Raw genomic sequence first — 137,703 nt, forward strand, 5'->3', positions numbered from 1 at the left:
GAGTTCCACTAATCACTGAGCTCCAGGTAGAATACTTTCTGTCCACTGCTAGTCCCTGCTTTCTATAAGCAAGCCAATTCTGATTTCACACAGTCAAGGTTCCATTGATCCCATGCCTTATGTCCTTCTTTTTTAAAATATTTTATTTAAAAATTTAAAACTACTCTACATTTTGTGACAGAGTATATAGATATGATTTTGGGAGATAAATTTGGAAAGGTTTGTTAGAGGAGGTCACAGACAAACACTTTAAAACAGATCTTATTTGAAATACTGGAGCTCTGCTAATGCTAGACATATCAGCCCCACAGCCTTTTTCAAGAGCTTTGGAGAGTGCTCAAGAAACTTCACTAATGGATTGTTGTTTATAAAAAGGCAACAGATGAAAGGTCTTGTCAAAGCTGCAGATTACCTGGACCTGTTCTAAAAGGGTCATATAGTTTGGCAATCAGAAAGAGTCAAACAGGGTTTTTCTCTCAGAGATAGAGAGAGAGAGAGAGAGAGAGAGAGAGAGAGAGAGAGAGAGAGAGAGAGAGAGATTGAGAGAGAGAGAGAGAGAGAGACAGACAGACAGACAGACAGACAGAGACACACACACAGATCACTTCTACAGTTTCACAGCCGGGAAGAGCAATTGGGACTGGAACAGGACAAGCTGGCAAGCTTTTGGAAAATCCTGTAATGGAGGATTAAAACCATGTACCCAGATGCTTTTTGCTTATGTGGAACTGATGACACTGGGTCCACACGCAGGTCACCTTACTTTCAGAACTAGCAGATGTAATTAAACTCAGCCATGGGGACTTATCTGAAGATACACTTTGAAATGGAATTCCACTGTGAGGCCCAGGGAAAGCAGTTGTCAAATGCAACACTCTGAAATTGACGAATTGGTCACAACCTGTCTTGCTCGAGAAGTTTTAATAAGTCTTTGTATCTACGAGATAAACCAGGAAATCATAACATCCTGGTTCCATAATAATTAATCTTCTAAATTGTAGAATGTAATGTTCAGTTTTGATTTTGACTGACAAATATTAGAAGGAGGAGGCGCATGATTAATTGTTTTTGGGGTATATAAGCCTGTGGTCCTGCTGCTGAAGTTTAGACTCTCCGAGAGGTGGGAACACCCCTTGTCAAGAAGGAAGAACAGCCAGAGTCCGAGCAACGTCCCGGTCGGGGGAGGTGGAGAAGCTGCTACCGGCGCCCTGACAACCTACTACAAATGTGCAGTCGTTGCCTCGCTTCGGCAGTTGGGACCAGTCCAAGCGTTGATAAGTATAGTTGGGAAGGGCTTGCATATTGTAATGTGAAATCAGCTTTTGAATTAGTAATAAACATTTGTATAAACTGAACTGCTCTCGGTGTGTGTGTCTATTTTCTTTCGGTAGCTCAAACACTGTGACCAATCTAAAATGAACAAAATGAGAGGTATAAGTTTACCCAAGACAAACCCCATTTGGAAGACGGGCTGTGAGTTCTTAATTCATGCAAGAGGAGAGGACTGGCTGACTAATATTTCATGTGGAATAAGTGAAACAAAAATGAACTCTGTGGTGACCTGAAAGAAAGAGGTTATCACCTGGAGAACCCTGATGGGGCAAGTTTCTTTGGCAAGACACTGAAGTGGCTGATTACAAGGTATCCATCGTACAACAAATCTCTCTCTGAAAACTGACAAGAATCTTCTTGAGGCTAACCATTTACATTTTGAACACCAAAGCCTGGTGAACTTTATAAATGTTAAATTCTGTGCACAGTATTAGAATTGCCTGCAATTGGTGAACTTTGAGGAATGAGAAGTGAGATTGGACTGTGAACCAAAGAACTTTTCTGAACTTACACACACATTATATACACTTGCATCTCAAATTAGAAGGGGGTTAAGATAGGTTAGTTAAATCAATAGTGATAATTTAAACTGTGATTCTGTTTTCATGTTTAAAGATAATTAAAAGCAAATTTTGTTTACATAACTATTTGTCTTGGTGAATATCTATTGTTGCTGGGTTTATGGGTCCTCTGGGCTCATAACAATTCAATTAATTATGAATTTTATATATATAAAAGAAAATATATGTGGTATATATACCTAATTCTTCTTCCCTACCCATATCCCACCTCCCTCCCAAATACTTCTAAGAAAGAAAGAAGAAAGGAGATTATCAAGTGGATATATAAATTCAAACCAACCACCATGAAACTGAATCCCACCATCAAGACGTGCTTTTGAGAGCTTAAATTTTCCAACCAATGTTGTAAATATGGGCTCCATATTTTCAGAAAGAAATGATATTTATAAAGTAAATTATTAGTTTTTCAAGAGGAATATAAGATCTCATTTCAGTATGCCATCTCTGCATCCCTAAATCCATATCCAACTTCCAAGTAATAGCTACACATTTTCTTGAAACAGCTAAAGCCAATCGTAAAAGTTCAATTTGATACATAGTTAACTTTAGATTTAAATGAAACATTTTAATATTTGCTAAGAAAAATAACATTGCATTCAATGAAAGTTTAACCTTTGCCATTTTCTCTAAAAATACCTAAATTTGTGTCCAAAATGAATTAACCTTAATACACCGCTAAGTCGAGTGGAAAAAAACAGAACCTATCTAAAAAATGATCATGAAAAAAATAAATTAAATCTTTTTCTTAATTTTTGAAGAGTTAAATATAAATGATGCAGAAATTTATATTGTACTTATCTGCATTTTACATTAATAATTTTTGTCATATTAAAACATTCTCCAATCATCTTGATCTATTGTTCTACTCAATTCAGTTTCCCACATTGATATGCCATAGACATGGACCAAACAAGTGTATACTAACACTGGGCTTTTTATTAACAGCATCTCCATCTGTTAAAGCAGTAGAGTGGAGTATCTCTACAGCCATAGTCAATAACAAGCAGTCAGTATAATACGCCCCCCAATTACATCATCACACACTTTAATCTTGATTTATGAATTTCCAATTCAGACATTTTCATTTCTTTAGTAAAAAAAATTCTACCTCAGACTGTCTTAAAAAAGCTTTAACTTGATAATAATAAAAAGGTATTATTTGTAACATTGTATTTGCTTTCATTCCTTGGAAAGAAATAAAATAACCAGCTTCAGAGGAGTCTTCTATTGTTTTAATCCCCATTTGATTCCATATCTTTAAAAATTGATTAGTGACAGTAAAAGGAAAAAGTTTATTTTGATATGAAGGTGTTTTATGTGAAATCTTACCTTTCCCACCTAGTTCATAATCTATTTTATTCCATAATTCAATTAATTGTTTCAATATAGGTGGGTTCTTTTTGCCAATCAATAGTTTGGTATTCCACTTATAAATAAATTCTAATATAGATTTTTCATCTATTTTAGTTAATTCTATATTAGCCCATGTTAAAGATTTATCTAAATCAAACATTCCATACTAAATTCAACTGAGCAGCTTTGTAATAATTTTGAAAATGTGGAAGCTGTAAACCTCCTAATTCAAATTTCCATGTTAATTTTACAAAGGAGACTCTTACGATTTCATGTTTCCACACAAAGTTCCCAATTATTGAATTTAGATTCTTTAAAAATCTTGAGGTACAATACAAGGAAAGGATTGAAAAAAAGGATAACGAATCTTTGAGAAAATATTCATCTTAATACCATTCACTCTACATAGTAAAGTTGTAGGTAAATATAAACGACACTTTCCAGGTTCTAGTATTTCCCAATTTCAAAACATGTCATCTTCAAGGAAACATGAGGATGATATTCTGAATTATTATCTTATTAATCCAATAAACTAAATGCAGCTTTAAGTAGATTTAAGTCATTGATAAAATGGATAAACTTTTTGAATAAATTTGCATTAAGACTTTCATAATAATGAACAAACAAAGCATTTACTGTATAATGATATAATGATATTCAACTTTAAACAGAAATAAGAAGAATTAGGACAAGACCAAAAAAGACAAATGCAAAGAAAATGATTTCACACATGTCTCCTTCATAGTTTGTCGAAGAATGAGCTGCAAGCTCTTGGTCTGTGCATATATTACAACATATTACATCATAGTCACTTTGTTAACACTACAAACAATACTCCTTCTTAAAGAGATAGACTTCAAATTAACTACAAATCAAAAACACAAGGTTTAACCCTTTACAGTAAAGACTTCCATCTATTCAAATCCCCTTTAATTTTATTAAATAATGGTAAAGAATTCAACTTTAAAAATATCCAAATTTTTATCACTTTTAATACCCAAATACTTAATCCCATTATATGACCATTTAAATTGAACAATTGTTTTACATTGCGTGTAGTTTCCATCAACATAATTTCACTTTTATCTCAATTAATTTTCGTGCCTCATGTTTTTCTCAACGAGCCTCCCATGGGGAACCTTGACAAATGTCTTACTAAAATCCATATTCTCCGCACCTGCTGCTCTTCTTTCATCAAATTCTTTTTCTCATTCAGATGCCTTATTATTCGGAGAGGGCAATCACATTTCTTTATCTGGATCCATCTCTGATCCTCTGAACTATAGTGGTTTCCTTCCCCTGTTCTCCTTCAGTGAAGGCTCCATCTTTGAGATGAGACCGTAGTTTGATGTTGAATTCATGATTATACAAGGGAAAAATACTGAAGTGGTTTCCCGTTGCCCTCTTCGGTTGCAGTGTCCAAACTGGACGCGTAAACCCGGCCGTTGGTCAGCAAATTCATCTCCCAGCATTTTTAGTTTTACATCCATAAATTCCAATTTTAGAGTCTGCTTGTCAAAGCCATCCACCATTTGCAATTCCTGGCTTCACGTGACCCTGAGTGGGAAGTAAAACAGGTCCTACACCATGCCCAAAAGTGAGCTGTAGGCTATTAGACAGAACGAGTGCTTAACACCTCTTTGTGCTGACCACTGCACCATATAACCATATAACCATATAACCACTTAGAGCACAGAACAGGCCAGTTTGGCCCTACTAGTCCATGCCGTAATAAATCCCCACCCTCCTAGTCCCACTGACCAGCACTCGGTCCATACCCCTCCAGTCCTCTCCTATCCATGTAACTATCCAGTCTTTCCTTAAATGTAACCAATGATCCCGCCTCGACCACGTCTGCCGGAAGCTCATTCCACATCCCCACCACCCTTTGCATCAAGAAATTTCCCCTCATGCTCCCCTTATAATTTTCCCCCTTCAATCTTAAACCATGCCCTCTAGTTTGAATCTCCCCCACTCTTAATTGAAAAAGCCTATCCTCGTTTACTCTCTGTCCCTTTTAAAATCTTATACACCTCTATCAAGTCCCCCGTCAATCTTCTACGCTCCAGAGAAAAAAGCCCTAGTCTGCACAACCTTTCCCTGTAACTCAAACCTTGAAATCCTGTCAACATTCTCGTGAACCTTCTCTGCACTCTCTCTATTTTGTTTATATCTTTCCTATAATTTGGTGACCAAAACTGTACACAGTACTCCAAATCTGGCCTCACCAATGCCTTGTACAATTTCATCATAACCTCCCTACTCTTGAATTCAATACTCCGATTTATGAAGGCCAACATTCCAAATGCCTTCTTCATCACACCATCTACCTGAGTATCAGCCTTGAGGGTACTATTTACCATCACTCCTAAATCCCTTTGTTGCTCTGCACATCTCAATAGCCTACCATTTAATGTATATGACCTATTTAGATTTGCCTTTCCAAAATGTAACACCTCACACTTATCTGTATTAAATTCCATCAGCCATTTCTCAGCCCTCACCTCCAGCCTTCCTAAATCACCTTTTAATCTACAGTAATCTTCCTCACTGTCCACAACACCACCAATCTTTGTATTATCCGCAAACTTGCTTATCCAATTCTCCACCCCTACTTCCAGATCGTTAATATATATAACAAACAATACTGGACCAAGGACTGATCCCTGAGGAACTCCACTAGTCACTGGCCTCCAATTGGACAAACAATTTTCTACCACTACTCTATGACACCTCCCATCCAACCATTCCTGAATCCATTTCACTACCTCCTTATTTATACCTAATGCCTTCACGTTTTTTCCTAACCTCCTGTGGGGAACTTTGTCAAAAGCTTTACTAAAGTCTAAATAGACAACATCCACAGCTTTCCCTTCATCAACCTTTTTTGTAACCCCTCGAAAAACTCAATCAGGTTTGTCAAGCATGATCTACCCCTGACAAAACCATGCTGATTACTCCCTATCAATCCCTGTACCTCCATATATTTTTAAATACCATCCCTCAGAACAATTTCCATCAACTTGCCCACCACAGACGTCAGATTCACGGGCCTATAATTCCCAGGTTTACATTTGGACCCTTTCTTAAACAGCGGAACCACATGCGCCACCCTCCAATCCTTTGGCACTACCCCCGTGGCCAGTGACATCCTAAATATCTCTGTTAATGCCCCCACTATCTGTCCACAAGCCTCCCTGAGTGTCCTTGGGAATATTTTGTCCGGTCCTGGAGATTTATCCACCTTTATCTTTTTCAACACAGCTATCACTACCTCCTCGGTTATCCTTATATGCTTCATTACCTCCCCACTATTTTTCTTTACCTCAACTGGTTCAATATTTTTTTCCATAGTGAATACCAAGGCAAAGAAATCATTCAAAATTTCCCCCATTTCCTCTGACTTCTCACTCAGTCTACCCTCATTATCTACAAGGGGTCCAATTGTATCGCTCACTAATCTTTTACTTTTAATGGACTTATAGAAACCCTTCGGATTTATTTTTACTCTGTCTGCCAAAGCCTCTTTGTGCCTTTTTTTGGCCTTTCTAATTTCTTTCTTAAGATTCCTTCTACACTCCTTGTAGTCCTCCTTCAATTGTCAGCTCCCTGTTCTTTATACCTCTTGTACACCTCCCTTTTTCTCCTAACCAAATTTCCAATATTCCTCGAAAACCAAGCCTCCCTATGACTTCCAGCCTTTCCTTTGATCCAGACTGGGACATAACTACTCTGTACCCTCAAAATTTCTTTTTTGAATATCCTCCATTTTTCATTTACACCCTCACCTGAAAATATCCTGTCCCACTCAATACTCCCCAAATCCCTTCTTATTCCTTCGAAATTTGCTCTTCTCCAATCCAGAACCTCAACTTTAGGGCCCTCCTTGCTCTTCCCTAAAACTACCTTAAAACTAACAGAGTTGTGATCACTAGACCCAATTGGATGTCCAACATTAATCTCTGATACCTGACCTAGCTTGTTCCCTAACAGGAGATCCAGTATTACACTGTCTCGAGTCGGTACTTCTACTAATTGATTCAGAAAACAATCTTGAACACATTAACTGTTACCAACACCAACACCAACACGGTTACTTTCTTAAAAAGCAGTTATGCTTGTGAGGCACAGCCAAGTCATGCTGACTAACCCTGAGAGGATTGTACTTCTCAAACACTCATAAGCTCTCTCATTAACAAACCTGACCAATAGTTTGCCCACCATTGATACAAGGCTCACTGGTCTCTTATTCCCTGGATCCTCCCTACTATAATTTTTAAACAAGGGAACCCCATTTGCCACTCTCCAATCCCATGATATCTCCTCTGTGGCCAAGTAGTACGCAAAAATTATTGACAATGCCCCAGAAATCTCTTTCTTCCCTTTCCATAGCACCCTGGGGTATAACACATTCAGCCCCCAGGGACATAAATCCTAATGTTTTTAAGAAGATCCAGCTCTTCCTCTTTCTTTATCTCAACAGGGCCCAGCACACAAGCTTGATCTATTCTGACCTCACCTTCACCCAGGTTCTTTTCTCTGGTGAATTTTGAAGAAAATCGTCCATTTAGGACCTCCCCAACCTCCTGCACATCAAGGTGCATGTTACCTCCTTTATCCTTTAAGTAGCCTTACCTTTACTCTCATCACCCTTCTGCTTTCCACATAGGCATAGAACACCTTGTGGTTCTCATTAATCTAACTTTTCAAGGCCTTGTTATGCCACCTTCTAGCTCTCCTAACGCTTTTCTGAAGTTCCTTGCTGGTTACCATAGAATTCTCATGAGCCCTTTCTGTTTTCTTGCTTCCTAAATCTAGTGTATACTTCCTCCTTCCTCTAGACCAACTGCCTCACCTGTTTTGTCTACTACAGTTCCCTTTCCCCTCCCCCCATTTTTCCCTGTCCCAGAACCCCATGCAGGTTGCCCCTAAACATCCTCCACATTACTTCTGTTCTTCCTCCTGAGAACATCTGCCCCCAATTTATTCTCACTGCCTCATCCCATCAACATGAAGCCATTCCCAAATAAATACCTTTCTGTTTTGTCTACTTCTATCCTTCCACTAAAGTTCAGCGAGAAAAACAGCGCGGTAATAGGCCATTTCGACCCACCAACTCATGCCACCCAATTTAAACCCAATTAACCTATGTTTTGAAGGGTGGGAGGAAACCGGGGAAAACACATGCAGATACAGGGAAAATTTACAAACCCCTTATAGAGAGCGCCAAATTTGAATCCAGGTCCTAATTCCTGGTGTCAATTCAAAGATAAAGTGTTGCGTTTTGGAAGGACTAACTAAGGTAGGACGTACACAGTAAATGGTAGGGCACTGGGGAATGCAGAAGAACAAAGGGATCTGGGAATTCAGATACATAATTCCCCGAAAGTAGCATCACAGGTAGACAGGTAGAAAGCTTTTGGCATCTTGTAAATCAAAGTATTGAGACAGGAGTTGGGATCCTATGGTGAGGTTGTATAAGTCATTGCTGAGGCCAAATTTGGAGTATTGTGAGCAGTTCTGGTTGCCAAACTACAGGAAGGATATTAGTAAGATATAGAGAGTGCAGAGAAGATTTTCAGGGATGTTACCGTGTCTTTAGGAGTTGATTAAACATGTTGGGACTTTATTTCTTGAAGTGCAGAAGAATGAGGGGAGATTTGATAAAGGTTTACCAAATTATGAGGGGTGCAGGCAAGATAAATGCAAGATTTTCCACTTAGATTAGGAGAGATAAATACGAGAGGACATAGCTATAGGGTGAAGGGAAAAAGTTCAGTGGAAAAATTGGGGGGGGGGGGTGGAATTCACTCAGAGAGTGGTGGGAGTATGGAACCAACTGCCATCTCACATGGTAAATGAGGGCTCACTCTGAGTTTTAAGAATAAATTGGATGCTACGTGGATGGGAGAGGTCTGGAGGGTAATGGACTGGGTGCAGGTCAATGGGATGAGTGGAGCAATGTTTTGGCAGAAACTAGAAGGGCCAAATGGCTTCTTGTCTGTGCTGCCATGTTCTATAGTTCTATTACCACGCATTTTATTGCACAGGAGTATATAGGAACACTGCACAGAAACAGGACATTCATCCCAAACAGTCTGTACTAGCACACATGCTTGACCCAATACTCTTCTCTGCCTTCCCCAATGATCAGTATTCCTTTTCCCTACATTGACTACCTTTCCTCTGGCTGAGAGGGGCTAGTCAGGAGGTTCACCATAAGTGGAAATGACTTCATTTTATAACAGAGGTTTTGAACCTTTTTATTTTCCACTCACATACCATGTTAAGTAATAGGATGCCACAGGTGATCTATGGCTAGTAAGAGGTTACTAAAGTTGATATTTGAGGGGAAAATAAAGGTGGAGAATCTCTGCCTTACACCAAGGCAGAATCAAAATGGATGGGTAGTGCAGGAGAAGAAACTTGGGTTGGCAGAGAGGTCCACTAACCCACAGATTAGTTATAGTGACTCAGTGTGAGAGGACAGTTGGTAGAGAGGTCCACTTGTCCAAAGTTTAGGAAGAGTAACCCGTGTGAGGGGAATGGTTGGTAGAGAGGTCCATCAGACCTCGGCTTAGTGAAAGTGAATCCATGTGAGGGGATAGGTTGGTAGAGAGATCTACCAGCCCACAGCTTAGTGTGAACGTCCAAGTGTGAGAGGACAGGTTGATATGGAGGTACACCAGCCCACAACTTAGTGAGAGTGACTCTATGAGAGGGGATGGGTTGGTAGAGAGGTCCACTGGCTCTCAGCTTAGTGAGAACAGCTCAGTGTGAGAAGATGAGTGGTAGAGAGGTCCACTAGCCCACAGCTTAGTGAGAGTGGCTCAGAGTGAGGGAATGAGTTGATAGAGAGTGCCACTACCCAAAGCGTAGTGAAAGTGGCTCTGTTTGAGAGGATGGGTTGGTATAAAGGTCCACTAGCACACAGACTAGTGAGAATGGCTCAGTGTGAGAGGTTGGGTTTGTCAAGATACCTGCTAGGCCCAAACTTAGTGTGAGTGACTCCCCATGAGTGTGAGGTCCAGGTTCTCACCACTTAGTCTTCATGGTCACACCAGTGGGCTCCAACACATCACCAAGAACTTCACAAATGCTGCACAAGGCTGCCAATGCCAAGCCCCCATTCCAAAAAAGAGGGAAGAATGCAACAGGTAAAGTAAGGTAGAATGGATCAATATCAATTATTGGGGAATATGGAGCACCCCCTCCCCACTCAACCACAAACATCAATGAAACAAATTAACAGATTTCTTATCCTTTCTCATCTCAGCTAATCAATGAAGGGCACAAGCCTGAAGCATCAGTTATGCATTTTGACCTTTGCTGTATAAAGTACACTGAGCAGCTGAGTTTCTCCAATATTGTGCTTTTGTTACCACAGCAACAAAAAACCTGCTCATTTACAGAAGGCTCTGTGGATAATTGGCAGGGACAAATAAAAAGAAGGGAGGCTGAGGAGGAACGGCCAGTATGTGAGTTGCACAGTTTAGGAGTGGAGATTTGAAGCTTTAGCTCAAGAGGCTTCAGAGAGTGGAGGCTGAGGAAGAGTTTGATTCCAAGAAGGTAAGAGTGATGCTTCTTTTATTACAATAAAGAAATGTGTGATCTTTTTAAACAACTAGACTTATTAACTTAAGCAAACAGCACTGATGGTGTTTCCTCTGTTTCAGTACAGGCTGAATCATCTGCATCTGTCTCTTCCTGCAGTGTCGCTGGCCTTTTCAGCAGGCTCCTTCGATTCCTCCTCAGTATTTGACCCCTCTCTGTTCTGACAGTGTAGGATCTTGGATTTATTCTTCCAGAACAGTAGCCTTTATGTCCCAAGTGTTGGAATCTCTGAGTCTCACTGTATAGTTTGCCTTTAATCTCCATTGCAGATGCTATTGTTTCCATTTAGCATCTTATTTTTTGTTTGGGATTGCAGGGTATGTCAGGGTGGCGCATAGTCTACGTCCCATCAGAAGCTCAGCAGGTAACATGCCATGTTCAAGTGGCAAACCTCTGTAACTGGATAGAGCTAGATATGGATCTGAGCCACTGTCTAGTACTTGATTGAGCAATGGTTTAACTATGTGAACATTTTTCTCTGCTTTACCATTTGATTGTGGATGCAGAGGACTTGAAGTCACGTCGGAAATCTGCGAAGTTCTGGAATCCTCTACAATTATAGCGTGGTCCATTGCCAACGTAGACAATTTGAGGAATTCCAAGTCTTGCAAAGATCGATTTCATATATTTGATCACACAGGCAGCAGACAAGCTAGGAAGCAGTGCCATCTCCAGATAGTCCAATAGATAATCAATAACAAGCAAGTAAATCATTCCATCCATGTGGAGCAGATCATTCTCACCGTTCTGCCAGAGTTCTGCTGGTGCATCAGTTATGATCATGGGTTCCTTTGTCTGCTTTGCGTGATGTTTTAAACAGGGCTCACAGCGGGAAACATCCTGTCAATGTCAGCATTTATTTCTAGCCAATAAACAGCAGTTCTGGCCCTCCTCTTGCAGTTTTCCATTCCAAGGTGCCCCTCGTGCACTCTTTCACCATCTCTTGTCTCAATGATTGATGAATGACAATTCTGCTCTGTCTGAGTAGAAACCCATTGGCAACACAGAGCTCAGCTCTGATGTTGTAGTATGGCTGACATTCACCTCTGGGCCATCCTTCATTCAGATTCTTGTTGACCTTCTGTAGAACTGGGTCCTTTTCTGTTTCAGGTGCGATCTGCATGGATTTCATGACAGATACGGGAAGAGATTCAGTGAGAAGGTTCACATGGAGAATCACATCGGTCTCTATGGAACTCTCATTGTGTGCTTCACTCTGCGTCATTGCCCTGGATCACGCATCAGCTAACACATTAAGTTTCCCTGGTGTGTTCACCAATTCAAAGTCATAACATTGTAGCCTCATCATCAGTCTTTGGATCCTCAGAGATATTTCACTGAGATTTTTTCATTATTGCTATTAATGGCTTGTGGTCTGTCTTTGCCATGAATGTTGGTCTTCCTCGTGGTTGTCTGTCCACTGAATTCACATTTGTCCTGTAACAACTCCTCAGGTACATTGCTTTGGAAGACAGGTTTGGTATGAATTTACCAATGAAATTGATCAGTCCCATCACTCTCCAAACACCTTTTTTGTCAGTGGATCTGGGCATCTCTAAAATGGCTTTCACCTGGCTCTTTTCTGGCTCAAAACCCGCCACTGACATTTTATCTCCCCGAAAGGTGATTTCCTTCACACCAAACTTCTCTGTTTAGCTTTAATCCATACTTCTGGATGTGTTGTAGCACTTTGATGAGCCTCTCGTTATGTTGTTCTTGTGTGGATCCCCATATGATCACGTCATCCGTGTACACACGTACCCCATTTATGCCTTCGATGATGTGCTCCCTTGTCCTGTGGAACACATTCGGAGGTGAGGAAATTCTAAAAGGCATCCTCAGACAGGCCGAATGGTGTATTAAATGTACAGTATCTTGTGCTATCATCATGTAGTTTTATGTACCAGAAGCCCTGGGATGATTCCAATTTAGTGAAAAACTTTGCAATGGCTGCCTCCCTTGTAATTTCACCCCTGGTTGGAATCTGATAATCTTCCCTCTTTATATTGGCATTCATGTCTTTTGGGTCAATGCACACACATAGGTCACCGTTTTCCTTTTTGACACACACCATTGAATTTGCCCATTCTGTGGGCTGTCCCACTTTTATTATGACCCCCCTAGTGCCATCACTTGGTCGAGTTCCTGCTTGAACCTTTCTTTTAGTGGCACTGGAACCCACTTCAGGGCCATGCACTACTGGCTGTGTGTCCTCCTTTAAATGTATCTTGTAGGTAAATAGTAGAACTCCAAAACCCTTGAAGATGTTGGGGAAATTGATCCAGTATTTCATCTATGCTGTTCTGTACATGGTGATTGTTAATGTAGGCTTAAGATTTCATATAGCAATGAATAATGTCCATCTAGGATGACTGAGGTGGTGCTCTTTATCTTTAACTTTCACCTTGAGTTTACATGTAACTTTTTGTGTCAATTCTCTGTCCATTATATACTTTGAGCAGTACAAGATTTGCATGGATGTATGGCTTTATCTTCATTGCCCTGATGTCATGCTCACAGATCAAATTGACCTTTGCCCCTGTATCTAACTAGAAAGGAATATTTGTTCAGTTTGTATGCAATGACTTAGTCCATTTATCCTGCTAGACACTGTTCACTTGCTGCGCCACCATGCCCATGAAAAGTGTATCTCTGAGAGAAGTTTCTTCTAGAGTGTGTACACTTCTACTTCTTTCTTGTTTCCCTTTGGTTAAACATTGCATATGGATTCAACCTTTGCATTTATTATAGGCTTTCCCATAAGCTGGGCATTGCTTTGGCGCATGTTGAGTACTGCGTTGTTTACATTTGAACATCTCTCCATCTTTTTGTGGGTTCCTGTATCTCATTTATTTTGTTTGTATGTGTGTGTGTCCAGGTACTATGGCTACAACTATACCTTCATTTTCATTGGCTTTTGGCCTATCACTGAACTTCTTCACGTGCTACAGAGCTATTTCACTGGCGTGGCATATCTTTACAGTTCCCATCAAGGTAAGCTCTGTCTCTGTAACCAATGTTACGGGCCTGGCCATATGCCTGATGTAGGATGGATGCTGTGTGACCTGCTAAGTTTCTCCTACATGAATTCCATTTATCATGGGGTTGGGCGAAGGTCAATTTGATCTGTGAGCATGACATCAGTGCAATGAAGATAAACCCATACATCCCTGCAAATCCTGTACTGCACAAAATATACAATGGACAGAGCATCGACACGAAATGTTAGAGGTAAACTCAAGGTGATAAGCCTATTTCTCCTGCTATATCTTATGGAGTAGTAGCAGGCCCTTCAATTCAACCTTCTAGCCCACATGCTTTCATTCCTGCATTAGGTCTACAAATAACCCACACATTCTCATCAACTTTCCCACTCATAATCAATCAAATAACGTACCACCCCGCATTTCTTTGGGATGTGAGAGGAGACAAGAGTACCTGGGAGGGGATACCCATGTAATCAAGGAGTCTCAGAAGTTGTAACAACAACCCATTTATCACCCTCTGGTCAAACCTTTGTCAATTCCCAGATTTCGTCAACGGGATTCGGGCAGGGAAGCAACTTCACCGAGACTGTGGAGTGGACGGGGTGGGTGCAGGAGCAAGATATCACAAATCGGGTCCAAAATATTCTGAGAGGAGAGGGAGAGCAGCCTGATGTCTTGGTACATGTGGGTACAAACGACATTGACAAGAAAAGAGAGGAGGTAATGAAAAGGGATTACAGTGAGCTGGGACGAAAGCTGAAAGACAGGAACGCTAGGGTGGTGATCTCGGGATTACTACCTGTTCCAAATTCAAGTGATGAAAAGAATGTAAGGATAAGGAAAATGAACGTGTGGCTGAGGGGCTGGTGTACAAGGCAAGGATTTGGCTTCTTGGATCATTGGGATCTCTTTTGGGGAAGGCATGATCTTTACAAGAGGGACGGGTTGCACCTAAATCCAAAAGGTGTCAACATTTTGGCAAGTATGTTTGGTACAGCAGTGGGGCAAGGTTTAAACTAATTTGGCAGGGTTATGGGAACCAGAGTGATAGGGAAAAGGGTAGGGAAGATAAAGTAATGGCCAGGAAAAGTAAAATAGGAAAAGTAATGTTGGGAGGAGAAAGTAAAAAATCAGATGGTGCAGTGAGTTTTCGGGTCAATGACAGTGTTAAGAAAATTACAAAGAAAAATAGTGGGCAGAAAAATCAAAAGAAAAGGTTACAGAAGTCGCTAGATATTAAAAGGACAAAGAGCATAAGGGCACTTTATCTGAATGCCCACAGTATTAGAAATAAGGTTAGTGAACTGGAGGTGCAAATCGGTACCCATGCCTATGATTTGGTCGCCATCACGGAAACATGGCTACAAGGTGTCCCTAAATGGGAATTAAACTTTCAAGGGTATCAGGTGGTGGAAAGAGATAGACAGGATGGTAAGGGAGGTGGAGTTGCACTCTTAATCAAAGATGAGCTCCAGGCAGTAGTGAGGAAGGATATAAGATCTAAAGAGCATAATGTTGAGTCCATTTGGGTAGAGATAAAGAATAACAAAGGGAAAAATTATTGGTGGGTGTTATCCATCACCCACCAAATAACAATAGTTTAGTGGCACAGGAAATAAATAGAGAGATAAGTGAGGCATGGAATAATGATACGGCAGTCGTCATGGGGGACTTTAACTTCCACATAGATTGGGAAAATCAAGTTGGTCGTGGGAGTCTGGAAGAGGACTTCATAGAATGCATCCGCGATAGCTTTCTTGAGCAGCATGTTAAGGAACCCACAAGAGAAAATGCTCTCCTGGGTCTAGTGTTGTGCAATGAGACAGGTCGAGTAAATGATGTAATAGTCAGAGACCATCTGGGAAATAGCGATCATAGGATGATTGAATTTCTCATTCAGATGGAAGGGGAAGAGTTAGATCTAAAACTAATATATTATGCTTCAACAGGGGTGACTACCATAGGATGAGGGAGGAATTGGGCAGAGTGGGCTGGGAGCACAGGCTCATTGATGAAACAGTTGAGGAACAGTGGAAGATTTTCAAATAAATATTTTGTAATGCTCAACAAAAATATATTCCAGTCAGGAAAAAGGGCAGCAAGGGAGGGAAAAATCAACCGTGGTTAACAAAGGAAATGAAGGACAGTATAAAATTGAAGGCGCAGGTGTACAAAGCTGCAAAGAGCAGTGGGAAACTGGAAGATTGGGAAAACTTTAAGAGACAACAACGGGTTACAAAGCAGGTAATAAGAAATGGGAAAAAGGATTATGAAAGTAAATTGGCACAAAATATAAAAACAGAAAGCAAAAAAATGTATAAATATATAAAACGAAAGAGGGTGGCCAGAGTTAACATAGGACCCTTGGAGGATGAGAAAGGAAAACGGGTAGCAAAAAATGAGGAAATGGCCGAGGCATTGAACAAATATTTTGTGTCAGTCTTCACGGTGGAAGACACGTCCAGCATGTTCAAGTGCAGAGTTAAGGATGCAAATGTTGGGGAGGGCCTTGATAAAATAGTTGTTACAAAGGAAGTAGTGATGGAGAAACTAATGGGACTAAAGCCAGACAAATCACCTGGTCCTGATGATATGCATCCAAGGGTTCTGAAGGAAATGGCAGAAGTTATAGTTGATGCATTGATGGTCATAGACCAAAATTCCTTGGATTCTGGGCAGGTCCCGGCAGACTGGAAGAAAGCAAATGTCACGCCACTTTTTAAGAAGGGATGTAGGCAGAAGACTGGAAATTATCGGCCAATTAGCTTGACGTCTGTAGTTGGAAAAATGCTTGAAGCCGTCCTTAAAGATAAAATAGTGAAACTTTTGGAATGTAAGACTTCAATCAGGCAGACACAGCATGGTTTTAGAAAGGGAAGATCTTGTTTGACAAACTTTTTAGGATTCTTTGAGGATATAATGGGTGCGTTGGATAGAGGGGAACAGGTTGATGTTGTATATTTGGATTTCCAGAAAGCATTTGATAAGGTGCCGCACAAGAGACTTATCAGTAAGTTACAGCAAAGTGGAGTCTGGGGAAGTCTATTGGCCTGGATTGAAAATTGGTTGTCTGACAGGAGGCAGAGAGTCGGGATAAATGGGAGTTTTTCAGGTTGGCAGAGGGTGGTAAGTGGGGTGCCGCAGGGGTCAGTGTTAGGCCCACAACTGTTCATTATTTACATTGATGACTTGGAGGAGGGGACAAAATGTGGTGTAGCCAAGTTTGCGGATGACGCCAAATTGAGTGGAAGAGCAAATTGTAATGAGGATGTGGAGAGTCTGCAGAGGGATATAGTTAAGCTGGATGAGTGGGCAAAGGTCTGGCAGATGGAGTACAATGTTAGTAAGTGTGAGGTTATCCACATTGGTAAGAAAAATAAAAGAGCTGAATATTATTTAAAGGGTGAAAAACTACAGCATGCTGTTGTGCAGAGGGACTTGGGAGGGCTTGTGCATGAATCGCAAAAAGTTAGGTTGCAGGTGCAGCAGGTTATTAAGAAGGCAAATGGAATGTTGGCCTTCATCGCTAGAGGAATTGAATTCAGGAGTAGGGAGGTAATGTTGCAACTGTATAAGGTACTGGTGAGACCGCACCTGGAGTACTGTGTCCAGTTCTGGTCTCCATATTTGAGGAAGGATACACTGGCTTTGGAGACGGTCCAGAGGAGGTTTACTCGGTTGATCCCTGGGATGAAGGGGTTGACTTATGATGAAAGATTAAATCATCTAGGATTGTATTCACTCGAGTTCAGAAGAATGAGAGGAGATCTTAGAGAAACATATAGGATTATGAAGGGTATGGATAGGATAGATGTCGGAAGGTTTTTTGAGCTGGCCGGGGAAACTAAAACGAGAGGACACAGTCTCAAGATTCGGGGGAGTAGATTTAGGACAGAGATGAGGAAAATTAATTTTTCCCAGAGAGTAGTGAATGTTTGGAATTCTCTAACCAGGGAAGTGGTTGAGGCTGCCTGATTAAACATATTTAAAATTCGGTTAGATAAATTTTTACATGATAGAGGAATTTGGGGATATGGGGAGAAGGCAGGTAGGTGGAGTTAGGTCATAAATTAGATCAGCCATGATCGTATTGAATGGCGGAGCAGGCCCATTTTTGGCCTACTCCTGTTCCTACTTCCTATGTTCCTAAGGTTTCAGAAGGACATTTCAAAGGGAATGGATGGATTTAATTGGCATGTCTATCAGAAAATCTCCACGAATAGGTCAGAGATCAAGACCAGTTCCCTGTTGCAAAGAACCCAGAACAAAAAACAAGTTAGTGAAACAAGAAAGTTTGCAGGACTGAAGAAATTCAGCATCCCCAGAAAGTAAAGGGTAACCAATGTTTCGAGCCTGGCCCCTTCATCAGCAATGGCCTGAAATGATGGTCATTCTTTACTTCTTATGGATACTGTGTGACCTGCTGATTTTCTGCAGCATGTTTGCATATATAGCAGTTCGTCTTCAAGATTCCATCGTCTCAGCCTGCAAGGCCAGCTGATATTACATTCTCAAACAATGCAGCACAATGCGATTGAAAGCAAAAGCTCGTCTCACGCCAACGGAACTGTTAGTCATTTAAAAGGAATCAGTGGCATTGTATGTCAGCACTCTGATCAGGTTAAGCCCTGGTTTGACCGAGAGGGAACGGTGTACTTTCCAACCCAGTTCACCTGCATCAAAAACTTTAAATTTAGACATGCAGCACGGTAACAGGCCATTTTGTCCGAGTTCCCCAATTAACACCCCATTAACCTACGCCCCCAGTACATTTTGAACGGTGGTAGGAAAACGGAGTCCCTGAGAAAACCAACTCAGACACAGGGAGAATGTACAAACTCCTTACGCGCAGTGCGGGATTCAAACCCCCATCCACACAAAAGGAGTTGCACTAACTGTAATGCCAAATTGGGCATAAAAAATTAAAATCTCCCGCAACTTCAGTCCACGAACCTTCGAGGTTGCTGCGCAAGTTGATCGGGTGGTTCAGGTGTACGGTGTGCTGGCCTTCATTCATCAGAGGATTGCATTCAAGGGGGTGTGAAGTGACGTTGCAGCTCTTTTAAACTCTGGTTAGACCAAACTTGGAGGATCGTGCTCATTTCTGGTTGTCTCATTATAGGATCCTTCAGAGAGGTTCAGAGGGGATTTACAAGGATGCTTCCCAGTTTGGAGAACACGTCATGTGTAGGAAGGTTGAATGATCCGAGAAGCAACTTAATTCAGGTATATAAGATTATGAGGGACTTAGATAGGGTGAGCAGACAGTACCTTGATCCTGGAGCAAGTAGAACAAATACCAGAGGACGTGCCTTCACGGGTGAGTGGAGTTTTCAATATAGTTTTCTTCATCAATTGTGTTATACTCCACATAAGTTAAATGGACTTAATCCTAATTTTTCCAAGAAGTGCTTTCGATGTGCAAAAGAAATAAGGACTTTTTTGCATTCAGTGTGGTCTTGCGAAAAAGTGGAAAGGTTTTGGAATGAACTGAGTTTATTATTAGGGCAAATTATAAAGATAAAGATACCAAAGGATCCAAGAATATTTTTCTTGGAGATATCTATGAAAAGGATATAAAATTGAAATTGGACAAAAACCAAGAAAAACTTTGAAGTATTGCAATAGTAACTGTAAAGAAAATGTCTAGTGATCTCATTGAAAGATGATCTAGAAGTGTTATTAAGTAGATGGAATAATGAGATGCAAATTTGTATACTTTTAGACAAAAAACCTATCGTTTAAGGAATCGAGTTGAAATTTTTTATAGTATTTGGAAAGCATATATGGATTTGATGGATAATTTTCTGTCCACCTCTTCTATTTTATCCACTCCTCTTAATTAGTAATTTTTAATAACAATTAATGATTGTATTGGCTAATATTATTGTTTATTAAATGGTAGGTGCTTCCTTTCTTACTTTTGGATGGGTGGGGGGGATGGGGAGAAAATATATTAAAGTACTTTTTTTGTATCATGGGCTATGGATATTTGATTAAGGCTTTATTCATTTTTTTTCCTGTAATGATGCAAACAATTAAATAAAATTTAAAAAAAAGGGTGAGTGGAGGAAAATTTAGGAGAAAGTTGGTAAAATAGGGGACATTCAAAAGACTTTTAGACAGGTACATGGACGTGAGAGAAATAGGTTATGGGTGTGAGATAGGGAAGGATTAAAATGTTGTGGAGTCGATTTACAAGATCGTGGGCTGTAGGGCGTGTTCTGTGCTGTAATGTTCTATGTACTGCTATGCATTATATAATTATGGTTATGGATAAATATGTCTTTAAAAGAGATAGATTGTGGGGAGTTTAGTGTGTAGGTCACTTCACAAACAGAGTAACATTTCACAGAAGACATCTCATTTAAAATGGAAGAGCTTTGCCAAAGCTAGACGTTGAGGCTCTAAGTGATTTTACAGAGACAATGGAACTGCTTTGGAAAGAACTTCAAAAGGAGGTGCAAAGTGGAACAGAGTCCAGGATCCAAGTACTGATATGATCTTTCAAAGATTGGGTTTAGAGCCTTAGGAGTGGTATTCAGCGGAGAGAGGAAAAAAATCAAGACTCTTCTCTCAGAGAGACAGGTAAATATATATATATATAGAGAGGGAGAGCGAGAGGGAGAGCGAGAGGGAGAGCGAGAGGGAGAGCGAGAGGGAGGGCGAGAGGGAGGGCGAGAGGGAGGGCGAGAGGGAGGGCGAGAGGGAGGGCGAGAGGGAGGGCGAGAGGGAGGGCGAGAGGGAGGGCGAGAGGGAGGGCGAGAGGGAGGGCGAGAGGGAGGGCGAGAGGGAGGGCGAGAGGGAGAGCGAGAGGGAGGGCGAGAGGGAGAGCGAGAGAAGCAGAGATCATTTGGATAGTGTCAGCCAGCAGAAGTTGCTGGGACTGAAACAGGACAAGCTGGAAACCTTTTGGAAGACAGCCTGGTCGAAGATCTTGTAGTTCATGCAAGAGGAGCAGACTGGCTGTCTAATGTTTCATTTGAAATAAGAAAAACAGAGAGGAACTTGGGGGTGACCTGAAAGAAAGAAGTTATCATCTGGAGAATCCTGAAGGGGCCAGTTTCTTCAGCAAGACACTGAGGTGACTGATGGAAGTACATCAATTGTGGAAATCCTGAAATAATACATCTCTCTCTCTCTCTCTGAAAACCAACAAGAACCTTCCTGAGCGGTAACCATTTATCTTTTGAGCACCTAAGCCTGGTGAACTTGATACATGTTAAATTCTGTGCACAGTATAAGAATTGCCTGCAACCTGTGAACTTGGAGGAATGAGAAATGAGATTGGACTGTGAACCAAAGAACTTTTCTGAACTTACACACACATTACATGCACATGAGCTTAGAATTAGAAGGAGGTTAAGTTAGGTAAAGTAGGTTAATAGAGATAAGTTAAAGTGTGATTCTGTTTTCATGTTTAAAGATAATTAAAAGCAACTTTTGTTTAAGTAACCATTTGTCTTGGCGAATATCTATTGGAGCTAGATTTATGGGTCCTCTGGGCTCGTAACATCCTGTTGGAACCAACATTTTGGTGAGAGGGCAGTTGGCATGTCAGGGCCTGATGTACCCTTCTTGATAGGTATCTGTTTACATTCATTTCTAAATGTTTAGAAAGTCAGTTGAATTCTAACCTTTGATCTGAATGAGCACTGGAAACAACAACAGGAAATCGGGTCTGGAAATAAGAAATAGACACCCTTCTCAAGATTGCTGATAAGCAAGCAAGATTTTGTGTTATCCACAGAGTAAAATCGAGCTGAATGCAATAAGACAAATGAGCGGAATAAGGCCATTCAGCCTATTGAGTCCACCCCACTATTAAATCATGGCTGATTTACTATCCTTTTCAACCCAATTTTCCTGTCTTCTCCCCATAAATTGATTCCCTTTCTAATCAAGAAACTATCTGCCTCCACCTTACATATCTCCAATCACTTGGCCTCCACAGCTGGCAACTTATTCCCATAGATTCACCACCCTCTGGGTCAAGAAGTTCCTCCTCATCTCCATTCCTAAAGCTATGCCTTTGGATCCCAGACTCCTCCACCTTAGGAAACATCTTCTCCATCCTGTTCAGCATTTGACAGGTTTCAATGAGATTCCCCACCCCACATTTATCTATCTAAACTCCAGTGACTACAGTCCCAGAACCACAGGGCACTTCACATATAAAAACTCTTTCATTCTAGGGATAATTTCTTGTGAACATCCTAATTTTTAATGGCAACACATCATTTTTAATGTTGACACACCCTTCCTCAGATAAAAAGCCCAAAACTGTTCACCTTACTCCCGTCCCATAAGGCGATCTGACCAATGCCTTATAAATTTTCAACATTACATCCCTGCTTTTATGTTCCTTCCCTTTTGAAATTAATTCTAACATTGCTTTGGCAGATGAAACACAACTGAAGAACTGCTGAGACAGGAATCTGCACTTGCACAATGCAACCCCCACCAAACCCCACCCCCCACCACCTCCCCCCCCCCCCCCCCACCCACTCCACCGACCTGCTCACCTTGACTGTTAGCTCAATGCCGAAATAATCTGGAATTTAGATTCAAGTTTACTTATTTATCATCTGTACAAGTACAACCCGATGAAACAGTCCATGATGCAGAACAGTGCAAAATACACACACAGACATAATGCACAGACAGACAATATCTCTGCCTGTGGGAAGAAGCTAATTCACAGCCTGATGGCTCCGGTTCTAATACTTCTCCACCTTTTCCCGACGGGAGTAGATGGAAGATGATAAGTGTGGGGTTCAGACCTCTTTCCTGACAGGAATAGCTTGAAGGTGCGAAGTGTGGGGTTCAGACCTTTTTTCCCGACTGGAATAGCTAGAAGATGCTATGTGTGGGGATCAGACCTTTATCCCGACAGGAATAGCTTGAAGATGCTATGTGTGGGGATCAGACCTTTTTCCTGACGGGAGTTGCTGGAAGATGAAATAAGTGGGGTTCAGACCTTTTTCCCATCAGTTGTAGCTGGAAGATGTTATGTGTGGGGATCAGACCTTTTTCCTGACAGGAATAGCTTGAAGATACTATGTGTGTGGTTCAGACCTTTTTCCCGACGGGAGTTGCTGGAACTTGATATTTGTGGGATACAGACCTTTTTCCCGACGGGAGTTGCTAGAAGATGAAATGTGTGGGGTTCAGACCTTTCTCCCGTCAGTTGTAGCTGGAAGATGCTATGTGTGGGGTTCGGACCTTTCTCCCGACAGGAGTAGCTGGAAGATGCTATGTGTGGGGATCAGACCTTTTTCCTGACGGGAGTTGCTGGAAGATGAAATAAGTGGGGTTCAGACCTTTTTCCCATCAGTTGTAGCTGGAAGATGTTATGTGTGGGGATCAGACCTTTATCCCGACAGGAATAGCTTGAAGATACTATGTGTGTGGTTCAGACCTTTTCCCCGACGGGAGTTGCTGGAACTTGATATTTGTGGGATTCAGACCTTTTTCCCGACGGGAGTTGCTAGAAGATGAAATGTGTGGGGTTCAGACCTTTTTCCCGTCAGTTGTAGCTGGAAGATGCTATGTGTGGGGTTCGGACCTTTCTCCCGACAGGAGTAGCTGGAAGATGCAATGTGTGGGGTTCAGACCTTTTTCCCGACGGGAGTTGCTGGAAAATGCTATGTGTGTGGTTCAGACCTTTTTCCCGTCAGTTGTAGCTGGAAGATGCTATGTGTGGGGTTCAGACCTTTTTCCCGTTAGTTGTAGCTGGAAGATGCTATGTGTGGGGATCAGACCTTTATCCCGACAGGAATAGCTTGAAGATACTATGTGTGTGGTTCAGACCTTTTCACCGACGGGAGTTGCTGGAACTTGAAATGTGTGGGATTCAGACCTTTTTTCCGACGGGAGTTGCTAGAAGATGAAATGTGTGGGGTTCAGACCTTTTTCCTGTCAGTTGTAGCTGGAAGATGCTATGTGTGGGGATCAGACCTTTTTCCCAACAGGAGTAGCTGGAAGATTCTATGTGTGGGGTCAGATTTTAGATTTATTGTCAGAGAACATACAACCCTGAGATTCTTTCAACTGTGGGCGCGACAGAATTACCACTTATTGGTAGTGCAAAAAAAACTGTACGCAGCGTATACATGTAAACAAATAAAGAACTATAAATCGATAATCAATAACCGATAATCACTGTGCAATAGAGAGAGAATAAAACAATTAATAAAGTGCACACTGAGAGTCCTTAAATATGTCCCTGATTGAGTTTGTTGTTGATGAATCTGATGGTGGAGGGGGAGCAGCTGTTCCTGAACCTGGTGGTGTGAGTCTTGTGGGGCAAGTTTCTTTGGCAAGACACTGAAGTGGCTGATTAAAAGGGATCAGTTTGTGTCCAGGAACAACAAATCTCTCTCTGAAAACTGACAAGAACCTTCCTGAGCGGTAACCATATACTTTTCAAGCACCAAAGCCTGGTGAACTTTATAAATGTTAAATTTTGTGAACAGTATAAGAATGGCCTGTAACCAGTGAACTTGGAGGAGTGAGAAGTGAGATTGGACTGTGAACCAAAGAACTTTTCTGAACTTACACACACATTACATACACGTGAGCTTAGAATTAGAAAGGGGTTAAGTTAGGTTAGTTAAGTCAATAGTGATAAGTTAAAATGTGATTATGATTTCACGTTTAAGGATAAATAAAAGCTACTTTTGTGTAATTAACCATTTGTCTTGGTGAATATCTATTGCTGCTGGATTTTGGGGTCCTCTTGGCTCGTACAGAACAAACTCACAATAATAAAGGGGCCCACACAACATAACATCCTGACGCTTGCATGCAGGTTCCCAAGTCACAGAACATTGAATTCTATAGGAGAGTCGGCCCATAGTGTTGTATTGACCTAATAAGCAATTCTAAATACTGCCTAGAAGAGTGGTTCTCAATCTTTCCCCTCACATCCCACTTTAAGTATTCCCTATGCCATCGGTGCTCTGTGATTAGTAAGGATTTGCTTAAGTTGTTATGTGGGTGGAAAGAAAAAGTTTGAAACCCGCTGTTTTAATCATCCCTAATTGACTTGTTATGTGCACGGTTTCAGAACTCCAAAGGAAATGGGCCAATGACCATTTATCTCCAACAAAACATTTCAATAACAATTCGGACGAGAGCAATGATTCTCACCTTGGTCACACCCTCTTCTCAGCGCTATCTTCATCGAAGATAGAAGCCCGAAAACCAGCACCTCTAGGTTAAAGGATGGTTTCTTCCTAACAACCTGAACCTCTCCTTGATTCTATAATCATAAGGCCATTTCATGCCAGGCCGGAGGCCGACTACAAGCGTGGAGGGAAAACATAAAACTCGCCTTTCGTGGAGCTGCCCTAGAAGGCTGCTCCTGCGCCACAAAGAAGGCTCACCAGTGGCCATACTTTGTTAGGAGTTTGAGAAGATTTGGCACATCACCACTGAAGGCTCTTGAAACCTTTTTATGGGTGAGTGCATTCTGGCTGGTTGTGTCATTGTCTGATATTGAGGTGCCGATGCACATGGCTGGAGAAGGCTGGGGGCTGTGAACTCGGCCAGCGACATCTTGGAGTCTTCATTCCATCTATAAGAGGAGGTGTCTCAAGAAAGCAGCCTCTATTATCAAGGTCCTTCACCACCATGCACGTTTTGGTCTTCTGTACAATCAGGAAGGAGGTACAGGAGCTGGGAGAATGTACTTTTATGGTTTTTATTATATTATATGTACATATGTTTTTAAAAGAGATAGATTGTGGGGGGTTTAGTGTAGGTTTTTTCACAAACAGATACTTACACTTCACATCTCATTTAAAATGCCAGAGCTTTGCTGAAGCCAGACATTCAAGCCCCACTGGCTTTGCAAAAGGCAAAGGAACTGCTTTGGAAAAAACTTCAGAAGTATGTGCAAATGGAACTATGTACAAGTAGAGGCTGCAATTGAGACTGCTACATGGCAAGCTGGCAGCTTGTTGAAAACCCCATTTTGAAGATGGGTTGTGAGTTCTGAGTTCAGCCTGTTCAAAACTCTTGTGATCCTTGCAAAAGGAAATGGCTGGCTGGAGTGTTTCTCCCAAAATAGGGGAAACAAGAGGAACTTAGTGGTGACCTGGAATAAGAGGTTATCAGTTGGAAAACCCATCATGGGCCAAGTTTCTTCAGCAAGATTCTGAAGTGACTGATTGGAGAAAATCAATTTGTGTGTGTGTGTCCAACGAGCAACAAATCTCTCTTTGAAACCAGTGAGAAACTTCCTGAGCAGTGACTATTTACTTTTAAGCACCAGAGCCTGGTGAAGATTCATAAATGTTAAATTTCATGCACGATATAAGAATTGTCTGAAACCAGTGAACTTGGAGAAGAGAGAAGTGAATGACTGGACTGTGAAACAGAGAACTTTCTTGAACAGATTATGTACACATGCATTTAGAATTAGAAGGGGGTTAAGTTAGGTTAAATCAATAGTAATAAAGTTTGATCCTGATTTTATGTTTAAAGAAAATTGAAAGCAACTTTTGTTAATGTAACCATTTGTTTTGGTGAATTTCTATTGCTGCTGGGTTTTGGGGTCCTCCAGGCTCGTAACAATACAAAACAAAACAGCATCTTCCCCTCCACCATCAGATTTCTGAACAGACAACGAATCTATAGACGCTACCTCATCTTTTTTCTTCTTTTGCACAAATTATTTATTTTAAAATATTGTATTTAAGGAACTGTAATTTAGAGCAACTTTGTACCTGTAATGCTCAATTCTGCTGCAAAACAACATAGACCTGATTCTATTTCGGAAACTGATTCTGAGATTTTATGGAACTCCGTCTACATCTCTCTGAAGGGTAGAAGGGTGGCACGGTTGGCGCAATGCTGTTAGCGCTGGTGATTGGGACTTGGGTTTGAAACCCGCGTTGTTCTGTAAGGAGTTTGTATGTTCTTCCCGTGTCTGTGTGGGATTTCTCCAGGGGCTCTGGTTTCCTCCCACCATTGGAAATGTACCAGAGGTGTAGGTTAATTGGATGTAAATTGGTCAGCACGGACTCGTGGACCAAATGGCCTGTTCCTGTGCTGTATGTCTCAATTTTTTTAGAAAATTAAATTTAAAAATGTTAATGTAATTTTTTTAAAAAATGTTTACATTTAAAAATTTTAAAAACAATTACATTTTAAAAATTAAATGATTCGTACTCTCTGAAGCCAAACAGATGCGTTATATACACCAGTTACAATGGTATTAATGACATTACCACATGGCCAGCGCAGCAGTGAGTGCAATCCTATTACAACCCCAGCGACCCGGGTTCAAATCCAACGCTGTCCATAAGGAGTTTGCACATTCTCCCCATGACCTGCGTGGGTTTCCTCCACGAACTCTGGTTTCATCCTATCCTCCAAAATGTATGGGATTTGTAGGTTGATTGGTGGATTTGGCTGGCATGAGCTGTTGAGCTGGAAGGGCCGGTTTTCCATGTTGTATTTCTACAATTGAAAAAAAAATCAAAATTAAATTAAATTAAAAGGAACATGCCATGTCAGAAAAAGAGATAATAGATCCTGGGTTTCAACAGGGGTTTTACGGCGGCACGGTCAGCGAGGCAGTTAGTGTAGTGCCTTCACAGCGCTAGCGATTGGGACCGGGGTTGAAATTACACGCTGTCTGTAAGGAGTTTGTACATTCTCCCCATGTCTGCATGGGTTTCTTCCCACCATTCAGAAAATGTACCTGGGTGGGGATGGGGATTTGTTGTAGGTCAATTGGGTGTAATTGGGTGGCATGGGCTCGTGGGCTGAAATGGCCTGTTACCGTTCTATCTGTCAAAACCTTTTTAAAGAAATCAATGAATAATCAACAGGCAAAAAATATGGCATTTCAATAGTGCGGACAGATCTTTGACAGCCTACGTGCAGTTTATTGTTGGGGTTAGAGAAGAACGGGAGGTTCTTCTATTGGGATAAAACACTTGTTCAGCATAGATAAGAAGACTCAGTGGTTAGAATAGATGTCTACAACATGGAAACAGGCCCTTCACCCCACTCTGTCCATACTAGTCCCACTTAACAGTAATTGGTCTGTAGCCTTCTCTGCCCTGCCAAGGGTCTATGCTGTGCAGGAACAGACCTCCATCACTTCCTTGGGTGGTGAGCTTTGGATTCCAACCACTAACTGTGTTAAAAATAATCTTTTCACCTGTATCCCCCTGAGTGCTCAGGAACTTAGAAGGTTACAGAAAGTGGTAAACCTACTCCAAGCCCATCGCAGACTCTGACCTCCCATCCATTCAAGACATCCACATGATGATCGGCCTCGAGAAGGCAGATAAGGTCATAATGGACCCTGCTTTGCTCACCACTGGGTTTCACTTCTCCCTTTGGGTAGAAAGTCCAGCACCTGTAGGTTCAAGATCAGATTTGTTTCCAAATTCCCTTGTCCTCTCTCACCTGCCTGCCGACTCCTACCTGCCCACCCACCCTCAGGGCAATCCGCGGGGCCAATTCACCCGGCAACCTTCTCACTCGGAGCGTGTGGGGGAGGGGAGAAGGGGAGTGGGCAAACTCCACATAGGCAGCAGCAGAAGCAGGGCCACTGGGAAGCTGTGAGAAAGCATTGCCAGTGAGCAGAAAGTACGTGGCCAAGGTAACAAATAAAGAGGCAAACAAAGTTCAAGGTCACATTGCTGCACAGGCTGTTTCAAAACACAGCCATTATTGACATTGGATGACAAAACTGCGTCATGGCGATGGTAAATATTGAAATGGTTTCTTGGTGAAGTGGACCTCCTTCTTTTTGCTTTGCAATGGAATACAACCATGGCATAGGAGCAAAAGTAGGCTATTCCGCCCAATGAGTCTGCACCGCCATTCAATTATTTTACTACTCCGTCCCACTGGTGATGCTGATCAAAACCCTATCAGTCTCTCGCTGAAATGCACTCAATGACTTGACCTCCACAATTGCATGTGGCAACAAATCCCACAGAAACTACACTCTCTGGCAAAAGAAATTCCTCCGCATCTCTGAAGTTCAATCCTGAAGTTATGCCCTCTTGTTCCAGACTCTCCCACTGTGGGAAATAACCTTTCTACATCTACTCCATCCAGGACTTTCAACATGCAAAATGTTTCAAAGAGATCCCTCCCTCATTCTCCTAAATTCCAATGAGTACAGGGCAAGAGTCGTCAAACTTTCCCCATTTGATAACCTATTGTTTCCCGGAATCATCCTTGTGAATGTCCTCTGAGCCATCTCCAATGTTCACACATCCTTTCTTAAATGTGGAGCCCTAAACTGCTCACAATACTCCCAAGTGAGGAGCGATGGCCTTCACCCTGAAACCCTTCTTCCCACACAAATTTCCTATCCAGGCAGAAGTCGGGGACTACAGAAATGTTCCCAGTAAATCTGGTCCCATTTGACTGCACTCAGGGAATCATGTCCCTCTAAACCAGAGATTCTCAAGGTGGGGCATGGGAATATTTTGGTGGGGCGTGGGGCTTTAAAATATTTTAATGGTATGTCAGAATATTTTGGGAAATAATTAAAAAGTTAGTTTGACCATTTGAAAATGTTCATTACTGACTTCAATTATAGATTTTGTGATTTAAGGGCAATGGATTTTCCCTCTTGGTTAACTCAGCCAATGCTGGTGGACTTATCTGAAGTTCCAGGGCAATACCAAGAGGAATGATCTGAGTTGCAACATGATGAATCTGTGAAAACTCTGTTCAAGGTGAAAGGAACCAGGATGTGGCCGTCTAACAAGATCAAAAAGAAATACCCAAACTCAATGACTTTAGCATATGTTTTCCATTGTCTTATTTAGTGGAATGTAGCTTCAGTGCGGTTAGTGATTTGGTACAATCTAAGAGAAAGCAACTGGAAATTACAAAACATGGAGATTTAAAGTTGAAACTAACAAAATTAGTCCCTGGAATCAAAACAATCTCCAGCCAGCATCAAGAGCAAGGTTCCCACTGAAGTGACGACATTTGTTGAATGTGTGTTTGAGATGGTTGACATATCGAAGTAGTCATTGAATGTGAAATACATGTTCCAGTGTATTCCTGACCTTCATTGCAGTGAAATGCACTTGCAGTAAATGATTTAATTAAAAATTCTTTTGAATATACAACTTTTTCTTGCTAATGGTGGGGCGTACGCTTTTTTTAAACATTAAAGTGGGGCCTAGGGCAAAAAAAAAGGTTGAGAACCACAGGTCTAAACCTTTCCTCTCCCCATCCATTCTTTTCTTCCACTGAAATCTCCGACTGTCCCTTCTAGATATTTTCGATATTTTTCTGTCTGGGCATATTGAGATCACATAATTTATGCTATTCCAGTTGGTTATTCACATACCTGTTTGGCCTGCTGCAGGAGAGGATTTGGGTGCGTCTTTATGTTGTTCTTATGGACAATGTAACATCTGACTGTACATATACAGAGGTGAAACACCATTCCTCCAATCCACAGGGCACGCACATACATAATATACATTTTATCAAAATCACAGATCTAAAGACATAATATAAAATAAATACGTATAAATATTTTAAAATAATTTTCTTGTTTCCTTTTGTAAGAGATTTGAGGGTACGGAGTACCATTCATCAATTTCACAGCCTGTGAGAAGGAGCTATTTCCCAGCCCGTAAGGCCAGATTTTGATGTTCCTGTTCCTCCTTCCTGATGTTAATAGTTCAAAAATTCTGAGTGACGGATGGTAGGGGCCCTCCATAATTCTTTGAGCCCTTTTAAGACCATAAGACCTAGGCTATTTAGGCCATCGAGCCTGTCCCGCTATTCAAACGCTGATCCATTTTGCCCTCTCAGCCCCACTGCTCGGCCTTCTCCCCATAACCTTTGATGCCCTGGCTAATCAAGAACCTATCAAGCAATGTTCTCGGTGAATGTCGTCAGTAGAAGAAAGGGAAACCCCAGTGATCTTTCGGCCTTTTTGATGATCCTCTGTATTGGATGCTTTGCCTCCTACTGTGAATGATGCAGCCAGGCAGGACACTCAGTTATGCTCCAGTGAAATGTTGTCAAGAAGGGGGCTGCTAGCCTTGCAAAGTATAGACACTGCTGTAGCTTTCTAACTAATGAGGTGTTGTGGGTCCAGGAAAGATCGTCCATTATATGTACCCCAAGGAACTCTCATCACTCGTTTGTCATTATCTGTCTAAGTATCTTTTGAATGGAACGATTGTCCCCGTTTGTCCTACTTCCTATGGCAGCTTGATCCATATACCCACTATCCTCTGTGGAGAGAAGGTGTCCCCTCAGATCCCTATTAAATCTTTCTCCTCTACCTTAACCACCTTTAACCAGGTGAACCTCAAGGCAGGGCTATCTAAATTCCGTCAGTATGTGGACTTTGCAACGAGAGGGGCAAACACATTGGACCTTGTGCAGACGAGCACGTATTGAGTGCAGCCCTGGCTCCCACCTCGGATACTCAGACCACATCACTATAATCTTGACCCCAGCATACGGACCGCTCGCCAGACACACCAGACCAGTCGGAAGCAGGTTAAAACCTGGCCAGCGGGGGCTATTCATGAACTCCGTCTGCTTTGAGAGAACTGACGTGGAACCAGTACAAGGAAGCAGCAACCGGTGGCGACTGCATCAACCTGGGGCAGTACACGGCACCAGGGACCGGCTACATCAGTAAGTGTTTGGGCGACGTCACCGTGCCCGAGACCTTAACTCACTCCAATCAGAAGTGGAGGCAAATGAGCTCCCCAGGAACCGAGACGCTGCCTTCAGACCAGACCACAAGGTAGGCCTAGCTACTGCGAGAGCCAAGCTGTCCAAGGCCAGCAGGGAAGCAAAGCGTGTACATGCCCACCCCATTCACAGTCACCTCCTGGACAGCAAGGACACGCGACGCATGGGGATGGGCATCTAAGACATCACCAACCGCAAGATCACACCATCTGCCTGTGGAGGTGATGCCTCCTTCCCAGACACACTGGACAACTTTTGAGATGCAAAATGACATTGAGGTAAAGAGGACCACCCCACCTCCAAACGACCAGGTGCTGTGACTTGCAGTGGCTGATGTGAGGAGTGATCCAGGCAAGTGAACCCGCGGAAAGCTGCTGGACCGGATAACATCCCTGGCAGAGTGCGCAGGGGATGTGCAGCTCAGCTGGCAGATCTTCTCACTGATGTCCTTAACATCTTCCTGAGAAGTGCCGTGGTCCCTACGGGCATAAAGCTGCCATCATTGTGTTCTGCCTCAATAATAACCGCCTTGTCGCACTCGTGCCCACCGTCATGAAGTGCTTCAAGAGACTTGTCATGAGGCGCATCAAGCTCTTGCTGACCACAGCACTAGACTCCCCCTTGCAGTTTGCGTACAGACCCAACCACTCCATGGATGATGCAACTGCCACAGCCCTCAACCCAACCTGGAAAACAAGGACTCATAAGATCAAATCCTGTTCATCAACCTCAGTTCGGCATTCAACACAAGCACACCTCAGTGCATGATATGGAAGTTGAACCGGCTGGATCTAAACACCTCCCTCTGCAATTGGATTCTCGACTTCCTGTTGAGGAGACCTCAGGCAGTCCGGATCAGAAAGTGCACTTCCAAGACCATCACACTGAGCCTGGGGGCCCCCCAGGGCCGCGTGCTAGTCCACTGTTGTTCACTTTGCTGACCCATGACTGTGCAGCTAAACACAGTTCGAAACACATCATCCATTCACTGATGACATGATCGTTTGTGGTGGGCCTGATCAATAAGAATGGGGAGTCAGTGCACGGAGATGAGGTGCAGTCACTAACGGACTGGGGTAGAGCCAACAACCTGTATCTGAAGTTAATAAAACAAAAGAGATGGTTGTCAACTTCAGGAGGGCTGGGGGGGGGGGGGGGGGTGGGGACCATGTGCTGTTGACCATTGATGACTCCACCATTGAGGTCGTCAAGATTATCAAGTTCTTTGGAGTGCACCTGGTGGAGAATCTCCCTAACACGAGCCCCAAAGCCAAGAAACTCCAACAGCACCTCTACTTCCAGTGAAGACTGTAGGAGACCTTCTACAGAGGATGTATTGAGAGGAACATGTGCAACTGCCTCACCGCCTGGTTTGGAAGCTGGACCTCCTCGGACCGCAAGACCGTGCAGAGGATAGTGGAGTCACTGGGGCTCTCTTCCTACCATGAAGGAATCTACGACACTCAATGAAGGTGAAAGGCAATAAACATTGTGAAAGACTCCACACCCCCCCTCACATAAACTGTTCTCCCTTCTGCCATCTGGTAGGAGGTACCGTAGCACTTGGGCACTGATGTCCAGATGGGGCAACAGTTTTTTTTCCCCCGAGGCCTGAACTCCCAGAACATACATGCATCAAGTACCTTGGCACCGAGGACTCTTATATAATTATTTTATGTGTTTAACTTCTATTGCAACTTATACTGATGTAAATCTGCTTCGTGGTCCTGGAGAAACACTATCTTGTCTTTACCGTGTGAGCATGACAATAACGATAAATAAAGCTGACTTGACTTGATTGGAAATCCATGCCATCTTAATTTTACATTCACCTACTTTGGGAAATATTCATTGTTGTTGATTTGCTGTCATTTTATTTTTTTAAACATAATTTATAGGAAATTTGTACCTGTTCCTGCTGCTGCAAAACTAACAAATTACATGACGATAAATTCCAATTCTGATTATGATACATTTCAACCAGCTCATCCCTCACACTTTGGATTTAAGAACACTGGTTTTGGCTCATACTTTCAGTCTTGAAATAAAACATTATCATGTTATGTACATTCTTCCCGAAATTGGATCTGGGAGAGATTAGTGATCGGGCCAAGAGAGAAGTGAATGGAAATCAGAAGGGGCAATGTTCAGGGGCTTTGATTTAAATTGTTTGGTACTTGTACTAAATTACAGTAAGAAGACAAGTCAACAATTAAACCATAGAATATTAAAACTCAGAAACAGGCACTTGGGCCCCTCTCGTCTGTGCCGAATTATTATTCTGCCTGGTCTCACTGACCTGTAACCATTCCGTACCCCTCCTATCCATGTACCTGTCCAAATTTTTCTTGAATGTTGGAATTGAGGCTGAATTCACCACTTCAGCTGTTGGTCTTCTGCATACTCCCACCACTCCCTGAATGAAGGCATTCCCCCTAATGTTCCCCTTAAATGTTTCCCTCTTTGCCCTTAACCCATATCCTCTGGTTTGTATCTCACCCAACGTCAGTGGAAAAAAGTCTATTTGCACTTACTCTGTACTCATTATAATTCTGAAAGCCTCTATCACAGCTCCCCTCTGCGCTCCAGGGACTAAAGTCCTAACCTATTTGACCTTTCCCTGTAACTCAGTCCTCAGGTTCATCCAACTGTTACGAGCCCAGAAGACCAAGAAACCCAGCAGCAACAGATATTCACTAAGACAAATGGTTACTCAAACAAAAGTTGCTTTTAATTATCTTTAAACATGAAAACAGAATCACACTTTAACTTATTGACTTAACTAACCTAACTTAACCCCCTTCTAATTCTAAGCACACGTGTATGTAATGTGTGTGTAAGTTCAGAAAAATTCTTTGGTTCACAGTCCAATCTCACTTCTCATTCCTCCAAGTTCACTGGTTGAGGCAATTCTTATACTGTGCACAGAATTTAACATTTATAAAGTTCACCAGGCGTTGATGCGTGAAAGGTAAATGGTTACCGCTCAGGAAGATTCTTGTAGGTTTTCAGAGTGAGATTTGTTGTTCCAGGACACCCAAAACTGATTATTTTTTAATCAGCCACTCCAGTGTCTTGATGATGAAACTTGCCCCCTCAGGGTTCTCCAGATGAAAACGTCTTTCTTTCAGGTCACCACAGAGTGCCTTTTTGTTTCTTCTAATCCAAGTGAAACATTAGACAGCCAGTCCTCTCCTCTTGCATGAACCACAAGGGCTTTGACCAGGCTGAACCAAGCACTCACAACCTGTCTTCCAAATGGGGTTTTCCACAAGCTTACCAGCTTGTCCTGTTCCAGTCCCAGTTGCTGCTGCTGGCTGTATCACTGTAGAACTGATCTCTCTCTCTCTCTCTCAGAGAATAAGCCTGTTTGACTCTCTCTGCTTACAAAACCACATGAACCTCTTAGAACAGCAAGTTCCCCTCCAGATGGAATGCAGCTCCGACAAGCTCTTTCATTTGTTGCCTTTTTGTAAACAACAATCCATTAGTGAAGTCTCTTGGGTTCTCTCCAAAGCTTTTGCAAAGGCTCTGTGGCCCCGATATGTCTAGCATGAGCAGAGCTGCAGTATTTTAAAGAAGATCTGTTTTAAAGTGTTTGTATGTGACCTACACTAAAATCAATTTATCTCCCAAAAACATATCTATATTCTGTCACACGACATCCTAGTAAATTCTCTGTGCACTCTTTCAATGTTAGAATATTAACAAGATAGAGAGAGTGCAGAGAAGATTTACAAAAATGTTGCCTGGGTTTCAGCATCTGGAATACAAGGAGAGATTGAGCAAATTAGGTGTTTATTCCTTGGAACGAAGAAGGCTGAGAGGGGATTTGATAGAAGTGTTTAAGATAATGAGAGGGATAGATAGAGTTGATGTGGAAAGGCTTTTCCCATTGAGAGTAGGAGACATGGATACAAGAGGTCGTGGGTTGAGAGATGACGGGCAAAGGTTTAGGAGTAACATGAGGGGGAACTTCTTTACTCAGGGAGTGGTTACTGTGTGGAATAAGAATATGGATGGGAGGGGGATGAAGGGATATGGGCAGAGGGCTGGTAAGTGGGATTAGAGGAAGGTACTTGGATCAGTGTGGATTAGAACGGCCAAATTGGCTTGTTTGCATGGTGTAATTGTTATATGGTTATATGATCATTGATATCTTTCCCGTCGTTAGGTGACTAGCACAGAAAAAGCAGGTAGTGCAATAATAAAGCAGAAGTGCTGGGCATTGTGTTACCGAGGACCAGGTAAAGACCTGGAGAAAGGCAAAGTTAAAACAGTGCAGGAGCATCATCTTATACCAATGAAAGGTCCATTTAAGAGTCTGATGACAGCTGGAAAGAAACTGTCTTTGAATCCCTCTCTCCCTCATCCTGCTCTGTCTGTATCTACTGTCTTTCATTATTGTACCATGAATTTCTGCTAATAAAAGCCATGATTATTGTTTGACCACATCGTCTTTGTCTACTTCATCAACTGGCATTTCAGCCGTATGCTGTTCCCTCCCCCATCCCTCTCCGACTACTTATGCCGGTTTCCCCTCTCCCCCATCCCGTTCTGACTATGTACGCCATTTTTCCCTCTCCTCCACCCCGATCCGGCCATGCACACCCCCTCCCCCGCACTGACCTGCTGCAACTGCGCTGTACACACCCCTCCCCTCCCCGCGCCGCTGAGAAATCAGAGCAGCCTGCCATTCAGACACTGATTTGCCATCTGGAATGTGTCGTGGTGTCTTTTTTAACGTGCTCACTCCCCCTAACAATAGAACCTGACACAGTGGGCTTTTAGAACTTTCTTTCTGTTCAAGTTTTCAGGGAGTCTATTGTTTCCTTTCTCTTCTTTGCCAATACAAAAAAAGAACTTTTTACACAACCAACCTCAATCTCCACCTATCAGATATTCCAATTGCAATTCCCTATCTCTCTGCAACTGAACATATACTTTTCCATTTTGGCAGGTTCTAATAAAGGGTCATTGTCCTGGAGTGTGGACATTGTTCTTCCTGACACACATACACACTGACCTGCTGAGCTTTACTTGGAGAACTGCATGAACTGCAGATGTTTTTAGAGGTGGTTACAAACCCTCCTGATCCACGAGCCCATGCCACTCAAATACACCCAATTAACCTACATTATGGAGGGTGGGAAGAAACTGGAGCACCTGGGGGAAATCCTCACAGGGGTGGGGGGGGAGAGAATTTTAAAACTCCTTACAGTGCTGGCTTCAAACCCAGTTTGCTGGCGCTGGATACTGGAACCTTTTGCAATCAAAAAGAAGCTGGGATGGGGGGTGGGTGGGGGTTTGAATACAATGGGTCGGGCACCATCCACAAAGAGAACTGGCCACCTCTCTCCATGGCCCCTCCAGCTTCTCACTGCTCCTGGTACTTTCTGCTTCTTACCATGGATCTTATTACAGACCAGTAACAACCACCCTCCACTACACATCATCAACTCTGTAGTGGAGAGAGTGGAGAGCACCAGGTTCCTTGGAGTTCACTTAACGAGTGAATGATCGTGAACACTCAACATCTCCTCACTTGTTAAGAAGGTGCAACAGTAACTGAGAAGACAGAAGAGGGTAAGGCTACCGGCCACCATTATGTCAACCTTCTATAGGAGCTCTATCGAGAGCGTCGTGGCCAGCTGCGTCACAGTGTGGAGTCTTGCCTGTGTTTGTACAATCATATGCCAATAAACTCAACTTGACTTGGTCTAAGACAACCTGCCCCTTCGCTGGCTGTTTCATCCCCTCCATTGTTCAGACTATCACTGTTCCTTCACCGTCACTGAGCGCAAGTCCTTGCACTTCCTCCTGACCTGCATTGTGAGTGTAGTCACATCTCAGGACCTGTAGCAGTTCAAGAAAGTGGCTCCCCACCTCCTTCTCAAGGAGGATTAGGGATGAACAATGAAATCGTGACTCAACCTGTGAAGCCTCAAACAAAAGGACGCTGATCAAGAAAACCATCCCTTCCACAAACTATAAATTCCTTTTTGTACTATTATTTTTAATTTGGCATTTCCCAATCTATAGTCAGATCTCCTCTCCAAAGCTGGGGTGCTGGTTCAATAGAGACATTTAAAAGACTCTTCGACACATGGAAAATAGAAGGTTTTAGGTGTGAGGTAGGAAAAGATTGGGTGGCTGCGGAGTCGGTTTACATTAGTTGGCACAACATTGCGGGCTGAAGGGCCTGGAATCAAAGTTCAGATTTATTGTCGGAGTACATACAGAGCCCACCTCACTGACAAAAGACAAAGGAGGAAAAACCCAACACCCAACCCCAACCAACCAATTTTCCCTTGCAACCGCTGCAACCGTGTCTGCCTGTCCCGCATCGGACTTGTCAGTCACCAACGAGCCTGCAGCAGACGTGGACATACCCCTCCATAAATCTTCATCTGCGAAGCCAAGCCAAAGAAAAGAAGAAGAAAGAAAACATACAGAGCATCATATACAACCCTGAGATTCTTTTTTTTCTCTCCCTGCGAACCAGGCAGTATTTCTACTTATCGTTCATGCAAAACTAAAGCTGTAATCAAGAAAAGATGCCGAGACAAAAGCGATAAATGTAAAGAAGAAGGAACGGCAAACAAACTGCAGGATACAGAAAATAAACACGGCAAATAAGAAGTGCGCAGTGATGTTTCATATATCCTGGTCGATACTGATCTCAATGTTAACTCTGATACTAACAGGTGAATAGACAGTTTTCAAAGCTCAAGTAGAACATCACAAGATCACAAAACTAGGATTCTTTTTCCTGAGGACAGGCAGAATTTCAAATTACCAGAAGCTGTTGTTACGTTCCAAGCAGCAGCGATAAAAATGAGCCCAGATGGTGTTATATTTAAAATAGTATTTTTATTTATTAATCAACAATTATATAACACCTACTCTAATGTAACTAACTTATCTAAACAATTACATTTATATACAATTATATTACTTAAACTCTAACTATGTGCGAATATATTGGTGCGTGTGTAGATTACCCCAAGGTTCAATTCTTGGTCGGCAGCTCAAAGTTCAGTTTCAGAAATTCAGTGAGGACACGTGGGTTGAAATTGATGCGACACGCGGGCTTTAAGATGGTCGAGACACCCAGACCTTACAATGGTGAGACATGGCAGACTTTAAAATGGGTGAGACATGCTTAAAATGGTGTGACATGCAGGCCTTCAAAAGATGAGACACACAGGCCTTACAATGGTGAGACATGCAGGCTTTAGGATGAAGTTAGCAGTTTCTGAAGTGGGTGACAGAGGCCAGGGAGTGACCAGATGTGGATACTCACAAGACCCTTGTTGAGGTGCTTCAGAGAAATGTCCTTTTTAGAGGAGTGTCTTCTTTTGAAATTAGAACCCTTTTCGTGGGTTAGTCGAGTACAATGCAGTATTTATTCTGCCAACAGAGAACCATTTTCATGGGTCAGTCGAAATAGAATGCAGTATTCCTTCTGCAACTTTAAAAACCCTTTTTGTGGGTTAATCAAAGTGGTCTATCATCCCTGTATTCTAACAGGAGGAACTCTTACAACTTGTCTATATTCACGCAATGAGGCCAAGAGGATTTTTCAATCCAACAAAGGAGGTCGAAGAACTCATTACTCTTGTGCTTCCTTAAAATGGCCTCCTGAACAAACAATGCACTATCTTTTTTAAAAGTTGGTCACATGGTTTCTGAACCTGGCTTCTCCAGGGCTTCTGTGTTGACTCTGCAAATGTATCCAGTAAAAGGAACATGATGTTCAAAGCTTGCTGCTAATTTCAGTCACTTCAAATCCTGCAGTCAGTTCATTAAATCTGTTCTCTTAAAGGGTCAGTCTCACTCAAAAAAAAATGAACTGAAAAATGGGAGAATGTCACACAGTAGACTGTATTCTATAGAAAGGAATGTATGCTAAAGAAAGAAATATAAACAAACTGACTGTGTAAATATAGAAAATAAATATTCAGTAATAAATGATGAGCAAAGTAAGTGACTGAATGAATCTGTTGTTCAGGAGTCTGATTGTTGCGGGACATCATGAACCTGGAGTTGAGTGTAGACCAGTGGTCCTCAACCTTTTTCTTTCCACTCACACACCACTTTAAGTAATCCCCTATGCCATCGATTGCTTAACGTGCCATGCGGGTGGAAAGAAAAGGTTTGACAAACACTGTTTTAATCGTCCCTCATTGACTCGTTATGTGCACGGTTTCAGAACTCCAAAGGAAATGAGCCAATGACAATTTTTCTCAAGCAAAATATTTCAACAATAATTGGGAGTAGAGCATTGATTTTCCACCTTCCCTTCTCTGTCATACCACTTTAAGCAATCCCTTACTGGTCACAGAGCACCGATGGCATATGGGTTACTTAAAGTGGGATGTGAGTGGAAAGAAAAAGGTGGAGAACTACGGCACTAACCGCTAAGCCACCCTAAATGTCTTTTAAATGTTCCTTTTGTACCATCCACCACCACCCCTGGCAATGCATTGCAGGCATTCACCACTCTCTGTGTCAAAGAACATACCCCTTATACAGATGTCCTCTAGTATGCGTTATTTTACATACTGTAAGTGCATAAGATTCAGATCATTGCCACGGAATGTTTTCAATGGATTGTCACAGTGAATAAGGAAAATGTGCTGTCCAGCTGCATCACTGTGTGGTATGGGAACACCAACACGCCGGAGTTTAAAGCCCTCCTAAAGGTAATGGACACAGCCCAGGACATCACAGGCAAAACCCTCCTAACTATTGAGAACATCTATAGGGAACCCTGCCATCCCTGGTTTAGCCGATTGTCAAAGGTGTCAATGACGTTGAGTCTCTCTAATTGTCACTGATATTCAGAAACATTATAATATATATTTTAAGATATGTAATAGCTTATATTCTTTTTCAAATTGCTGGGTTCACTTTTGTTTTATTTATAAGCATAGCAAATGGTGGAAGTCCATTCTGGCCCATGGAACCCAGGCATCACAATTATAAACAATTATCTACTGATTCTCTGCGTTTTGAAGGATGGAAGGAACCTGGAGCACCCAGAGGAAACCTACGTGGGCAAGGGGAGAATGCAGAAACTCTTTGCAGAGAGGGCCAGATTCAAACCATGGTCGCTGGTGCTGCAATAGTGTTGCACTAACCGCTGTGCTAAATGCTACAACTGTGTAACCAAAGAACGTTGCAGTACAGAAAAAAGGCCCTTTGGCCCTTTTAGTCTGTGATGAACTATTTTTCTGCCTAGTCCCACTGACCTACGCCCAGTCCAGATCCCTCCATCCATTTACCTGTCCAAATTCTCCTTAAATATTAACATTGAGCCCACATTCGCCAATTCAGCTGGCAGCTCGTTCCACACTCCCACCACTCTCTGTTTGAAGAAGTTCCCCTTGTGTTGCCCTTTAACTTTTCCACTTTCACCCTTAACCCATATCTTCTGGTTTGTATCTCACCCACCCTCAGTGAAAAAAGCCCATTAACATTTACGCTGTCTATACCCCTCATAATTTTAAATACCATATAACCATACAACAATTTACAGTACAGAAACAGGCCAGATCGTCCGCACCGATTTACGTGAAACTCCACTAGTTCCACCTACCCACTCCAATGCCCATGACCCTCCAACCCCCTCTCATCCATGTACTCATCTAGCCTCCTCTTCAATGACAGAATTGACCCTGCCGCAACTACTTTTTCTGGTAGATCATTCCATTCAGCCACCACTCTCTGAGTGAAGAGGCTTCCTCTTATAAACTTAACTTATGACCCCTCGTTCCAAACTTCCCTACCGTCAGGGGAAAGAACCTATTCACACCTACTCTATCTATCCCCTTCATAATTTTAAATACCTCTATCAAATCCCCGCTCAACCTCTACGCTCCAAAGAGTAAAGCCCCAGCCTACTCAATCTTTCTCCGTATTCAAGATACTGCAATGAAGGCAACATTTATGTAAACCTTCTTTGCATCTTCTATACCTTATCTTATATCCTTCCTATAATTTGGGAACAAGAACTGCACACAATACTCCAACCTTGGCCTCACCAAAGCCATAAACAGTCTCAACATCACCTCCCAGCACCTATATTCTATGCTATGATTTATAAAGACCAGCATACCAAAAACCTTCTTTATACCTACATGGGAATCCACCTTCAAGGAACGCTGAACCATTATTCCAAGATCTATCTGTTCCTCTGCATTCCTCAATGCCCTCCCCTTCACTCCAAATGTCCTATTTTGGTTATTCTTCCCAAAAATGAAGCACCTCACACTTATCTACATTAAACTCCACCTTTCAGCCCACCTTTCCAAACAGTTCAAATCCTTCTGTAGTCCACGAAAACCCTCTTCACTATCCACAACTCCCCCTATTTTTGTATCGTCCGCATATTTACTCACCCACCTTACCACCCCGTCATCCAAATCATTAATATAAACGATGAACAAGAAAAGACCCAACACCGATCCCTGAGGCACACCGCTCGTCATTGGCCTCCATCCTGACAGACATGACTCTCTGGTGCCTATCTTCCAGCCACTTCTATCAAATCTCCACTCATTCCCAATAAAGTCCCAATCTATTTAACCTTTCACAGAAGTAAATTAAAAGTGCACTGGGGTATAAGAATGATATCCAATAAAAGATTTATCATAATTAGTGATAATTAATACAGAATTAATAGATATCAATATGTTTTGATTATAATTTTAATGTGAATATTCCAACACTAGCAAATTTAGGCCGTGGATGAAGACATGCCATTCCAGGTGGAATGCGATTCCTCTGATGTTGCCCTTGTAGCCATCCTGAACCAGAAGGGTCGACCCATTGCATTTTTCTCCAGGACCCTCCACGGTTCCGAGCTAGGGCACTCCGCCATTGAAAAGGAGGTCCGGGTGATCGTAGAAGCGGTCTGCCACTGATGTCACTACCTGGCAGGCAGGAGGTTCACCTTTCTCATCGATCAACGTGCTGTTGTGTTCAAGTTCAGTACCACCCATAAAGGAACGATCAAAAACGATAAGATCTTGCACTTGAGAGTCGAGCTGGCCACATTCAGCTACGACATCCAGTACAGAATGGCAACCTGACCTGGACCTACTCTGTGGTGCCGGCCGACCAACTACAGGTGCAGCACGACTCTCTCTGCCACCCGGGCGTCACGCGTCTGTACCATTTAATCAAGTCCTGGAATCTCCCTTTCACCGTCCAAGAAGTCCGGACCATGACCGAGACATGCAGGGTCTGCGCGGAGTGAAAACCGCTTTTTTTCCGCCCACCACAGGCCCATGTCGTAAAGGCCACTCAAAAGGCTTAGCATTGACTTCGAGGGTCCCCTGCCTTCCATGAACAAGAACGTCTACTTCCTCACGGTCATAGACAAGTACTCCCATTTTCCCTTTGCCATCCCTTGCCCTGACACCTCCACAGCCACCGTTATCAGGGTTCCAATGCAGATTTTCACCATGTTCGGATACCCGGCGTTCATCCACCGTGACCTCACAAGAGTGTAGAGCTGTGCCAGCACACGGTAGCGTGAGGCATTGTGACTAGACGCACAACTAGTTACAACCTGAGGGGCAACGGACAGGTGGAATGCAAAAACAGGATGATCTGGAAGGCAGCCCCCCTGGCCCTGAGGTCCAAAGGCTGGTCCATCGATGACTGGCAAGATGCCCTCCCCGAGGCACTCCATGCCATTAGGTCGCTCTAGTGCATGGCTACGAATCAAACCCCTCATGAACACCTTTTCTCATTCCCCAGGAAATCGGCGACTGGAATCTTACTCTGATCGTGGCTTACATCTCTGGGACTGGTGCTCCTACGCAAACACGTGCGGGCCCACAAGGCCAATCCACTGGTCAAGCAGGTGCTCCTCCTCCACGCCAACCACAATTATGCCTACATCAGGTACCCCAGTGGCTGTGAGGACACCGTCTCAACCATGGCACCAGCAGGGAGACTCCCCACCCCAGCATCACAGCTACCTGACCCAGCTCTCCCACAATGGGTACTGTTAGGTCTGCTTTGTTCATGAATGAGTGAGACAAACACCAGGCTGAGTCGAAATCAGGGTTCTTTGTTCTTTATTACCGGATTGTAACACTTGCGACCAACCAGGTTAGTCGGAGAATGCATTCTGCCGTTATCAGCAAAATGGTGATTTTTTTATACCCTTGGATATGTGCTTAGAACATCATCATATCATTACTTGTCCAATGACTAAAACTGTTGCTATCCTTTCCCTGCTAGCTTCCTGCCTCTCAATCCATCAATGTCTCTCTTATCTTGTAAGTACAAGGATGCATTCACATCTTGTTACTGCCCCGTACATTCCCATCTCATGATGTTTTACCTAACAGGAGTACAAGGACACCTCCCCTTCTTGTTACAGCCTTGTACAGGGTAACTCCCTACACATTCCCATCTCATGATGTTTTACCTTACAATACCCATGTCCCAACCAGGATCTGGGGGCCAAACCAATACCTCCGCCCCTCAAACAAACCCCACTTCTGCCAATCCACATTGACCCGGCCATGCCCCCGCAGAAAAGCAGGCAAACGTACACCACGCTGCCCACATCAGCTCCTGTTCCAATCATGACGGACCCAGCCAGTCCTAGGGTAGTAAGCACACCTTCACCAACCTTTGACCAGAAGCCAACCCAGCGATGGTCACAGAGACTCCGTCTAAACCTGTAGATAAATTTGTAAATATCACCCGGCTCCAGTTACTCACTCCCCCCCAGGACAATTTTAAGAAGTAGGTGAATGTGGTGATATGACCACCAGCCTCCTGCAGGGGGCAATCTCTGTACCTGCAGGAAAACCACCTAAGGAGCTGTCATTCAGCCAACCTGAATATAGACCTGAGTCGGCCCCTCCTGAGCCAGTCACATGGGGAGCCACCAAGGCATGAAATGGTGTTCAGACTTTTACCTGAATAAAGCCTTTTGGACAGTCTTTCGAGTTTTGTGCTTGCTTGCTGTTACCTCATTGCACCACACACCTAGATAAAGGGAGACATCGCCAAAGCCACATTGCATGCCGTGGACGAATCAATCCCATTTTAGATGGAAAGCGATGCCTCTGACTTGGGTCTCCCACCACTCTCAACCAGGAAGGCAGGCCAGTAGACTTTTTTCCCCTGTACCCTTCACGGCACTCCTCTGTTGAAAAGGAGGCACAGGGCATCGTTGAGGGTTTATGGCACTGGTGTCATTACCTGGCAAAGAAAGATTTATCCTGCTAATGGACCAACAAGACACTGTGTTCATGATCAATACCAAAATGCAGGGTAAGATCAAAAATGGCAAAATCCTGAGGTGGAGAATCGAGCTCTCCATCTACAACTACAAAGTCCTTTACTGGCCAGGCAAGCTCAACACCCACCCACCCCCCCCAGATGCCCTATCCTGGGGAACGGGTGCCAATGCGCATCTCGGCTGCCTCCAGTTCCTCCATGATTACCTTTGTCACCCTGGAGTCACGAGATTGCTCCACTTCATCCTCCATTGAGGATGTCAGGTCGTTGACCAGGCACTGTTGGATCTGTGCAAAATGCAAACCACAGTTCTTCCGGCCCGACAAGTCGCACCTCGTAAAGGCCACACGTCCCTTTGAACAACTCACATTGATTTCAAGGGGCCCCTGGCCTCATCCAACAGGAACATATACTTCCTTAACATCATTGACGAGTACTCCAGGTTCCTATTTGCCATCTCCTGCTTCAATATTACCTCAGCCACGGTCATAAAGGCACACCGCAGCATATTTACCCTCTTTGGGTACCCGAATTACATTAACGGTGATCAGGGGTCCTTTTTTATGAGTGAAGAACTGCGGCAGTACCTATTGGCTAGAGGCGTTGTCACTAGTAGGACAACCAGTTACAACCCCCGGGGGAATGGCCAGGACAGGAGAGAAAACACCATAGTTTGGAATGCTGTCCTCCTGGCTCTTAAATCAAATGGCCTGGCTGTGTCCCATTGGCAGGAAGCCCTGCTGGAAGCAGTCCATGCCAGCCGATCCTTCCTATGCACTGCTACTAACGCAACGCCACATGAACGCATGTTTTCCTTCCCCAGGAAGTTGGCGACTGGAACCCCACTGCCTCAATGACTCTCATCCCCGAGACCCGTCCTGCTGCGGAAACATGCGAGGGGTCATAATTCTGACCCATTGGTCGAAGAGGTAGACCCCAACCCACTCCCTACCCCCTTCAGCCCAGGTCCTACCTATACCCATACTGCTCCTATCAGGGACCCACCCACACCCGCCACACCATATACCCCGCCCGGACCCTGCTCCAGCTGCTCTGACCGCCACGACTGCCCCCACATACAAGCAAGCCCCACCTCTGATGGAGCCAGCCCTCCTTCCCTAGCCTCAGGTCACACGAACGGCAAAGGAGCTGACCAGTACACCATCGGCGGAACAGCACAGGTCACAGAGGCCGAGGAGACAACCCGACCGGCTGACCCTTCAAGATTTTTAACCCAGCCGTGTTTTTGTTTTAAAAGAGGGTGAATGTAGTGATATGAATATGTGACTGCCAATGGATAGGTGGCCTGTTCCCCCACTGTTGACTCGTTCCTTTGTAACTCCTCCCCTTGTGACCCTGGAATAAAGGTTGCCCTCCTTAGTCCTTAGTCGAGCACTTGCTGCTACAAGTCTAGAGTGTAATAAAGCCGATTGTTCCTCCCTCTACAGCTCTGGAGTTATTGTTAGAGCCTATCATCAAATATTGTGTTTTCACTCTTCCGTTTGACCTTGGAGGTTCTGCATGATCGAGTCAAAGGAATCCTGCAAAGTCAGCAGGCTTTTCTTCTCTTTTGTGTTCCCTTTTCAACAATGGGGCACTTTAATTCCAGCCACTATTCAGGAGACTTAGAGCAGGATCCAGTTTCCAGCTCATCAGACTTGTTCTGAGAAGGCCTATAATAATTATGATGCAGAAACAGGCCATCTCGGCACCTCGAGTGCAACCTACCTGCTCCTTCTCAATAACCCTCCAACCCCCTCACATCCATGCACTCATCCAACCTCCTCTTAAATGACGGAATTGACCCTGCTGCAACCACCTCTTCCGGAAGGTCATTCCACTCAGCCACCACTCTCTGAGTGAGGAAGCTCTCTTTCATGTTACTCCTAAACTTTTCCCCCCTAACCCTTAACTTATGACCCCTTGTTCCAATCTCACCTACCCTCAAGGGGAAGGGCCTATTCCACATAACCATATAACAGCTTACAGCGCAGAAACAGGCCATATCGGCCCTTCGAGTCCGCGTCATTTCACTTGAACAACTCGGCTAGTTCCACAATCATACTCTCCGCCCATAACCCTCCAACCCCCGCATATCCATGTACACATCCAACCTTCTCTTAAATGACAGAACCTGCTGCAGCTATCTCCTCTGGAAGATCATTCCATTCTGCACCACTCTCTGAGCGAAGAAGCATCCCCTAACATTTCTCCTAAAGTTTTGCCACCTTACCCTTAACTTATGCCCTCTTGTTCCAACCTCCCCTGTCCTCAGGGAAAGAGTCTACTCAAGTCTAGTCTATCTATTCCCTTTAAATTTTAAATACATCTATCAAGTCCCCTCTCACTCATCTACATTCCAATGAATAAAGTCCCAGTCTCCTTAATTTCTACCTGTAATCCAGATAATGTAAGCCAGGCAACATCCTTGTAAATCTTCTCTGCACCCTCCCCACCTTATCTATATCCTTCCTATAATTTGGAGACCAGAACTGAACACAATACTCCAAACTTGGCCTCACCAATGCCTTAAACAGTTTCAGCATCACCTCCCAGCTCTTATACTCTATACTATGATTTATGAAGGCCAGCAGACCATATGCCTTCTTAACCATCCTGTCTGCATGGGAATCCACCTTCAAGGAACTCTGTTCCAAAACTCCAAGATCCCTCTGTTCCTCTGCATTCCTCGACACCCTCCCCTTAACTGCATATGTCCTATTTTGGTTATTTTTTTCCAAAATGCAGCACCTCGCACTTGTCAACATTAAATTCCATCTGCCATCTTTCAGTCCACTTTTCCAAACAAACCAAATCCTGTAATCCAAGAAAACCTTCCTCATTATCCACCACTCCCCCTATTTTTGTATCATCTGCATATTTGCTTACACAGTTAACCACCCCATCCTCCAAATCATTAATATAAATGATAAACAACAGGGGACCCAGCACTGATCCCTGAGGCACACCGCTCATCCCAGGCTTCCATCCTGACAGACGGTTGTCCACCATGACCCTCTGCTACCTATCTTCTAGCCACCTATGAAGCCATCTCACTATCTCTCTATTAATCCCTAGTGACTGAACCTTCTTTACTAATCTTACATGTGCAACCTTATCAAAATCCTAACTAAAATTCAAATAGATCACATCAACCGCCCTACTTTCATCCACTTTTCTTGTCACCTCTTCAAAAAGCTCAACTAGATTCATCAAACATGACTTCCCCTTCACAAGACCATGCTGGGTGCTCCTGATCAACCCTGCCTATCCAGATATTTATACACACCATCTCTAAGAATACCCTCCATAACTTTCCCTACCACCAAAGTCAAACTTACTGGCTGATAATTACTTGGCCGGTACCTTGTGCCTTTTCTAAATTACAGAACTACATTGCAACCATCCAATCCATGGCACCACACCCTCCTTCAGTGATAGTTGAAAAATCACTGTCAGTGCCCCCGCTATTTGTTCCCTGACCTCCCTTGACATCCTGGGAAAAATCCCATCAGGTCCAGGAGACTTATCCACCTTTATTGACCCTAAGCTCCAAAACCCTCTCTTTACTAATCCTATCCTTTCCATAACTAAGCCATTTGCCTCACTTATCTCACATAGTCCAATATCCCTTTTCCTCATGAATACAGACGAGAAAAAAATCATTCAATATCTCCCCCATCTCATACTGTTCCTCACAGTCCGCCATTCCCATTTCCCAGCGGACCCACTCTATCCTTAACCCTCCTTTTACTATTCATGTATCTGTAAAAACGCTTAGGATTCACTTTCACCTTATTAGCTATGGACACCTCATACCTTCTTTTTGCCTTTCTAATTTCCCTCTTCAGGTTCTTTCTGCAATCTAAGTAACGATCATACATCTCATCAATCTTTTGTTTCTTATATTTAGCATAGGCCTCCCTCTTATCCTGAACCATCTTCTGAATTTTCCAAGAAAACCACAGCTCCCTTTCAAGGTCTTGCCTTTCAACTGGACTGGAACATAAAGATCCTGTACTCTCAAAATCTCACCTTTAAGTACCCTCCAATTTTCCCTTATATCCTTTCTGGGAAAAAAGATCAACCCACACAACTCTCTGCAAATCCCTTCTCATATCTTCAAATCTGGCCTTCCCCCACTCGAAGACCTACGACTTCAGACCCGATCTATCCCTTTCCATAATTAAGCTAAAGCTAATGGACCCATGATCACTGGATCCGAAGTTCTCCCCAATGCTCACCTCTGTCACCTGCCCTATTTCATTCCCTATCAACAGATCTAACACTGCTCCCCTTCTAGTGGGCACCTCCACATACTGCTGCAAAAACCAGTCCTGAATAAATTGTATAAATTCTAAACCATCCTGCCCACACACTGACTGTGTTTCCCAATCAAATTTAGGAAAATTGAAATCTCCAACCAACGCCACCCTATTCCTACTGCACATCTCAGCTATTTCCTTGCACATCTGCTCTTCTAGTTCCTTCTCCCCATTTGGAGGCCTATAATATACCCCTATAATAGTAACCTCACCCTTCTTATTTTTCAGTTCTACCACACTGCCTCCCTCGACGAGCCCTCTGGTCTACCTAGCTTCAGCACTGCTGTAATATCCTCCCTGACAAGTAATGCCACACCTCCCCCTCTTAATCCACTAACTCTGTCACATCTAAAGCAGCAAAATCATAGAATATTTAACTGCCAGTCACAACCTTCCTTCAACCACATCTCACTAATGGCCACAACATCATAACGCCACATGTCAATCCACAGCTTTAGCTCATCCCACTGCCTTACAACACTCCTCACTTTGAAATAAATACATCTCAGGGATCTCCCGCATCCTACCTTCTTCCTATCACCCTCTCTACCATTCTCACAATTATCATTATACCATCTATTTACTACTTCCTGCCATTCCACCCCCAAATTATTTTTCCTTTGCCTAAAAACCCTCTCTCTGTTGTTCTCCTTTACTTGAACCCCTGTCCCCAACCATACCAGTTTAAAGCTCCCCTGGCAGCCCTAGCAAATGCCTCCGCCAGGAGATTGGTCCCTCTGGGATTTAGATGTAACTCATCATTACCATCTCCCCCAAAACAGGTCCCAGTGGTCCAAGAACTTGAATCCTTATCTCTTACTCCACCCCTTTAGCCATGTATTTAACCTCCTCCTGATTCTATTCCTTCTCTCATTGTCACGTGGCACAGGAAGCTATCCAGAGATTACCCCTTCTTCTAAGCTCCCTGCCTAACTCCCTATATTAATTCTGCAGGACCACTTCCTCTCAACATCATCTCCCAGCTCCTATATTCTATGCTATGATTTATAAAGGCCAACATACGAAAAACCTTCTTCATTACATGATAATCCACTTTCAAAGAACAATGAACCATTATTCCAAGATCTCTCTGTTCCTCTGCATTCCTCAACACCCTCCCCTTCACCGTATACATCCTGTTTTGATTATTCTTCCCAAAATGAAGTACCTCACACATCGGTATTAAACTCCATCTGCCACCTTTCAACCCACTCTTCTAAGCAGTCCAAATCCTTCTGCAGTCCCTGAAAACCATCTTCACTATCCATAACTCCCCCTATTTTTGTATTGCCCGCATATTTACTAACCAAATTTACCACTCCATCACCCAAATCATTAATGTAAATGACAAACAACAAGGGACCCAACACCGATCCCTGAGGCACACCGTTCGTCACCGGCCTCCATCCTGACAGACAGTTGTCCACCATGACTCCCTGGTGCCTATCTTCTAGCCACTATTGAACCCATCTGTCTATCTCAACATTAATACTTAGTGCCTGAACCTTCCTTTCTAACCTTCTATGTGGAACCTTATCGGAGGCCTTACTGAAATCCACATAGATTACATCTACTGCTCTACCCTCATCAACCTTCCTAGTCACCTCCTCAGAAAATTCAACAAGATTTGTCAAAAGTCACCTTTCCCTCACAAACCCATGCTGGGTGTTCCTGATCAGTCCTTGCCTCTCTAGATACCTATACATATTATCTCTAAGAATACTTTCCATTAGTTTACCGACCACTGTCATCAAATTTACTGGCCGATAATTGCTGCACCTACACCTGGAGCTCTTTTAAATAGAGGAACCACGTCAAACCCAACCTTGAAATCCTTTGGATTAAGGGGGGGGGGCAAGGCGATGGTACAGGAGGGTGCAACGGGGAGGTAGAACATTCAAAACCCTTCATCCTCAGTCAGAGCAGAAAAATGGCAGAGGAACAAACATGAACACATTTCATGAGTGCAAATTTATAGATGGAGGAAGAGAGGTGAATTAATGGGAAAACTCAGGGTAGCGCAAATAAAATCTCTCACAACTGGAGGGAGAACAAACGCTTTTATTTGGTTATAACTAAGGGTAGGGTCTCACAGTCATCTTCAGAAGGGTTCTGGGTTTAGGTGGGAAACCAGGGTTATATGTGACCAGATGGGGGCAGAGCCAGCCTTCAGTACAACATACCACCAGTCAATCCCAGTTCACTGCATTCACCCCTTCCTGTGGAATTTAGGGTATGTGGATGAAGATAGAGAACATGGGTTCAGAAAAAATGTTGAAAAATATACAGTTATTTACAAATTTACAGATTTAAGTGATCTGGTGGTCTGGAAATCCTGGTGGAGCACTTTAGCACCTTGGGTCTCCTGATCCCCTTGTAAGGGAGGAGAGCCGGGCTGAGTCTCCGGCTCGATGGTGAAGGGGGAGGCACTTTCCTCCTGAACCAGATCCCTCGAGGTCTTGACTGGGGGTGGCAAAAATGAGCTCCTTGGCTTGCAGGACACTTGAGGCAATGGACCCTCTGTTCCGGTGGGTGCCAGGGGCCTGATAGAGTTGGTGTCCTCCCTGCCATCCAGGTACTCCATGTAGGTGTACATGGGATTGGCGTGGAGCAGTTTCATCCTTTCCACCAGGGGGTCAGTCTTGCTTCTCCTCACGTGCTTCCTGAGAAGGACTGGTTGGGAGTGTAGTTCCCGATGCCAACCTTCTTTCAAAAGTGAATAGGAGCTCATGAGGAGTAGAGTTGGTCCTGGTACATAGTAGCGACCAGATGGAATGGAGTGCAAGAGGGAGGACTTCCTGCCAGTGTGAGTCTGGAAGGCTTTTTGACCAGGGCCAGTTTGACAGCCTTCCAGACTATGGCATTCTCCTTTTCAACTTGCCCATTCCTCTGGGGGTTGTAGCTAGTAGTCCTGCTGGATGCATTGCCCCTCACCAGCAAGTACTGACGTAGCTCGACACTCATTAAGGATGAGCCCAGGTCACTATGAATATAACTGGGATACCCAAACATGGCGAAAATGGAGTCTAGGGCCTTTACGACTGATGAAGGGGATGTGTCAGGACATGGAATGACGAACGGGAAGCAGGAATACTCGTTGATGTTAGAGAGGAAGAAAGTGTTCCCGTTCGTGGAGAGGAGAGGTCCCTTAAAATCGACAAGAGCCCTTCAAAGGGCCTAGAAGGCTTAATTGAGTGCACTTTTGCGGGGTGGTAGAAGTGCGGCTTGCACTTCGTGCAGACCTGGTCATTTCCCTGACATCTTCCATGGAGTAAGGCAGATTGCGGGCCTTGACAAAATGAGCCACGTGGGTGACCCCTGGATGGCAGAGCTCATTATGAATAGTTATCCAGTGTGTGCAGAGACATAGCTTCTTCTGGATAAGGCATCTGGAGGGTCATTAAGGGTTGCTGGCTGATAGGCAATGTCATATTTGTAGGTGGAGAGCTCGATCCTCCACCGAGCAATTTTGTCATTTTTGATTTTTACCCTCTTGACATTATTGAACATGAAGGTGACCGAGCGCTAGATGGGTTCCGGAGCTTGTGGCCTTGTAATGTCCGTGGGACGAATGGCAATGACAAAATGCACTGGCCCCACTGCACAGCCAATAGATAGGGAGAGTGCGCAGGGAAGATGGCATTGTCAGGCAAGGAGATACCCGCGCGTGGGAAACCTATCTTTGTCATGCGGGTCGTTACGTCAGAAATTAGGGCAAACGAGAGGTAAAAGTCGGGCTTGAGCCCCAATAAAACACAGAGCTTAACCTGACTACACCTCATGAGTGTGTCTTTCTTTCACATAGAGCGCGGCTACCATACAATTCATCTTCTGCGTCTGTTGTTATGAATAATCAACAATCTACTTTATTTAACACCCCGGGGAACTAGGCAGGGATACCCTCTCTGTCCATTTTTGTTTGAATTAGCATTAGAACAGTTCACTATTTGTGATTCTGAGGATATAGAACCCCTCCCATACATGTATCTAACTGTTTGGAAGCAGTTGAGGCGACTTCATTAAACATATTTAAGGTTCGGTGAGATTTTTACATAAAAAAAAAGAATTAAGGGATATGGGGGAAAAGGCAGGAAGGTGGATTTAAGTCAATGATCATATCAGCCATAATCTCATTGAATGGGGGAGCAGATTCGATGGTGTGAATGGCCAACTCCTGCTCCTATTTCTTATGTTCTTAGCTTGTTCCGTACTTCCACCACTCTCTGCAAGAAGTTCCCTCCAATCTTCACTTTAAATGCTTTCTCCTTTCACCCTTAACCCACGTCCTCTAGTTTTTAATCTCCCCTAACCTCAGTGGAAAAAAAGACCTGCTTGCTTCTATTCTCCAATGCCCATCTCCATTAGGCCTCACCTCAGTCTTCTACATCCCAGACATCTCCGGGTTTTCTAGAGGGGTGATTGTTCACAAGGTCTCCTTATATGCGAACGTCCTTCTGTTATTTGTCTCATATTCCTTTTATTTTGTCCTAAAACAATTCAGACACATTAAAAGGTACAAATTACATAAGAGAAAACTTTTTCTCCCCCTGAATGCTATGGTGCCCATCTATGCCAATACCATTTTAAGGTAGTTAGGAATCAGTTTACTTACCTATGAATTCTAGTAACCAAAAACCACAACATTTATTTCAGGAAAGTTTTCTTAATTTATTTTTAAAATTTATGCAAACCAGATGGTCACCTTCCTCTATTTCAGAGATTACCAATCCTTTTAGGGCTGTCGCCCCCTTGGTTCCAAGGCCACATCCCTAGTGCCCCAACCCACAGACAATGAGCACGCACCTCTTCCTTTTGCCTCGCCCACTCGCCACCTCTCATTCCTCAGCCGGAGCTGCCTGAGGGCCTATCTCCTGGGGCCCACTCCTTTCAGCAAAGGCCTTTCTCTCTCAAGCCCCCCTGCGCTCGCTGCCTCCCTCACTCCGTCCGCCTTTCCTCCTCTGCCTCCCGCTCACTCTCATCAAAAGGCCGAAGCCAAATGCAACAGGGTGGCCATTGAGGCTGCTTCTCGTGAGACCTCCATTCATTTTCCTCGCTATGATCATCCAGAGTCCGGCCGCGGCAACCAACGGTCATTCCGGAGACTGCGGCACCAGAAAAATACTGCACCGGCTGCTTCATTTTTCCTCACCGTGTTGGATCTTTCCACCACCCCCAGGTGGGGTGGCACCGCCCACTTTGGGAATCATTACTTGGTCATATTAACTCCATAAAAATAATATTTTACCCAAACTTTTATACCTTTTTTTTGTTTTTATTTGTCCATCTAAATTGGGCTACACCCTTACAATCATCATAATTTCCTTCTGCTAATGGCATGACTTTACTTATATCCCAATTAATTTTATAACCCGATATTCCTCCATAATCTTATATTTTTTTTATATAATGAAACTAAAGAATTCTACAGATCTGTTATATAAATTAAGAAGGCATATGGTCTGCTGGCCTTCATAAATCATACTATAGAGTATAGGAGCTGGGAGGTGATGCTGCAGCTGTTTAAGGCATTGGTGAGGCCAGGTTTGGAGTACTGTGCTCAGTTCTGGTCTCCAAATTATAGAAAGGATATAGATAAGGTGGAGAGGGTGCAGAGAAGGTTTACAAGGATGTTGCCTGGCTTACAGCATCTGGATTACAGGGAGAGATTAAGAAGACTGGGACTTTATTCATTGGAACGTAGACGACCGAGAGGGAACTTGATAGGGTATTTAAAATTATGAAAGGAATAGATAGACTAGACATAAACAGACTCTTTCCCCTGAGCGTAGGGGAGGTTGGAACAAGAGGGCATGAGTTAAGGGTAAGGGGCAGAACTTTAGGAGAAATATTAGAGGTGACTTTTTCATTCAGCGAGCGGTGGCAGAATGGAATGATCTTCCAAAAGAGATAGTTGTGGCAGGGTCCCTTCTGTAATTTAAGAGAAGGTTGGATGTGTACATGGAGGTGAGGGGGTTGGAGAGTTATAGGCGGAGAGCGGGAGGGTTGAGCTAGTGGAGGCTTTCAAGTGAACTGATGCGGACTTGAAAGGCCGACACGGTCTGTTTCTGCGCCGTAAACAGTTATATGGTTAAAAGGACTCGCGCGTGTTTGGAAAATAGCAGCAACAAATGTTAGTCCAATTTTTATCACAACCATCCCCTGCAGATCTGCAGAGCAAGAGAAAAGAGGAACTGATGGTTATTTCTAAGACATTAAAACTGACTGAAGTCAAGCATTGGATGAGGAAAATACAAAAACAGAAGATTATAGTGAAATATTATATAGGTGAGGGAAAATCGGTTGAGAAAGACTGAAAATTGTCCAGAGGATAGATCTGGTGAAGAAGAAAGAGAGTAACAGTGGGTGTTGGAAGAAAGGGAGAAACGGAACTTTGAGTTGCAGAGATAACAACATGAGGCAGGCCAAGCTGAAAAACAAAGAGAAGATTAAAAAACAAAGAAGCTGAAAAACAGAGAGGTGGATGAAAAATGGAGGAAATTATAAGTAAGGGGTAGCCGAACAATCGAAGGAGGATGCTGAAAGATGAAGAAAATATGGCGGGGTTGTCACAGGGCATGGCTGGCGGGCTGGTCAGAGGGCGGCCGGCAGGGTGGTCATAGGGCACAGCCAGCGAGGTGGTCAGAGAGTGGCCAGTGAGGTGGTCAGAGAGTGGCCAGCGAGGTGGTCAGGGGGCTCCCAGAGGGGCTGTCATGTGGCACGGCCGGCAGGACAGTCAAAACTCGCTGTCCTCCCAATTCTGGTAAGAGAAACTGTATTTTGGCTGTGTATTTATTACATCATTCCTGTTATTTGGTTTGATTTGGTGGGTTCTTTTTTTGGGTCATAATTTTTTCCCTTAAAGTTCGATGGAAATCCCTTCTTTGCTTTACGCCATTTCGGCTCACGAAAGGTTCCGTAGGAAAGCGGAGCATTATCATTATCTGAAATACTCTCAGAATTGAGCTCAAAATAAAACTCGGGTGGGGGGGGGGGTGGGGTGAAGTGAAGAGGGAAATGATAACAGTGAACATTATTTTTAATTTGAAAGAGAGTTCAAGGGAAAACAGCAGGCATCGGGTGAATGGAAAAGATACAAAACAAATAAAAGCTGCAGAAAAGGAGCTTCTAAATGACATTCAGAAGGGATGAAACCACGCATTAATTAAGTACAGTCAATTTGATTAAAAGAGGGGGTTAAGAGGAATGTGGGGCATAAACAAATTAATAATCTAAACAAAACTGAAGTCAATTCCATCCAGGCTCTGCGTTAACATTTACAATACAATTTTCTGATGGGCAAGTCTCAATGATATAAGATAATACATGGGTGGAGGGATGGCAAAATCTCTGCCCACCAAAGTGACAATCAATGGATACAAACTTTAATTGCCCAGTATAACATGCAGCCTTGTATATGACTGAGAAGGAACCTCCAACCATGGATCCAGAAAGCAACATACTCACAATTTGAATATTAATTGATGATCTCTAACAGAAAGCCACAAAATATCTCACAGGAAGAATATGCAAAGTTTCAGTGAGGTATGAAACGAGGGTCAAGGTACTGACAGGCAAGAAAATGGAACAAACAATTAACATGGTAAATATTTTCCTGGCAAAATTATTGATTTTGGTTCATTGGCTGAACTAGTCCCATACTGTCCAAGGACAGTTTACATCTGTTAGCACTGCAAAATTTGCCACATAATTTTTCACTCTTTGGGCATATGCTTTATTTGTAATGTTTACACATTCAAGGACAGTTTCTTTCCTGCTGTGTAATTAGACCCCTGATGGCCGTTGCAGCAGTATGATAATTTGTGTTCACTCTGTACCACCTGACCTCTCTCTGTAGTTCTATTGCCTCTCCCTTGTGGTCCTTTGAAGACCCAACTGGTCTGCTCGCAAAACAATATCTGTCACTGCATCTCGGTACAAGGAACATCCAGCAGCTCAGTGCATGAACAGGCCCTTTACACGAACAGGCCCTTCAACCCACATCTGGGCTAAATATGATGTCCAAACAAAAACTCTACTGTGAGCACCTCATAGATATCCATGAGTCTATCTCGAAATCTCTTATAAGTTACTATTGTTTTGGTTTCCACTATGACTCCTGGCATCCACCACTCTCTGTGTAAATTACTTCCCCTGCACATCTCCCTTTAATGCCCGCCCACTCACCTCAATAGCAAATTTTCTGGTGGGTGACATTTTTGGCTCTGGAAAAAAAACTCTTGCAAATTTCTACAGTTGTACCGTGGAGAGTATTCTGCCTGGTTGCGTCACTCTCTGGTAGGGAGGTGCCAAGGCACAGGATAGGAAGAGAGAGGTGCCAAGGCACAGAACAGGAAGAGACTACAGAGAGTTGTGAACTCGGACAGCGCCATCATGGGCATTAAGTCTTCATTAAGGACATCCACAAGAGGCGGTGTCTCAAGAAAGCAGCTTTGATCATCAAGGATCCTCACTACCCAGGCCATACCCTCCTCTTGTCACTGCCACCATCAGGAAGGAGGTATAGAACCCTGAAGATGAACACTCAATGGTATAAAAACAGCTGCTTCCCCTCCGCCATCAGATTTCTGAACAGTCAATGAACCATAGACCCTGGCAAACTTTTTCCTCAAATTAATTTATTTAAAAAATTAATTCATAGCAATTTTTGATTCTGTCCTGTGGCCACAAAGCCACACATTTCTTTAAATGCCTCTCAAAATTAAAAAAAAACTCCATCAGGCCAATATTTGGCAATAAAGTTGAATGCATTGGTGTGGAGACAGTTGACCAATGGGCCTGTTTCTGTGTGGTTAACTGTTGCTCTTTCTGCATAGGGCCTAATTCAATGAATACATCCTCATCAGTCAACAAAAAGCTCTGCTTCTCCTCCCACTTCGGACCTTTCCTCAATGCTCCTCACGTGGACTGGGAGACCATTTCTTTGACCACCATTCTTCTGTCCTCCCAGTGGCCACCCATTTTAATCCCATGCACCATGTGTATCCATGGCCTGCAGAACAGTCAAACTTAGGCCACCCACAAACTGGAGAAACATCTCATATCCCGTATGCGGGCACTCCCCAACAGATGGTATTAACAGCGACTTCTCCAGCTTCCGTTAAACCCCCCCCCCCACAAAGTTTCTCCCTTTCCTTATCCCTGTTTCCATTCCTTCAGTTCCCCAGCCCTTTCCTTCACCTCCCTCTCCATTCAGAAAGATACCCTTTCCCCATCACCTCAGCTTTTTTTCTCTTCCACCTTCCCACCCATATCCACCTGACTTCATCTGATAATCAGCCTTCCTCCCGCCCTCCTCTTCTCTCCCCTCCCCTTCCCACATCCTCCACCTCCACTCTCCCCTCACCTCCCCACTCCTCTTCCCTGACTCCCTCCCCTCTCCTCTCCATTCACCTCCCCTCACTCCTTCCCACTCCCTCCCTCCTTCCTTTCACTCCCTCCACTCACTCCCTTCCCTCCCCCTCTCCCTCCCTCTTCTCCCCTTCCTTCCCCTTTCCCCCTCACTCTGTTCCAACCTCTCCCCTCTCCTCAATCTGTCCCCTCTCCTCTATTCCCCCTCCCCTTAATCCCTCCCTCTTTTCCCCTCTCCCCTCACTCACTCCCTGTCTCTCCCTCCACCTCCTCTCCCCTCCCCTCACTCTCTCCCCTCCTATCACTCCCTTCCCCTTCCTCACTCCTTCCCCCTCTCTCCACTCCTCTCCCTCCCTCACCCTCTTTTCCCCTCCTCTCACTCCCTCCCCCAACTCTGTCACCATTCCCTCTCCCTTGTCCTCACTCTCCACTCCCCATTTCCTTACTCCCTTCCCCTCCCCCCTCACTCCATTCCCCTCTCTTCTCTCACTCCCTGCCCTGTCCTCACTCCCCCTCCTTCTCTCCTCACTCCCTCTCCCCTCCCCCATCCCCCACCTTTTATTCAGACACCTACCTACTTTTTGTTCATGCTGATCAGTTTCTGAGACCTGAAATGCTGGTTACCCTTCCTGTGAATACTCCATACATACTCCACCACCACTGTCCATTGCACTACAATCCCAGTGTCTCCTGTTAACGCCAATCTTTCAACTTCACTTGCTGAATTCAGCATGCTTTGATCTACGAATCACCCCCTCCACCCTATGTAAACCACCTTCCTCTACCTGGCCCGTTTGGGGAGATCACTTTGTTGAGCACCTCGGCTTGGTCCACCATAATTGCGGGGATCTCCCAGTGCCCCCCCATTTCAATTCTCCATCCCATTCCCGTGCTGACACGTCTGTCCACTGCCAGACTGAGATCACCCACAAATTGGAGGAACTGTAATAATTGTGTCACCTGTCAGGCTACAAAAGTACATGGCAGAACCACAAAGTACAAGACGCAGATTTATGGAGTCATGTCAGCGGGAATGAGCAGTATTAGTGTCAGGTCGACAGAGTCACCTTCGCTAATACCAGAATCTCATTCAAAGATTCAAGTGAAACAGTATTTAAGGCATTTTCTTGCATACAAATCTGATAGGGATCTCTTTGAATTTATTATTACCAGTTCAGGTTTTATACAAGGCATTGATTGCTCTTTTCTAAAGACAGGGAAATGGTTGATGTCAAGCAATTATTTGTATGTACAAGTCAAAATTAAAAGATAGCATTTCTTGCAGAGGAAATTGGCAAAAGTCTGGAAAAGTTCCTTCCAATACAAATGAATGTGTTGCTGAGACTTCAGTACCTCTTCCAAAAGTTGCACTCACGAATACAAACATTTCTATGGAATGGAAAGGTAGCCAGGATCTCCATGGAAAAATTGACCTGGGATTACAGTCTGGCCGGATTACGAACGCCAGACTTCAAGAAGTACTATTGGGCAGCCCAGTCGAGATACATCGCCTCACTCTTTGAAGGGAGAGGTGTACCATCCTGGGCACAAATTGACCTGCATGAGGTAGGGGAGAAGATAGTAGAGGACTTTATTTATAAATTGGATGCCAAATAGTTATCTGGGAAAATAGGTAGCCCTATCCGAAAACTAATTATCCTCATTTGGAATAAAATTAACCAATATCTAGGAATCAGTCCCCCAAAACACCCTTGACTCCAAATAGATCAATACCATGGACAGTAGGCAACAAGATCCTGGACATCTGCCGTAATAATGGCGTCAGGTGCGTAGAGGACTGCTTTGAGCGGGGGCAGCTAATGTCATTCAAACAACTCAGACATAAGAATGATTTATCAAATAAGACTTTTCTCTGCTACCTTCAGTTAAGATATTTTCTGCAGGACACATTAGGTCCAACTATGGCCCTACCAAAGTGCAGTGATAGTGAGGTCATGATTCAAAGGGGGAAACACATGGAAGTTCATCTCAGCAATGTATTTCTTGCTCCAAGGCAGGCCTTCACAAATCAAGGCAGAGGTGGGAGTCAGAGATCGACTTGGGAATAACGATGGATGAGCGGTGTCGGACCAGCATGACTGCAATCATTAATGCGCGGTACAGGCTGGCGCAATACAATTTTCTGTACCAGCTGTACCTGATGCCGCAAAAATTGAACAGATCTAAACCAGATCTATCAGATCAATGCTTCAGATGCGGTATTGAGACAAGGATCTTTGTGCACATAATCTGGACAATGGAGCAAGGTGAGGATCTTTTGGGTGGAACTAGGTCAAGTCCTAGGGAAACTCAAAGGCAAAGAATTCCCACAGGATCCAGAGTTGTTCCTGTTGGGAAACATAATGGTCAAAAGACTTCCAACATACCTGTCCAAATTTCACTTCTTAACAATTACATCGGCAGCGGCCAGGAAGTGCACAGCGGTTACCTGGAAATCCGACTCCTGCCTGAGTATTGTGCGCTGGAACATGAGAATGCAAAGCTGTGTTCTCCTGGAGAAAATTACCTATAACTTAAGAAAAAAAAGTATGACACTTTAAAAAAAAAAGCAACCATACTTAAATTCCATAGGAGCACGACCATAGTGCCTCACCACCCTACCTTCCTCAATCGGTGGGGGTAGGGGGTCCATCCTATCCCAACCAGGTAAAGTCAAGAAAAAAAAGCAGCCTGAGCTCTGGCTACTGGGCCGAGACAACCCCACAAAATCCCACCTTTGTTGGGAGTGTCTTCAATGTCGTGTGGAACTGTGGTTGGTCAAGTGTTGGGGTGGGGGACGGAAAGAGCTTGAACTCTGCAGTAACCCTTGTATAGAACTGACAACTGTAAACTGTAGTCAATGCTGATACTGTTAACATTGACACTAATAATGTTGATAATCAAGTTTAAAAGTTTGGAAAAATCATGAATAAAACAGTCAAAAATAAAAATCGCAGTAGCGTCATGCTGTATGCCTGATTTTTTAGTCTCACATATAAATAAATGGTCGGTCTCACAATAATATTAAGCCACCAATGCTAACAATGTTCCTAGGCTGGAACAATGCTAGATCGAAATTTAACTGGTGCCATCAGTGTTGCTGTGTGCGCCCTATGGCCATCGTCAACTCAGATCGCGGCTGACAGGTTGTAAGGCTCAGTCAGCTGCCTAAGCGCGGGAAGCCATTTGTGAATGGGTTGTTCATTGTCAGTTAGCGTTTCTGTGGTAAAAGGCATTACGGATTCTGTAAGTCTACCATAGTGCTGTTTACCCAGGAACCCAGGAAATGGCCGAAGACATTAATACAGATGAGACGACTGCTTTTAATTGTCTGTCTAGGATGTGCTTCTGCCTAGTAAACATATGGCTCTCTCTGCTCCCAGCTTGGAAGCTGCTTCTCTTATAACTGACATTTCCGGGTAGCATAAAAATGCAAACTTTCACAGAACATCACCTCTTCTTCCCACCCTTCAACCGGATGGCATTAACATCGTCTTCTCTGGCTTTCGTCAAACCCCGCCCACCTCCATCATCTCTCCCTTCCCTGTCTCCTTTTGCACAGTAAAAATACAAAATGCTGGAAGCTTGAGAGCCACAGAGATTGCAGGCGGGGAGCAGTGAGAGAACAAAGGAGAGCAAAGGAGAACTTCTTCAGGGTAGGCATCCCTCGAAGAGCTTTCACTGCATTGTCCAGTAGTCAGAAGTAAATCTGCAGACATTGGTAAATTCTCATCTAGTCCCTGATCATAGTGACAGGCAGGACTGGGAAGGGGGTGTGGACCTCATCGGTGACACCATCGGTGGGGGGTGATGCCAAAATGACTGTCTATAAAATGTTTGTGCAGTGTTTCAGCAGAAATTTATTATTTTTATAAAACCATCCCTGTAGTTTGTTATAACAACAAAATCATTTTTTGTAAGCCCATCTTACATGTATCAATACACCTATCAGGCTGAAACTCAATGCTCATTTACTTTTTGAACCTTCTAATGCGCTCCGTCCGGTCAGAGCTGTCGCTATTACCCAACGACAACAACACTTTGAATCACGTGGCTTCGACTGCACGCGCTACAATCACGCGCTGTTGTTTTCATTGGTGCTGGGTGTTTTTAAAGTCGCAGCTTATGCCACATTTTCTGGTGTTTTAGCTACAATATTGTGGTAAATTGTATTTGTGAAGCTAGATCCATAACCTCTCTTTGAGAATGAAGTAGCAATTAAAGGAAAAGGAGAGATAAAAATATCACAAAGGGCTCAGTTACTAATATGACAGGCCCAGAGGACCCCAAAACCCAGCAGCAATAGAAATTTCCCAAGACAAATGGTCACTTCAACAAAAGTTACTTTTAATTATCTTTAAACCTGAAAACAGCATCAATCTTTAACTTATCACTATTAATTTAACTTAACCCCTTCTAATTCTAAGCGCACGTGTGTGTAAGTTCAGAAAAGTTCTTTGATTCACAGTCCAATCTCACTTCTCACTCCTCCAAGTTCACCGGTATCAGGCAATTCGTAGATTGTGCACAGAATTTAACATTTGTGAATTGGTGCTTGAAAGGTAAATGGTTACCGCTCAGGAAGGTTCTGGTCAGTTTTCAAAGATAGATTTGTTGCTCTTTGGACACCTACAACTGATCAGCCACTTAAGTGTCTTGCCAAAGACAGGGTTTTCCAGATGATAACCTCTTTCTTTCAGGTCATCAGAGTTGCTTTTTTGTTTCCCTTATTTTAAGTGAATCATTATAGAGCCTGTCTCCTCTTGTATGGACCACAAGGGCTTTGACCAAGGTGAACTAAGAACTCACAACGCATCTTCAAATGTTTTTTTTTTTTTTTTTTACACAAGCTTGTCATGTCCTAGTCCCACCTGCTGCTCTTAAACTGTAGAACTGAATTCTCTCTCTCCCTCACTCACAGAAAACCACATGAACCTTTCAGAACAGCCAACTGCACTCAAGACAGACTGCGGCTCCAGACCTAATCTTCCGAGTTTATTCGTCTGTTGCCTTCCAAAACAATAAACCATGACTCCACAGCATATCCAATGAACGCCTACTTGTGAACTCCCAAAGTTTTTGCATTGGCACCAGGAGCCTGGACTGTCTGGCTTGAGCAGAGCTCTGGGATTTTAAATGAGATCTGTCTTGAAGTGTTTGTATGTGCGACCTATGGTTAAAAAAAAACCTGCCACAATTTATCTCCTTTAAAACATATATTTTTCTTTGGCTTGGCTTCGCGGACGAAGATTTAAGGAGGGGTATGTCCATGTCTGCTGCAGGCTTGTTGGTGACTGACAAGTCCGATGCTGGACAGGCAGACACGGTTGCAGCGGTTGCAGGGGAAAATTGGTGGGTTAGGGTTGGGTGTTGGGTTTTTCCTCCTTTGTCTTTTGACAGTGAGGTGGGCTCTGCGGTCTTCTTCAAAGGAGGTTGCTGCCCGCCGAACTGTGAGGCGCCAAGATGCACGGTTTGAGGCGAGATCAGCCCACCGGCGGGGGTCAACGTGGCAGGCACCAAGAGCTTTCTTTAGGCAGTCCTTGTCCCTCTTCTTTGGTGCACCTCTGTCTCGGTGGCCAGTGGAGAGCTCGCCATAGAGCACGATCTTGGGTAGGCGATGGTCCTCCATTCTGGAGACGTGACCTACCCAGCGCAGTTGGATCTATATACAAAGTATCGCATGGTCTGTCACACTAATAATGTTGTCCGCCAATGTAGAAAGACTTTACAGCACAATTTTCTTGTTAGGATTCATACATTATCTCATTTCTGGACAAAGTGGCTCAAGGTGGCAAAAGTTAATGAATTTCATTCATTCTAAATGTGACAATAGCTTTACTACTGCCATTGCCTTCAGTGAAATACGGGAATTACTAAAGATTCTGTCAGGTCTCGTATTGGAGGAGGTCTATGGTGGGGGTGGGAGTGGGGGGCGGGAACCCGAGCGACGCCCGGCGCTGGTCAACTCCCCCGGGCGGACGGTGGCGAAGCGAAGCCCTGCCTCCGACCCCACCAGAAGGCTGGCGGCCAGCGGCATTGTGACGTCACGCAGGTGCGGCCAGATCCCAGGCCGGCGATTGGCCGCCCGACTGGTCCCGCGGACGTTGCCCGAAACTTTTTCCCTGGGTGTGCGGGTCGGGACGAAAAGTTTGGCCGAAGTGATCATCCCCGGGACCGTTGGCTCCATCTTCTCTCTGCTCGGGGCTTCGGATTAAGGTCCTCTGACCCCCCCCCCCCCCCCCCCCCATCCCTCTGCTCCCCTCCCCGCTGTCTGGCTGGGATGGTGGACAACGTGTTCCGGACCCGCTCGCTCGGCGTGGCTGCTGTCGGCTTGCCCGACCAGTACGCCGATGGCAAGGCAGCCAAAGTCTGGCAGCTGTACATCGGAGACACCCTGAGCCGGACTGAAGAGTATAGGAACGCGATCGTTCAGCTGCTGCGGCAACACAAGTGTCAGCGGATTCTGGACGTTGCTTGCGGCACCGGGTAGGGAAATTAACCCCCCCCCCCAAAAAAAAACTTTAAACACCCCCCCCCCCAAAGGCGCACGTTTTCCCTTTCCTTTTAAAGAGCCGCGTTCCCTCCTCTCCCCTCCCACCGCGGGCTCTATCGGAGAGTGCGTTTACACCTGCTGCGAAGGTGGACCCGGTCCTGTCAGCCCCCCCCCCCCCCCCCCCCGTCAAAAAGGACGGGCAACGACCGCAGGGGAAGCACTTCGAAGTGCTGGCCCGAGACACGCAACTCGGAGCGGGGGGGGGGGTTTGGGGTTGGGGGGTTGGGGTTGGGGGGGAGTGGGGGGGTGGGAGTGGTGGGGGGGGGGGAGTGGTGGGGGGGGGGGAGTGGTGGGGGGGGGGGAGTGGTGGGGGGGGGGGAGTGGTGGGGGGGGGGGAGTGGTGGGGGGGGGGGAGTGGTGGGGGGGGGGGAGTGGTGGGGGGGGGGGAGTGGTGGGGGGGGGGGAGTGGTGGGGGGGGGGGAGTGGTGGGGGGGGGGGAGTGGTGGGGGGGGGGGAGTGGTGGGGGGGGGGGAGTGGTGGGGGGGGGAGTGGTGGGGGGGGGGGGTGGGTTGAGAGCTTTTGACCTCGCCCGCGGACTCCGCTGAGTTCCTGCAGAATCAGAAACTCTGCAAACTTTCGTGTCTCACCCCAGTCAATTCTTGGGCCGTTAACTGGTGGGTCGTGATGCAGATCAAACAGAGAAATGTCAGGAGTGAAAGCCCAGGAGTCTGTAACCAGGCTGTTTTTCAAACCCAAATCATGGCTCCTTTTAAAGGGGACGTGGTTCACAAGGTGTTTGGTTCTGCGCCTGGTGCTCGGTTGTTAGCAAGTCATTCCACTTCGTGATGCAATCGTTGGAGAGAGAGAAAGAGGGAGGGAGGAGAAGAGGGTGGAGGGGAGGAGAGAGGAAGTGGGGGGAGGGGAGGGGAGGGGGAGAGGTGCAGGCAAGAGGAGAGGTGCAGGCAAGAGGAGAGGTGCAGGCAAGAGGAGAGGTGCAGGCAAGAGGGTGGAAGGGAGGAAAGAGGAAGTGGGGGGAGGAGAGAGGAGAGGTGCAGGCAAGAGGAGAGGTGCAGGCAAGAGGAGAGGTGCAGGCAAGAGGGTGGAAGGGAGGAAAGAGGAAGTGGGGGGAGGAGAGAGGAAGTAGGGGGAGGAGAGAGGAAGTAGGGGGAGGGGAGGAGAGGAAGTGGAGGGAGGGGAGAGACGGTTGGAGGGGAGAGGTGCAGGCAAGAGGGTGGAGGGGAGGAGAGAGGAAGTGGGGGAGGAGAGGAAGTGGAGGGGAGGAGAGGGGGTGGGGTGGAGGGGAGGAGAGGGGGTGGGGTGGAGGGGAGGAGAGGGGGTGGGGTGGAGGGGAGGAGAGGGGGTGGGGTGGAGGGGAGGAGAGGGGGTGGGGTGGAGGGGAGGAGAGGGGGTGGGGTGGAGGGGAGGAGAGGGGGTGGGGTGGAGGGGAGGAGAGGGGGTGGGGTGGAGGGGGTGGGGTGGGGTGGAGGGGAGGAGAGAGGAAGTGGGGTGGAGGGGAGGAGAGAGGAAGTGGGGTGGAGGGGAGGAGAGAGGAAGTGGGGTGGAGGGAGGGGAAGGTGGGGCATAGGCATCGAGAAGGGGTGGATATTAATGACGGGGGTATGGGCAAGGTAGGCTGTTACCTGTTTCCATGATGTCCAGTTCTGATAACGGAAGGAGCGATCAAGGGCACATTCAATGCCCTCTGATCTTCATTGAATGATTGCTGTACCAGCTGGCATTTTTTCTGTAGTGTCAGGCTTGAGCCCTTCATCACGGAATGGAAGAATATCGGTGGGTGTCCCAGTTTCCCTGATTCCATCTTGGTTGCCAACTCTTGGCAGATATCTTCTGGTAAGGGCTTTATACTGTGGATTAAATTGATTTATAGTAACCTTCCCCCTTTAGTTACTAATAATAACAACTCCTCCTTATTTAGGCTGTTCAGGTGAACTAGACAAGTTTGTCCCTTTAGCCTCTTGCTATTTAGAACTATCTGGCTTTAGAACCTCTGGCAATAGTCCTTAGTAACCCTCCTGAGGTTCAAGGGATTGTCAGAGATGGAGTAGCTCATAAGGTTTCCTTGCATGCAGATAACCTATTAGTTTATAGTTCAGATCTCGAAAGTTCTGTCTCAGCTTATCTCAATTCACCTCTTTCTCTGGATATAAATTAAATCTTTGTGAAAGTGAACTTTTTCCAATTAATATGCAAGTCCCTATCTCCGTTCTAGGTCCATTAAAGATTGTCAGAGATGATTTCATATTATTGGGGGTTAAAAGTGCTGAACTATTTAATAGGGGAGGTGTGTATATATAGATATATATATATAAGAGAAAGAGATAAACATTAAATATTTTTGATATTTTTTCTGTCTTCATTCAGTGCAGAGGAGGTGGGGGGGGGACTGTTTATACTGTTTGAAGTTTTATCTTGATATATATATTTGTGATACTGAACCTCTTTTGTTCCTTTTCTTCATTGTACAGTATTTATTATAAAAATCAATTTAAAACATTGAAAAAGGGGTGAGAGATCAAGAAGTGGAGGAGAGAAGGCAAGGAGTGGGAGGCATAGAGAAGGGGTGGATATTTATGACCGGGTATGGGCAAGGTGGGCTGTTAAGATGTACGATTCTGATTGCGGAAGGAGCGATCAAGGGCACGTTCAATACCCTCTGGCATCTTTTCTGTAGTGTTCTGTGTTTGACCCCAGATTAACCCAGGAAGCATCCTGCAGTTTCACCCTGTGAAGAGAAACAGATCAAAAGTAAATTGCAAAAATCTGTAGACACCGTGGTTGAAGTAAAAACACAAAATTCTGGAGAAGCAAACGGGGTCCTTTATCCAGCAAAGGTAAAAATATAGAACCGACGTTTAGGGCTTGACCCCTTCATCGGGAATGGAAAAATGTTGGCAGGTGTCTCAATTTCTCTATTTCCATCTTGGATGGGGGCAGATATCTTCTACAAACCTATGAACTCCCACATCTACCTCAACTAAACTTTTCCACACTATTGTCCTCTGTAAGGATTCAGTTTCTTCCTCTCAATTTCTCCATCACATCTGCTCCCAGGATGAGGTCTTCCTTGCCATGTCCCCTTCCTTTGAAAAACGTGGCTTCCCACCTACCATGATCAACTCAGCCCTCACCAGATGTCCTCCATTACCATACATCTGCCCTGGCCCTCTCCACCAACCCCACCCACATGCAACAAGGACATCATTTCCTCACTTACTCGAAAAAATTGATTTGTATAAATCTTTAAATTGTTTAGAAATTGTAACCCCAAAGTACGTGAAATAGTCTCTGACAATCTTGAGTGCAGATAGGGACCTGCTTACTAAGTGGAAAAAGTAACTTTTATGAAGGTATAATTTGTATCCAGAGAAAGAGGTGAATTGAGAAAACACAGATAACATTACTGGGATAGATCTTTCAGGATCTTAAATATAAACTAATAGGACATCTGCATACAAGGAAACCTCATGAGTTACTCTCTCTCTGTCCTTGAACCTCACGAGTGTCTCTAAAGGCTATTACCAGCAGTGCTAACTCTAAATCAAATAGCAAGGGGCTAAGGGGACAACCTTGTCTTGTATCCCTAAACAGCCTAAATAAGGAGGATTTGTTAATATTAGTAACCACTAAAGGGGAACTATAAATCAAATTAGTTCATTATATAAAGGCCATACCAAAATTAAATCTCCTTAATGTTTCAAATAATTAGTTCCACTCCACTCTATCAAAAGCCTTTTCAGCATCTAGAGAAAGTACTCATTTTGGAATTGTGTCTGAAGGAATAAATAATGTTCAATAATCTATGGATTTTAAAATGTGAATAGCGACCTAGATCCAGTCTGATCTTGAGATACAACAGAGGGAAGGATATTTTGCAACCTACTGGTCAATTGTACAAGTTCAACCTGAGAAAATAACATTCTCCAGTCCTTGGTGCAGAAACATGCAAACACACAACCAGACATAACACACATACAGACAAATAATACCATTATAAAATATATATGTATTGATTAGTAAATAGTAGAGTCTCGGACGGTTAGTATGAGCAGTTCCTTTGGTCGTTCAGCGTTCTCACTGCCTGAAGAAAGAAACTGTTCCTCGGCCTGGTGGGGCTGGCTCTGATCCTCCTGGATCTCTTCCCTGATGGGAGCAGCTGAAAGATGCTGTGTGCAGGGTGGAAGGAGTCCTCAATGATTTTGCACGCTCTCTTCAGACAACGATCCTAGTAGTTCATGTAAATGGATGTTGTTCGGGTTCGTGTGGGTCTCACAGGCTAAGAACCATACCAAAGTGCAGGTACAAAGCACACATTTATTTCAGGGATGGAATTGAGACAACAGGGTCGATATATCAAGCAAAGTTCTACACTTACACAATTCGCAGGGGGTAAATATATACTTTCGGATGTTGAGGGGAAACTGACAGAAACTGGGGAAATTACAGAAGCATACACATTCAACAATCAGATCAAGGTGATATTATGTGCCCCCCACCCCTTGACCAGTGCGGACACAGCTCTGCTACCTAGCCTCGAGACTCAACCCAACCAAGTACAGGAGGTGGTATTTACATGCCAAGAGGATCCCCTACCCCCACCCCCGATCCAGCGATCGGAGCACTGTTTTTAGGAGGCTGACCCTGCGCCATGGGGCCGGTTGGGCTGGTCAAAGTCCAAATAGGGCGGTTTCAACTGGTCAAGTGTGAAAGTGTCTTCCCTGCCGCCAATGTCCAAAACACAGGTGGAGCCATTGTGTCTGAGGGCACGGGTGCGGCCCCTCGTAAGGCCGCTGTAGAGGTGGCTGGTGAGCCCCATGCCAAACATGTATTTACCATAAGTAAAGTTCTTTGGGTTGTAAGTGCATGGTTGGCCATGGGATCTAGGTTTAGTGGGAGCCAGGGTGCCTAGGCACTCACGTAGCCTGGGCACTGTGGTCTCTTGGGCCATCACAAATTTGGCCAGTATAACGAGGGGTGCGCCATTGACTAACTTGGCACAGGATGCCTCGTGGTCCTCCTTGGGTGCGGTGTAGATGCCTAACAGGACCCAAGGGAGTTTGTTGGGCCAGTTAGGTCCAATAAGGCATGCCATTAAGGCTGCCTTAAGGTGCCTGTGGAACCTCTCCACCAACACCTTGGCCTGTGGGTGATACCCTGTGATGTGGTTGAGCTGGGTCCCCAAGGCATGGGCTAAGGCGGTCCACAGACTGGAAATGAATTGGGACCCCCTGCCTGACGTAAGGTGTTCGGGGACTCCAAAATGTGCTACTCAAGTGTTGAGTAAAGCCCGTCCGAATGCTTCTCTGGAAGCCTCTGATAAGGGCACCGCTTCTGGCCATCTGATCACCTGGTTGACCAATGTGAGGAGGTAATGGGTGCCTCTGGATATGGGTAGGGGCCCCACAATGTCAATGTGCACATGGTGGAACTTTGATATGAGTCTGGATTTTGGATGACTGGCCCTGAGTATGTCCTGGTCCACATGTCGATCTTTTTGAGGAGGCTGTGCCAGACATACCTGTTTGCCACCATCTTGACTGATAGCAGGGTGAGCCAAGTTGTAGACCGAGTCAAAAACGTGCCTCTTCCATGCAGTTGGAATGACGGGGCGATGTTTACCCATCAAGGTGTCGCAGAGCAGCGTGCAATTCTCGGGGGTGATCTGGATGTCCTCCAGTTGTAAGTTGGTGAGCGCTGTCCAGTACGCCAGGTTGTCAGGATCTGCTTGCTACGGATCAGCCAGAGCTGCGTAGTCAATGCCAGGGGTAGGGTTGTGCACCACCAAGATAGCCGGACAGGATAGGGCGTCAATCACCACGTTGGATTTTCCGGCTATGTGTTCAATGTCTGTTGAAAATTCGGAAATGTAGGACAGGTGCCGCTGTTGCCTGGCTGACTGCGGATCTGATACCTTCCTGAAGTGAAGGTAAGGGGTTTGTGGTCCGTATAAATTTTGAACTTCCTGCCCTCCAGGAAGTAACAAAAGTGTCAAATTGCCAGGTGTAAGGCTAACAGTTCTCTATCAAAGGCACTATACTTTAATTCTGGTGGCCTGAGGTGTTTACTGAAAAAGGCCAGTGGTTGCCATTGTCCATTAACTAGTTGCTCAAGTACATCCCCGACCGCTGTGCTGGAGGTGTCTGTCGTGAGGGTGGTTGGGGTGTCTCTGTGGGTGCACGAGGAGGGTGGCATTGGTTAGGGCATGTTTTGTGGTCTGGAAGACCTTGGTCACCTTTGGGGTTCTTTGTATGCTTTTACTGGGTCCTGCCATGAGGGGAAAGAATGGGCCCATGATGCGGGCTGCTGCAGGTATGAAGTGGTGATAAAAGTTGACCATACCTTGTAGTCCCTTCACCATCGATGGCATGGGGAAAGAGAAAATAGCATCCACCTTCGTGGGTAACGGTCTGGCTCCATGTTAGTTGGTACGATGGCCCAGGAAGTCAGTAGTCTCTTGGCCAAACTGGCACTTGGCCGGGCGGATAGTGGATGGTTAGGCCAGAATCACTCAGCCTGGAGAATAATTATTTTAAGTGGGCAGCATGCTCGGTGCAGGTGTGGCTAGCGATTAAAATGTCATCGAGATAGACGAAGGCAAAATGCAGATCCCGGCCCTCTGCATCCATCAGCCTCTGGAAAGTCTGAGCCGCCTTTTTTTTTTAACCCGAATGGAATGCGGAGAAATTCAAACAATTCAAAGGAGGTTATGATGGCAGCTTTGGGGATGTCTTCGGGGTGTACCATGATCTGGTGATAGCTCCTGATGAGGTCCACCTTTGAGAATATCTGTGCCCTTTGCAGATTCGCAGTGAAGTCTTGGATATCTGTCCGGTATGGTGGCCTCGTTGAGGTGATGGTAGTCTCTGTGCGGCCTCCAATTACTTACTGCCTTGGGGACCACATGGAGAGGGGAGGCCTAAGGACTATCGGAGCACCCCACTATGCCGAGTTCCTCCAACTTTTTGAACTCGCCCCTGGCTAGGTTGAGTTGCTCGGCGGGGGGAGGGAACTCAATGCCTTGGAGGGGAGGGCCCTCTGTAATGGTTTGGTGCCTCACCCCATGTTTGGGTTCAGCTGAGTGGAAGTGAGACGTGGTGATGGAGGGGAATTCTGCTAGGTCCTGAGCAAATTTGTTGTTGGCAGTTCTTTGTTGTTGCCATGCTTGCCTGACTAGAATGCTGTAAAACCTAGCTACACTACCTCCTGTGCAGGTGGGGGCTGGTAAGTTCAGTGCCCTTGAGTGAGAGTGACTGAAATGTCCAGGCGAGCAACAGCTGGTGCCACTTGATATCCACCAGGAGGGAGTTGGCCCGCAAGAAATCTGCACCCAGTAATGGGTGTTGCCCATCCGTCACCGTAAACCTCCAAGTGAATTGCCTGTCCTCGAAGTGTAGGGGAATGGTGTGGGTGTTGAATGTTCGGATGTTGGAGCTGTTTGCCACTCGGAGCTCCCAGCCCACTTTGGCGCAGTGGGCCCCCAGGCCGGGGGAATTACACTCTACTGTGTCCCAGTGTCCACCGAGAAACATTGGCCCGACAAGGAGCCTTGAATATGTAGCAGGCTACGCAGTTGGCCAGTCATCGCAGCCATTAACGACGGCTGGCCCGTGCATTTCCCTGGAACGCGCAGGGATAAGCAGCATATTCAGACCTCGCAACCTCTCTGTCGGTGATAGAAACAGTACTGCTCACTGGTGGGGCGTGGCATTTGGGCAGTCAGTTGGTGGTCTTCCTGGCTGGGTGCTGTCCCCTGCTCAAGCGAAACATGTGTTTCAGCCCACACGATGCTTTGATGGTCGCCATGTTCGATGGCCATTTCGTATGTCGGCCCGAGCCGCTACAAGCCAACAAATATTCAGTAACTATAATGCAAGAAAAAAAATTGATGCTAAAAGGGGGCAGACAATCACAAGATACCTATAATCTCCTCCTTAAACTCCCCCAATGATCGGGCCTCCACAGCTGTACGTGGAAATGAATTCCACAAATTCCCGAACTTTTAGCTAAAGAATAGAAATTGCCCCGCTCCATCCATTCTCATCTCTCGCCTCGGATTCAACCCTCAGAAACCCCATCTCCCCAGAGGATCCTGCTCCCTTCTCTCTCCACTCCCCCTCGGTTCCATCTGCTCTCTTTTCATATCATCATGGTCACCTTCCGCACACCACCTTCCAGCACTGGCAGACTTGGTCTTATCTCCCACTTAACCCCGTGTAACTCCTTTCCCTTCATCTTGTGGGTTCTGGTTCTTTCGGTGGATCACACGAAATGACTATATCCAAACTTTCGTCGGGTCAGACATTTTATTCTGCAGAATTGAGAGTTATCTGCACAAGACCTCACAAAGATGCTCTCTATGAAAGCTGGCAGAGATTGACCATGTGTTTCAAAGCTATTCCTTTTTCTTGTTCATATGTGGGCGGAGTTACATTTGGCCCAATCAAAAGTTCACATAATACATTCTTATCCTATGCAATTGCTACTAAGTACAAATTCCATTGCTGCACAAGATTGACATCCTCTCATCAGACTTGCTCATTGATTGGTTCAGACTAAATTCCTAGAGTTAGTCATTGTGCTAATTGGTCCTTTTGCATTGCCATGGTTGCCTGACTAGAATGCTGTAAAACCTAGCTACACTATCACTAGCTGTTAACCCTTTCCTTTTTCAATCTCACCCCTTTACAGAATCTCCACAGGCCAAAGGTGCAGAGAATTCCAAAGCTTCACCACCCTCTGAGTGAAGACACATCTCACGTCTGAAAAGATTGGGAGGGAACAGTGGATGTGGTGCATTTGGATTTTCTAAAGGCCTTCCATAAAGGCCCAGGGAAGAGGTTGGTCATTAATGTTGGTGCCCATGAAGTCACCATATTGACCTGGATTGAGAAGTGTCTTTCGGACGGAAAGTACAGAGTGGGAATAACTGGATCCCTCTCAGGTTGTCAGCTGTGATCCATGGGGCTCTGCAGGGATCACTGCTTGGGCCCAGATATTCACCGTCCACATCCACAATTTGACTGAGGGAGCCAAATGACATTTGTGTTGTGTCTGGTGATGTGGAGGAGCTGGGGACTACGTGACACCAAAAGAGGGAAAGAAATAGAGACAGAAAGGTGGGAGGCTGGTATGGTAATTTGCGTTTGTGAGTTTCGATGATTGGACAGGTAGTGGGAGGGAGGGGGAGAGAGATGGGCACTGCATGATGTCAGAGACGATGAATTTTTGGGGAAAAGCTCTAATCTTCGGAATCGTGTTGAATCCCTATCAACCATGTTGTATATGGAGGAAACGTGGCCTCCCTGCTCGTCTGCAATATGTCTTATTCAGAAATCACCTCACTTGTCAATCAAGGTTGAACTCCTTGCACACCTTGCCGTTGGCTAATTTAAAACACCTGGGGTCATTTTTGGCTGGAAGCACAAATTATAACTGTATGCACAGCACATTCTTTCTGTCTCACAGTCCAAACTCCGTGCTAGGTCGCAACTGCAGACATCGCAGGATGTGTCATGGGTGATAACTCTTTGATTGTTGGAAGCATTCCAGTGAATCTCTTTTTGAACCCACTCCATCATGAGCACATCTTTTCTTAAATGAGGAGCTCAAAACTGCTCGCAATCCTCCAAATGAGGTCTCACCAATACCTTTAAAATCCTCAATATCACATCCTTGCTCTTGTATTCAATCCCTCTTGAAACGAATGCCATTGTTAAATTTGCCTTCTTCACCACCGACTCAACACCCTTTATATCTGGGTGTTTTCAATTTTCTCCCCATTTAGAAAATAACCTGTTGTTTATTTTCTCTACCAAAGTACATGACCGTTTACTTTCCGACATTATATTGCATTTGCCACTTCTCTGCCCGTTTTTCGAATCTGTCTATGTCCTTCTACACAACCTGCTCCTCCACGTAACCCTATCATTTGCAAACTTGGCCACACACTCATTCATTCCATAATTCAAATCATTAATATACCACATAAATAGAAGTGGCCCCAAGCCCGATCACTGTGGAACACCACCAGCAAGTGGCAGCCAATCAGAATATGGTCCTTGTATTCCAACTCACTGCTTCCTGCCAATCAACCAATGCTCTAACCACACTCGAATGTTTCCTGTTATACCGTGGGCTCTCGTTCAGTCGCCTCATGTGCAGCACCTTGTCAAATGCCTTCTGAAAAATCCAAATACACTGCATCTCCTTTATCCAGCCTGCCTTTCACCTCCTCAACAAATAGGTCCCAGTCAGGCAAGATATCTCCTTTAGGAGATCTCCAAGTATTCTGTAACCTCCTCCTTTACAATCAACTCCAACATCTTCCCAACCACTGACATCCTGCTAACTGGTCTCTAATTTCTGTTCTGGTGCCTCACCCATTTTTATTAATTTTTAATCAAAAAAATTTAGACACGCAGCACAGCAACAGGTCCTTTCGGTCCATGAGCCCATGCCACCCAATTGAACTGCAGCCCTGATACATTTTTGAAGGGTGAGAGGAAACCAGAGCCCCCAGGGAAAACCCACATGGACATGGGGAGAACATACAAACTCCTTATAGGCAACGTGAGATTCAAACCCCTGCACCCGATCAATGACACTGTCACCGCTTCGTGCTAACCACTGCACTAACCATGGTGCCCCTTCTTAAATAGTGGGAGGACATTTGCAATTTTCCAATCCTCTTGGATCGTAACAGAATCTATTGATTCCTGAAAGATCATGACTAATGCCATGGTCATATGTTGCTGCTTTGGTGCATGAGAGGCGCCATCTAAATGGAAATTGTTTTTCATCTTGTCTCTTCCTGAACTGTAAGTCGGAGGAAGAGGTGGCAGGTGTAATGGAAGGGTTGTGTCCTTTGGGTCCACGACAGCTGAAGAACTCATCAACATGGATTTTCTTATTACCTGGTTAACAGAGAATGGAGTGAGAATAAATCAGTCTTCCTCTGGCGGAGTTGCTGTGATGTGTGGTGTGGCCCAAGCATTGACTTTTGAATTTTAGATGAATGAATCTGGGGAAGTTTCAAAGAGGAAAGATCAGTTTAGAGTGCAAGGCACCATCTGATGAAAACGGGAGTTCTCTTCAAGGATAGAAAGTTTTCTGGAACCTAGAGGTTCCAGAGACACAAATGTCTCCTGTGTGAGGTGAGTGGAAAGAGGAGGGTGTGATCTGGATGGGATGTGTCCTTTGGATCTTGTGGAAAATGGGAAAACTGGAGCGGGGTGGTGGTGGAGGGGGGGGAGAATTTGCCTGTATTACTGATACTGATGCAATAGAGAAATGGAACAAGCTCACGCACGGGGGTGGGAAGCAGCTTGTGTTAACTTACACACAATGGGTTCACTTTTCACCCCAAGTCCCCAACAAAATGTGTCAGAATCATCTGTTGGAACCCGCCTTTTACATCTGAAGGAAAATGGAGTGAGGGAAAGGAAAGGGTTGTCGGACATGCAAGCTTGTTCCACTGTTAGCTAAGAGTGAGAGGATATTGCTGAAGCGTCAAAGGGGAAATGTCTCCACTGAAAATTGGGGGTTGACGCCTTCACTCCATGGGTGGCGAGAGCATGGCACAAGCTGGCAACAGAAGTGGTGAATGCGGGTTTGGTTTCAACCTTTAAGAGAAAATTAGATCAGTAAGTGGAGGGGAGAAGGTTTGGAGGGTTACGTGCCTTCTGCATGTTGATGGAACTCTGCAAAAAAAAAAGTTCAGATGAGCTAAATAACCTGTTTCAGTGCTGTGGTGGATAGAATGGGCTGTTCCTAGTTGTTCAGGTGCCATTGAAGTTAACACACACAGGGTAAATTGCACCATCCATCAGAATGACAGAACCAGCGGCATTTCTTCATACATCAGTTGTTCTGTCATTCGACTGAATGCCTGAGGGCAGTGGAAGCCACCTTTAAAATGAGGTTACAACGGACGCCACCTGGAATAGAGTAAGATCTCCTGGCGTAAAATTAGTCTCAACATTTTGGCAGGCTTTGATTGGCATCTCACCTCCACATTGAAAACCCCAATGACTGGGCTGGTGCCGTGAGTGGTGCGAAGAGAAGGCTTTTGAATTGGAAAGCGCTCTCTGTGCATTCACAATTGATAACTGAGAGAGTGGCCATTCGTGAATACTTGAATGCTGTTAGGGGAAGAATCTCTGGGCCGCTAACCACCTTTGCAAGCTGCTCTCAGAACGATGTCCATTTTAATGGGCTTTTGAATTGTCAGCCAAAAGCCAGTTGAGCCTGATGGTGGGGTGGGGGGTTTGTGGCACATTGTGAAACCTTGGATTTGGCGATTCAGCCTGTCTGGAAGAAGCAAGGCTGCTCAGTACACACCCACACTGGGTTCTCCCTCCAAACAACAGGGTCCAAAGCTGGGGAATTCTGTATTTAATCAACAAAATCGATGGTGCTCTTTCCATAACTCACTTCTGGATTAGCACAGAAATACAATTTTTTAACACTCTCCCCCTTCTACCACCAAAAGGCCTATTGTACAGCATAGAAAGAGTAATTGACAAGGATAGCCACAAGCACCATACAGGTTCATCTCTGTTAGGAGTGTTTGGGGACATGGGCATCGTCTCTTGGGGTTTCCAGGGAGAGTATGGTGTCGACCTGGTTTACACATCCTGCCCCTGAGTTTGAGACAAGTCTATTTGGGAATAGAGTGTCAGCCTTTTTACCTTCTCGCTTAGGCGGGATTCTCGTCGTTTTGGCTGCCACCCCGTGCCGTTCGTTCTCCCTCACCCCGCTCTCCTAGAGTGCCTTTCACACTGGCATCCTGGTAAACCAGCTGTTCAGTGTCCCGGGCTTGGAATGGGCATCTGGCCGCCTGGTCCCAACCGGGGCACTGAACACTTTCGCGCCTGCAAGGGTTTATCCCCGGCGCCTGGTCTGTTCTCCCTTTGATCGGACGTGCCCCCGCCATCCAATTGCCCGTTTCACACTCGCTGCTTCTCCAAGCCGGTGATTGTGCGAGGGGTCGAGGCCGCCAATCCCCGGCGAGAGACGGTGTCATCCGACTCCTACGTCGAGCAGATTTTGCTCCCACTCTCGGCCACTTTAAAGGTCATTTGGCGTTGGATCCCTGGGGTCACTGGCAATGCGAAAGGGGCTTGAGAGTGGTGGAGGTCAGGACTCATAAATAGGGTGGTTCTGCCTGACAAGTGGTCGCCTTCTCTTTCTGCATCACCCCACGTCTTGTGGGCTTCCTCAGTCCATTCCCTGATCCTCCTTCCCCCCCACCCACCCTCCTCCCATTTCTTAGCTTTCACTTGTTCCCGGATTAATTGTTCTGGCTCGGTGAGAGTGCATATGCTCGCCGCTTCTCCCCGGCAGGCCGTGCCTTATCTCCCAGTCTTTCAGCCAAACGTGTGGTGAGGAGACGGTAAAAAAACACATCTGCTGCGCTGTGGTTCCTCCAAGAACTCTTGTCTATAGTTTGGGGAAAATGGGCCATCCTGATTGTTTAAACGTTACTTAGATTTTTTTTTCTAATAAGAGCACAATTTCCCTGACTAGCAGGTAATTGTTTCCAAATTGGAGTTAAATTTCCTTGTCTGACAAGCAGTCGTTTCCAAATTGGGTATACTCTAGTCACCAGCCTCTAATTTAGAGTAGGACATTTCCCAGACCAGGCGCAGTCGTTTCCAAATTGGGTATACTCTAGTCACCAGTCTCTGGGTTAGAGTAGGAAATTTCCCAGACTAGGTGCAGTCGTTTCCAAATTGGGTATACTCTAGTCACCAGCCTCTAATTTAGAGTAGGACATTTCCCAGACCAGGCGCAGTCGTTTCCAAATTGGGTATACTCTAATCACCAGCCTCTGGGTTAGAGTAGGAAATTTCCCAGACTAGGTGCAGTCGTTTCCAAATTGGGTATACTCTAGTCACCAGCCTCTGGGTTAGAGTAGGAAATTTCCCAGACTAGGTGCAGTCGTTTCCAAATTGGGTATACTCTAGTCACCAGCCTCTGGGTTAGAGTAGGAAATTTCCCAGACCAGGTGCAGTCGTTTCCAAATTGGGTATACTCTAGTCACCAGCCTCTGGGTTAGAGTAGGAAATTTCCCAGACTAGGTGCAGTCGTTTCCAAATTGGGTATACTCTAGTCACCAGCCTCTGGGTTAGAGTAGGAAATTTCCCAGACTAGGTGCAGTCGTTTCCAAATTGGGTATACTCTAGTCACCAGCCTCTGAGTTAGAGTAGGAAATTTCCCAGACCAGGTGCAGTCATTTCCAAATTGGGTATACTCTAGTCACCAGCCTCTAATTTAGAATAGGAAATTTCCCAGACTGGGCGCAGTCGTTTCCAAATCCGAGCTAAACTTCCCGGACTGGCAAGCATTCTTTTCCAAAAGATGCATTAATTTTGTGGACTTTTCATATTGTGGTCGTTTCCAAAATATGAGCTAAAAATTCCCGGACTGACGACGTGGGCATTTCCAACACTTCACTATTAACCTTAACAGAACCTTCACAAACTCTACTGCAATGAAGCTCACCCCATATCCTTATGTATATCCTCACATCATTCCATATCGGACTCTTCACGATTCCTTCAGTATCTTGGGTTCTTCGCGTGGTTCTCGGCAGGGGCCACACCGCCCGCCAGCACCACTGAAGGTGTTCGGGCTCAAGGGACCCGAGGGTGCACCCCAAATCCGTTCAATGTCCCAATGTCCTGGTGGCGATCTTCCCAGCAAGACTTTGCTGACTACGCCAATGTAATACCGGTGAAGGTACCAAACTAAACAGCGGAACCGCAAAATGCAAGACACAGATTTTATTGGAATGAGTAGGTTAATATAAGGGTTCAAGTGAAAACAGGACAATAAGGCATATTCTTGCCTCCAAATTTGATCGGTATCTCTTTGTTTCAAGCTTAAATTTTACATACAGTATCATTGCCCTCTAAAGACAAGAACATGGGTTGACGTTAATCACTTATTCATATGTACAAGTAATAATTAAAAGATATCCTTCTTACATACAAAATAAACAGCAGTCTGGAAGAGTTGCTCTCAATATACATGTGTTTTTTTAGACAGCAATGTTGGAAAAATCCAACCTAATTACTCACCTTTAAAGCCTTTTTATAGGCATTATTGAATGCAGACGATAAAATGTTGGCAAACAGAGTTACTAATTTATTGCCTAAATTAAGCTGTTGGCAGATAATGTGGTCGTTTACACTGCACCCCTTAAGTTCCTGTGGGCATTAGTCCCGGTGCTTTTACGTGGAGCAACTTGTCCTGTATCATGAGCTGGACATTGAATTCACGAGGTGTGCTTTGCGGCGTGATTTAGACCTCAGGCTCCCCCCTCCACCTCTCCCCCACCCCAAATAGAGGCAGGTCCTGCAGGGTAAACCGCAGGGCAGGGATTGACTAAAAATTCCTGCACTTTCCTTTTTAAACTGCCCACATAACGGGGAATTTCGTTGATTGTGCCGTGGATGCAGTCTGAAAAGCCATATCGACATCTGTTCTCTGCCTGCCTGATATCTGGTCTTTAATTAACATATACAAATAGTTTCACAAGCTAGGGGGTTCTATATTTAATAAAAAAACACTTAATCCAAAATTAATTGCAAAATGTTAGCACGACATCCAAGTCTGGTCTTAATAGTTTTGACAGAAAAAATGAACTTAATTGCATATGTCAAAAGTAGTACATCTGGACAAATGAAAAAATCGCTGAGAACCTCTGACACTGGATACATATAGATGGAGGTAATAAAATTGATGAGGGATTACACCCATCTTCTTTGGCTCTCCCTCACCATTGTCTACCCCAGAAGGTCTAGGATGATTGAATACAGTAAGGCCAAGAATTATGTATTTTCAGTGTCCTGGGAAGAGATGAACTGACGCAAGGGAAAGAAAAAAAAAGTCAATTTCTGCTCCTACTTGTTCTGTTCTCAAAGTCCCTAGGGTCCAGCTAACTGAAATGGCCTTTCCCCCCCCCCCCCCCCCCCCAATCCTGTTTTGCTTGTGTGGTTCAATAGGTTTGCCATTAGTTTGCAAATTCTGGGTTATGAATAGTGTCATACAGCAAAGAGCATGTCCTGCCCAACCCATCCATTCCTCCATGTGTTGGTATTCTGGACTAGTCCTATTTGCCTGCCTTTGGTCCGTGTCCTTAGGATAGCAATCAGCTCAGAACCCCTTCGCCCCACAACAATCTAATTCTTCCCAACTTTGCCCCCATGACTCATTATTTTTCTTTCATCCGTGTGTCTACCCAAGAGCCTTTTGAATGTCCTGATTGTACCACCCTCCACCCCCACCCCCGAGAATGCATTCCAGGCACACATTACTTACCTCTGATATCTCCCCTAAACTTTCCCCCACTCACCTCAAACCGATGTCCTCTGCTTTTTGCTAATTATGTCCCCGGGGGGGGGGGGGTGGTGGGGTGGGGGGTGGTGGGGCGGGGGGAGAGAAGGGAGGTGTTGGCCGTCCACCCTCTCGAAGCCCTTCATAATCTTATACGCCTCTATTAAGTCATCACTCCTAAGGAAAAATCCCAAGCTCTGACAACCTTCCTTCAGAAGGTTTTCTAATCCAGTAAATGTCCTGGTCAATCTCCTCTTCACCCGCTCTAAAGCTCATGCGCCTTTTTTATGAACGAGGCGACCAGACTGCACGCAATCCTCAACATGTGGTCTAAGCGGACTTTTATGGAGCGAGAGCTGCAACATTCCCACGTGGCCTTTGAGCTCATTTCCCTGCCTCATGAAGGCCTGCACCCCATATTCTTGCTTAACCACCTATTAATGGGCGTTGTCCTTCATTGCAGGAGCAGGGAAGATCTTCTGCAACTTAGAACCAGAATTTATCAGGATCACAACTGATTTTCGTAAACATGAAATTCAGTGTCGCAGTCCAAGCATTCATATTATAACCATTACTATAAATAAAAACAAAATGGTAGTGCACGAAAAGTAAGGCAGGTCGTGGATCATTTAGGAACCTGATGGCAGCGGGGAAGAAGTTCTCCTTGTGCCACTGAGTGCTCATCTTTCGGCTCCGAGACCTTTCCCCCGATGGTAGCAGAGTGAAGAGGGAATAGCGTGGGCGGTGGGCGTCTGAGGATTGAGGCTGCTTTTTTAAGACGTAGTCTCCGTACTTCATTTTAGATATTACAAAGTTGTGAAAAGGAGTAGATAAGATGAAGCAGGAGGTTGCTTTGATTGGCATGTGACACTAGTCTCAAGATACAGGTTTGATGGAGAAGAGGATGAATTATATGTTCTGGGGAGCAGTGAACTGTGGAATTCTCTGCCAGTCGAGGCTGCCTCATTAGAGGCAGATTTTGGACAAATAAGGCAATGGGGAATAGGCAGGTAAGTGGAGCTGAGCCCATGGCCAGGTCATTTGGACTACTTCTTGTGTTCTCATTGGAAGGGTATAGCCCCTTTCACACTTGCATCCTCTTAAATTGGCCATTCAGTGTCCTGGGATAGGAAAGGGGATTTGCCTTTTCACATGACCACTCCCAACTGGGACACTGAACGCTTCCACACTTGCAAGGAGCCATCCCCAGGTTAGGACTGTTCTACCTTCCACCGGTGACGTCATGACACATCGAGCGATGGTGGACTTGCCCTAAATCCTGATCAATGTATCATGATTTTATATTTGAACAAAATTAATCATGTCTAATTATAACATAATTAAGCTTTATGGACTTCAGTCTCTGTTGTTGTTATGTCGACCTAGATAAACTTTATAATGGACCGCGGGAAAGTGGCAATAAATAGCAATAACAGACAATTTTTAAACAGGGTGGGAAAGTTGGTAGCACTATAGCGCACAATTTATATAATGTAGGAGCACGATCGTGTATAATTTATACAGCGTGGGAATGTTGGTAGCGCTATTGCGTACAATTTATAAATACCGTGGTGGATGGCGGACCTGCCCTCCCAGAACTCCGTACGACAGAGAAAGGGTTGTATGCCCGGCTGCATGCATGGAGCATTCATAGAGGGGTTTTTCTGCCTCACGGCATTCTGGGAAGTAAGGTCCTCCATTGCTTTTTCCCACGGTCTTTATAAATTGTGCGCTAGAGCACGACCAAATTTTGCATACTGTTTAATAATTGTCTCTATTGGTATTTATTTCCTCTCTCTCCCGCTGTAACTTTCCCACGGCAAAGCTTATACCTTCATTTTAATCTTTTCTTCCTTCACATGCCTGCACTCATGCAAAAATGTGGGTCACTTCAATTCCACAAAGCAATTACCCGTTTCACACTTGCCTTATTGCAACGTCGGTGCCTGCAGATGCCAGGGGATTGTACTAGGGGTCAAGGCCGTCAATCCCCGGCGTGAGATGATGTCATCTGACGCCGGCATTGAGCTGATTTTGCTTTCACACTAGACATTTTAAAGGCCAATTGCTGATTAATTCCTGGGTCCCACTGGCAAGTGTGAAAGGGGTTAATGACTGCACAATGTAAGCTACAAAAATAAACAAAACCTCCTCTGTGGTAATTGCAAAGGAGAGACCTGTAATGCCAATAAAACCCCATTTGATATCTTCATTATGATTCTGAGGCAGGGCCGCAAGCTTCACGTGACACGGGGGTGAGTGTGGCTGACGGAATGAAGAGGTTCCATGCAGTCAGGCGTCCCCACCCATCATTCCAGGTTGTCTGCGCAGTACCAGTCCTCAACTGGAAAATGAAGCCCCTCTTGGTTGAACAAGTGAGCATATTTCCTGTCCTCAAACATCCACCCCCTACCACTTCCACGACTCCATTTGCACCTCCCACTGCCTCAGGAAAAGAGGCAACCTAACAAAAGACGTTCCCCACACCAGCCACACTCCCTTCACCCTTCTTCCATCATGAAGTAGATTCACGAGGTTGAGATCACACAGCCCCAGATTCAAGGACAGTTTATTTTGTGGCCGTGGTAATACGTGGATTTGAAATACAGTCAGAAGCATTATATTAAGGGTGGCTCCATTAGTGTCGCCATGAGCACAGCACTGTTTCAGTGCCAGCGACCCAGGTTTGTAAGGAGTTTGTACGTTCTCCCCATCTCTGCACGGGTTTCCTCGGGGGTGGGGGGGGGGGGCTCCAGTTTCTTCCCACTGTTCAAAACCTACAGGGGATTGTAGTTCAGATGGATGTATTTGGACAACATGGGCTTGTGGGCCACAAGGGCCTGTTCCTGTACAGTACTGTGTTGGGAGTTTGAGTCACCTTGTTTGAAATAGGAGAAGAATAATAGCCAAAAGCAGAACGGGATCCTTTGTTTCATGTAAGCTTTGTGACCTGCCTGGGACTGTTATTCCAAGAGAGTTCATGTGAACTTTGCTGTTGGAGGCCCTCTGGAGCCCATCCAGGCTGCTAAGCGAAATGTAAAAACATCTGTTGAATGTTGAGAAGGTGACGTGGGGATGGCGGAGTGAGATTCAGGGCCCATAGCAGGAAGACTATTAAAAGACCTTGTTGTGGAGCCCAATACACTGTGACAGATGCTATCTTTGTTGCAGGTGGATAGGGGTTTTGGGGCATATTGGGCCTCCTATTGAGTATAGGAGCTGAAATCTTATGATAAAGTTGTCTAAGACCTTGGTGAGGGCAAAACTGGAGTATTGTGTGCAGTTTTGGTCATCCAGCTACAGGAAATGTATCATTAAGATAGAAAGAGTATAGAAAAGTTACGAGAATGTTGCCCAGACTTCAGGGACTTGACTTACAGGGAAAGGTTAAACAGGTTAGGATTTTATTTCCTGGAGCATAGAAGAATGTTGAGACAACCAGAGAGTCATGGTGGATAACTATCTGTCAGCATGGAGGCCGGTGATGAGCGGTGTGCCTCAGGGATCGGTGTTGGGTCCCTTGTTATTTGTCATTTACATTAATGATTTGGATGATGGAGGGGTAAAGTGAGTTAGTAAATATGTGGATGATACAAAAATAGGGGGAGTTGTGGATAGTGAAGGTGGTTTTCGAGGAATGCAGTAGGATTTGGACTGCTTCGAAGAGTGGGCTGAAAGATGGCAGATGGAGTTTAATATTTAATGTGTGAAGTGCTTTGGTTTGGGAAGAATAATCAAAACAGGACATATACGGTGAAGGGGAGGGCATTGAGGAATGCAGAGGAACGAAGAGTTCTTGGAATAATGGTTCATCGTTCTTTGAAAATGGAATCTCATGTGGATAGAGTGGCGAAGAAGGCTTTTGGTATGCTGGCCTATATAAATCAAAGCATAGAATATAGGAGCTGAGACTGTTCAAGGCATTAGTGAGGCCAAATTTGGAATACTGTGTGCAGTTCTGGTCAGCGAATTATAGGAAAGATATCAATAAGGTTGAGAAGGTGCGGAGAAGATTTACTAAAATGTTGCCTGGATTGCAGTATCTAGAATAGAAAGAAAGATTGAGTAGACTGGGTCTTTATTCATTGGAGCGAAGAAGTTTTGAGGGGGGATTTGATAGAGGTATTTAAAATTATGAGGGGGATAGATAGAGTAAATGTGAATAGGCTCTTCACCTTGAGGGTAGGAGAGATTGGAATGAGGAGGCATAAGTTAAAGGTTAGGGGGCAAAAGTTTAGAAGTAACCTAAGAGGAAGCTTCTTCACTCAGAGAGTGGTGGCTGAGTGGAATGACCTTAACATAACATAACATAACATAACAATTTACAGCATGGAAACAGGCCATTAGGCCCTTCTAGTCCGCACTGAACCAAACACCCCTCTCTAGTCCCACCTCCCTGCACAATGCCCATAACCCTCCATCTTCTTCTCATCCATATACCTGTCCAACCTTTTCTTAAATAATACAATTGACTCCGCCGCCACTATTTCTCCCAGAAGCTCATTCCACATGGCTACCACTCTCTGAGTGAAGAAGTTCCCCCTCATGTTACCTCCAAACCTCTGCCCCTTAATTCTTAACTCATGTCCTCTTGTTTTAATCTTTCCTCCTCTTAACGGAAATAGTCTATCCACATCCACTCTGTCTATCCCTTTCATAATCTTAAATACTTCTATCAAATCCCCTCTCAACCTTCTACGCTCCAAAGAATAAAGACCTAATCTGTCCAATCTCTCCCTATACTCTAGATGCTTAAACCCAGGTAACATTCTGGTAAACCTTCTCTGCACTCTCTCCACTCTGTTTATATCCTTCCTATAATTAGGCGACCAGAACTGAACACAGAACTCCAAATTAGGCCGCACCAACGTCTTATACAATCTCAACATCACCTCCCAACTCCTATATTCCATGCAATGATTGATAAAGGCCAGCATACTAAAAGCCTTCTTCACCACCCTATTCACGTGAGTTTCTACCTTCAGGGAACGATGTACCGTCACTCCTAAATCTTTCTGCTCTTCTGTATTCATCAATGCTCTCCCATTTACCACGTATGTCCTGTTCTGATTCTTCTTACCAAATTGAAGCACCTCACACTTATCAGCATTAAATTCCATCTGCCATTTTTCAGCCCACTTTTCTAAGCAGCCCAAATCCCTCTGCAATCCTTGAAAACCTTCTTCATTATCCACTATTCCACCTATCTTAGTATTGTCTGCATATTTACTAATCCAATTTATATAACGAACAACAATGGGCCCAATACAGATCCTTGAGGCACACCACTGGTCACCGGCCTCCAACCTGACAGACAATTATCCACTACCACTCTCTGCCTCTCCCTTTCAGCCAATGTTCAATCCATTTGACTATCTCAAAATTTATACCTAAAGACTGCACCTTCTTAACTAACCTTCCATGTGGTACCTTATCGAAGGCCTTACTGAAGTCCATATAGACAACATCCACTGCGCTACCCTCATCCACATTCCTAGTCACCTCTTCAAAAAATTCAATCAGATTGGTCAAACATGACCTTCCTCCCACAAATCCATGTTGAGTGCTCCTGATCAGACCCTGTCTATCCAGATGTTTATAAGTACTATCTCTAAGAATTTTCTCCATTAATTTACCTACCACAGATGTCAAACTTACAGGCCGATAGTTGCCAGGCTTCCTCCTTGAACCCTTTTTAAATAACGGAACCACACGCGCAATGCACCAATCCTCCGGCACTATCCCCATATCTAATGACATTTGGAAAATTACCGTCAGAGCCTCTGCTATTTCCTCCTTCACTTCTCTCAATGTCCTGGGGAAGATCCCGTCTGGTCCCGGAGACTTATCCACCTTTATATTCTTCAAAAGCCCTAAAACTACATCTTTTGTAATTTCTATATTCCCCATATTTACCCAATTTGCTTTTTTTTTTATCTCACATCTCCCAATATCCTTCTCCTTAGTGAATACCAAAGAAAAGAAACTGTTCAATATCTTCCCCCATTTCTCTAGGCTCCACACACAGTTTTCCGCTCTGATTTTCTGATTCTTCTGGAAGAGGTAGTTGCAACAGGGTCAATTTTGTCATTTAAGAGAAGGTTGGATGTCTGCATGGATGTGAAGGGGTTGGAGGGTTATGGACGGGGAGCTGGTTGGTGGGCCTAGTGGAGTTCGCTTAAATTGGTGTCGACTGGAGGGGCCAATAATAGCCTGTTTCCGTACTGTGATTGTTATATGGTTGTATATGCTTATAAAACCAGAGGCACACAGGAGTCTGCAGACACTGGAATCTCATCGGGGCGAAGGGAAGGTTCCTCACACAGAAGAATGCAACACGTTGCATGATCGTTCCTCAAAGGCTGACGGGGAAGCTGACCTCGCTGGGACTCAGCACCCCTCCCTGGATTCTGGACTTTCTAATGGAAGTTTAAAAAAAACCCCACAGCCTGTCCAGGCCAGCAGCAGAACATTGAGCACCGTCGCGCTGAGCACTGGCGCACCTCTGGACTGTGTGCTTAACCCGTTCTTTCTCCCACTGCATTACCAGATCCAGCGCCAACAGAGTGATTGGGTTTGCAGATGGCACGACAGTCGTCAGCCTTGTCAGCCACAGTGATGAATTGCACTGCAGAGAAGAGGGGGAAAATCTCATGACGTGGTGCGAGAGTAATGACCTGAGTCTCACATGGAAGGGCAAAGGAAGCGATGGTGGACTTTCTCAGGACCAGGGATGACAACCCGCCACTACATATTAAGAGTTCAGTAGTAGAGTGCACCAAGTTTCTTGGGATCCACTGATCTATCCTAGACACATAACATCTCACCCTTCAGGAAGCTGCAACAGCGACTGTACTTTCTGACAAGACTGAGGCTGAAAAGCTACCAGCCACCATCTATCGAGCGCGTCCTGGCCGGTTGCATCACAGTGTGGTACAGTTGCTGCGGAGACTCGGATCGGAGGTCAATCCGCAGGACCATAAGAGTAGCGGCAAAGAGGATCCCTTCCCAACCCCATCCACGTGAGCTAGCGGGCCCGTTGTTTCAAGCGGGCTCGCAAAATCAGTGAGGACCCCTTCCACCTTGCGTGCAGCATCTTTCAGCCGCACCCGTCACGGTGGGGGGGGGGGGGTGGAGAGATACAGGAGTATCAAAGCCAGAACCACCAGGCAAAGAAACAGCTTCTTCCTGTGGGCAGTGAGACTGCTGAACGGCGCAAACAATCCCTCCAAGATGCACGATTTATTAAACATTATTTATTTACATGTATATGCGGACTGCATATGTATCATTTGTACATGTGTTGTGTCTTGGTGTGTACTTGCATATTTTTGCACTGAGGACCTGAGAGAGCTGTATCATCGTGTTGTACTTGAGCCAAATCAATCCCATTAGTCCACGATGTCTGTGTTGAACAGAGTATCCAAACTAAACTATATCTCCCTGCAACATGACGAGAAATAGAAGCCTGTTAGTCTGAATACACCTGAGATTGTCTGCTCTCGGAAGCTCAGCAGGCTCGGGCCTGGCCAGTACTTGGAGGGAGACAGCCCAGGAACACCAGGTGCTGTCGGTTCTGGGAGGAGCGCTGGACAAAGTGGCCACACTCTGTCTTCCTTCTGGTGGACAAAAGTTAAAGAATTTCATGACTGTTACATTCTAAATGTAGTATTTACATGACCTTTACCCTTTACTTTCTTGCTTGTGGCTTCTATATCACCCTTAGCCACTTTCAAGGAGATGTAGACCTGGTCCAGCCAGTCCCTCTGCGCATCTCTGCTTTCCAGGGTCCTGCCATTTGAGTGTCCCCTACATTTGCCCTCCCTCTGGGGCAGACCGGTTGGTGCAGCGGTTTGTGCAACGCCTTTACAGCGCCAGCGATCGGGGCCGGGGTTTGAATCCCGCGCTGACTGTGAGGGGTTGGTAGGTTCTCCCCGTGTCTACGTGGGTTTTCCCCGGGGGCTCCGATTTCCTGCCACCGTTCAAAATGTACCAGGGGCGCAAATTTGGTGGCACGGACTCGCGGACTGTTACCGCACTGTATGTCTACATTTAAAATTTAAATATTAAAGTGCAGCACCTTATTAAACTTCATCAGCCATTTTGTTGCCCATACCTGTAAGTGATGTGCTTTTTGATAGCCCTGCACACTGTCCACATCCTCCACCGACCTTTGTGTCACTCATCTATCTTTGTCCTTTGATGTCAAGGTCTAAAGATTGACGTTCTCAACCTTTAGAGACCGGTTCCAATTCATCGGAGGTAACGTTGCTGGAGATTCATCCTATTGCTGTAGTGAGTAGTCCCATCACTAATTTCCCTTTCGCTTACCTTGACAGAGTGGATTCCATTATGTTACTGGAGGAAGGCTTCACCCTGGTGAGCACAGATGCCAGCGACAAGATGCTGAAATATGCTTTGAAAGCGAGATGGGACCGGCGAAAAGAAGAGGCTTTTGATAAATGGGGTAAATAGCGTGATCCTATTTCGGCGCCAGTGACCCGGTTTCAAATTCAGTGCAATCCGGAAGGAGTTTGAGTGCCTTCCCCGTATCTGTGTGGGTTTCCTCCGGGTGCTCCGGTTTCCTCCCACCCTGCAAAAATGTACACGGTTGTAGGTTAATCGGGGTATTTGGGCAGCTTGGGCTCGTGGGCCGGAAGGGCCTGTTACCGTGTTGATTGCAAAAACTTAAATTTAAACAGGAAGGTCCACAAACACTTGGAATTAAGTGCAATATCCACCTGCGACCTCTTAGCTGTTAACCTGTGCTCCACCCACTTTCCCCTTCCTTCCTCCTTTCCTGTTTCCCCCTTCCCCCCACCCCACCTTTTTGTCTGGCTGTTCTTTGTGCTAATACCTTGATGAAGGCCTCAGGCTCGAAACCTTTCTCACCCATAGTTTTGTATGGATGCTGCGTGACCTGCTGAGTTTCTCCAGCACATTTGCCTAGTCCAGTTCCTCTTTGCACTTGCCTCCTATCCTTGCAATATTTACCTTTGTAAAACCATCTTGAAAGTTGATGGATCTGTGTTTACCATTCTTCTTTCGCCCTGCTTATTTCATTGGGTGAGACAGCCACTTTAGTCCCCATTTTGTCTTTACAAGTGTGCCCCATCTCTGACGGTTCGCATGCCTTCAACCTGTTTTGCATCATGCTTTGCTTCACAGTAATCGAAGAAGCCAACTGGTTGACATTGCCCTTGGACATCCAGAAGCCCGGTGACGGGTTTGATGCCGTGATTTGTTTGGGAAATTCATTTGCACATTTGCCGGACTTCAAAGGTAAAATTTTGCCTGACCTCTTTTGTTCCTGGAGTGGCCAAGGAATCATGTTAGGTCCTAACACGAGAGTGGAAGCTCTCAGAGCAGGAGATGCCACCTAGAAACGTCAAGGATGACTTGCTGCAGAGGGCAGTTTGCAGGACAAATTGGAGAAGATTTTGAGAGAGATCAGTGACAGAACCGAGAGAGAATGGGAAAGAAATTTGGTGTAATGTGTCAGGTAGATTAAAGGGTATATGAATTGAATTATTTATGGTTTTGTGTTCAAAGCTATGGAACATTACAGCACAATACAAGGCTTTGGACCCATGATGTTGAGCCAGCCTATATAAATCTACTCAATTATCCAAAACTTCCCTACCTTACACCCATAACCCCCCATTTTTATTGCATCCACGTGCTTGTCAATGTCCCTATTGCGCCAGCCTCCACCACCACCCTCGCAATGCATTCCAGGCATCCACTTCTCTTTGGGTAAAAATTAAAAGGGAAAAGCCTTACCCCTGATATCTCCCCTAAACTTTCCTCCCCTCTTGTATTTGCTACTCTTGTCCCGGGAAAAAGGTGCTGGCTGTCTACACTAGGAAGCTTCTGTGAATCTTGTAGACCTCCATTAAGTCACCTCACACCCTTCTTCACCTCGAAGAAAAAAAAAAGTTCAAGTTCTGTCAACCTTGCCTAATAAGACACATTCTCCAAACCAGGCCACGTCCTGGTAACTCTCCTCTATGCTCTTACTGAAGGTTCCTCATCCTTCTTAACATGAGGCGACCAGAACTGAATGCAATACTCCCAAGTTTTATAAAGTGGCAACATTGAATTCAATCCCCGATTAATGAAGGTTAGTGAAAAGCTTTGTCTTGCGTGCTTTCCAGGCAACTTAACCCATACTTAAATACAGTAATAACACAAACGTGTAGAGAATAGGGCCACATTAAGTCAACAAGTGCAGGATTTGATGTTACTTTGACAAAGAGCTGCACATTAGAGAAAAGTGCAGTTGACCAGTGCACATGCATAATCTTTTTACCAGTGATAGGGTCAATTTAAGAGTTTGATAACAGCAAGAAAGAAACTGTCCTTACATCTGGAGGTGTGTGCATCTTCAAAGAGGGGTAGAAGAGAGTATGACCAGGGTGGGATGGGTCCTTTAGCCCATTGGCAGCTTTTCCGAGGCAGTGGAAGGTAGGGGGTATTGATGGAGGGGAGGTTGGATTGTACCAATGGGAGTGGGATCAAGGGCAGATTAGGGAGGAGTAAGTTGGTGAGTTGTAATATTTGGAGAGAAGTCAGAGGAGGAGGGTTGAGGAGAGAATGACGGCAAGGTAAGGACTTAGAGTAATTACTGGGGCTCGGGCCTAGTAGTTTGGGTGTGGAGTCAGCAGCGTCGGACTTTGGAGGCATCCAGTGGAGGAAGGGAGAGAATGATGGGGTTCATTGGAAGAGGGCCAATAAAAGAAGGGTAAGGTAAAGGAGTGGCCTGTGAGGAGTGGCTCAGCGAGTGAGTGGCACAGAGAAGGAGTGGGACTTGGAAGTTTTGGTTCACGAGGCGTTGGCGAGCAGCAGCTGAGGTCGAGCTTGTTTGCATTAAGATAAGGCTGGTAAGTTGATTTGTTTCTTTATTTTTGTTTCTTTCCACTGCATTTGAGGAAAGGGAGAGAGAAGGTTCGAGTGAGAGAGCAGTTTGCTGTTCTCAGTCTCAGATGTGGGAGGTCCTGGAATCTTCTAGTCCATGTCTGCCCCAGGGGTGCTGAACTTCGGCTTCTCAGCGACCATGTTAGGGAATTGGAGTTGCAGCTCAATGACCTCGCTCTGGTCAGGGAAAGTGAGGGCGCCATACACAGGAGTTAGAGCCAGGTGGTCACAACAGTTGGTCAGTTAGGAGAGGGAAAGGGAAGAGTAAAGTGCTAGAGCGGACCACTCTTTGACTACTGTTTGGGGCGGGACAGCCTAGCTGGGGAAAACAACAGTGGTAGGGCTTCTGGCACAGGGTTGGCCCCTGTGGCTCAGGAGGGTAGGGAAAGGAAGAGGAGGGCAGTCGTCATAGGGGACTCAATAGGAAGGAGGAGAGAAAGGGGATTCTGTGGATGCAGTAAGGAGAACCGGATGGTGGTTTACCTCCCTGGTGACAGGGTCCGGGTCCAAGATATCCTAAAATGGGAGGGAGATGAGCCTGAGGTCATGGTACATGTAGGTACAATGATGTAGGGAGGAAGAAAGAGGGGGTCCTGATAAATGAGTATGGGGAGTTAGGTAGAGAGTTGAAAAGAAGGACCACAAAGGGAATAATCTCGGGATTACTGCCTGTAGAATGCGACAGTGAGAGAGGAACAGAATGAGGTGGAGGATAAATGCATGGCTGAAGGGGTGGAGCAAGGGGCAGGATTCAAGTTTCTGGTCTACTGGGACCATTTTTGGGGTATATGTGAGCTGTACAGAAAGGACAGGTTGAACTTGAATCCCAGGGGGACCAAGATCCTGTGAGGGACATTTGAACAGAGAAAGCTTGTCAACAGTATTTGAGGGTGGAAAGGCAGGTGATAGAGAAGGGAGATGCTCTATACGAAGCTGGAGGGGAGATGATAGATAAAGAGCATAATAAAGTTGTCTGTAAAGCTAGGGGCAAACAGAGTAAGAAGTGGGAAATCTCTGAAATGCATATATTTTAATGTAAGGAAGGTGGATGAGCTGAGGGTATGGATTGACCCTTGGCAGTATGACATGGTAGCGATTAGTGAAACATGGTTGCGGGAGGGATGTGATTGGCAGCTAATTATTCCTGGATTTCGTTGCTTTAGGTGTGATAGAATTGGAGGGGCAAGAGGGGGTGGTGTGGCATTGTTTGTCAGAGAAAATATTACAGCGGTGCTTAGGCAGGATAGATTAGAGGGGTCATCCAGAGAGGCCATTTGGGTGGAATTGAGGAATGGGAAAGGGGTAGTTACACTTATAGGGGTGTATTATAGACCATCTAATGGGGAACAAGAACTAGAGGAGCAAATTTGTAAGGAGATAGCAGATATTTGTAATAAACACAGAGTTGAGATTGTGGGAGATTTTAATTTTCCAAATATAGATTGGGAAACCCATTCTGTGATAGGGCTGGATGGATCGGAGTTTGTAAAATGTGTGCAGGATAGTTTTTTTACTGCAACACATAGAAGTACCAAATAGAGAAGGGACAGTGTTGGATCTATTTGTTGAAGAATGAGATAGGTCAGTGATCATGGTACCATTTGCTTCAATGTAATTATGGAAAAGGATGGGGCAGAGTCTAGGGTTGAGGTTTTCGAGTAGGGAAACTAGATTTGACGAGATGAGAAAGGATTTATGAGGAGTGGATTGGGTCGATTTGTTTTAAGGGCAGGAGGTAATAGAGAAGTGGAGGACTTTTAAAGGTGAGATTTTGACGGTACAAAATCTTCATGTTCCTGTTAAGTTAAAAAAACAGGTTCAAAACTTTGAGAGAGTCATAGTTTTCAAGGGATATTGGAAACTTGATTTGAAAAAAGAGGGAGACCTACAATAAATATAAGAAACAAGGAACAAAGGAGATGTGTGGGGAATACACCGAATGCAAAAAGAATCTGAAGAAAGAGATTAGAAAAGTGAAAAGAAGGTACGAGGTGACTTTAGCAAACAGGGTGAAAATAAATCCAAAGGGTTTCTACAAATATGTTAATAGCAAAAGGAGAGTGAGGGATAAAATTGGTCCATTAGAGCATAAACGTCGACAAGTGTGTGTGGAGCCAAAAGAGATGGGGGAGATCTTGAACAATTTATTTTCTTCGATATTCACTAAGGAGAAGGATATTGAATTGTGTGGGGTAAAGGAAGGAAAGGGGGTAATTATGGAGACTGTAGAGATTAAGAAAGAGGAAGTACTGGCGCTTTTGAAGCATATAAAGGTGGATAGTCTCCAGGTCTTGACGGGATTTTCCCCAAGACCTTGAGAGAAGTTAATGAGGAAATAGCAATGGCTCGTACAGTGATTTCACAAATGTCATTAGAGATGTGGATAGGGCCGGAGGATTGGCTTATTACACATGTGGTTCCTTTGTTTAAAAAGGGTTCGAGGAGCAAACCTAGCAATTATAGGCCTCTAAGTTTGACATCTGTGGTAGGTAAGTTAATGGAAAGTGTCCTTAGGGATACTATATATACAAATATCTGTGGAGACAGGGTCTGATCAGGAACACTCAACGTGGGAGGTCATATTTGACCAATCTTGTTGAATTTTTGGAAGAGATAACTAGGAATGTTGATGAGGGGAAAGTAATGGATGTTGTCTGTATGGTCTTCAATAAGGGTTTCGATATGGTTCTGCATGGGAAGTTAGTTAGGAATGTTAAGCACTCGGTATTAACTTTGAAATAGTCAAAAAGATTGAACAATGGGTGGAAGGGAGATGCCAGAGAGTCGTAGTGGATAACAGTTGTCAGGCTGGAGGTCGGTGACAAGTGGTGTGCCTCAGGGATCTATACTGGGTCCCTTGCTATTTGTCATATACGTTAATGATCTGGATGATGGGGTGATAAATTGGATTAGTAAATATGTGGATGATACTAAAATAGGTGGAATTGTGGATAATGAAAAAGGTTTTTAAAGATTGCAGAGGGATTTGGACTGCTTAGAAGAGTGGGCTGAAAGATGACAGATGGAGTTTAATGCTGAGAAGTGTGAAGTTCTTCATTTTGGAAGGAATAATCAAAACAGGACGTATATAGTAAATGGGAGAGCATTGAGGAATGCAGTGGAGCAGAAAGATCCAGGAATAACGGTTCATCGTTTCCTGAAGGTAGAATCTCATGTGGATAGGGTGGTGAAGAAGGTTTTTAGATTGATGGCCTTTATAAATCAAGCATAGAAAAAAGGAGTTGGGAAGTGATGTTGAGACTGTTCAAGGCATTGGTGAGGCCAAATTTTGAAAACTGTGTCCAGTTCTAGTCACCGAATTATAGGAAGGATATCAACAAGGTAGAGAGAGAGTGCAGAGAAGATTTATGAAAATTTTATCTGGGTTTCAGCATCTAGATTACAAACTAAAATAGAGCAGTTTAGGTCTTTATTCCTTGGAACATAGAAGATTGAGGGGGGATTTGATAGAGGTATTTAAGATTATGAGGGGGATAGATAGAGTTGATGTGGACAGGCTTTTTCCATTGAGAGATTGAAACAAGGACATGAGTTAAGAATTAAGGGGCAAAAGTTTAGAAGTAACGTGAGGGGGAACTTCACTCAGAGAGTGGTGGCTGTGTGGAATGAGCTTCCAAGAGAAGTAATGGCAGCAGGGGCCATTTTGTCATTTAACAAAAAATTGGATAGGTATATGGATGGGAGGGGAATGGAGGGTTATGGGTAGGTGGGAGTAGAGGAGAGGACTTTGTTCGGTATGGACTGGAAGGGTCAAGATGGATTGTTTCTGTGCTGTAATTGTCATGTGGTTATATGGTTATAAGTCAGAGGAGCCAGGGAGGATCAGGAACAGAATTTATTGTCAGGAACATGTCACGAAACACATTGCTTTGTGACAGCAATCACAGTGCAAACATTTATATGAACCATATATTTCCAAATATTTTAAAATAGTGAAAGAAAAAGAAATAGGCAAAGTGAGGCAATGTCTTTGGTTCATTGATCATTCAGGAATCTGATGGCAGCGGGGAAGAAGCTATCCTTGTGCCACTGAGGGCTCGTCTTTAGGCTCCTGTACCTTTACCCCGATAGTAGCAGAGTGAAGAGGGCACGGCCTGGAGGGTGGAGTGTAGGGGATCCTTGAGGATAGAGGCTGCTTTATTGAGGCACCACCTTATGTTGCAATTATTATAAATCCGAAGTATTATAAGTAATGGTAGCAGCTCCACCCTGGGTGGGTGATGGAGACAGCACGGATGGACTGTGCAGAGTTTGGGGACTGACTCGTCGAGCCAAGGGTTGCTCTCCCACTCCTGTGGCAGCCAATGAGTGTCGCAGAAGCCCTTCTTTGTGGACGCTGGGCTTACCCTTTGCACATGAGGTCTCTCCCAATCCACGAACAACCACAACCTCACAATCAACCTGCCACGAGTCCCGTCGATATTAAAAGGGGGAGTGGACGAGAAGACTTCTGCTTGGTATGCTTTAATAATGTTTTTAATTCCCCTCATGACCCTTTGCCAATCCTTATTGAGAGGCTCATAAGCCCCCCACCCTTGTTGACCCGCATATGTCCAGTTGGAACTGTTCTTCTTTTTCTTGGTCTGCTGTAGGTGACCAGAGTGATCAGAAATTGGCGCTAAATAACATTGCCAGCATGGTGAAACCGGGAGGAATATTAATTATTGACCACCGTAACTATGACGCCATTTTGGAAACCGGTCAAGCTCCAAAGGGCAAAAATATTTACTATAAGGTAATGGAAATCTGTAGAATTGGAGTGGCATCATTGATACTTTTGGGTGTGTTCTGTCCAATGCCGATTTGAGAATGTGACAGCACAGTACAGGTCCTTCAGCCCACCTACATGAACTTACTCCACATCAAACTAGCCCTTCCCTCCCTCACACCCAAAACTCTCCTATTTTTCTTACATCCATGTGCCCTAGAGTCTTTGGCATGTCCCTATTGTACCAGCCCACACCGCCGCAGCTGGCAATGCATTCCAGGCACTAACCACTCCCTGTGTGTAAAATAAAAACTTGCCCTATTTGACAGCATTATCAGACCCAATTTTCCCCCAAAAATAGGCTTAAAAAAAACCCCACCCCCAGGTCTTTCACGTGAAGTTGCACTTAGCGCGATAATGGTGAGCAATGCCGACGGTGATTGTTGTTGCTGCATGGCGCTGTATTGGGGAGGGACGGGTCACCCCGCTGTTCACTCGGCATTGGCGTGACAGGTGCTGAGCAAGTTGCCGGGCTGCTCACCCAGCTTCAAGAAGGGCACGGAGGTGCTGTGGCTGCCCAGGAAACCAGCCCCCGTGCTTTTACGGGCCACCTTCCCTCAGGTGGCCTGTGCTTTCCGGAATCGCCACTCACTTGCCACCCCCCCCAACCCTGGTGAGAAGGCTGACCACGGTGGCTCCTGCCAGCAAGGCAAGAGGAGCAGGAGGAAGCCATTAGCCTTCTTACCCGTAAATACACTAAAAAAAAATTCTTAATATTCCCTGCTGAAATGGTGAGGGGACGAATATGCCCATGGGTCTCGTATGCCGTCAAATAAGTACCTCTGATGTCTTCCCCTAAACTTTCTTCCACTAACTTTTTAAAGATGTCCACTAGCATTTACTGTGGTCGCCCCAGAGAGAAAGGTGCTGGCTGTCCATCTATATCTTTCTTAATTTTGCACATCTTGATTAGGTCACCTCTCATCCGCTATCACTCCTGAGCTCTCTCAAACTTCCCTCATGAAGCACGTTTAGCCCAGCGGTTAGAGCAACTCTGGTTCGAATTCGCTGCTTTCTGTGAGGAGTTTGTACGTTCTCCTCGTGTCTGTGTGGGTTCTTCTGGGTGCTCCAGTGTCCTGCTGCCCTTCAAAAGCATACAGGGATTATAGGTTAATTGGTGTATTCAGATGGCACGGGTTAGTGGGCCAGAAGGGCCTGTTACCGTGCTATACGTCGACATTTTTAAAAAAAAGTTCTCCAATCCAGGAAAAATCCCGGGGTATCTCCTCGGCACCCTCTCCAAAGCTTCCACATCCTTCCTGTAATGAGGAGCCCAGAGCTGAACACAATAAGTGTGGTCTGGCCAGAGTTTTATAGGAAACGCAGATATCATTTGTATATTCTGAGATTGCAGGTAATCTTTCTAATTCTAACCCAGATAACGTAATGCTAACTTCATCTACCCCTTGTAGAATGAATAGAGAAGATGCTGCCAATATTTTGTAACTAGAAGCACAGAAAGGTACAGCATATCTGGCGCACTGATGTCAATCTGGCCGAAACCAGTCAACAACACTCAGACACCTCCTCAGGGCCCCCCCAAAACTCATCAAACCACTGTATCACGCACCATCTCTGACCTTCTCACTTCTGGGTACCTCCCCTGGCATGGCCTCCAATCTTATTGTTTCCCAACCCCCTCCTGCCCATATCTACCTCCTACCCAAGATCTACAAACCCAATTGACCCGGCAGACCCACCGTGTCTGTGTGCTCCCGCTCCACCGAATTGGTCTCCGCTTTCCTCGATTCTGTTTTGTCCCCTCTAGTCTAGTTTCTCCCCATCTATATCGGAGACAATTCACATGCCCTCCTTCACTTCACCAACGTCCAGTTTCCCTGAACTTGATCGCCTCGTGGTCATCCAATTCCTATGCACTTCCCTCCATCCCCCATACTGAAGGCCTCAAAGCCCATAATTTATTTCTGGACAATAGAACCAGCCAGTCCCCCTCCACCACCACCCTCCTCCAGCTGGCAGAACCTGTCCTCGCCCTCAATAATTTCTCCTTTGACTCATCACCCTTTCTCCAGGTTAAAGGGGTCGCCACTGGTACCAGCCTGGGCCCCAGTTATGTCCGCCTTTGTTGTTGGCTATGTGGAGCAATCCATGCTACAAGGCTACACAGCCAAGGCCCCTTAGCTCTTCCTCTGCTATATCAATGTCTACTTTGGTGCTGCTTCATGACCCATGATGAGCTCATTGACCATTCACTTTGCTGGCAACTTCCACCCCGACCTCAAATTCACTTGGTCCATCTCTAACAACACTCTCCTTTTCCTCGATCTCTCTGTCTCCATCTCAGGAGCAAAACTCTCGACGGACATTTTCTATAAACCCACCAACTCCCACAGCTACATCAACTACACCTCTTCTCATCCTGTCCCCTGTAAGGATTCCATCCCATTCTCTCAATTCCTCCATCTCCATCGCATCTGCCCCCAGGGTGAGGACTTTCAAGCCAGATCATCAGAGATATCCCCTTTCCTCAAACAACATGGCTTTCCTGCTACCACCATCAACTTGATGGTCACCTGCATATCCTCCATTACCTGCACATCTGCCCTGGCCTCTCTGGCCCCACGTGCAACACGTCCTCACCTGTCACACCTCCAGCCACTGTATCCAACACTTAATAGCCTGAATATGCCTGAAATTGATCTCAGAAGTTAAGCAGGCTTATAACTGGTCAGTACTTGAAGGGGAGACTACCAGGTGTTGTAGGTTTCTCTGAGGGGCCTTGGACAAAGTGGCCACTCTCTGTCTGCCTTACAGTAGACAAACGTTAAAGAATTTCATGTATGCTACATTTTAAATGTAGTATTGTAATGGCCCTCTACCCGTGAGGCAGCCCAACACACAAAATAGCAGTCGATCGCACTAAGGCCCATGCAGGCTAATGGCCTGGGCCGACCGCCCGCGCGCCAAGAACATCGACCAATCAGCGACTGGAATACCTCTGATGTCACTTCTGCTGACAACGGTGGGAAAACAAGGCCCAGTGGCAGAAAACTGGGCCTTTATGGGCAGAGAGCGCAATAAACCAGTCTTGTCTATAACCGCCTCGAGTGTGCGTTGTTCTTCCACTCTCTGCCGTAGTGACTCGCTACGTTGGTGAGCCCCCACCAAACCGGTCTGAATGACATTTTGACCCGAAGATGACCAACCATTCACCTCTGAACGAAGTTTCTTTGAAACTGTTGGCATTCTGGACAGCGCAGCAGCTGGTGCGGTTTAAGCAGGCTGAAAGCCAGTCCCAGCTCTGACAAACCTCTGCCAACTCTACAAAGTAATACTACGTGGTAAGCTCGCTTGACCAGGACACTGCAGCATGAGTCATCGATTTCCTCAGGCAGCCACCAGAAAAGGCATATTTGAGGCCTCCAAGAGCTTTTAACCCAAACCTCCGGGCTCTCACGGTGCAAGCCCATTGCCCGACAGTTGCATATGGATGACCTGGGGGACAGAACCCCATCCATCCTCATAAGCGACTTGCTGGCCTTGGCTGAGGGCCACAGCCTTGCCTGCATTTTGAGTAGGTTTTTCCTGGAACAGCTGCCCAAGGGGATCTGACTGCTGCTCGCTGACCAGGACTTCAGTGACCCCAGGAATGTTGCCACTCGAATGGATGTGCTCTGGAAAGCGAAAAGGGACAGCAGCTCCGAGATGGAACAGGTCACTAGGCTACGCACGTAGAGAACGCCAAGACTGCATCAACCATCAGGAAGGCAGTTGGAATCCCCCACTGATCAATACCATTGGTGCAGAGGTTCACTGATGCCGCCCCCTTCACCGTGAGTTTCAGGGAAATACTGTGGCCAACCATTGCTAGTGGCTATGGCGGTTGGCCAATGAGACAGCCTCCTCCATGTCTGAGGCTTCCTCTTGGGACGGTGGTTTTAGAACTTGTGATAGTACAGATCTATCACCAATGTACATAGTGTATATAGTTACTGTATCTAGACTGTGCTTACAGCGATTGGCTGAGAGCTAAGCCACTCCTATTGTCTGGGCCTTAAAGGGTTGTGTCCCTAGCCAGGTCGGATCATTCCGGACTGGTCGGCCACCTGTGAAGAGCTCCGGTCTTTTGCTAATAACTCCCACGTTATCAAAGCCACCCGCCCCTTCGAGCGTCTTAGTGTAGACTTTAAGGGGCCCCTACCGTCGACCAACCTTAATACCTACATCCTTACGGCCATCGACGAGTACTCCCGCTTCCCATTCGCTGTAGCCTGCCCAGACACCACTGCCACCTCAGTGATACAGGCCCTTCACAGTATTTTCACCATCTTCGGGTACCCCAATTCCATCCACAGTGATAGGGGGTCCTCATTCATGAGTGCAGAGCTGCAACAGTACCTTCTGGAGTGTGGTATTGCTTCAAGCAGGACCACGAGCTATAACCCACGCGGTAATGGCCAGGTCGAAAGGGAGAATGCCACCATATGGAGAGCGGTTACACTGGCTCTCCGGTCTAAAGGTCTCCCCACCTCTCACTGGCAGGAGGTTCTCACTAGTGCTTTACACTCCATCCGCTCCCTCCTACGTACTGCAACAAATGCCACCCCCCACGAAAGGATGTTCCTTTTCCCGAGGAAATCTGAATCGGGAACCACTGTACCGGCATGGCTCACCGTCCCTGGCCCCGTCCTTTTGCGACGTCACGTCCGGCACTCAAAGAACGACCCCTTGGTCGACCGAGTGACTCTACTCCACGCAAACCCACATTACGCATACGTGGAGTTCCCAGACGGGCGGGAGGACATTGTTTCGGTGCGGGACCTAGCTCAGGGCGCGGTAGACCCAGCAAACCCCCCAACTCCTTCTCCAGGCCCCGTGCCGCAACAGAAGGACCAACAGCATCCCAATGACCCGGGCCACCCTGCCGACAAAACGACTGGGGAATTGAGCAACGGAGCAGTCGCTCCCGACGAGCCCGCTGGCAACACCACTCCAGTGACCCCAATCCCGGCACCACGGCGGTCACGCCGGATGGTCAGACCCCCTGACCGCTACAGTCCTTGACCTACCCCTTCCTTTCATTCTCTCCCTCGTTTTTGTTTTTTTTTTCCAGGGTCAATTCTCCAAGAAGGGGTGAATGTGATAGTACAGATCTATCACCAATGTACATAGTGTATATAGTTACTGTATCTAGACTGTGCTTACAGCGATTGGCTGAGAGCTAAGCCACTCCTATTGTCTGGGCCTTAAAGGGTTGTGTCCCTAACCAGGTCGGTTCATTCCGGACTGGTCGGCCACCTGTGAAGAGCTCCGGTCTTTTGCTAATAAAAGCCTTGGTTTGGATCAACAAGTCTTTGGTTCTTTCGACGAGCTCTACAGAACTATGCAGCACAGCACAGACCGTTCGGCCATCGATGTTGTGCCGACCCATATATGCCTTCTTAAAAAAAGTTATAAACCCTCCCTACCCCGTAATTTTCTCTTTTTCTTTCATCCATGCATCTGTCTAAGAGTCTATTAAATGCCCCCAATGTTTCAGCTTCCAGGCCCCCACAACTCTCTGTGTAAAATCCCTACCCTTGATGTTTCCCCAAAACCTTCCTCCCTTAATTTTGTGCTCACGTCCTCCTGTGTTTGCTGACCCTGCCCAGGGAAACAGACACTACCTAGAATTTCCCTATAGCATAACCCTCCATTTTCTTCAATCTCCTAAAAGATCTTTTGGTCCCTGCCTCCGCCACCATCTCCAGCAGCACATTCCATGCCCCCACCACTCTCTGTGTGAAAAAACTTACCTCTTGCACATCCCCCCCCCCCACTCCGTGCTCACTCCCAAGCACCTTAAAACTATGCGCCCCCTGGTGTTTGCCATTTCAGCCGTGGGATAAAGCTGCTGGCCTTCCACACGATCAATGCCTCTCACCATCAGGTGCTCTTCATCTACCGTCCGTCTCAGTTCACGCAACCTCTCCTCTTAAGGTGTGCTCTCCAATCCAGGCAGCCTCCTTGTAAATCTCCAACGCACCCTCTCAATACCATCCGCATCCTTCCTGCAGTGAGGTTCCCAGAACTGAACACAATATTCCAAGCGAGGTCTAACCAAGGTCTTGTCATACCGCAACATTACCGTATGGTGCTCGGAATTCAATCCCACATTTTCCTTGCATGTTATTTGGAAGCTCGATTACTATTTTAACATGGGCAATGTTGCACCTTCTGTCTTCCAGAGTGACTTGACCAGAGACATCAGCACCTCCGTGCTCTATGTAAACAACAAGCCCCATATGGTGACATTAGATTACACTGTTCATGTCCCACATAAGGAGGAGAATAAGCAGCCAGATGTCAGGTAGGTGTGATCTGGAGAACAGAAGCAAAACAATTATCATTAAGAAACACTTTCGAATATCGAGGTGATATCAACCCCGTTGTAGCAGTTCGACAATCTGAATGTTTTTAACGGCCCTGGGAAAAAGTCATGGACTGGTTTGTACTGAACACTACAGCACACACACCAAAAAAACCCAGGCCCTTCAGCCCATCTAGTCTGTGCTGAACTATTATTCTGCCTGGTTCCAATGACCTGCATCCCTCCATCCATGTACCTGTCCATATTTATCTTGAATGCTATAATTGAGCCCGCATTCAGCTGGCAGCTTGTTCCACCACCCTTTGGGTGAAGATGTTCATGCTCCCTTGAAACATTTCAGCTTTCACCCTAAACCCAGACCCATGCCTCACCCAACCTCAGAGAAAAAAAGCCTGCTTGTATGTACCCTATCTGTACCCTAATTTTGGAATCAAATCTCCCCTCATTCTCTGACGTTCCTAATCAACCTTTGCCTGAAACCCAGTTCCTCAAGTCCTAGCAATGTAGACTATGGAGTATACATAAACATTATTTTCACTGAGTTGACGCATGCTGTTAGGAAAGTTAATGAAGTATCTCTCCACCAAACGGAAATCTGAGTGCGAATGTCACTATGTGGTCTCCAATTCCCTCAGCGCCCACTGCCAACCTTTGGTTGATTGGTAGGCCCACCAGTGGTTAGATGACCTGCCCCAACCCCTCTTCATGTTCATGGTAATTACTGTCCTTTCAAGGTGCACTGAACCCTGCTGCTTTCTCCATCTCTTGGCTTTGGACACCGAAGCTCTGCCTTTTCACTCATGCACAATGCACAAATGCGCTGGAGGAACTCGTGCATCATCCGTAGGAAGGAACGGGCCACCAACATCTTGGGCCTGAAGCCTTCGTCAGGTGTAAGAAGGGCTACCAGATTGAATAATGCGGGGAGGGGCCTATAATTCAAGGAGAAATAGTGATATGGAGGAGAATGGGGTCATGGTAGAATTAAAGAACAAGTGAGAGGGGGCTTTATCCACGTTGCCACCAATCAGAAAACAGTTGATGTTGGAGTCAATCAGAACCAGGCTTTGAAATCTACATGGTGAACGAAGCTCTTCATATACAAACTTGCTGCAGATTTTTCAGACTAGCGGCTTCAAACAATAAATAAAATGCACGAGATTGACATGAGAGGGAATTTCTCAGTGGGTGGTGAATCTATTGCCTCTTCCCTGTTCGCATCTATTGGCTCTTCCCTGTTCGCCTGGACTCCACCCTCTTCTGCTCCATCCCTCCTCTCCTCCTCTCCCTTTTTATTCAGGCCAGTTGCCTGCCTGTGCTTTTTCTTGTTATTCTTGACCAAAGGCTCAGGCCTGAAACGTCGGATAGCTTTCACTTCCTGTGGGTACTGCCGATTTTCTCCAGCACGCACGTGTATTGCGCTCGACCCCAGCATCTGTGGGTTTCCCTGTTTGATGGCCTGGGGTGGAAATAAAAAAAAGTGCAATAAAGGTAAACAAGTTTTGATGGATAGAAATGCTGGAGGTCCCTGTTGTATAAGGACACGAGAAATAGGAGCAGGAGTTGGTCATCTGGCCCATTGAGCCTGGTCTGCCATTCAGTGTGATCTTGGCTGATCTGATGATAGGCTCATCTCCACCCACCTGCCTTTTACTAATCCTTAATTCCCCAACCATGTTAAAAAGCTATCCCACCTTATCTTGAATATATTTACTGTGGTTGCCCCCACTGCTTCAATGGGCAGCAAATTGCATGGATTCACCACCCCCTGGGAAAAGCAGTTCCTTCTCATCTCAGTCCTTAATCTACCACCCCGAATCTTAATGCCATGTCCCATAGTTCTAGTCTCTCCCACCATTGGAAACAACTTATCTATGCCTTTCATAATTTTATACATTTCTACAAGATCCCCTCTCATTTTTCCAAATTCCTTCCTGAGTGCAGCCCCAGATGACTCATTCTCTCCTCATGGACCTACCCCCTTCATCTTTGGTCAGCCAGCATCGGGAACAAGTGAAGGGCTTAGGCTCGAAATGTCAACTGCCTATTGCTTTCTAGGAACGCTGCATGAACTGCTGAGTTTCTCCAGCCCCTCTGCGGATGGTTCAGTAGAGACTCGGAATCCAACTCGGGTCAAGTTATGTTGAATAATAGATGCTAAGGATGAGAATCCATTTGAGGGATTCAATGGTTTTAGAACTGATTGCACCAAAGGAGGTGAGGCCCAACATGCTGCTTACCCTTTCCATGGATGCTGTGTGACCAGCTGAGTTCCTCCAGCACGTTTGTGCATTGCTCTCGACCCCAGCAGCGACCTTTGATTCCCTGCCTCATTTTCACTCTAGATGTCCAAACCCTTCATACATTCACGCCCCAAGTCGAAATGCCTCAAAGCCCTTTGTTTCTCTCTGGACAAGCGAACCAACCTGTTTCCCTCCAGCCTGGCAGATCTCGTCCTCGCCCCTTTCACATACCCCCTTGTCTTCAAATTCAAGGAGTCATCATGGGGACCTGCATGTGTTCTAGCTATGCCTGCCCTGTTTGTCGGCTTTTTTAAAATTTATTTTCAATTTCAATTTAGACATATAGCTCGGTAGCAGTCCCTTTCAGCCCATGAGCCTGTGCCGCCCAATTGATCTACTACCCCTCCCTCCCCCAATATGTTTTGAACGGCCACAGCATCCAGAGAAAGCTCACGCAGGCACGGGAAGGAGGTACAAACTCTTTGCAGGGAGTGCTGGATTCAAACCCCAGTCGCTATATGTGTCACACTTTGAGATAAAAGAAAGTAGATTTTGCACCAAACCATGCTACACAGGCAGGGATCCCTCAACTCTTCTTCCATGACTACATCGGTGCTGCCTTATGAATCCATGATGCCGTCGTCATTCACTTTACTGCCAACTTTCACCCCGATCTCAAATTCACCCGGCTTATCTCCGGCGAAACTGCAGGCTTCCTTGTTGAACTTGGCTTTTAACATTGCTCGGTTTCTCCCTTTGCCAGCAGACCAGTGATAGCCCTTCTGTCCTTTCTCTCTCTCTCTCTCCCTCAGCACCTTCCGCCTCTCCTACTACCCCCACCAGGTGAGCACCTTCATCGAGCTGCTGAAGACTGCCTTCCGGGGAAAATACCGGCACACTCTGTATGGTGACTTTAAGCCCCACCATCTTGGCCAGGACAGCGCTCCGTGCTATTTCATTCACGTGGTGGAGAAGACCATTTGAGAGGGCGCTATCCTCAAGAGAGAGAGAGAGAGAGAGAGCGAGTGAGCGCTGGGGGATGCAAGAGATCAACTGGTTACAGTTGCTTTTGCAACTGAAGGCACACGTGCACGGACCGACAAAGGAAGACCAAAATTAACAGGGTGGGAGATGGGGAAATTGACTTGTAATTATTGTATCAGGAGATGGAAAGAGGAATTAATAATGATTCTATAATTAGTAAAAGGCATTATAATGTGTGTCGGTGTTTGCATTGTCCCAATACTGGGCTCGAAGCTGACAGGAGAACGAAGCTTTGCCACGAGGACTCAGGCCAATTTGTACAATGCACCAAGAAAGGCACTGGGCAAACTCAGCAGGTCACGCAGACAGCTGTCAGCAATTCGGGCCTGAGCCCTCCATCAGGGATGCCAAAAATCAGGCAAGGAAGAATATGATAGTATGGGGAGAGAGGGAAAAAGGGGGAAGAGCACAGGCTGGCAGGTGATAGGTAAATGCCAGAGGGAGGGGGCGGAAAGGAAAGGAGGTGGTCGGGGGGGGGGGGGGGGGGCAGAGCCACATGATCTGATTCAACAAATGACACCCTTCCCACCCAATCATTCGAAAGTGAGGGGAAAGGTGAGCCGTGTGGGGTAGTTGCCTTGAGTCGCTGAACCAGAAGGCTTGAATACATGTTAAATTTTACTTCCAGCACCATAGAAGCCAATTCCTGCCATTCAAGCCTGTGCTGTCCAATTACATTCAATTTAACCTACAAACACCACACACGTGGGAGGAAACCGGAGCAGCCGGGGAAAGCCCACACAGGTCACCGAGAAAATACAAATTCCTTAGAGCGCTGGATTCCAACCTGGGACTGTAATGGCATTGCGCCAACCGTGCTGCCCAGATACAACCAATTAACCTATCAGCCCTGCACGCCTTTGATGTTGGATGTGTGTCAGCTTGGCATTGATGTGTCACTGAAGTGCGATTCGCTCAGCAATAGAAGCTTCAGAACTGTACTGATCCGTATTCCAAGGTAGGCGACCATCTAACACTCTCAGCCAGAAACACATGCTCTACGCAGCATATGACTCTCTGTTCAACACTTCCACAAACATCTCCTCCCCACCACCCCACCAAGATCTCCGAATAGATGCCAGCTTATTTGAGATTTACCATCCAGCACCCATCCGGTTCCAATGGGTCTGGCATCTGGGGTTTGCTCGATAGCCTGGAATGTGAGGTAGAGAGGCAGAGTGCAGGCAAGGAGTGCGGTCAGGAGCTGGGTTCCGTCCGGTGTGTGGGACAGCTGTGAATTCCCAAGCCAGGAATGGTATTCCGGAAAGTTTGCGGGCTTGTGGCCAGAGAAGGAAATCCACACTCTCCAGATGCCTAGCATGGGGGAAAAGGAGGAAAATAAAAGCGTGTTTGTGTATTATTTGGAGTAATATGCAATTGTGTGGATCATCGTTGAGTCTGACATCATCACTGTATCTAATTATTGGAGTTCAACTATCCAGTCTGGACATCCATGACCACTCTGGGAGATGAGCTTGTCGGGATAAAGGTTTGTCTTGTGCTTTGCCAATTTGACCCCAGTTTGATTCACCACTCGATTCACCTTAAATTTCCAGCTTTATCCTCTGTCTATAATCTCCATTTGTTCCCTTTTTTCCAGTTTGCACTGTTACGAGCCCAGAGGACTTCAAAACCCAGCAGCAATAGAAATTCACCAAGACAAATGGTTATTTAAACAAAAGTTACTTTTAATTTTCTTTAAACATGAAAACAAGATTAAGCTTTAACTTATTACTATTAACTTACCCCCCCTTCTAATTCTAAGCGCACGTGCATGTAATTTGTACAAGTTCAGTAAAGTTCTTTGATTCACAGTCCAATCTCATTTCTCACTCCTCCAAGTTCACCGGTTTCAGGCAATTCTTATACTGTCCACAGAATTTAACATTTACCAATTTTCACCAAGCTCTGGTGTTTAAAGTTAAATGGTTACTGCTCAGGATGGTTTTTGTTGGTTTCAGATAGAGATATTTGTTGCTTGTCGGACACACACAAACTGATTGCCTCCAATCAGTCACTTCAGAGTCATCCAAAGAAACTTGCCCCATCATGGGTTTTCCAAATGATAATCTCTTCTTCCAGGTCACCACAGAGTTCCTCTTGTTTCCCTTGTTTCAGGAGAAATGCTCTAGCCAGCCGTTTCCTCTTGTAAAGACCACAAGAGTTTTGAACAGGCTGAACTCAGATCTCACAACCTGTCTTCAAAATCGTGTTTTTCAACAAGCCTGCCAAATTGTCAAGTTGCAGCCTCATCTGCTATTGTAGAACTGACTTCTCTCTCTCTCTCACTCACTCTCTCTCTCTCTCTCTCTCTCTCTCTCTCTCTCTCTCTCTCTCTCTCTCTCTCTCTCTCTCTCTCACTCTCTCTCTCTCTCTCTCAGAGAAGAATCGTGACTTTTTTCCTCTCTCTGCTGTATATGACTCCTAAGGCTCCAAACCCAATTTTGAAAGATCATATCAGTACTTGGAGCTTGGACTCTGTTCCACTTTGCACCTCCTTTTGAAGTTCTTTCCAAAGCAGTTCCATTGTCTCTGTAAAATCACTTGGAGCCTCAATGTCTAGCTTTGGCAAAGCTCTTCCATTTTAAATGAGATGTCTTCTGTGAAATGTTACTCTGTTTGTGAAGTGATCTACACACTAAACTCCCCACAATCTATCTCTTTTAAAGACATATTTATCCATAACCATAGTAATATAATCCATCGCAGTACATGGAACATTACAGCACAGAACACGCGCTGCAGCCCACAATCTTGTTTTTTTTTTCTAAAAGTATACAAATTTGCATCTCATTATACCATCTACTTAATAACACTTCTCTATGATCTTTCAATGAGATCACTATGTATTTCTTTGCAGTTGCAAAGGAAATCACTTTTTGGGGAGATAAACTGTTAGAGGCAAGTCTGGAGCCAGAAAAGAACAAGGTGAAAGCAATTTTAGAGAGGCCAAAAAAAGGCATTTGGAGAGTGATGGGACTGACCAATTTCATTGGTAAATTCATACCAAACCTGTCTTCCGAAGCAATGTACCTGAGGAAGTTGTTAGGGGACAAATGTGAATTCAAGTGGACAGACAACCACAAGGAAGACCAACATTCATTGCAAAGACCGACCACAAGCCATTAATAGCAATAATGAAAAAATCACAGTGAAATATTGCCAAGGATCCAAAGATTGATGATGAGGCTACAATGTTATGACTTTGAATTGGTGTACACACCAGGAAAATTTAATGTGTTAGCTGATGCGTGATCCAGGGCAATGTCGCAGAATGAAGCACACAATGAGAGTTCCACAGAGACCGATGTGATTCTCCATGTGAACCTTCTCACTGAATCTCTTCCCGTATCTGTCATGAAATCCATGAAGATCGCACCTGAAACAGAAAAGGACCCAGTTCTACAGAAGATCAACAAGAATCTGAATGAAGGATGGCCCAGAGGTGAATGTCAGCCATACTACAACATCAGAGCTGAGCTTCGTGTTGCCAATGGGCTTCTACTCAGACAGAGCAGAATTGTCATTCCTCAATCATTGAGACAAGAGATGGTGAAAGAGTGCACGAGGGGCACCTTGGAATGGAAAACTGCAAGAGGAGGGCCAGAACTGCTGTTTATTGGCTAGAAATAAATGCTGACATTGACAGGATGTTTCCCGCTGTAAGCCCTGTTTAAAACATCATGCAAAGCAGGCAAAGGAACCTATGATCATAACTGATGCACCAGCAGAACCCTGGCAGAAAGGTGGGAATGATCTGCTCCACATGGATGGAATGATTTACTTGCTGGTTATTGATTATCTATTGAACTATCTGGAGATGGCACTGCTTCCTAGCTTGTCTGCTGCCTGTGTGATCAAATATATGAAATCGATCTTTGCAAGACTTGGAATTCCTCAAATTGTCTACGTTGGCAATGGACCACGCTATAATTGTAGAGGATTCCAGAACTTCGCAGATTTCCGACGTGACTTCAAGTCCTCTGCATCCACAGACAAAGGGCAAAGCAGAGAAAAAAGTTCACATAGTTAAACTGTTGCTCAATCAATTACTAGACAGTGGCTCAGATCCATATCTAGCTCTATCCAGTTACAGAGGTTTGCCACTTGAACATGGCATGTTACCTGCTGAGCTTCTGATGGGACATAGACTACGTGCCACCCTGCCCTACCCTGCAGTCCCAAACAAAAACCAAGATGCTAAACGGAAACAATAGCATCTGCAATGGAGGTAAAAGGCAAACTACACAGTGAGACTCAGAGATTCCAACACTTGGGACATAAAGGCTACTGTTCTGGAAGAATAAATCCAAGATTCTACACTGTCAGAACAGAGAGGGGTCAAATACTGAGTAGGAATCGAAGGAGCCTGCTGAAAAGGCCAGCGACACTGCATGAACAGACAGATGCAGAGGATTCAGCCTGCACTGAAACAGAGGAAACACCATCAGTGCTAGTCAGTAGTGGACCAGCAGAGTTGATACAAGCACCTGTGTTCAGAAGATCCACACAAGTTGTCAAAGCAGCTGACAGACTGAGTCTCGAAAAGAAAAAGAACTGCACACATAAAAGTTTGTGCTGCTGATGTTCACATTTATGTTGATCTTTAAATTGAAGTGAATAGTGCATTAGTGTGTCATGTTAGATTAAACATCTCAAGGAAAGGGGATGTAGTGATAGTGTTCTCCCACCTGGAGGAGTCAGAGATAGAGTGTGCAGCATCTGGAGAATTTTGCATCTTGGGAAAGCTGTGGCATCTGGGGTAGATTGAAGATGGAGGCCTTCACATGAGGTCCTGTCTGTTTATGTTCTGTGCTTAGTTCTGTTTGCTTAAGTTAATAAGTCTAGTTGTTTAAAAAGATCACACATTTCTTTATTGTAATAAAAGAAGCATCACCCTTACCTTCTTGGAATCAAACTCTTCCTCAGCCTCCACTCTCTGAAGCCTCTTGAGCCAAAGCTTCAAATCTCCACTCCTAAACTGTGCAACTCACATACTGGCCATTCCTCCTCAGCCTCCCTTCTTTTTATTTGTCCCTCCCAATTATCCACAGAGCCTTCTGTAAATGAGCAGGTTTTTTGTTGCTGTGGTAACAAAAGCACAATATTGGAGAAACTCAGCTGCTCAGTGTACTTTATACAGCAAAGGTCAAAATGCATAACTGATGCTTCAGGCTTGTGCCCTTCATTGATTAGCTGAGATGAGAAAGGATAAGAAATCTGTTAATTTGTTTCATTGATGTTTGTGGTTGAGTGGGGAGGGGGTGCTCCATATTCCCCAATAATTGATATTGATCCATTCTACTTTACTTTACCTGTTGTATTCTTCCCTCTTTTTTGGAATGGGGGCTTGGCATTGGCAGCCTTGTGCAGCATTTGTGAAGTTCTTTGTGATGTGTTGGAACCCACTGGTGTGACCATGAAGACTAAGTGGTGAGAACCTGGACCTCACTCCCATGGGGAGTCACTCACACTTAGTTTGGGCCTAGCAGGTCTCTCGACAAACCCAATCTCTCACACTGAGCCATTCTCACTAAGCTGTGGGCTGGTGTACCTCTCTACAAACCCATCACCTCACATAGAGTCACTCTCACTGCGGTTTGGGCTGGTGGACCTCCATATCAACCTGTCCTCTCACACTGGGTAACTCTCACTAAGCTGTGGGCTGGTTGACATCTCTACCAACTTATCCCCTCACATGGATTCACTTTCACTAAGCCGAGGTCTGATGGACCTCCCTATCAACCATTCTCTTCACAGTGAGTTACTCTTCCTAAGCTGTGGACAAGTGGACCTCTCTACCAACCATCCTCTCACACTGAGTCACTATAACTAATCTGTGGGCTAGTGGACATCTCTACCAACCATCCTCTCACACTGAGTCACTATAACTAATCTGTGGGCTAGTGGACCACTCTACCAACCATCCTCTCACACTAGGTCACTATAACTAATCTGTGGGCTAGTGGACCTCTCTACCAACCATCCTCTCACACTGAGTCACTATAACTAATCTGTGGGCTAGTGGACCACTCTACCAACCATCCTCTCACACTAGGTCACTATAACTAATCTGTGGGCTAGTGGACCTCTCTACCAACCATCCTAACTCTAAGTCACTATAACTAATCTGTGGGCAAGTGGACCTCTCTACCAACCATCCTCTCACACTGAGTCACTATAACTAATCTGTGGGCTAGTGGACCTCTCTACCTACTGTCCTCTCACACTAAGTCACTGTCCTCTAACCCAAGTCTCATCTCCTGCACCACCCATCCATTCTGCTTCTGCTTTGATGTAAGGCAGAGATTCTCAACCTTTATTTCCCCCTCAAATAATAACGTTATTAACCTCTTACTAACCATAGAGCACTTGTTGCATTCTATTACATAACATGGTATGTGAGTGGAAAATAAAAAGGTTGAAAACCTCTGTTATAAAATGAAGTCATTTCCACTATTGGTGAACCTCCTGACTAGCCCCTCTCAGCCAGAGGAAATGTAGTCAATGTAGGGAAAAGGAATACTGATCATTGGGGAAGGCAGAGAAGAGTATTGGGTCAAGCATATGTGCTAGTACAGACTGTTTGGGATGAATGGCCTGTTTCTGTGCAGTGTTCCTATATACTCCTATGCAATAAAATGCGTGGTAATAGAACTATAGAACATGGCAGCACAGACAAGAAGCTATTCGGCCCTTCTAGTTTCTGCCAAAACATTGCTCCGCTCATCCCATTGACCTGCATCCAGTCCATACCCCTCCAGACCTCTCCCATCCACGTAGCATCCAATTTATTCTTAAAACTCAGAGTGAGCCCTCATTTACCATGTGAGATGGCAATTGGTTCCATACTCCCACCACTCTCTGAGTGAATTTCCCTCCTCCCAACGTTTCCACTGAACCTTTCCCCTTCATCCTAAAGCCATGTCCTCTCATATTTATTTCTCCAAATCTAAGTGGAAAATCTTGCATTTACCTTCCCTGTACCCCTTATAATTTGATAAACCTTTATCAAATCTCCCCACATTCTTCTGCGCTCCAAGGCATAAAGTCCTATCCTATTTAATCTTTCCCTGTAATTCAACCGCACAGTAACATCTTTGAAAATCTTCTCTGCACTCTCTAAATTTTACTAATATCCTTCCTGTAGTTTGGCTACCAGAACAGCCCACAATACTCCAAATTTGGTCTCACCAATGACTTATACAACCTCACCATAGCACCCTGACTTCTGTGCTCAATACTTTGATATACAAGATGTCAAAAGCTTTCTACCTGTCTACCTGTGATGCTATTTTCGGGGAATTATGTATCTGAATTCCCAGATCCCTTTGTTCTTCTACATTCCCCAATGCCCTACCATTTATTGTGTACGTCCTACCCTAGTTCATTCTTCCAAAATGCAACACCTTTAACTTTGAATTGACACCATCAATTAGGACCTGGATTCAAATTTGGCGCTCTCTGTGAGGGGTTTGTAAATTCTCCCTGTCTCTGCATGTGTTTTCCCTGGTTTCCTCCCACCCTTCAAAACATAGGTTAATTGGGTTTAAATTGGGTGGCATGAGTTGGTGGGTCGAAATGGCCTATTACCGCGCTGTTTTTCTCGCTGAACTTTAGTGGAAGGATAGAAGTAGACAAAACAGAAAGGTATTTATTTGGGGATGGCTTCATGATGATGGGATGAGGCAGTGAGAATAAATTGGGGGCAGATGTTCTCAGGAGGAAGGACAGAAGTAATGTGGAGGATGTTTAGGGGCAACCTGCATGGGGTTCTGGGACAGGGAAAAATGGGGGGAGGGGAAAGGGAACTGTAGTAGACAAAACAGGTGAGGCAGTTGGTCTAGAGGAAGGAGGAAGCATACACTAGATTTAGGAAGCAAGAAAACAGAAAGGGCTAATGAGAATTCTAGGGTAACCAGCATGGAACTTAAGAAAGGAGTTAGGAGAGCTAGAAGGTGGCATAACAAGGCCTTGAAAAGTTAGATTAATGAGAACCACAAGATGTTCTATGCCTATGTGAAGAGCAGAAAGGTGATGAGAGTAAAGGTAGGGCTACTTAAAGGATAAAGGAGGAAACATGGACCTAGATGTGAAGGAGGTTGGGGAGGTCCTAAATGGACACATTTCTTCAGTATTCACCAGAGAAAAGAACCTGGGTGAAGGTGAGGTCAGAATAGATCAAGCTTGTGTGCTGGGCCCTGTTGAGATAAAGAAAGAGGAAGAGCTGGATCTTCTTAAAAACATTAGGATTTATAAGTCCCTGGGGGCCGAATGAGTTATACCCCAGGGTGCTATGGAAAGGGAAGAAAGAGATTTCTGGGGCATTGTCAATAATCTTTGCGTACTACTTGGCCACAGAGGAGGTATCGTGGGATTGGAGAGTGGCAAATGGGGTTCCCTTATTTAAAAATGGTAGTAGGGAGGATCCAGGGAATAAGAGTCCAGTGAGCTTTGTATCAATGGTGGGCAAACTATTGAAAAGGATTGTTAATGAGAGAGCTTCTGAGTGTTTAGAGAAGTACAGTCCTCTCAGGGTTAGTCAGCATGACTTGGCTGTGCATGACAAGCCTATCTGCTTTTTAAGAAAGTAACAGTGTCGGTGGTCAGCACGAAGTGGTGTAAGGCACTCCTTCTGTCCAATAGCCTACAGCTCACCATTGGGCATGGTGTAGGACCTGTTTCACCTCCCACTCAGGGTCACGTGAAGTCAGGAATTGCAAATGGTAGATGATTTTGACAAGCAAACTCTAAAATTGGAATTCGTGGATGTAAAACTAAAAATGCTGGGAGATGAATCTGCTGATCAACGACTGGGCTTACACATCCAGTATGGACACTGCAACCGAAGAGGACAACGGGAAACCACTTCAGTATTTTTCCCTTGTATAATCAGGAATTCAACATCGAATTACAGTCTCAGTTCAAAGATGGAGCCTTCACCGAAGGAGAACAGGTGAGGGAACCAACTATAGTTCAGAGTATCAGAGATGGATCAAGAAATGTGATTGCTCTCTCCGAAAAATAAGGCATCTGAATGAGCAAAAGAAATTGATGACGGAAGAGCTACAGGTGTGGAGAATATGGATTTTGGTGAGACATTTGTCTGTAAAGTGATAAACCTTATGTTTTTGATTTGTAGTTAATTTTGAGTCTATCTCATTAAGAAGGACTATTGTTTGTAGTGTTACCAAAGTGTAATACGTTGTAATATATGCACAGACGAAGAGCTTGCATCTCATTCTTTGACAAACTATGAAGGAGGCATGTGTGAGATCATTTTCTTTGCATTCATCTTATTTCTTCTTATATCTGTTTAAAGTTGAATATTATTATATCATTATACAGTAAATGCTTTGTTTGTTCATCATTATGAAAGTCTTAACACAAAGTTATTCAAAATGTTTATCAATTTTATCAATGACTTAAATCTATTTAAAGCTGCATCTACAAAATTTGGTTTATTGGATTAATAAGATAGTAATTCAGAATATTCTCCTCATGTTTCCTTGAAGATGACATATTTTGAAATTGGGAAATACTAGAACCTGGAAAGTGTCATCTATATTTACCTATAACTTTACTAGGTAGAGTGAATTGTATTAAGATGAATATTTTCCCAAGGATTCAGTATCTTTTATTTTCAATCCTTTCCTTCTATTGTACCTCAAGATTTTTTAAAGAATCTAAATTCAATAATTAGGAAATATTTGTGGAAAGGTGAAATCGCTAGAGACTCCTTTGAGAAATTAACTTGGAAATTTGAATTAGGAGATTTACAGCTTCCACATTTTCAAAATTATTACAAAGCTGCTCAGTAGAAATTAAGTATGGAATGTTTGATTTAGATAAATCTTTATCATGGTCTAATATAGAATTAACTAAAATAGATGAAAAATCTATATTAGAATTTATTTATAAGTGGAATACCAAACTATTAATTGACAAAAAGAACCCACCTATATTGAAACAATTAATTGAATTATGGAATAAAATAGATTATGAACTAGGTGGGAAAGGTAAGATTTCACATAAAACACCTTCATATCAAAATAAACTTTTTCCTTTTACTGTCACTAATCAATTTTTAAAGATATGGAATCAAATGGGGAATAAAACGATAGAAGACTGCTCTGAAGCTGGTTATTTTATATCTTTCCAACGATTGAAAGAAAATACAATGTTACAAATAATACATTTTTTGTTATTATCAGGTTAAAGCTTTTTTAAGACAGTCTGAGATAGAAATTATGTTTATTAAGGGGATATCAATACAATTATTTCATAAATGAAAATGTCTGAATTGGAAATTCATAAATCAAGATTAAAGTGTGTGTTGATGTAATGGGGGTGTATTACACTAACTGCTTACTATTGGGTATGGCTGTAGAGTATATAATGTTTGTGTAAGTTCAGAAAAGTTCTTTGGTTAACAGTCCAATCTCACTTCTCATTCCTCCAAGTTCACCAATAGCATGTAATTCTTATACTGTGCCATAAATTTACATTTATAAAGTTCACCAGGCTTGGGTGCTCAAAAAGTAAATGGTTATCCCTAAAGAAGATATTTGTCAGTTTTCAGAGAGAGATTTGTTGTACGATAGATACCTACAATATATTCCTGGTATCCAGATACTTCAGTGTCTTCCAGAAGAAACTTGTCCCATCAGGGTTCTCCAGATGATAACGTCTTTCTTTCAGGTCATCACAGAGTTCTTTTTGTTTTACTTATTCCAAGTGAAACATTAGACAGCCAGTCCTCTCCTCTTGCATGAACCACAATCTGAATTAAGAACTCACAACCCATCTTCCAAATGTGGTTTTCCACAAGCTTGCTAGCTTGTCCTGTTCCAGTCCCAGTTGCTGTTCCCAGCTGTGACACTGTAGAAGTGATCTGTGTATCTCTCTCTCTCTCTCTCTCTCTCTCTCTCTCTCTCTCTATGAGAGAAAAACCCTGTTTGATTCTGTTTGATTGCCAAACTATATGACCCTCTTAGAACAGGTCCAGACAATCTGCAGCTTTGACAAGACCTTTCATCTGTTGCCTTTTTGTATACAACAATCCATTAGTGATGTCTCTTGAGCACTCTCCAAAGCTCTTGAAAAAGGCTGTGGGCTGATATGTCTAGCATTAGCAGAGCTTCAGTATTTCAAAGAAGATCTGTTTTAAAGTGTTTGTCTGTGACCTCCTCTAACAAACCTTTCCCAATTTATCTCCCAAAAACATATCTTTATACTCTGTCACAAAATGTTTCTTCTTTTGCTTTGCTTCGTGGACGAAGATTTATGGAGGGGGTAAAAGTCCACGTCAGCTGCAGGTTCGTTTGTGGCTGACAAGTCCGATGCGGGACAGGCAGACACGTTTGCAGCGGCTGCAGGGGAAAATTGGTTGGTTGGGGTTGGGTGTTGGGTTTTTCCTCCTTTGCCTTTTGTCAGTGAGGTGGGCTCTGCGGTCTTCTTCAAAGGAGGTTGCTGCCCGCCAAACTGTGAGGCGCCAAGATGCACAGTTTGAGGCGATATCAGCCCACTGGCGGTGGTCAATGTGGCAGGCAGCAAGAGATTTCTTTAGGCAGTCCTTGTACCTTTTCTTTGGTGCACCTCTGTCACGGTAGTGGTTTTAAATGTCTAAATAAAATATTAAAAAAAAATAAGGTCATAAGGCATGGGATCAATGGAACCTTGACTGTGTGAAATCAGAATTGTCTTTCCTATAGAAAGCAGGGCCTAGCAGTGGACAGAAAGTATTCTACCTGGAACTCAGTTAATAGTGGAACTCCACAGGGATCTGTTTTGTGACCATAGTTCTTTGTGGTTTTATGAATGACCTGAATGTATAAGTAGAGGGATGGGTCAATTGGTTTTCAGATTATACGAATGGTGGATGTGTTATAGAACATATTGTTGTGTTAGATTTTGACAAGTTATGGACAAGATGTAGAAATGGGCAGAAAAGTGGTAGATGAATTTCAATCTGGAAAAGCGTGGGTTGAAAGATTTTGTGGGTCAAACTGTAAGGCAGAGTACATGGTTAATGGTTGGATACTTAACAGAGGGACCTTGGAGTCCAAATCTATAGATCTCTCAAGATTGCCACACACATTAATAAGATAGTTAAGTATGCCTCTGGTATGTTGAGCTTCATTAATCGGGGGATTGAGTTCAGGGGTTGTGAGGTAATGTGACAGCTCTAAAAATCTTGGGTGAGACCAAACTTAGCTTTTTTCTCTGGACCGTAGAAGATTGAGGGGGGACTTGATAGAGGTGTTTAAGATTTTAAAAGGGACAGACAGAGTAAATGTGGATAGGCTTTTTCAATTAAGAGTGGGGGAGATTCAAACTAGAGGGCATGGTTTAAGGTTTAAGGGGGAGAATTATAAGGGGAACATGAGGGGAAATTTCTTTACGCAAAGGGTGGTAGGGATGTGGAATGAGCTTCCGGCAGACGTGGTCGAGGCGGGATCGTTGGTTACATTTAAGGAAAGACTGGATGGTTACATGGATAGGAGGGGACTGGAGGGGTATGGACCGGGTGCTGGTCAGTGGGACTAGGAGGGTCGGGATTTGTTACGACATGGACTAGTAAGGTCGAACTGGCCTGTTCTATGTTGTAGGTGGTTATATGGTTATATGTTGTGTTCAGTCCTGCTCACCTCATTACAGGAAGGATATGGAAGCCATGGAGAAGGTGCAGAGGAGATTTACCAGGATGTTACCTGGATTCAAATATGTGCCTTATGAGGCAAGGTTACCAGAGTTAGGGTTTTTCTCTTTGGAGAGAAGAAGAATGAGAGGTGACTTGGTAGAGTCTACAAGAGTATGAGAAGCATAGATAAGGTTGAAGTCAGCGCCTGTTTCCTAGGGTGGGAGAGGCAAATACCAGAGGACATCTATGCAAAGTGAAGGGAGAAAAGTTTAGGAGAAACGTTGGATGATGGAGATGGTGTAGAGGAGATTTGCCAAGATGCTGTCTGCATTAGAGAACATGCCTAATGAAGCAAGGTTTGATAGGTCGGGATTTTCTCTTCAGAACAGTGAAGGATAGAGGTGTGTATGAAGATAATGTGGACAGCAGCACTTTTTCCCTAATGTGACAATAGCAAATACCAGAGGACATCTTTTTTCAGGTGAGAGGAAGGAAGTTTATGGGAAATGTCCAAGGCAGCACCACTTGCTCACGCACATCTCCTGACGGCCGACAGTTTCCAGTCGGACAGATGTCCCTCTTTCATGTTGATTATCTACTTCTACTGCAATAATGGGGACCACACAGCAGCTAACCATTTCAATTCCACACTCCAGTCCCACACTGACATGTCACTGTCAAACCAAGGCCAGCCGCAAATCGGAGGAACAACACCTAAAATTCCACTTGGCTACTGTCCGCCCAGATAGGTTTAATATTGACAACATTAGTTTCATTAAAACTCTCCCCATCCTTGTGTCTCCTTTCCTTCTGCTCCCCCCTCCTGCTCCCCACCCCCCATTTCACACTCCGTTCAGAGAGCTACCTCCTCCCGCTATCATTTATCAGCTATTTCTTCTACCTCCCACCGTGATCCACTGAAAACATCTTGTCTTTTGGCCTCCTCCATCTGCCCCCTTCCTCCCTTCTCTCGTCTCTTCTCCCCACCCCCCCCCCCCCCCCACTTTTTCATTCAGGTGCCCAAGTGTTTTGTGCTCATAACTTGCCAAAGGGCTCAGACCTGAAACATTGATTACCCATTATTCCCTCAAGATGTTGCCTGCGATCAGCCTGTATCCCTCCAGACCATCCTATTCATGTCCCCTTTTTTCTGTCTGTTCTTTTATCTCTATTCTCACTCTCTGACAGCTGCCATTTAGTCATTGAGCTGCTATTTACAGCTTATCTCCATCCAATGTCTCCCCAGTTTCACTCAGAGTCACATCTCTCCCCCATCCCCCATCGCCACTGCAGATTTACAGCCATCTTTTTTCTTTTCCCCAGGTCTGACAAAGATGCCTATTACTTTTTCCTGGTTGCTTGACTGATGTCATCTTTGGATTTTAGATTTCCTGATGCGTCCAGTGATCTCTTTGCCCTTCCCTGAACATCCTCCCTCCCTGCTTTAGTCTTGCGAAAACCCCAGGATGAAACTCTGACCATCCAATTCTCTCCACGGATGATGCCCAACCCGCTGGGCCATTCCACCTTCTCACGTTTGCCCCATGTCGTGTACATTTCCAGCTTGATGCTGAGCCAGTGGGTTATTTAATGGACAGACTGGTGACGGGATCAGTGACCAGGTCTGTTCCTGAGTAAGAATTCCCTCGGACACCAAGTGTTTTGATGTATCACCCTCTTTATTGAACAGTGAGAATACATTCCCGGCACTTTGGAAAACAAATGAGAAAGACCCCGAAGAAGTCAATTTATTAAATCCCCAAGAACAGCTGTGAATGGGCTGCCTGTGAACAGGAACCATGGTCCATGAGCAAGATTCCAGTCAATGAGTTGGGCTTCCAACAGCACCCACTTTATCTCACACTCCGTGTTCCCAAGGATTTTGCAAACCAGGAACACATCATCTCTTTAAAGTTTGAGCATTCCCTTGTTTTGTGTTTCATTCTGAATCAGCTCAGACTGAGGCCGACAGCCCCACATCTGGCCACTCCATGATTTCCCCCACCATAACCTCTGTGCTCCCAACACTTCCCATTTCCAATCAGCTCTTTTCACATCATCTGTTCCTGTTCGGCTCAATGTGACCGGGATAAACATACATACAATCTATCCCACTGTCGACGGAATGCTCTGCGACTGTATCCGTCCTCAGGACCATCACATTCTCAGTCTGTGCACAAACTGTTTCAAGCAAGATTAGAGAAAAGGGAAATTCCCACAGGGATTGATCCCTGTTTCCCAGAGCAGGTCCCACCCATGTACAACCGTGCAGTGTGGAGACTTTGAAGAAAGATCTCTGCCTTGATGGCTCCTTGCTCAAACTCCCTGATTCCTCACCAGAAGAATTTAAATGTGGAGATTCCTGTACTGACTGAGTGATTCGCTCTGACCCACAAGGCAATGTTCACCCTGGGTGAGAATCATTAATCAGGGTTCCAAGACTGGACCCAAGCTGTGAACAGTAAATGTTAAATGCAAGCCAGTAAATAAAAAGGGGGCCTGATGCTGGAGTTAATGAGGCTGGTTCACTGTGAATGAAGTGTGAGCTCCCAACACAGCAGCTGTGTCGGTGGGAGGCAGTACCTGGCAATGGCTAGCAGAGGGCAGTATTCATACAGGGGGCACAGTGGATGGTTCAAATCCCCAACAAGACGGGGTTAAATCCAACTGTGTAAATCACCCTGAGCACATAACAAATTCCTGGATGGACACAGTGGGTCAAGCAGCATCTGTTGAGGCAAAGGGATGGTCAACGTATCAGGTCAAAACCCTGCGTCAGGACTGAGTGCAGAGTATAAAGAGCTGAGAGGGAGGGATGAGGGGACCTGATGCAGGGTCTCAACAGATAACATCGATCTTCCCGTTGTCCCCACAGTTGCTGCTCGACCTGCTAAGTTCATCCAGCGGTTTGATTTTTGCTCCAGATTCCAACATCTGCAGCTCTTGTTATCACCTTGAAGATATTTTGTTCCACTAAGATTACATAGAAATGCAGGTTGTTGTTGTAGGTGGGAGACCTGCGTTAACGATAAGAATAAAGTTCAGCTCATCTCACTGTTTCAACTTAACGCTTTACAGAAACTCTGAGTGAAGTTCAGTTTAATTTTTTGACTAAAATCTTCATAAGACCACGCGTGTTATACCATGATATGACAAAAAACGTGTGGTCAAAAGATAGCTGATCTTTCTCCAAATCTTTCATGAAATTTTTGGCCAGATTCACGTAGTCCTCCGTTGTACTCTCAAAAATCCTGTAAAAAATTCAAATATATACAAAGTGACTTTATTGCTGAATTGATAACAGAACACTTTCCCAGTCACTGAGGTTCAAAGGGAGCTGGTTTCATCACCACCTCTAGGCTTGGAACAATGTCCACCTCAGACAATGAACAGCAGAGACTGCTCTCCGCTGTGGGCTCTGAATTCACTCCCTGTCACTCAGACCATCCCTCCTCCACCCTTATCCTCAGAGCAATTCCCACCTCCCTCCTGGGTGTGACGACTGACCTCTGTTAGAAGGTACGTGGAACAAGACTCAAGTCGGGGAGCCTTCACAAGGGCAGGGCAAAGCTGACACCCAATCTGCATTGGGTTGATGCAGTGCAGACGAGAGCCCATGTGAACACAGAACGTCATCCATGAGGTTGGTAATGATCGAGTGAGTAGCTGCCTTTTGTAAAAAGTCTGTGTCTATGGATAGTGGGATGGGTAAAAATGGAACGTTGAAATGTGCGCCATCGTTCAGGCCCTTCAGCCCACATTGATGAGGCCACAGAATAACCTGCTCTATGAAGTTCCTCAATTGAATAACCCTCCATCATTTCTCTGTTCCATTTACCTAATAATTCTCCTGACGATCCTATTTAAATTGACTCCAGCACCATTGCTGGCAGCACTTTCCATGCACCCACCAATTATCAACACAATATCAACCCTGTACTTACTCCGAGGCACCTTAAAACTATGCCTCCTGGTGTCAGCCATTTCAGCCCCTTGATCAGGTCATCCTTTGATACTCCAAGAAGACAAGACGAAGTTCATTCAAACCATCCTTATAATTCATGCTCTCCTAACCAGCTCCATACCTAAAATCATCCTCTTTATTCACTTGATCGTATCCAGATTTTTCCTGCAATCAACAAACCAGAACTGAACACAATATTCCAAATGGAGTAGAACCAAGGTCTTGTACAGCTGTAACAAGAACTCATGGCTCTTGAATCTGATCCCACAGTTATTTAAGACTGACACACCGTACTCCTTCTCAACAGCACTATCAATCTGTGCTTCAGCTTTTGGGGTCTTTTGGACATGAACTCTAAGATCACTAATTTGTCCACATGGCTGAGTCTCCCCATTAACATTGTATCCTGCCTTCAAACTTGACCTATTGAAATGACCCAGTTCTGGGTGAACATCCATGTGCCACTACTCAGCCCTGCTCTGCATCCTATCACTGTCCCTCTGGCAACCCCCCACACAGTCCACAACACCATCTACTTTCACATCAGCTGCAAACATACAATCCCACCCTTCAACTTCCTCATCCAGGATATTTATAAAATTCGTATCGAGGAGTGATCCCAGAACAGGTCCCTACAGAACCCCACTGCTCATGACATCAGTGCAGAATACAAACCCTTTTCAAACATGCTTTACCTTCTCTTGGCTGCCAATTCTCTATCTACCTCCTTGGATTCCACACCTCTTTATTTCCTGAATGAGCCTTGCATGGAAACTTTATCAAATGCCTCACTCAAATCCATACACACTGCATCCACCACTCCACCTTCATCAATATTCTTTGTTACATCCTCAAAGAATTCAATCAGGATTCTGAGACCCGGTCTTCCATTGATGAGGCCATGCTGACTTTCCCCAATCTGATTTTGCCTCTCCAAATGCTTGTACATACTCTCTCTCAGGTCATTCTCCTTCAGCTTGTCCCAAGTTAGACTCACTGGTTTATAATTTCCTGGATTATCTCTACCCTGTTTATTTCTAGGGAAACTACATTTGAAACCCTACATTCCTCAAGTACCGCCTCCTGTCCGTGGAGACGATGCTGTCATATGAACGTTCAAAAGACTGGGAGGCAGGCACATGGATGCAAGATAAATAGAGTATTGTGGGTGTAACACACAAAATGTGCTGGAAAACCATAGCAGGTCGTGAATCATTCATTGGAAGTGAAAGGCAAGTATTGGTTTAAGGCTGAGTCCATTCGTCAGGAATCTGGACTAAACAGGTAGAAGCCAATGAGAGTTATGGCTATAAACTGGAATGTTATTGCACATAACAACAAGCATTCGACCCTTCCGGTCTGTGCTGACCAATTGAACTTGCCAGTACCATTGACTTGCTTTCATTCCATAACCCTCCAATGTTCTCCTGTCCATGTATTTATCCAATTTATTTGTAAAACACAAGGTTGAATCTCCATTCACTACATCAGATGGCAGCTCATTCCACACCCCTACATCTCTCTGAGTGAAAAACCTTACCCTTATGCCTCTCCCCTTTCAGCCTAAAGCTACAACCTCTCATATTTATCTCCCCCAATCTAAGTGGCAATATCCTCCACACATCTATACCCCTCATAATCTAATGGACCTCTATCAAGGCTCCCCTCATTCTTCTTTGATCCAAGGAGTATAGTCCTAACCTGTTTAATCTTTCCCACTAACTCAGTTCCTGAAGACCTGGCAACATCTGAGTCAATCTTCTCTGCACTCTTTCAGTCTTATTGATAACTTTCCTGCTGCTGGCCAACCAGAACTGCACACAATAAGTGTGACCTCACCAATCACATGAATAACTTCAATACAATATCCTAACTTCTATACTCAATAATTTGATTTATAAAGGCTAAGATGCCAAATGCTTTCTTTTCAACCTCTCCACATGTGACACCATCTTCAGGGAACAATGTATATGTATCTCTCTACTCCTCCACACTCCTCAATGTCTTACCATTTACTGTGTATGTCCTCCACCCTGATTCACTCTTCCCCTGTGCAACACCTCACACTTATCTGTATTAAATTCCATCAGCCATTTACTGGCCCACCTTCCCAGCTGGTCTGGATCACTCTTCAATCTTCCTCACTGTCTACGACTTTCCTATCTTCGTGTCATCAGTAATCTTGCTGATCCAATTCACCACGTTATCAACTAGGTCATTTATATAGATAACAATCAATAATGCTCCAAACACAGATCCCTGAGGCACACCATTCGACACAGATCTCCCGTCTGAAACGCAACCATCCACCACCACTCCCTGTTTTCTTCCACTGAGGCAATTTCAAATTCAGTTTGTGACCTCTCTATGTATAAACCTGTGTCCTATCTTCTGAACCAACCTCTCATGAGGAACTTTATCAAAGGCCTTACTGAAGTCCATATAAACAACATCCACACCCTTTCCCTCATCAACTATCTTCGTAACATCCTCAGAAAACCCTACAAGTATTGTTAAACATGACCTACTGTGCATTAATCCCTGCTGATGTAAAGAAGGGAAGGATTTGATGGTTATATAATAGGATTACATAGGTAAGCACAACATTGTGGGCTGAAGGGCCTGCACTGTGGTGTAGTGTTCTATATTCCTTGCCATGATTGAGACCCAATGTGTCCATGTTGACCAAGTCACTCCTGCTGGTCAGCATTCAGTCCGTATGCCTTGAAACCCTTTCCTCTCCCCGTACCTGTCCAAATTTTTTCTGGACTTTGTAATCAATCCCACTTCTGATTATACCCTCTAGTTACAGATACCCCTGCCCTGGGTCAGAGACGGGGACTGTACACCTAATCTATGCCGTTCCTGAGTTTATAAAACTCTCTAACGTGCCGCCCTATCATCTAGCATTCCACAAGATCCCCAGCCTAATCCAACATCTCCATATCATTTCAAGCACACTTATCCTGGTAACGATCTCCTGAATCCTTTATTCCAAGGTGAATAGAAGTGGAGGACCCACATTTAGAGAAAGGTGTGGGTGATTCAAAGAGGATTTGAGGGAGACCTTTGTCCCCCAGACACTTAGTAGTTCCTGGAACACACTGTGGTGGAAGCAGAGTCTCTGATACCATTACTGAAGTGTCCAGATGAGCACTGAAACCAGCACGGCCACGGGACAAGAGCTGGAAGATGGGATTGACAGGTGTGGGAGTTCACTGGTTGGTGTGAACATGATGGGCTGAATGGCCTGTGTCCATGCTGTCTGACTCAATGACAGAATTGTGTAATGGCCCTGGGACATCTGTTTTTGGTCCTTGAGAAGAAGGGGTGAGAGGAGAGGGGCATGAAATAGATGAGATATGGTGAAGGTCTGGGAGAAGAGGTCATGGTTAAGGTGAAGAAGAAATTTCAGAGACACTGGTGTGGAAAGTCTCACACATGTCAGAGACTGAAGACCAGGGAGAATGAGAATGAAGTCCCCACAGGAGGCAGGGAGGGAGGAGGTATCATCAAGGAGGTTATGGGAGCCCGTGGGCTGCAGTGGATATTGGTGTGCAGCCCATTCCCTTAGATGGAGATAGATATCCAGAGTGGAAGGGATGAGTCACATGGTCAATGTGAGGGTCATGTGACCTGTTCCAATTTCTTTACCCTATTCATGATAGTCAAGGTCCCAACCAATGTGGACCAGACAACTCACCACAGCCTGGCAGTGGCTGAGTGTGGAGCTGTTGGGCACAATGTGAAAATGCTTCAACAGGATAAGCCCCAACAAATCTCACCTGTAATAAAGTGTGACTGTAGGAAAATAAAACAAATGAACAGATGGATCTGTTGGCTGAGGTGGAGTCTGGACCTGAAGAGGTATTGAAATAGCAAATTTAAACGTTGGTTTTAGAATGCCATTTTCAATTGGTACTCGAACTCCCCAAGGTTCAGAGAGGGGAACGATTGTACCTGTGGAAGAAAGAACAATTTACAGTCACAGTGATGTATCAGCAATTCATTGAATTTTTCATTGTCCCTCGTATTAAGATACAGTGAGGAACTGTGTTTCTCGTCCTATCCAGGAAAGTGAACTCATCTCATCTACGACATTCACCAGATTGTTTAGAGCGACACAGTTCAGTTCAGTGTTTATTCAGCTCAGATCTTAACTGTCACCAGACCTGCTGAGTATTTCCACCATTCTCTGCTGTGATTAAAGATGGCGAATGGTGCTGGGTGTTGGAAGAATCCCATCCGGGGGGCGTGGCAAGATGGTGTAAGGAATAGACGTGCCTTCCAGTCCTCTCCCGACTCTTTGTTGTTGTTTTGTCTTTAAATACCCGTTAAAACCTCTTCAAGGTTACATATAGTTAGAGCTGTTAAACTAGTTTCCAATGGTACAATTGTTGAAAAAAAGCAAGAAAAAACAGCAACAGATTGTTAAGAAATTACATTTTCCGAAGATATCAGAGCCTACCTGTTTACAAGAAGCCAGGACTCAGCGTGGAATGGATCCAGGAGGAGAAGCACAGGAACCAGCAGTGGAGCTCCGTTCTCTGCCGGTAGGGCTCTTTAAAAATGGCGCCCGGCAGCCCTTAGAACAAAAGGCTAGCCGGGCGTGTGTATTTCAATCAACGCCCGCTATGAGCGCTGTCACAGAGCCTTTGACAGCTGAAACAGCTGGGAAGCTGCCAGCTGAAGGCTTGCAGTTAAAGGGACGTCCACTGACTGATGTAGCGGTGGCGCTGCGAAGTGCACCACCTGTAATGAAGATTCCTATAGACCTCGATGTGTCAGAGATGCTTGACAGAACATGGCTTGGGGATAACCCTCGCCATCAACCTCCAAATATTACTGGGGAGGTTATGGCAGCGGTTTCTACATGAAGTCACACTGCAAGAAAAGCAGTTAAATTAAGGGAGGGAATACAAGACCTTTTGGCTATTCAGAAACAACTGGACCCTACTGTGTCTGAATCTACTTCAGTGGATAAGTTTCTTAAGAATCTTGAATCTAAGTTAACTGTTATATTGAAAGAATTTGTTAAAGCTTTTAGATCAACTTGATACTAAACTTAATACCTTGGTGGATATTAATACTCAACGGATGGCTGATTATGGAGCTTTTAAGCTTAAAACGAGTGAAAGACTTGATTTTTGTGAGCAAGGTTTAGTTGAGGTACAAGATCAATTACAAGGTGTCAATAAAACAATTGAAACTCTACAAATTCAGAATAAAAATTTAATGAAAAAGGTTGATTATTTGGAGAAGATTATTTACTGAAGATTTTTCAAGATGGTTACCAATCAAAATTTTTTGATGATCCTAAGGAAGCTAACTCCTATATTCCATGCTCAATCGTTACATAACATAACATAACAATTTACAGCACAGAAACAGGCCATTAGGCCCTTCTAGTCCCCACCGAACCAAACACCCCTCTCTAGTCCCACCTCCCTGCACAATGCCCATAACCCTCCATCTTCTTCTCATCCATATACCTGTCCAACCTTTTCTTAAATAATACAATTGACTCCGCCGCCACTGTTTCTCCCGGAAGCTCATTCCACACAGCTACCAGTCTCTGAGTAAAGAAGTTCCCCCTCATGTTACCTCTAAACCTCTGCCCTTTAATTCTTAACTCATGTCCTCTTGTTTTAATCTTTCCTCCTCTTAACAGAAATAGTCTATCCACATCCACTCTGTCTATCCCTTTCATAATCTTAAATACTTCTATCAAATCCCCTCTCAACCTTCTACGCTCCAAAGAATAAAGACCTAATCTGTCCAATCTCTCCCTATACTCTAGATGCTTAAACCCAAGTAAAATTCTGGTAAACCTTCTCTGCACTCTCTCCACTCTGTTTATATCCTTCCTATAATTAGGCAACCAGAACTGCACACAGAACTCCAAATTAGGCCGCACCAACGTCTTATACAGTCTCAACATCACCTCCCAACTCCTATATTCCATGCAATGATTGATAAAGGCCAGCATACTAAAAGCCTTCTTCACCACCATATTCACGTGAGTTTCTACCTTCAGGGAACGATGTCCCGTTACTCCTAAATCTTTCTGCTCTTCTGTATTCAATTATATAATTTCAGGAAAGACGTAGTCCTCCACGGTCTCTAAAGAGAGTGGAGATACAAGATGGGAATCGAATTCCAAGGAGAAATGGAAATAATGGTGGTCGAAGTGATAAAGTTGATTAAAAAATACTAAAAAGAATTTTTTTTTCTCTTTTTGAGAAAATTTTAAATAATGATGATAGTTTATGTGAAACGTGAGTTGGGAGAGGGAGCTGGGTGGGCATCATTTTCCAGAAGTCATCAGCTACGTGTGAGTTATCTCACACCCGATATTGTGTGGGAGTTACTGCAATTAGCGGTTGACCAAGGAGGAGGTAGCAGTTGCCTCCTGCCTGGTTTTTTTTTCTTATTAATTTTTGGATTGAGGAGTGAAGGTTTTTTTTTATTATTTAAAAAAAAATTATATATTTTTTGTAATTTTAGGAGGGGGTAAGGGGAGGGAGTGTTTTTTTTCTTTCTCTCTTTTTTATTCCTTTTTTTCCTTCTCTTTTTTTAGTGTGTTCTTTTAAGTAATGTTTAAATTTAAATTTGTTTTTTTTAATACTTACGCTTTTAATAATTTTATTAAGTATAAGAAAGTATTTGCTTGTTTAAAAAATTAAAAGTTGATGTGGTTTTTTTTGTAAAGTTTATTTAGTAGATAAGGAATATTTGAAATTTAAATCTGAATGGGATGGATAAGCTTTTTATTTTTTATTTAACTTCAAGGTGAAAGGAGCGGTAATTCTGGTGTAAATTATTTTATTATCTTAGTTACAGATCAAAGGGAATAATGGTGAAAGTTATAAATTGAATTCTACAATCCTTAATAGGCTTGAATTTTGTTTGTTGTTTGTGCTCCATTTGTTGAAGACAGTTTTTGTTGTAGATGTGTTTTTATTATTTGGATATCTGAATTTTAACGTAATGATTGGGGATATTTAAATGTGGTATTGGGGCTTTTATTGGATAAGTATTCAACAGTAAAATGGAAAAATGGTGGAAGAGTACTAAAATTGAATTGTACAATGCTTAATGAGGTTTGGATTTTGTTTTAAGATGGTGGTTTATGTGACTAATATGATGATAAATGTGAAGTTAGTTGATATTTGATGAAGGTTTATTTTTATAGAGAAAGTTTTTTTATCTTTTTTCTCATGCTACAATTCTTTTTTAAGAATTGATTATTGTTTAATGTTTTTGTTTTTTTGTAAGTGGGTTTTTTTCTCTTATATATATTACTAATCTTATTAATCCTTCACTCTTTATTGTGGGGGGGAAAGGAGGGGGTGTTGGATTAATTTGAGTTGGTTTATTAATGTTGTGTAATAATTATTGGGGGGGTATAGTTTGTTTAGATTACTGATGTTGTATTGTAATTTCATTATTTCATTTTTAAATTTTTTAAATGTAATCTTATATCTTATTCATGTTATAAAATTTTAAATAAAGTTTAAAAAAAAGGAAGAATACCATCCCACCTCATCCACCACAAACCAACAACCAGGTCCACCTCAACCTAGTGCATGGTAACCAGACGTCTCTCGACTCATTCACGGTCCATAGGATTCATCAGGGACAGGAAGACATTGAAGTAAATTGGAGGCTCGAGCAACAGGCGTCTCTCACGAGTTGAGCTAAGGACTCCTGGTAAAAATCACTTTCATTGGCTTTTTAATTCTTTCCAAACTGTCTTAAATTTTCTGATAGTCTTACACAAACACGCACATGCATACACACACACACACACACACACACACACACACACACACACACACACACACACACACACACACACACACACACACACACACACACACACACACAAACTCATCCAGCTCTCGGTGCTGTGACATCATAAAATCCGGATACATGGAGAAACTCCCTGACTGGAACATCCCATGGTGATCTGCCCAGCTGAGTTCACTCCCATCGACTCCCTACTTCAGTCTCAAGAAGAAATGGGGGCTGGAGAACTCCAATCATCTGAAACTAGTAATTTTTTTGAATATTTTATTTATTCAACATATATAATTTCAAGAATTAAGATTATTATACCATAATCATATAACAATTACAGTGCAGGACATATCAGCCACTGGAATCCACACCGATTTAAGGGAACTCTACTAGTTCTACCTACCTGCTCCCTGCCCATATCCCTCTAACCCCCTCACCTACTACACTCATCCAAGCTGCTCCAAAATGACAAAATTGACCCTGCTGCAACCACCTCTTCCGGAAGGTCATTCCATTCACCCACCACTCTTTGAGTGAAGAAGCTTCCTCTTAAGTTACTTTTAAAGTGATGCCCTCTAACCATTAAATTAGACCCCTTATTTCAATCTCTCCTCCCCTCAAGGCGAAGAGCCTATTCACATCAACTCTATCTATTCATAAGTACCTTATAAAAGGTCAACAAACATACATTGAAACTCTATATATAGAAACTAAAATCTAAAAACTAAAAAAAACAACAAAAATATCTAACTCCCTACTCTTCAAAACTTAAAAAAAAATGAAAGATATCAACAAATTGGAAAAGGAGATAACTTTATTAGAAAAAGAAATTCAAAAACCATCTTCTGAGGATAAATATAGAACTTTAGTCATAAAAATAGAATATAATACAACTTTAACATAGAACAGAGAAAATGATATTATGATCAAGCAGAAATATCACATAAATGTTTTGGCTTGGCAATTAAAAGCAGAATGATCTTCTAGGACAATTAATGCTATATAACAGGATAATGAAGACATGACATCAAAGACACAAAGTCTTAATGACCTATTTAAGGAATTTTACGAGAAGTTATGTACATCTGAATTACCACAAGATGAAGAGGCTACAGAAAATTATTTAAAATTTCCATCTTTGACTCAAGAAAGTTTAGATTGATTAGGAAGTCCTTTTACTTAGCAGGAGATTTATGATGCACTTATTAGTTTACATGTTAATAAATCGGTTGAAGATGGGTTTCCAGTTGAATTTTATAAAGAGTTTAAAGATTGATTGATTCCATAATTTATCTAAGTAATAGAACAAACTTCTAAACAACATTTTCTTCCAGAAACGTTTCAACGGTGATAATTACGATTAATCCTAAGAAGATTGAGATACTTTAAAACCTACATTTATGGACCTGTATCTGTGTTAAATGTAGATTATAAAATTTTTGCAGAAGTATTAGTGAATGAGATTAATGAATATCTTCCTGATTTAATGTACATGGATCAGACGGGTTTTGTTAAAAATAGACAAACTTCAGAGAATATAGTAAGGTTATTAATATAATCGACTTAACACAGAAAAAAGATGTAAAACTTATTGAAGTTTTAGATGCGGACAAAGCTTTTGATAAGTTAGATTGGGATGTTTTAATTTAGAGTGCAAAGTAAATTTGGATTTGGTATTAATTTTATAAATTGGATTAAGGCCTTATACAGATGTCCAAATCTAAAATGATTCCTAATGGACAGATATCTCTATCTTTCAAATTAATTAGATGTAGTACACAGGGGTGTCCTTTATCACCAGCTTTGTTTGCTTTACCCATATAACCACTTGCACAAAAAAATTAGAGAAGATCAACAATTAAAGGGATTTGAGATAAATCAGGTACAACATAAAATTAGTTTATTTGCTGATAATGTATTAGTTTATTTAACTCAACCACAAATATCATTACCACAATTTTATAGTTATTTGTTAGACTATGGGAAAATTTTGGGATATAAGGTGAAGTAATGGAACTTGTAAAAAGAGATTATTCACATAGTAGACAAATGGTTCCTTTTAAATGAACAGATAAGATTAAATATTTAGGTATATGTATTGATCCTAATTTGAAAATTTTATATAAATTAAATTATATTCCAATACTTAAAAAGGGAGAGGAAGATTTAAAGAAATGTGTAATCTTACTGATTACATTAATTGGTAGAGTTATCTGTATTACGATGAACATTTTTTCAACGACTTAAACCGTTATTTATTTCAAACTATACCTATATCTTGAACATAAATTTGTTTTAAAGATTTAAATAAGCAGGTTAGGAATTTTCTTTGGAAAGGGAAAATGGAAAGAAAACCATTAGTTAAATTAACATGGAAATATAAACAAGGAGGATTACAACTTCCCCATTTTAAGAATTATTACAGAGCAGCATAATTAAGGTTTTTAGTTTTTATGTTTGTTAAAATTAGACCATCATGGATGGATATTGAATTAAATGAGATTGGAGAAGTTAAACTAGATGAGTTTATTTATAAATGAGATTCTAAATCTAATTTCATAGATCAAGAAGTTCCGATATTAAAACATTTGTTAAATATTTGGAATAAAGTTAAATTGGAAACTGATGAATTTATTCTTTCATTATAAACACAACTAATTAATCTTTTAATAATCTTTTGCAAAGATAATCCTTTTTAAAACAGATGGCATCATAAGGGAGTCTCTAATTTGGGGGGTTGTTAGGATAATAATAGATTGATGTCTTTTGATCAATTAATGATTAAATATGATATTCCTTATTTTGTTATTTTCAATTGAGGGCTTAGTTGAGAGAGAAATTAGGTCCAGAAATAATTTTAAAAGATCTTTCAAATTTGGAACAAATTATAGATGATGGAATGATCAAAAAAATTATTTCAATTGCAAGAAGAGACCCCTAAAGTAGGCTTGTTTCATTCAAAAGAAAGATGGGAATGGGATTTGAACACGAGAATAGATGAACAAGTCTGGCAAAATTTGTGTAAAGAAGTTATGACAAACACTATTAATGTATGATATAGATTACTTCATTATTAACTTTTACATCAATTAGATATTAATCCTCAGAAATTGAGTAGATGGAAATCAGATTTATTGGATCAGTGTTTTAGATATTGAACAGAAATTGGAATTTTTCTTCACTCTATGTGGATTTGCTCAAAGGTTAATCCTTTTTGGGTTTCTATTAGTACATTTCTACAATGGATAATGAGAGTGAATTTTCCTTTAGATCCTGATTTACTATTTTTACAAAATTTTGAATGAGTTGTGTGATGGAATATTTGGAAATGTTTTTGGGTGATAAATTGGTAAAATTACCAGTGGAAGAAACATGGCCACCACGTTGAGGGTCGTTAATGACTGTTTTTATTCAAATTCAGTACGCCCCCTTAAGGGCAGCATGAGCTCCGTCACCTGGTGTATTGTGACATTATAATCTCTGCCCAGGGTGCGCACTGGAAGGGATCATGGAGTCAAAGAGAAACCTCTGACGACACCATTTCCCCATGGCTGCACTGCCACATGGCAATACAAGTGGTGCTGGTTCACCATGAAGGTGTGAGCCGCCACACATACCCCCCAGAACTGGCTATGTGGTCTATCAATTTGGCTGGTGGCCCCAGCGCTTAGATGCAGCAATCTGCTCCAGCTGTGGTATGTCCAGATGGGTCGCCTTCAATGCGGTCCACCATAAAAAAGATTCTCTCTCCCCCCCCCTACGTCGAGGGTTAAGGTTCCACCGGAGTGGTGCAAGACTTTGTATGGCCCCTCATATGGTCGGTGTAGGGGTTCCCCTCCACACAAAAATTAACTGGACCGAGTCGAGCTCTTATGGGAGATGAAATGGCAGGGTGCCGTGGCGTGAGAGGGGTGGGTGAGCTAAGGAGGCCAGTTGCCTGGGTAGGTCCACCAGCAGGATTTGTTGGTGGCCTTGGTGTCAGGGTCTGGGCCAAAAACCTCACCCGGCAGGGAAAGTGGTGCGTCATAGACCATCTTCGCTGCTGAAGCCTGCAGGTCCTCCTTGGGTACTGTATTAATCTCGAGGAGGACCCAGGGTAGTTCATCCATCCAGTTTGATCCAGAGAGCCTCACCATAAGTGATGCCTTCAGATGCCTGAGGAACCTCTCCACCAACCCGTTGGACTATGGGTGGTAGGCTGTGGTGTGGTGGAGCTTGACCCCCAGGTGTTTCACCATCTGGGTCCACAGGGCAGACGTGATCTGCACCCCTCTGATGCTAGTGATGTGCACCGGGACTCTGAAACGGGCGATCAATTGGCTGACCAGAATCTTGGCCCACGTCGATGAGGAGGCCTCCTTAATGGGGACAGCCTCTGGCCATCTTGTGGACAATCAATCACCGTGAGGAGGCAACGAGCTTCCTTGGACACTGGCAGATGCTTGACAACATAAACTTGGATGTGTTGGAATCTTCGAGCCGCCGAGTTGAAGTTCTGGATGGGGGCTCGCATGTGTCGCTGGAACTTGGAGGTCTGGCATCTGGTACAGTTCCTGGCCAGTTGCACCACTCCTTTCTTTAGCCCGTGCCACACAATTCACTCCCAAACCATCCGCATGGTTGTCTTTACTGCTGGGTGAGCAAGGTCATGGATCAGACTGAAGACCTTCGCCCTCCAGTGTGGCGTGATGATCGGGTGTGGAATGCCTATTGAGACATCGCAGAGCAATGTGTCCGGATTCTGGGCATCCGGACATCCTTGAGTTTGAGGCCCAAAATGGCGGTCCGCAAGGCGTGTGTCTCCTCATCGTTTCTCTGTGCCTGATCCACTTACTCATAATCCAGACCATGCGCGAGAGTGTTGATGACTCGACGGGACGGCACATTCACCACTACATTGACCTTACCAGCCCTGTGTTGGATGTCAGTCATGAACTCAGACTCATACGAGAGGTGGCGCTGCTGTCTGGCAGACCATGTTTCCTTGGTCATCACCAATGCTTGAGTGAGGGGCTTGTGATCCGTGAAGGCTGTAAATGGCCTGCCCTTGAGGAAGTAGTGGAAATGGTGGATAGCCAAATATAGCGCCAGGAGCTCTCTGTTGAAGGCGCTGTATTTGAACTCCGGCGGGCGCAGCTGCTTGCTGAAAAAGGTGAGTGGGCACCATTGTCCATCGAGCCGCTGTTCCAGAAACACACCACCCCCACCTCTGCTGTAGCTGAGGTATCCCTGGAGAGTGCCGTGTGCGCCCCCCAGCCACAGGTGCACCAGCAGCAGGTCACTTGCTAGAACCTACTTTGTTGTGACAAAGACCTGTCCACCTCCTCTGACCATGATAAAGTCTTTCCTTTGGTGGCCATAAGCGCGAACAATGGGTGCATGGTGCGCACAGCTCCGAGGATGAAAAGATGCTAAAGGTTCGCCACCCGTAGACTCTTGGAGGACTTTCAGGGTGAAGGGTTTGGGGAATCATTGAACAGGCCCTACCTTCTCTGATGTCGACACTGCCCCACGTGCTGAAATGGTGTGTCCCAGGTGTTGACCGTGAGTCTGAAGTCCGCCAGCCAGGCAAAGAGTGTGAGGAGGTGGCCTTTGTGTTCAATGTGGTGGCAACTGGCAATGAGAATATTGCCCAGGTAAATGAACACAAAGTCCAAGTCTTTTCCAACCGCATCCATGAGGCGCTTGAACATTTGGGCCGCGTTCTTTAGACCGAAAGGCAATCGCAGGAACTCGAAGAGGCTGAAAGGGTTAATAATAGTTGTCTTACCCACATCATCTGAAGGTATCCCCGCACGAGGTCCACTTTGGAGAAGACCCATATGCCATGGAGGATGGCGGAGAAGTCCTGTAGATAGGGCACCGGGTACCTGTCGGGGGTGGTTGTGTCATTCAACCGACAGTAGTCACCGCACAGTCTCCAGCCACTGGACAATTTTGAGACCATATGGAGCGGTGATGCACAGGTGCTGTCCGAGTGCCGGATGATTCCCAGTTCCTGGAGAACTCATGATTTTCCAGCTGGAGCTTCTTGGACGGCAGCCATCTAGGTCTAGCATGCAGCGGGGGGCTCTGTGTAGTGATGTAGTGGAAGACGCCATGCTGGGGCAGGGCGGTTTTGAACCATGCCTCTAAGATGTCATGAAATTTGTGGAGGATCGCATCGAACTTGTCCCTTGTGGCGGATATGGTGATGATTTCGGGCCAGTGGGCTTCTGCTGTGTTCAGTCGAGTGGAGTGGAATGTTCGGGCGTTGACTAGCCTTTTGCCCTTCAGGTCAACTAGTAGGCCGTGAGCTCTGAGGAAGTCAGCCCCTAATGGTGCTGACAGAGGCTAGGATGAGCCTTCCGTGGAACTTCTCCTTCCTGATCTGGATATGTGCCCCGTGGGTGCCGTAGGTCCTGATGGTGGAGCCGTTGGGCACCCACAGGTTTGGACCTCGAGATCAGGTGTGAGTCTCTAATGCTGTGGGGGGGGGGGGTGGGGGTGGAAGGATGCTGAGCTCAACCCCTGTGTCCACCAGGAATTGGCAGGCAGTAGATCTGTCCGTCACATGCAGGAGA

The 137,703-nt window shown here is 44.5% G+C and overlaps 1 protein-coding gene and 2 long non-coding RNA genes across 10 annotated transcripts; 2 read left to right on the forward strand and 1 right to left on the reverse strand.

The window, feature by feature from the left end:
* Positions 1–21,493: 21,493 nt before the first annotated feature.
* LOC138737167 (uncharacterized) lies at positions 21,494–66,153 on the reverse strand. Of its 7 annotated transcripts, XR_011340798.1 has the most exons (6): positions 65,695–66,153; positions 60,942–61,087; positions 53,558–53,672; positions 30,213–30,368; positions 27,106–27,337; positions 21,494–21,548 (listed from the first exon to the last, which is right to left on the reverse strand). It is a non-coding gene; the product is annotated as an uncharacterized lncRNA (long non-coding RNA). The 7 variants fall into 7 exon arrangements; XR_011340800.1 differs by lacking the exon at positions 21,494–21,548 and having other exon boundaries at positions 22,410–27,337; positions 61,004–61,087; XR_011340795.1 differs by lacking the exon at positions 21,494–21,548 and having other exon boundaries at positions 22,410–27,337.
* gnmt (glycine N-methyltransferase) lies at positions 64,657–106,906 on the forward strand. Of its 2 annotated transcripts, none has more exons than XM_069887761.1 (6): positions 64,657–65,040; positions 89,746–89,873; positions 90,575–90,688; positions 96,937–97,079; positions 103,301–103,422; positions 106,499–106,906. In XM_069887761.1, the coding sequence occupies exons 1-6, from the start codon at positions 64,835–64,837 to the stop codon at positions 106,668–106,670; spliced, it is 885 nt and encodes a 294-aa protein (XP_069743862.1). In that variant the 5' UTR covers positions 64,657–64,834; the 3' UTR covers positions 106,671–106,906. The 2 variants fall into 2 exon arrangements, with proteins under 2 accessions (XP_069743862.1, XP_069743863.1); XM_069887762.1 differs by lacking the exon at positions 64,657–65,040 and adding an exon at positions 66,810–66,838.
* On the forward strand, positions 73,910–76,027 carry LOC138737168 (uncharacterized). Its single transcript, XR_011340803.1, has 2 exons — positions 73,910–74,181; positions 75,888–76,027. It is a non-coding gene; the product is annotated as an uncharacterized lncRNA (long non-coding RNA).
* Positions 106,907–137,703: the final 30,797 nt, after the last annotated feature.

The sequence above is a fragment of the Narcine bancroftii genome, chromosome 6 (genome assembly GCF_036971445.1).
Source record: "Narcine bancroftii isolate sNarBan1 chromosome 6, sNarBan1.hap1, whole genome shotgun sequence".
Taxonomy (NCBI): Eukaryota; Metazoa; Chordata; class Chondrichthyes; order Torpediniformes; family Narcinidae; genus Narcine; species Narcine bancroftii.

Bases quoted from the DNA above. Each gene is read 5' to 3' on its own strand.
- gnmt (XM_069887761.1), top strand. From the start codon at position 64,835: ATGGTGGACAACGTGTTCCGGACCCGCTCGCTCGGCGTGGCTGCTGTC. The intron at 89,874-90,574 runs GTAAATAGCGTG...TTTGCTTCACAG, and splicing joins AGAGGCTTTTGATAAATGGG to TAATCGAAGAAGCCAACTGG. The intron at 90,689-96,936 runs GTAAAATTTTGC...GGTCTGCTGTAG, and splicing joins ACATTTGCCGGACTTCAAAG to GTGACCAGAGTGATCAGAAA.